Raw genomic sequence first — 119100 nt, forward strand, 5'->3', positions numbered from 1 at the left:
AGGAAGTGGAAGTCACTGCTTTACACCTTCCAGCAGCTTCGTCACAGTTTAGCTTCAGGTAAAAGCTGTATTTTTATTTCCACCGCGCTTCAGCTAATAAATCAAGAGGATGAAATTCAGCACTTCGACCTCAGTGGGATTCACTTCCTCCGTTCGTATATTAGAAAGTTGAAAATATACCCAAGACTAACTAAATAATGGGAAATGCCACTGATTGACTGCGAGGCTGAACCGCTGTTAAGCGGAAGTCAGTGGGTGAATTCACCCAAGCTTTGTTCTCTAATTGAACTGCATTTTTACAGCTGCGTGAAAAGCAACGCGTCTGTTGTAGCCGCCCGGTGTCATTTGTCTGGAACAGGGTCCAGGACTCGCTTTCACTGTGCTTTCAGCCCATCAGAGCAATTGGACGTTTTCAGAGCGCGGTGATTGGAAATGGAGCAGTTTTGAAGCTCTTTCTTTTTGGACGTTAGCGAGTGTTCTGAGCAAAAGGCCGCGTTTGTGCGTGTCTCCGGCGGAAAAACAGCCCGTCCGGTTAAACTGTGATTTGATGAGTTACGGGTTCTGACTCGCTCGCGCACGTCCAGGCTGTGGACGTGACGGCTCGTTCACGGCGAGCGGCTGAATGCGGCTCCAGCGGCCGATCGTGACGCAGCAGCTCAACGACCACCTGCGACTTAATCCACCTGCAGCCAATTAAAACCCCGGCGAGTCCCGGAGAAGCGATCCGCCTCGCGCGCCGCACTCACGCTGCGAATCGATGCCCGAGAGGGTGAAAATAAACGTGCCCGCGCGTCAGAATCCATCAGCGCTCACGTGCTTGTGGAGTCAGCTGATGTGGAAGGACGAGAGGCACCAACTGGTGATTACAGCAGCTGACGTGACATTTGGAGGCTGCAGTCAGAGCTCTGGAGGCCACATCTGAGCAGAGTAAATAAAAAGCGTATGACTAGAACCTTCAGAGGAAAAGACTCTGACCTTTAGTGTAAATAGCTGCTGTTTGTCCAGACGTCAACCAGTGCCTCCATGTGATACTATCACCATTTATGAACCAACTTTACGACAGTGATTATTAACTGATGGCTCATACACACCCCGTCCAAGAGGGAGGGATTCCTTCCCATGATGCATTTCTGCTGTCAACATGGACAGTAGTGGATGTTCGTGAGGGCAGATACAGTGTGATCAGCTGCAGACACTAAACTCTCTGTTCTCCAATACAGAAGGATGGAAACCATGATATAATGCCCTTTTGTGTCGCTGTCTTTAACTGGTCCTGAGCCCGTTTCGCTGGATCTGTGCTGTTTGTCCTTCAGCTCTGCAGCGACATGCAGATTCATTACAACAGTGAGTAATTGGCCTCGGGGCCACTGGCAGCAGCTGGATGCAGGTGCTTAGTAACGGAAAAGCCGAGCGTTTCTGTCAGAGCCAATTAAGCTGACGCTGCAGGATTCCTCCGTGGTTCCAGAGACGACGCTCAACCTCCTGCATCGGTCGCAGAGGAGATACGGGCGCTCTGCAGAAACGGGGCGTGACCTTGACGAGCGTCACAAGTCCAACAAAACCACGTGAGTGAGCTGACGATGAAGAGTCCCAACCGTTCAATCAGCAGAGTAACAGCAGCAGCGTTTTACTAACGAGCTCAGCCCCAGCGAGCGCTGAGTCTGTAGCTGTCGACCCGGCCCGGCCCGGCCCAGCCCGGCTCGGATCAGCCCGACCCAGCCCGGCCCAGCCCGGCTCGGATCAGCCCGGCCCAGCCCAGCCCAGCCCAGCCCGGCCCGGCTCGGATCAGCCCAGCCCAGCCCGGCCCGGCCCGGCTCGGATCAGCAGGAAGCAGGGCCTCTTCATCGGCTCAGGCTGAGCTGCCGTGAGTCTGAGCCCATGCTTTTACAGCAGGAAGCTCTGCGCGTCGGCTCTGCTCCACCTACAGCACTGAACGGCTGTTTGGGGTGAATCCTAATTCCCTCCACTGCATTCACGCCTCCTTCCGTCACATCTCTGCATCTCGTCCCTCCCACTGAACATACGCTGAGAAATGAACGGCGTACGAACAGTTACGTGACGTCAGGAGTTTCCAGTTTCAGCCTAAATCATAACGTGTTGTGTGTGAATGACCTCCTCAGGTTTCTACCACCAGGTTCCAACCACATGACGACTGGACAGTCCAACGTTTCACATCTACAAGTTTCCTCTCTCTCAGTCAAACTCTTGTTTTGGACGCCTCACTGAGCTGAATTTCATTTTCCTTTTGTTGATGATTTTGGCAGAGCTCATCCTGGAGCTGATTACTTTCTGGCAGTGCCTTCATAAATACAAGCAGTGTGTGCTGCCAATCTGCCCGGATGATTCCTCCTCTGCGGGAACATGTTCCGGCGGCTCTGTCGCTTTTGGGCTCGCGTGGGTTTCACACACACTGATAGAATCGCTGCTCATTACTGCTGATCCTCGTTAGTGGATCAATTAGTGACCCACACACTGAACACGGGATCATCTACCTGTCTGCCTCTAATTGTCCACTGGTTCCCATCAACCTTCCAGTTCTGCGTCTGTGTTAATCTGCAGCTGTGGCCAGAAAAGTAAAGTCCTGGGTTCCATGTGACTGGGACAGTCGGACTAAGGCGCTAACGGCAGCACGTCCGTCTGATGTGGTTTAATCTCCCTTCACGTCCCCTTCGTCTGAGACTAAAACTGAACTTGGCTGCACAGTAGGATTTCCTCCATAATGAGCAGAGATTCCTCCGAGCAGAAAATGTCAACTCATCGCGCTGAACAGCGGAGCTGCGAGAGCAAAGCGCTGATCAAACAGCATCCGATCAACACCTGCGGAGGAACAGGTTTCGTGTTCGGAGGTTCGTTTCCGCGGCTCGGCTGCAAACGTGAGCAGCGCGAGCGGCGCCGAGGGAAATAAAGGCAGGACACCCGGCGGCGGCGTCCCTCAGACGCTTTGCTGCCAAGAGATGCAGAAACATTCATTCCATGCATGAGCAGCGCTCTGGCAGCTCTTATTGATCCGCTCTCTGCTGTTCCTCTGCACGTATCGATCCCATCGACTGCCTCTCCTTTAAACTTTGTAATGAGGCTCACACTGTGCGCCGCTTCCTGTGGAATGTTAAAGGTCACATTTTGAAGTGCACTGATGGAGCTTCTGCCGTTGTCATGTTAGGATACAACTTGTTAGTGTTTCGTTTCTACCTGATCTTATCTGTCGAGATGAGAATGTGTCCGCTTCTAGTGATAATTTGCTCTGCTGATTGTAAACATCAGCGGATTCAGTGGATTCAGTCCTGCTCCACTGTCCCCAAACAGACCCCACCTCGGCCCTGATGTGTGAAACATTCCTTTATTATAAATAGATCATTTGTATAAAAACGGGCATGCTTCAGTTCAACCATGGCATTTAGACATTTCACGACCAAAAGCTACTGTTCATTTAGCCAAAAACAGCGACGGACTCATCTCATAATGCAGGTCGACGGACGGACGACATGAGACAAGAACCAGAAATGCTCACAGCACAAGCTTTTTTTTAAACATACAGTTAGAACTACAACAAATATCACCGGCCCCTTTTTGTTTTTCTTGTTTTTTTGTTTTTCCCCCGTTGTCCTGCTTCTTCGTCATCATCCTCCTGCTTCGTAGTGGTTTTAAGTCCGGACCCTTTTGGGTTTTTTGGTGACGTTCTGTCTCGATCCCTGCAGCCTGTAAACACAGAAACACCACAGATGGTTGGGTGTCCGAGCGGACGCGCCCTCCGGCGCTTCGGGGCGCCTCGTCTCCAGCTCCGGCAGCGTCTCATGTCTTCACATGGCGTGATTGGTGTAGCTGACGTAGGTGGTTTTTGTCGGCGGCACTGAGGAGAGAACGGAAACAGCAGGTTGGTAAATGAGGCCCAGAGCATCACAGAGCCTCCACCGAGCATTACTGCATCACTGCAGCAGGCACCCTGCTCCTCCACAGGCCTCAACAGCACATAGCTTTGTAGTGGCTTTATATTAGGGGTTTAGTAGTATTGTAGCTGTCTTGAGTCCATGTCAGTCCCAAACAGGAGCTATGACAAACCAGAACAGGAATCTTCGTCCCCTCCAGTGAGACACGGAGCGGGATAAAAGAGGGAGCTGCTGCTTGTTAGTTAAAGCAGATCAGTCAGCACATCTCACATCAGTAAACAATCCGACATCTCACACTTTTCTGCTGACGCGCCGGGAAGCGGCTTTGAAGTGCAACTCGGAGCTGTAAACAGATCTGGTCTCAGGTGATGTCTCAGTAAACTCCAGTCAGCTTCCTGTCAAATTCTCATTAAAGCCGAGCGTCGTCCTCCTCACCTCTACAGAGGAGCTGCTCTTCTTCCTGCAGCTCCACAGCTCAGTGTAATTAACAGCATTCAACGCATGCTCGTGGCTGCCCCCCCCCCACTCACCGCTGGCCTCCACCCCCTCGCACAGCTCCGTCTTCACCTCGCCGTTGGGCCGCTCGGCCGCCAGCTGCGACAGCTTGCTGGTCATGGTGGCGGCCGTGACGATGGCCTTGAAGCTGCGCTTGCGTTTGGGCACGTTCTGCTCGGGGTGGAAGATGATGATGTAGACCTTGGGCATGTACAGCATCCCCAGGGAGACGGAGGCGCTGAGGCTGAGGGAGACGGTCAGCGTGGCCGTCTGGATGTACATCTGAGGAGAGAGCAGAGACGTGGAAGCATCCGTTGCATCAGAGATTCCCACTGCCATAACACTGCACAGGCTCCTGGCATGTTATCAGGTCACAGCTTATACAGCGGTACCTACAGTATTAGTGGTCTGGTGATGAGCCGTTAGTTTGTAGCATGGGGTGTGTGACTAATGATTTTATGCACTTTATAAATGATGTCTTTGAAACAAAAGCCCTCATAATTAAGGCTGGATGATTTAAACTAGGTTTTAATATGTCAGGACTAATATGTATATTTAAGAGCAGTGTCTCAGTAAAAGCCCGCTGGGTCGCCAGCCCACGGAAAATATTCAACCACTGCAGAGTGAATTATTAAATGCCAGGCTTGAAAACAACCGATTTATTGAGTCTGGGGGAAAAACAATTTATATACAAGAACCTCTGGGTTTCGTTCTCCAGCGTCTGAATTGTTCCCACCAGTTAAAATCACTAAGTTGATAATAAGATCAGAGGGAAATACAGATCCACATGATTACGAGTGACACTGACTCTTCTGCTGAGCTCCGTTTTCTGACCTTTGTGACCGCACTCTATAAACCAGATGCTGTCAGCAGCGACTCACATCTGGACGATCATTAGCTCCCGATAATCTCTGCATTTAACAGGAGATTAACACCAGAGCTGAGAACAAGCAGGACTCTCCTTGTCTCAGTTTGACAGATGACCCTGAATGCATCATTAGGCTCCATGCTGCATTTATGTACAAGATTATTGATCCTCTGTGTTATCTTCATTCTCAGTGTCCTGTGAAGGGTCTCAGTGTAACTGAGTCATTACTGACAGAAGGAGCCCTTTAGAGACGGGACCCGCCGTCAGCGGTCTCTGCAGGGTTTAACCCACCTCTACAATCACCATTTAATGTGAGTGGGACCAGAGTAAAGTTCTCTCAGCAGATTGTAAAAGCTGTTTACCACCTGGTGATGCTGCTGTTTTGGCTTTTTGATTGGGCAGTAACTGCTTTAGCCACAGGCTACATCATATTTAGGGAAGACATCCTCATCGCAGCCGACTCAGAGGCAGCGGCAGGGAGCATCTGCTTGTAGCTGCGACAGCAAGCGCTGGAGTGTCATTTGTATTCTCTCTCGGCCCCAGTGTTGACGCTGATAGGACTTGTTTTGGGGTAAAAACCAAGCGTGTGCCGCACATCGCTCTCATTTGAGCTCACTCATCCACACACGCGCCGCGCGGCGCTCAACCAGGCAGCACAAACCCCGGCCGCCCCTCCACAGCCCGGAGCATCTGTCGCAACACACCTGTGCCCGGGCCGGCGCCACCACGGCTTAGAGACCACCCTTATCGCCATGGCAACTGCATCACAAGCCCAGGCCTAGGTTAATGTCGCTGAGGCTGAGTGTCAAACTGGCACCGGGGAATCCTCTGTGTGGGGCCGAGCTCCGTCTCCAGGACCAGGAGGAAGGAAGCAAACATGGCGACAGATGGCGAGTTTCCCTCCAACAGCCCAAGACAACAACAGCGGCGACTCCAGTGACGCATCAAAGAACCATTATGAAAATGTACGACAGACAGTGAAGCATAAAGTCATTTGTGGGCCTGGGAGAAAACGCAAGCTCTGAAGTGATTTATGCGGCCTCTCCGACACAAGCTGTTATTACAAAACCAACAAAATGAGAGGTGTGAAGGTCAGAGGAGGCTGAAGACACAAGAACCAGCAAGAGCTGCAAAGTCAGACGCCTTAGAAGGAAGACAAATATGTGGGATTCATCATGTGAAATGATGCACACACCTCACACAACACGCGTAGAGCTGTTTAAATACTGCGGTGCTGCTTATTTTGACTTTACATCAAACCCGAAGTCCCAGGTTTCACTCTGTCAAAGATCCCTCCAACTTTAAATATTCTTTACAGGGACTTTAAGGTGGAAATGAAAGTTCAGGGGGTTAATGGAGGACTGCGTGTGTGACTACAGAGCCCCACGTCTCAGTGACCTGGTGCCACCTTCCTGCCTGATCAAAGCAGGGCTGGTTTAAAGCTCAGGACCGTGGGCGTCAGATCTGAGAGCAGCCAATATTAAATCTGAATGTCAGCAGCGCGCTGCAGGACGGAGACGGCCGAGTGGATGAGCCACACAGGATCATAAAGGCAAGAATGAAGTCCTGGAGTTATTAATGAACTTAGAAACGATAGTGGCGCTGCTGTTCCCTGACATTTACATAATTCAACTTCTGCACTCACTTTTTCACTTGTGCTGACAGTCAGCTGTGTTAAATATAACAAATGCCACCATCAGAGCGTGCTAATCAGACACTTCAGCTTTAATGTTAATGTGTTTAAATGATGATCTGTTGATCTAGAGACTCCTTCAGTCGTCTTCTGAGTTCAGGGTTCTCCTCTCAGCTGGAACGTCCAGAAACAGCTGCCTGATGATTTACAGCCGGAGTCTGAGCTTCTTATGTCGTATCTGAATCACAGTCTGTGACGTCCTGCCAGAACAGGCCCATTGCTTTAGTCGGCGGCATCATGCAGATAAAACCAAGTCTTTCACATACGGTGCCGTGGAGGAGCCTAAAGGAAGTGTTGTGTGATTTGTCTCAGAGGATGTGACCATTGAATCTAAGCTGCCACCGCGTCTGGTTCTGAGAGGAGAACCATGGAGCTGCACTTGTACCTGCCGAGAACATGGAAGCAGAACACCCTGGTTCTGCCACAACCGCCTTCTCTTTTTCTTGTAATGCAGAGAGTTCTGCCATTCTGATGATGGAGACTTAACATCACCGACTTGAGTCAAACTTCTGATGTGTTCACTTTAATCCAGGACTCGTTCCCTTGTCCACAGTTCTCCTGGATGCGGTGCGTTCAGCCAATCAGACGCTGGAAGCAGGAGAAGCTGGACACCATGCAGGGCAGGAGCACTTGAGGCCTTGCTTTAAGAACCACACAGATGGAGGTGAAGCACTTTGTAACGGCGCCACAGCTGGGATATCTTTGCTCTTTAGCAGTCGCCTCCTGGATTCTACCCATGAAATCCAGAGTTGCGACACGAGGCGATATAAAAAGCAGCTCTCACACCTCGTTGATGTGTGATTTTCATTCTCTGGGATGGTTCTGGCAGCGAGAAGAGGTTGTAGATGCTGATCATAACACTAATAAAATCACCGTTAGCGTATTAACATGATAAAGTAGCTCATCAGCTGAGGTCAGAGGAGCCGGAGTCCCACGAGGAGCTGCTGTGGGTGGAGGCTGCATGTTAATCTTCTCTGGGACCCTCCAGCTGAATATCAAAGCCTGCTTCATTAAGTATGGAAGCAGCGCGAGGGGGTCCCAGCGGCCCCGGCTCTTCTCCAGCTACCTGCCTGTGAAGGGAAGCCTTTTCGGGCTGCGTCCAGGGCCCCGGCCTCTGTGATGTGCTTATTAGTCATTCTCTGCTTCTCTGGCTCTCTGTGAAGCTGGCACGGTCCCAGCACAGAACCGGCCGCGGCTGCAACTGTAAATGTCAGTAAGTGAGATTCATAGAATGAACCAAAAGGTCATCTGATCAGTTCTGGTCCACCTCATTATGGATCAAGTCTCCTTCTTCGAAAATGAATTCACACACATCGGGTCTGGACTGCGTCCAAAATGCAAGGCCCCCGTTTTGTGGGCAAACAGAGTGAGGATGTGGAGGTGGACCGACACACAAGCAGGCACAGCGTTCAGTGCTTTGACTGCACAGCTAATTCCAGAGCAGACACTCAAGTTCTCAATTCACAGTCTACTCCAACACTGAATTTCCCACTCCACAAATAGACATTGAGCCTGAAAGACAACGTGGTGGAAATCTGACAGAGCAGCCGTTAATCACACGGGACGAGATGACGGAGAACTTCATCAACCGACGCACGCACAGCCTCCTGGAAAACATGGGCGATCAACAGCAGAGCCGAGCCTGGAACCGGACCTTAACGTTGTCGCTCCGACATCGATGGCTTCGAGTCAGCATGGGAGAAAACGTTATCATTCAGGAAAAGCAGTAAACGAAACAAGCGACGTCTTTGTAAAAGGCCCCGAAGGCAAAACGCACTGATTTTACACATCAAAGTGTGTTTACAGGTGTTGAGGAGCTGAGCCGTGTACGTGGAGAGGTTGTTTAAAGCCTTTTGTGTGTGAAGCCTGATAACCTTTAGGTCTGAGGACTACGAGGCTGAAAATAAAAACACATCTGTAGCTGCTGCTCGTCGGCGCTCGAGGCCTGAGGCTCCAGGCTTCCTTCAGGGAACACAACACCTGGATGCTCCACACCTGGAGGTTGAGTCGTGTTGACTGTAATGCGAGTGACAGTTTATGGCCATGAAGCAGCTAAGAAGCTCCAGTCCACCGCGAGCGCTGGGAGAAAACGTATTGTGACTATTGAATTCTTGAAACGGCCACTGACGCATCCCAGTTATTCTTTATTATTGTGTGGATCATTGTTTGTTGCGCTTTTCTGTCTGATCCACAGGTGGATGCTGTTCTGTTCACACAGGCACGATGATGGGATCGCTAATGATGTTGGATTATGAAGCTACAGAACCTGAACAATGAGGATGATGATTGTGCCCAAACAAAGAAAAGTTAAAAGCCTGAACATGAAGCTCATTAATCCTCATAAATACTGAGAGAAAATCTATATTTGATTATGAGTATAAACAAGCAAACGATTAGCAGATATTATATCAATATCATGCGTCTTTATTACCTTCCACTAATAAATGAACTGCAGCTACTGCAGTGGCGATTTACAGTCGTGTTTGACTAAAACTACATTAGAGCGACTTATGAACGCTACTAAACAGTAAAACGCACGTGAGTGTTTTACTGCCGATTCGTTTTCCTTCCTTTGATGAAGTCTGTTGTGCTATTTGCGTCTCCACGGTGAGAAGAAGACTCAGCAACACTGGATGAATAATGACTAATAAGGCCCGAGGTGTTTGTTTTGCTTCCCTTCACAGTTAACGGCGATGAAGCTCGGAGGCTTTTAAACAAACCCTCCGTCTGCTGTGATTGCGAAAAAGCATAAAATAAACTCATTTTTCTCAATATAATTGGACAAGTTCCCTCTAAAACGGATTTTGTTCCTTCTGGCAGCAGTTTTCCGAGTTTGTGCTGAAAGAGCCTTGTGTTGTGCGCAGCCTTGAGGGCGGGGGTTTGATGTGACACCGCCGTCTGTTTAGGGACAGTGATGCAACCTTCATCTGAACGTGTCTCAGCGCTGGGCCCGATTCTGCTGCGTCAGTCATTTCTCAGTGAAAACACCTAGAGGCACAGCTGAAACCGCTGTGGGCCGTTTCTCGTCTTCATTAGATCCGGGCTTCAGTGGAAACCCGAGCGCTTCGCTACTCAGCTCTTCTCAGCGGTGAACAGGTACGTAGATCGGCTCAGGCTTCAAGTGTGATCCTGACAAAAACTGAAGAAGTCAGAGCCAAGTTTGCAGTGACTGCTGGAACTGTCACAGTAAAAAAGCCCAGACAGAAGGTTCTGGTGTTAGACAGTGACTGGGCCAAGAAGAACAGGAACAGTGATGAAAGTACTGAGTTCTGAGATCCTGTCATGTACGTTGAAGCAAACACAGCTCAAGTTTAAATGAAAACCAACAGTCTGAGTGTCAGTTTGGCACAAATGTTCCTCATTAGCACCTTATGAATGAACACGTGATCCTCAACTCTTCACAAGGCAGAAAAACAATTACCAGGACTCCACAAAAACAAACCGGTCGAGGCAGACGGCCGCCGGTAAAACCGGTGAAACCAAAGTCAAACTGAATGAAGGTCTGAACATGTAAATCAGTAAATGCCGCCTGGTCCATCGAAGGCGACTGGACTTTTCTGTGAGACAGTAGCAGGATTTTAAGCTTTACAGCTGTTAACACTTCAGGACGTGAAAGATTCCAACGGAACCCTTTCATGTTTAACTCTTGAACATTGCAGAAACGACAGACTTCACTTCAATCGCATGGAACAAAGAAGTGAGAGCCAGCTGCTACAGACTAAGACACGGGAGACGCTCATCTAAGACACCCACAACCTCACTCCTGCTCAGAATCCCTAAAAAACCAATGCCCAAATCTAAAATGCTTTATCTTGGCAAACGGAAAATCACTGGAGCATTCGTCCTTTGAATCCCAGACAAACAACTCAAATGCAACATACCTAGAGTCTGAACAGTAGCAGAGAAAGACCCATAAACTATATTTAGAGGAAGTCTGTGTGAATCACTCCACCTGTCCTCCAGATCTCCCCACAGACATGATAATGAGCAAAATCCTCCATCTGTCACAGCGCTTACAGCAAACTCAGCCCAAAAACACTGTTGTCTCAACGAGCTAAATTTAATTCTGCTCTAATTAGTGTGTGACAACAGACTGCAGAGCAAGCTGAACCGGGCTCAATGATCAGAACCCAATCAATGATCAGCCGCTCTGTCAATCAACACCTACAGAGACGAGCAGAGTGGCGGCAGATGCCTCCTGGTCCGTTAACCAGCCCCGCGTCACGCTGTGTGACTCAGAACAGCGCCTCCACGCCGGGCGTCCCCTCTGTTCATGCAATTACCTCCACGCACCTTCAGACGAGACTCAGACGCGCCTGAGGCTGTTTTGGAAAAGCGCAGCTTCAGGGGAAATGATAGGAGTTTTGGTTTGGTTCGGCAACTGGGTTCATTTTTGTTCTTGAAGATGCTTTAGTGACTGGTCGGACACTGACGCAGGCGAGTCGAGTATTTTAACCAGTAACCAGTAACGCTGGCAGCATCGATGCCCCGCGCTAAACTAGCTAACGTTGGGCCGTAATCGCAAACATTTCACATTCGCAGGTTGGAAAATGATGAAAAAAAGGGTTTTTAAGATGATGCCTTCATTGGCTCACAGAGAGGCCGTTGACAGTAAGTATTTCCATTTATAACCTGGCGGAACATTACATAAAACATGACAGGAGGCCTGCATAATTTATGAGCACTCACCCGCTCCGCCGACTGAGCCGTGCCGAAGAAGATGGGAATGAAGGCCAGCCAGATGATGCAGGTTGTGTACATAGTAAATCCAATGGGCTTGGCCTCGTTGAAGGTCTCTGGCACGCTGCGCGTCTTGATGGCGTAAACAGTGCATGTGACCATCAGCAGGATGCTGTAGCCCAACGAGCAGATCAGCGACAGGTCGGAGATGTCGCACTTGAGGACGCCGCGCGCGTTCCGCGGGTCCTGCGTGCGCTGCTCGCCGTAGTCCACGAAGGTGTGCGGCGGGTCGGCGGCGAACCACACCAGGACGCCCAGCAGCTGCACGGAGATGAGCGAGAAGGTGATGAGCAGCTGCGAGGCCGGCGAGATGAAGCGCGGCGCCGTCACCGCCTTCTTGCCCTGCTCGAAGATGCGGTGGATGCGGTTGGTCTTGGTGAGCAGCGCGGCGTAGCTGAAGCACATGCCCAGGCCCAAGAAGACGCGGCGGAAGGAGCAGACGGCCACGTCCGGCGCCGCGATCATGGGGAAGGTGATGACGTAGCACAGGAAGATGCCCGTCAGCAGCACGTAGCTCATCTCCCGCCCGGAGGCGCGCACGATGGGGGTGTCGTGGTAGCGCACGAAGGTGACGATGACGAAGGTGGTGGCGACGATGCCCAGCACGGAGATGAAGACGGGCACCAGCGCCCAGGGGGAGTGCCACTCCAGCTTGATGATGGGGATGGGCTGGCAGCTGGTGCGGTTGTGGTTGGGCCGCTTCTCGTAGGAGCACAGCTCGCAGGTGAACTCGCTGGCCTGGAAGTGGTAGCCCTCGCAGCGCTCGCAGTGCCAGCAGCACGGGACCCCCTTCACCACCTTCTTCCGCTCGCCCGTGCGGCACGGCAGGCTGCACACGGAGAGGGGGAGCGAGGCCTCGCCGGTGCTCCACTGCAGGGCCTCCATCTGAGGAGAGCGAGGCCGTGAGGCGTGAGGCTCAGACACACGTTCACATCAGGGCCCGTTCAGGCGGCGCTTACGTTCAGGTACAGCTGGTTCGTCCAGTGTCCGATGACCTTGTATTCGGCTGTTGACCGGTTGCTCATCTGATACTGGAAGATGTCGTAGCGGCCGGGAGCGTCTCCGTTTTCGTTGAAGGTGACTGGAGTCCCTGCGCTTCCTGCAGAAACACAAAGCAAACAACTGCGTGCTCAGATGCAGCTCTTTCCTCCAACCAATCAGCCGTCTGCTCAGCCTGGCGGTTACTGTACGTCTCTGATGTCCACAAAACAGCAGCTTTGGGTTTTTTTTTTGCTGTGATGCAGGTTTTCTTCTCCCTCTAACTCGTCTCTGTCCAGTTTCACACATACTGTATCAACGCACACTAAAGTGAGTTAATGTGGCTATAATAGACGCGGCTCGTGCCCACCGTCCCGTGCTGTTATTGTACAGTAGCGCTGCATTTCGTGCCGCGGGGCAACGCGTCGGGGACGGCGGACGCGGAGCCGCTGAAGCAGAGTTGAAGCGCGGCAGATTGGAGCTAAAGAGCCGAACAACAGTGGAAAAAAACAGCAGATTCATAATGAAGTGAGTGGGCAGCGGCTGGATTCTCTCCTGCCCCATTTCCTTCTTCAACATGAATAAAAGCATCACAAATCACATCAGCATGGAGATGAATCACCGCAGCGCCCCAGGATGTAGAACTCCCCCCGCCCCCACCTCCTCATCCTCCTCACCCCCCACTTCACTTCACTTCACTTCACTTCAGACTGTCTGTGCTGATACTGAATTAACGTCCTCGCTTCGTATTATTTCCAAACATGGTAATCGCCATAACTGGGGGGGTGACACATGCTGCGGCTTTGTCATCCAACACAATACCATGACCCACAAATAAGCAATCTGCTGCGTGGAAGAAGAAGCAGAGAGACAATAGAATCCGCATGCAGCATCTCCACAAACACTGCTAAAATAATATTCTCCATAAAATGCTCCAGCTTTACTTCAACCACTCACATTATTAAGAAATGAATCACGCAGTTTAATTATTGCACGTCAGGTTTGATCAAGTCCTGTTGGATGATACAGTGATGGGAGAATCGCTGAGACCTGAAAACTGTGGCAGCAAAAAGGAAGCAGGATCGTTTCAACAGTGTTACACAAAGTCATGTGAGGCTTTGGGAGATTATTAAGCACTAAGGAAAATATTAAAAGCCAACAATAAACCAATTATGAAAAACCTCAAGTAATTCTCTGCTCGTCTGCTTCAAGGAGACTAATATAACAAAGGTTACAATAGTTTTAAGTCACTAAGTCTTGAATGAACTGCGTGTTGGTGACCTACTGGCTGTACCTGAACGCATCATGTACTGCACACACTGACTGAGCATCTTCCTCTTATGTTGCTTTGAAGATTCAATTTGGTGACTTCTGTACTGGTAGTGGAGGTGATCACAGCACTGCATAGAGCTGCTCATCACACATACATCATATTATTGCATTTATAGTCAGGGCTGTGGCTTCAAGCAGCCGCTCCGTTTTAATATGTACCTACTGTAACTGCTCCTTTATTCCTCCTGCTTCCTGTGCTGTAACAAACAGCTGACCTTTCTCTGGTTCTTTTGTCTGTTCAGCAGTTTAAAAAAGGCTGAATTTTTCAAGTGAAGTCACAGCAGGCGATAAGCTCTTTACATATTCATCACTTCACCTCCCTCCTTCTTCCCTGAGCCGCAAATCACACTGACGGGTTTTTCTTCCTGTGGTCAAATTGTTCTGGATCCCCATTAAAATAGCAACGAGCTTCATGGGCTCCTAGTAAGCGAGCATGTGCTGCCCCAGTCAGTCAGTCCAGGGTGTGTGTGTGTGTGTGTGTGTGTGTGTGTGTGTGTGTGTGTGTGTGTGTGTGTGTGTGTGTTAGGAAGCAGCAGTAAACGGTGGCAGGGTTAAAAACTGGAGGAGGTTCTGCCTGAAACGCAGGTACAGGAGTCACACCCAGTGAGCAGAACCCAGCCAGAATCTCTACGCCTCCATCTGAAACCGGACCAATCCTGCGTCTGTCTGTTGTTTCAACTCACGGAACAGTTCCGTGTTCAAACCGCAACGTGTGGTGGTGAACTCGGCTCTAACGGAGCACAGATCTACCGCCTCAGGCCTGCGGCTGGAATTCACCACCGATTCAATGTTTAATGTCTCTCCTCCTCCTCCTCCTCTGCAGAAATAACACCTAGCAGCTCTTCACATCCATCAGGCCTGGCACCAAGATGAATCCCTAAGAGCTCAGCACATCAGCCACAGAATCTGCCCCCCCGTTGCATTCTTCTGTCCTATATCTCTCTGTGCTGAGGGGTAGAGCCCTTATAAACGCGCAAAGGAAAGTCTTCGCTCTGACTTATGATAATTTAACAGAGAATCACAGTAGAAGTGGGAAACTGGAGCCGTCATTAGCTGCAGAGACCTGGAACGCTCACCGACCCGGCTACGTTTGCTTTGCAGATAAACCCCACGTCTTTGGGCCTGATTCCAACCAAGTGTCATTTGCACACTTCCCTCAGTTTAAGGTGACGCTGCCACGTTGCTGCAGGCGACATTTGGTGTCTGATGTCAAAAGTGGTGCAGTTTCAAGAGACGCTTGAATAGAAGAGCATAATGTGTTTGTCCACTGATTGAACTGCTGTTGTGTGAAAGGTAAAAGTAATTAGACGGGAGAAAAACATTAGAAAGCTGCAGTAAAGCTCATGTGGACTTCTTGTGCAGAGACAAAGGTTTTTATTTGGTGTTTATGTGTCTGCTGCGGTTAAATCCCTGCAGTCGGTCGGTTTCTCTGTGATACGGCTTCCTTTAGTGCCTCACTTAGTCTTTGCTAAGGATTATTTAATGGATTTAGCTTCATTGAGGTTCATGGGAGACTCAGGGTTCTAATATGTAATTATTTTGTGTATTTAAATGGTTTCTGGGAGAATCAACAAACATTCACTTTGAAAGTGAAAAGTCACATTCAAATTCTAGTGGGAGTGAAGAAAGTAAAACGCATCTGAAGCATTTGTTTTTATTTTCTGCTTAAATGAGACAAATTCTCCTCACTGAATTGTAAAAAGAAAGTCAGCCTTGGGACTAAATGGCAGCATTCAGAAGTGGGAGAAGGAAAATGGGCTTCATCAACACTTTTGTGAAACCAACAGATGGCCTTGATTGAAGAAAGTTCATCTCAACATTTGAATGCACAAGGACATGAAATAAGCGTCGGAGGAACGAGAATCGAATCAGTCAAAGGTTTGTTTGAAACGCTTCGTACAAATTCATAACAGAAGGCGGCTGCTGCTGGTTTGTGTGTGTGTGTGTGTGTGTGTGTGTGTGTGTGTGTGTGTGTGTGTGTGTGTGTGTGTGTGTGTGTGTGTGTGTGTGTGTGTGTGTGTGTGTAACCTGTATTGACTTCGAAGGTTCCCACTTCTCACCTACCTTCATTACTTCATCGTTCTCCTTGGACTCTGCAGAACCTGCAGAAGCTCCACTGTTCAGCTGTACAACAACGTGACCAACATAACACATTCAGACACACTTCCTTAAGTTTCTCACGAAGCTTTAGACAGAACGTGCAAAGTTCATGCCTCAGCACATATGACACGTCTCCACAGCGGTGGGAGGTTTCGAGGCTTTAAAGTCAGTGAACGCATCAGACTGCAGCAGCTCCCACTGTGCAGACGATAATGAACACGCAAACCAGTAGGAAATAAAACCTAGCGACCATATTTGGAGTTTAATAATGAGCGGAAGCTTCCCCCACGACGGCGTCAGCATTCACACTTTGTGCTGACAAAGGCCTCCACCTGCCGGAGTTGGCTTTGAGAAGAAGATGGACTGAGATGGAGAGGAAGAGGGAACACAGGAGGAGGAGATCAGAAGAATGAAGGTTAATGAGGACGTGGGGCATGAGATGGAGGGAAGCTGGCGCCCGAGGACCCTCCCAACCCACGCGGTCTCTTACCGTTGAAGCCCACGGCGCGGATGTGAGCCAGCAGCTCCTTGCCGTCGACGCTGGCCATGCGCGGACACAGGCCGGGGAACCCGGCGCAGTGCTGCCGGTGCATGTGGTGCAGGGCGTGCGCCATGGCGTAGACGGCGTCCATCACAAACTGCACCTTCCCCTCCTGCTCGTACGTGGAGTCACGGCCCACTTTCTCCAGACCTGAGCCAAAAACACCAAGGTTCAGTCACGGCTCCACTGGATCAGGCTCGGAAGCAGCCTCCAAGTGGAGGTAACAGCTACTTTCAAACTCAGTGATGGACAAAGAACGATGACTTAAGCCTCATTTTATTTATTCCACACATGGGGCAATGAGATCATCACGTTTGTTAATACAGTTCAAATATTAAACTAATTTTCTCCTAATGTTTAAATTAGTTTTGACTTTATTGACATCTGCATGAGTACAATGCAACGTAATGCAGTAAGAACTGCTCTACTTGCGATGGCTGAGCAGGTTCAGCAGCTGTGCCCACCACTTTACCATAATGTTGGATTAAACATCCCATAATTATAAAAAATGAACAAGGTGTACATTTATTTTCTACATAAGTTAATTTCAGATATGAATCAATTTGCTTAGATGTAGATTCCAATCTGATCCTGCTTTGTGTTCCTGTGGGGTTCATCCTCTGGAGACCACAAACAGAGCTGCTACCGATCCAAGGTTCCTGGGACTAAAATCAGACGCCGACTAATTAATGGACATCATCATCGCTGGCTCGAGGCACAAATATAAAAGAAACTATAAAGAATTTGAAAGTAGCCAGTTCTATTAGAGCTCAGTGGTTCCTGTCCAGCTTTCTGCCTCCGTGTTCGGACTTCTCATGGACCGCGAACGGTGGCAGAGACTGTCCTTGCCGCCAGGCAGAAGGGAACTCGCAAAGGATTATGGGAATGTGAAATGAGACACCTCTGTTACTAACTCATTACTATAAAAAATACATTTGGCACCATTTCATTAGCTATGATTAAATAATAGTGGGGAGAAGACATTGTCATATTTTATTTGAAAACTGTGTGAAGTCCTTCCCCAAATTTTCACAGAGTAATTACCATTATTAGAGCCACACAGCTCCGCGAACGCGCCACCGGCAGCAAAGCGAAGAGGACGGAGAAAGGAAGGTGGAGGAAACTAAGTGCTGGCGCGGACCCTCCATCAACAGACACGACTCCTCCAGATTAATTGGAGCTTAGAAATGAAATCCAATTTAATTTTAATAGCAGGCAGGCGGTGGGAGATCTGTCCGAGGGGAGACATTTACTCTGGCAGTAAAGACTGATTACACGTCTGTATGGCAGTAATGAATGAGCCTGGAATGGCGAGCAGAGAGCCGAGCATGTCAAGCAGCCAAGGCGAGAGGAGACGAACGGCCGCGCTGCTCCTGGAGACGGGGTCTCCTCAGTATGTGAAGAACACACCATCAATTCAAAGTTCAAACGGGCCCTGAATGCAGCATCCTTCAGCCTCTTTAAATGCACGAAGCTCGTGGTGCCCTCCGGGCTCTGATTGATGGAGAACAGGTTAAAGGCATTCCCCAGATCAGGGTGCGGTTATCTCACCTTTTTTATTCTAGTCCGACTTGTTTTGTGCTGAGCTTGAATTTGCTTGAGCTCATCCTTTCTGACTGGTGCTGGTCAGGAACCTTCTGCAGAGCCGACAGCCTGTCACCAGTGCTTCCTGTTTACACTCCCATGCTTCACACTTTGCTCCTCACCTGCTCCAGCTGATCACCAGCTCACCCGCCTCCTTCAGGCCCTCATCCTCTGACTTCCAGCCTCCTCCTAGCTTTGGATTTCCCGCCCCAGTGACACCGGACCCTTGTCCACCCGTCTGTCCTCGCGGCGAGCGTCTTAGTTACAGGTCAGACCTCTGGGCTCGTCTCGTTCTCTGACTCTCCCTCCTCTGCCTCTGGTCGTTATCGGATTTGTTCCGTTATTTTGGTTTTGGACTGAGACCGGGTCGGACTCCTCTCACACCTGGTCACACTGGAGAAGATCACTTTGTGGACTTTGCTCAGCTTGAATGACTTATCGAGTGGTGAGCTGCGTTTGTGACACTGAGCTCACACTCCAACAGTAAAAGCCCCAGCGAAAACACTCCACTTCCCAGAATGCTCCTCTCATGCTGCTGACATCCGTAGCAGTGATTCAGTCACTAGACACTGTTAGAAGCTTTACCTTTTACCTGTTAGAAGCTTTTTAGGTGATTCCATCTAAAACTCAGATGCTTAAACATACAGTATGTCCTTTGTGAGCGCTGCTGGGCTCTGATATGAAGGCAGCATTAAGCTTTTCCAAATAATCTCTGCTTTCAAATGGAAGAAAGACAAACGGCTGCTTTCTGTCAGTGTCGGCCTTGTCGTCGCTGCCTGAGCACAAACTGCAGCACGAGGGGGAAGAAACACATACACAAGAACACACAAAGGAGTTCAAATGCAAATGTGCCTTTACACATCCCGTCAGAGCATTTCAAAGATCTGCAATACAGAGGGAAACAGAAGGAGCAGTGCTGTAAAACGGCAGAGATACAATGGGACTCTGTGCTCAGCAAACATCGTTAAACAAAGCAGCGCAAAATCAAATATTCATGTTCCTTGGTGGAACTGCGTGCGTGGAGTCTCTTGGTAAGAGAGAGAAAAACAAATTTTTTCCCAGAACAAAAGAAACTCTTTGTCGTCCACAGCTCTTAAACTGTAATCTGACGACGCAGCAGAAACAGCTTTTCCTAAAAGACATGAGGAGAAGCTGTGTTTGGATGTAACCACCGTCCTGGTGGTTTAATCAACCTTCAACCTCCTGCGCCGCTACAGTCGTGAGGTCATTATGGGCCCATTAGGGTCAGGCTAACAGACCAGTCTGTCGTATCGTATGTTTAGGAAGCAGCTACTCTGGCTCTGATTAAATCACACATATTGGCGATTACATCGACTTATTGGTAAACTGATCTGGTGCAGGAGAGAAGGTTACGAGGTCAGCAAAGCCCTCTGGGGAGCAGGAATATCAGCTGATCTCGGTCCATCCAGCGTTTAGAAGGAATGAACCACGCGACGTTTCCATCGCCGCATGCCTGAACACCTGCCTGAAGGGTGAAAAGGCCTGTCAAACCTGAAGCAGGTGCTTACATGAGCCCAAGAGCCCGTCTCTGCACAAACACACACAACACTAATTATAGCTCACAATCAATGCAAGGCTGACAGAGAAGCGATCGACTGGAGGCTGCCGGGATCAGGGACGACTTTGAGAGTTCGACCTTCAAAGAGGATGAGGTCCAAGATCTGAGACCTGGGTGTCAGGCTGCATATTCTGGCAAATTTCATAATCATGAAAATTCATCATTTATTCTCTCAGATCGTATAAGAAACAATTTATGGATAAGTGAACACAATTAAGATTTCATTATATATAATATAATATTAATAACAGGAATATAAAAAACCCTCCGGTCTCCAGGACTCGGGTGGAGCGAGGAACTGACACCTATGAATCTGTTAAATGGCTCACAGGGGGCGTCCAGCTGTCATCAGGTGGAGACAGATCAGTCCATCACAGGCCACGGTGCTAACAGCCACGCCTGAGGAGAAATATCCATCCATTGGAAAGGTGGACCTCCTGGCTCGACCCGCTGATGACCCGGGCTCCAAAGATCCAGAGTTCTGGAAGCCCGGTTAACATGTGAAGCTCCATGCAGAGACACAGCAGCCATCACAGCGCTGGCTCCTGGAGGACCTGCTGAGGAGGGAATGAGGGTCCGGAGGCGGCGCCGGCTGATGAACCTTCGCCTCAGACCTCCGCGTCTCATGATTTAATGCTTTAAGTAGTTACAATAGATGAGGCCCCGAACGCCACTGCTCCAGCTGCTGCTCCTCCTGTTTGTGGAGAATCTGAATGCACTGACTGCTTTATAAGGAAACCTCCCATGAGCCCAAACAACATGTCCCAACCTTTAGTTATGAATCTGACGTTTCAGACACTTAATTCATATAAAAACGTACTATAAAGGCCTATGACTGGCGTTGTTGAAGATTAAAGCAGTGGTTTTACATTTTTCTACTTGGGGCCTTTTTACGCTTCAGACTCAGTCAGAACAAACATCAAAGAGAAGTTACGTGACGTGAAACTAATTGGAACACTGTCAACATGATCACGTTGCAGCTACAACCTGAACCTCAACGATTCAGCAGTAGCTGGGATTAAAGTTGGCCAGAGCTCTACTGGTTTCCAGCTGCCTGAGTTAAATGTGGTGGTTGAGGTCTGGTCTTTGCAGCCCGTTCTCTGCTCCTATGACCACACAACACACGAAGCTCCTGTTTCAGTAGATTTGGAGACACCGCAGACGCCCTGCAGCTCTGAGCAAACACACTCAGGTGGAGGCTCTGCCGCTGACTCAGCGTTTCAGCAGCCTCTTAGTGCGTGTGATGACTCGGCTCCATCCTCAGCCCTTAACACAATCAGGGAGAGCTGCGTCGTGACAGCAGCCGGCCGATCAAAGCGTCACTGAGTCCAGGTAAAGACTCGCAGCCTTATCGCAGCAGCAGCTGGGACTCGCGGCCGTTCTGTGGTGGAGCTCTGCGTTCACACCGCACCCTCCACTAATCCAATCTTGCGTGTCGGACATGTTTGTAAAGGATTGGGCCCTCGTGGCCCCTTGTTCTCAACCACAGAGTTGTCCTGAATCAGGCCGGATTACACGGGACTCTGCCGTCAGCACGGACGGACTCAGCAGACGAGAGCGGGACGTGACCGGTGACGAGAAGAGGGATTCAGCTTTAATTCATCACCGACGCCTGAATCTTTGTTCTTATATTAGAAACCGATTGACGTTTTTACCCAGACTGAAGTTTTATTTAGTTTTTACGAACGTGATTAGTAAAATAATCATTAATGTCAGTAGGAAAACAAAAAGTTATTGCATTAGCATTAGCATCTTGCGGCACCAGAACCCGGTTCTATAGAGTCACTGACCCACAGCTTTCATTTACACACTAATCAGCAACGCTTTGCATTTTACACTGATTACAAACACTCGTTAATATTCATTGTTACAGTCAAATGATGGGATGAACACTGGACTCATTACCCGCCGAGGCTCGCTGACGCTCAGTGTCACGGGGCCGAGACCTCGGGGCCCACAGTCATTATCCGCCGTGTTAATTGTCAGCCACAGGCAGTGGGTCACAAATCCAGCTCATGAATATAAATTGAGATGAGGTTAAGTCGGAGCAGTCTGAGACAACAGACGCCATTAGCCCTCATACAACAACGTCCTTCAGGTCCATGAATTTCATCCGTAGTAAAAAGAAGACGCATAAATCAAGACGGCGCCTCCTTCTCAACCCTGTGTTGAAACAGGAACGTAGCGACTCCTTTTATTTGCTAAGTAAATAGATGCTGGATCAGCAGCCTTACTTCACAGCTCCAGAACAACAAAGCATCCGACAGCTTCCCCTCCGTCGGCATGACGTTTAAAGGGTGATTTCATCACGCTGTCACAGTCTGACGCTTCCTTCGCCCTGAATCAAAGATCCGTGGCTCCGATCAGGTGCTCGACAGATGAAACCATTAGCAGAGACGCAGTGGAAGGACGGAGGTGGAGGCGTGCAGCAGGTGCAGCCGCAGCCGCCACATAACGACTCTCATCACTTCAGATGTGTTTGTTGGAGCGACCGGCGCCAAAAAGGACCCAAACAACACGCGTCCGTCCTAACGTTCGCTCATTGTGACACGCGGAGACAAATGTCTGGAACTCGAGCGTCGCTCCACTTCACACCTCAAGTTCAGGACAGTTCAAAAGCAGTGGTCTGTTCTTTCTGACCTTCCCGTGGGATCCTTTTTGACTAAACGTGAGCCGTGAGCCAGATGAAGCTCCCGCCCCCGTTTGTGTCTCTACCCCCTGAAATGGCTGCGAGCTCCCTCAGAACAGCTGAGTCAGGAACAAAGGCAACATCACTGCTGTGACGTTTGGGGCTTTTGACCGGAGGGTGTGACAGCAGAGGAGGATCAGATGCCCGCGATGCTGCGGGGGGTGGGGGTGGGGAGGGGTTGGGGGGTGCGCTCAGGGCAGAGGACGGAGTTCGTGAAGAGTGAATTATTAACTTTCACACTCTGTCGCATCGGTCTATTTCATTTCTTGAGATCTCATATCAGTGCTTAAAGGCCAGCGACGCCATTTGTGACGCACAGCTGGACTTCGGGGCACAGGTGGAGGAGTGAGCCTCTTACCCGTGCACTTCCTGGGGCTGCCGGGCCTCTTGCCGTGCATTCCCAGCTTACAGCCGAAGTTCTCCTCCCAGAACTCTGCGAACCAGACGTTCCTGCGATTGTTGGACAGCGAGCGGCTCTTGAAGTAGCGGTCGAACGCTGTGGAACGGAGAGGAGACACACTTTACCCCCATGACTTTGACCCCCCCCCCCCCCCCCCCCCCCCCCCCTCGACCCCCCCCTCACCGTCCACCGACGCCCTCTTGGGCAGGATGGTGACGGCACCCTCGGCCACGCGCTCCTGGTGGACCACCGGAGAGATCTTGGAGCCCCAGCTGTCAGAGCCGACCCACAGGAAGTGGCCTGTCAGGTTGTGACGTTGGGCAGCGTCCAGGATTCGGCTTAAACGTGAGAGAAGCGAGAGGCCGGACTTTATTTAGCGCTAATACTTACGGTGGATTTAATGCTAACATCAAAATAAGTCTGATTGCACTTTACTGCGATGGGAAATGACTGCAGTGTTTCTTTACCGGATGTCGTCTTCGTTGGCGAACATGATGACGGCTCTGGCGTTGGGCGTCTCCAGCAAACGGAGCACGAGCTTGTCGAATTCACCCAGTCTGGGCTCTCGAGGGATCTTCAGAGACTGGGCGATACACACCCCACCTACGAGAGAGAGAGAGACAGAGCGTCAAATCACCCTCACGACCTAAAGGTGAAAGTCAGACAGGTTTCATGAGTTCTCCAGAGTCTCTGACGGATTCATTCATTCATTCAGCAGCATTATTCTGCAGGCCTCACTTCCAGGCCCTCAATGTGCCACTCCCGCCTGCTCAGCAGTGGGAACATCTGGCCTCCGACACAGGAGCACATCTGCTCCCAAACTCCCGCTTCCGTCTGCACCCTGTATCTGTTCCTGCTCCCACTGGGACGGGCGCTGCTGCTGCTGCGGCGTCTCACCACATCCACCCCAACATCTGCCAGCATGGCATGTGAACGTCTCAGCACGCGGTCTGTTCACGCGCTGCCCTGAATCTGTGCAGGAACGCAGCACAGCCCAACGGAGAACGCCTGGACACGTTCTAGGACGACGGCGCCGGCAGCTTTCAAGGCAGTTAGAGCCGATTTAGCCTCAGTCTGGAGGTTTATTTGTGATGAGTTCAGTAGAGAAAAGCAAGGTCTTCCAGCGCAGCTGTCAATAAGCTTGAAAATGTGTCTAAAAGGTTTAAAAGAACGCTTGATTTTCAGCAAAGTGGAGTCTTTGGGTTTTCACAAGGTTCAGTTGTTGTTACTGTTCTATTCACGACCTTTCTGTTATGTCTCGTTCCATTTTCCTCCCTCTGCTGCAGTAATCAGAGGGTTTTTCTTCAGGGTTCAGTAATAAAAGTCGCAGTTTTCTTCATCTTCTCGCCGCATCATTAAATCCTGCGCTTTGGCCTCAGCGCCGAGGAAACGCACTTGACGGCGGTGACACCGTCCCTGCAGCGACGCCCCTGGGACGGATAAATGGGAGCGGCGCTGGAGGTTGGAACGTGAACCTGTGCCTCTGACATGAAACGCTCCTGCGCCTGCAGAACTGGGCCTCACACAGCAGAACCGCTCCAGCTTAATTGGTTTCCGAGAGGAGTTTTTGATTTCTGCGCCTCGTGAAGAAGCGGAGCCACAGCTGAAAATAATCACATCTCGTTAGTCTGACCTCGATTGCTGCAGCGGTGGAGCTTTACTGGGACGTGCTGTGGAGCCACAGAGTTTGAGGTCACTGCAGTAGAAGAGCTGGACCAGTAGAACACGCAGAACGCGCCAGGCGTCCGTTTTTGTGTTAACCTGCACAAACTGGCTTTAAAGTTTTACCTCTGGACACATTTCACTCACAGATGTTCATGTTGTTCAGAGGAAATTATGAACCTGTAAAATAAAGACATCATCTCTTACTATTATCAGTGAAAAGCCAAGAGTTCAGGTTTTCTCTGTGTTGCTGTTCAGTTAACAGTTAAACCCCTGCTGCTGTTGTCGACCGTCACTCACAGAGACGAGGCGCTTACTTTGAGAGAGAGACACTGAAACGCGTCCACCTGCAGCAGAACAGCAGGTACGAGGTCGGGTCACGGAGCAGGAGGTTCTGAGGAGATGAACGCACGTCAGACTGGAGGGACCCTCTGTCGTCTGTGAGCTCAGCTTTGAGCTCAGCGTTCGCCACCAGCGTCTGGGATGAGACTAAGCTCTCCTCCCTTCAGTGTTCCACGTGTACGCATGGTTTCACTGTATGTCTGAGTCTCACCTTACTGCATCACAACCTGAATCCCATTCCTCACGTGTCTCACGCCTGCGATTCTACGTCTTTGTCGCGTAGATGCACCAGCTCACGGCTCCATTCAAACTGATGCCATGACGACGCCCTGGGAGTTTGTATTAGACACTAGTAAAAACTGTTAACTTAGATAATTTATTCATCAAGGTCAGATGTGACGGTCTTTTATTTTATTAGTGTATTTGGCAGTAAAGCCCTGAGGACACAACTGTTGAATTCATTGGAATGGATGAGTGAGCATCAGCTGTCGCTGCAGTGGCTCAAACAGAAGGGGCGTGTGTGGTGCAGTTCTCCCTCCGGCCCATTGGCGGCGCTGTTCGTGTGTTACCCAGTTACAGCTCTGGCCGTTACCAAAATGACTCAGTCGGAAACTTCCAGTAATAGATTTGTTGGAATGTGGAGACATTTCACATTAACTTTATCTTCACAGTCGGAGGTGATGAACAGTTGACCTTCATTCTCCAGTTTAATTCAGCGAATCTGAGCAGATTTTATCTCAATAGAAAAAGCGTTTAATTATTACAGCACAGAGGCAGCGGGAGATACGCATCTTTCCAATAGTTCCACTTCTTCCTTTTCCTTTCATATCACAAAACATCTGCTCCTTCGGTGCCTTTTCTCACACGGTGGGACCTGGATATGAATCTGAAATATAACAGGTCCGCTAATAGCGTTTCCACGACGTGGAGCCTCCTGTGGAGCCACAGGAACGTTCATACAGGCAGCGATTCTATTTCAGAGGTGTTTTAACAGGTATATTAACAAGAAGCAATTGTTGACTACACCTGACTGCACTAAATGTGTTAGACGGTGGAAGAAGGTACGGAGCTCATGCGGCTGAGGTTCATTGAGCTGCCAGGTGACTGTGATATATGTGAAGCATATGCAGACAAATGTGGAGAAACCACAGGTTCAGCGCACGCAACGTGATCTTAATAGGGTTTAACTTCAGCCGAAGTGGAATGTTCCCCGCTGAGGCTGCTCCTGCTGGGCTCCAATCCGCTAAATTAACTATGGCTGACAAAGTGGAAGATAATCAGTTAACAGACTCTGCACGAACCGTTGTCATGTACGATTTACAATATATACTGTACGCGGGGACGCGATAATGTGGAAATGTGCCCTCGTTTCCTGGCAAACACAAGGAAAAGCCCCGCTGTGTCCGACAGACTGACGGTGCTCTTCGCGCCCAGCAGGGAGCATCTCTGTCCTCGGCTGCCGGACCGAGCTGAGGAAGTCACAACGCGTGTGTTGTGTGTGAATCAGCATTGTCTAGAAGCTGCCATCACGTCCCCCACCGCCCACTACTCTCCTCGTGTCCACAGACTCCTCTGAAACGTGGCTCAGGAGCTGACGCCGTTTTAATGATGTCGAACCCAATGAAGCGCTAGAAGCAACAACGCACCAGAGATGAGGAATAATACAATTTGACTGTGTTTTTCCACTGAGCGCGGGAGTCTCACAGCAGGAGCCGCTGAACTCCGAGGCCGAGCATATAAACACGCAATGCTGAGCATTCAAAGGCACGCCGTCCGAGGGAATTATGGGATAATAAGAGGTGCCATTAAAGGCGGCCTCCAGCACAGCCTTAACGCTGACCTTTCAATTAAGTGTTTATCAGAACATCGCCGGCCGCCCTCCTCCAGCTCCTGACGCGCGGCGACAGATAGGAGCAGGACGTATGTGCCCACTCGGCTCTTTCATTCCTCGCCTTTGAGCCGCTGCACGCCGCCCATGAAAGGTTTCCTGGGCAACACATGCGCGGCCTTGACTTGAAAGCCGGATGAAACAAGTGAAGCAGTGTCCACGGGAGCAGAAATCCCCCCGACTTCAAAGCCTCTTCCTGGCTTCTTTGAAATTCTTTAGGAGTCTTTCCTCGGGTCAGGAGTCTGCAGTCGGAGCATCCCACTCCAGTTCCATTCCTCCATAAAACCAGTATTTATTCTGACTAATGGCTTCGACAGCGTCGTCACCTGCAGCTCGTGGAGGTTTTAATGTCTGCCCAACAGGTGACTCAGCGGATTATTAGATCGTAACCAAATTTAATTGTTAATCATCATTTTACCCCCAAAGCCAGCATTATTTCATCATAAGTCATCATCACCTCTGAGCCTCAGAGAAACAATGATGAACGGCCTTTAGACCTGTGATCAGACCGACAGATGCTCACGATTTGGGGTCGTTACGCACTCTTTGCTTTTAAAAGTTGAGTCATGACCGAAATGATTCAAGAATGGATGAATGTGATAATTGTTTCTGGCTAAAACGTAAAACGAGTCTTGTTTTTCGAGCACCAGTGAGCAGATGTACATTTTTAACATCCACTGCGCCGTCAGCATCACAGATTTTACTGTAAACTTTAATAATTCACTCTCAGCTGCAGCTGCAGAGCAGGAACGGCCTCAGTCTTCGGCTCGTTCTCATTGACCCACATTCCAAAAACATGGTCGTATCTATGCCTGAAAAGTGCTGTTTTGCCAAAGCACAGATTTCTGTGGAGTCATGTTTTCACAACGGGCAGATTCACCCACTGTCACAGATTAATATGATTCATCCACCTTCACCAGCATTTTACACGTGGAACGCTGTCGTCCAAACATCAATGGAGCTTCATCTCGGAGCAGCAGACGATTCTGTGTCTGAGGGTTTAACAGCACGTCGCTTTTTCCTTCCCCATTAAAACCCAGTTTCCTGCAGGTTCCAGTTTCACCTAAAAACGTTAATGAGCTCATTTAGAGCATCATTATGTGAGTAGTGGAGCAGACGAGGAGGAGAGGACAGTGATGGTCCATATGTCTGCCAGCGCCGGTTCTGTCTCACAGCTGCACATTTCCTGCTGACTAATGATAAAAAGGAGGAAACCCACCAGAACCAGAGCCGGTTTTAGGCTGTGAGGTGGGTTTGGCCACGGAACCCAGCGGCTGCATGAAGGAGGAAGATCCGGTCAGGCAGGCGATCAGCTCAATCATAGCTCAACAAGGTTCTGGTTCTAGTTTGAACCTTTTCTACTTTCCTCTGCTTCTCTGTTGTTTTCTGCAGCTTCGCAACTCGCTCACTTCAAATGCTGCTGCTGGATGAAGTGTCAGGACCGGGTGATGCAATCCGCCGTAACCGCTCATGTAGCTCCGTCAGGACCCGCGTGATGCTTCAAGGTTGTTCTGCGTCCGTCACAGAGCGGAACAATCACTAATCCCTGTTCTCCTGGTGGAGTCTGCTCCTGCACTGAACGTCTATTGGATTCAACGCGGCGCCTCCTCCTGCCGTCGCTTTAATGTGAGTGTTCAACTGCTGCTGTGACAATGCAGCCGGACCGCACGTCTCCACCTTCACAGCTCCGCCGACGGAACCAGCTGCAGCCTCACTCTTAACACCGGCTCTCTGAGCTCAACCAAGCTGCTGTCACTGGATCTTGATCAAATACGGGACTGAGACAGATTAAGTTGCTTAATAAACATATTTGTGGATGCAGTTTAGTTGCACAGGATCATTTCAGGCTCAGTTAGTGTGATGCACAGCAGAGTCCAGTCTAGTCATCACTGTATGTCTGTAGAATGTGAAACTGCTGATGAGGAGGGTAAATCATTAATACGCCTCATTTTACATTTTGCTGCTCCATTGATAAGACATTATATCATTTCATATGTGATGTTCTACCTCCTCTGGTTCTGAGGCCAACGGGCCTGTTTGAAGAAGCAGCTGAACACATTCAACACATAGGTTGTGGGTCTGCAGGAGTCACACATTGTGTTGTCATGAGCGTGTAGCTTAGCTCCAGTTTGTCTTGAGAGCTGGGGACGACTGGATAACTTCCCTGATGATGCATGCGGTGAAAGCAGCTCGTCTCCAACCTCTGGCTCTGCAGAGGGAGCTTCTCTAAGTAAAGCTTGGAGCCTCCAAAGCGACGCAGAGACAGGGAACCTGGGCCATTTCTGATGCTCTGATTATTTCTTTGTCAAGTAAAAAAAGAAAAATGCCAGCGAGGCGCTTTTATTTGACCATGGTCTGGACTCAGCGAACCGGGGTCTTTCCTTGAACTTCTTCCTCTCTCCTCCCAAATGAAGCTGCTTCTCACCTGCTGCTCTTCTCAACATGTTCAATCGACTGCTCCTAATGGACACCGAGTGTTTGACGAAGGGGGCGCCGCCGGACGCAGACGAGTCATTTTACTTTTCCCCCTTGTTCTCGGGAGAGTAAAGAGGAGGAATCCCTTCACATGAAATATTCACCACCTCCTCTGAACACACGCAGAGCAGGACGGCGCCGCTTTCCAAGAAAGAGAAAAAATCACACTCGCCTCCCTGAAAAAATGAAAAACAACTAAATGGAGGCAGGTGAGATGAAGTATTTTAGTCGCAGCCCGAGAAAGAGGAAAAGGAGTTTAAGGGATAAAGAAAAAGAAAGGGAGAGATGGAAGAGGATGCGAAGCCGAGAGAACGAAGTGAAAGAAAAGCAGATTATCTCCTGCAGGCTTTCACACTTATCAGAAAGTATAAAGACGGGAGTTCTTCCACAGCCACTGATCCGACAGAGTGTCAGCGAAAATACAACACCATCACCTCCTCCATTTAATCTGCTGCACACGCACGAGTGACTGAAGGCTGCTCGAACGCGAGGAGGAGCCGAGTTCTCAGCTTCTGTCCGCGTTTAAACGTCAAACGCCCTTTGCTTTGACTATTAGCAGGATCTCAACGTGATAACGGTGCAGGACAGCGTTGCTTCGTCTCAGATCCCGTCCGTAAGGTTGTGTCCCAGCGGCTCGGTCCCGTCTGGGAGGAAGCGCCTCTTCTTGAGGGGACGCTCTGCGTCGCTGGCCGATGCCTCCGCTGAAGGGCGAGTCCTGATCCAGGACCGGGCGGCTGCGTACGGACCCGTCCTTCTGACACCACCTGAACCAGCAGCGAACAGCCTCAGCACTGGTGTGTGAGGCGGTGGCAGTGACTCAGCTGTGCAGGAGGTCGAAGCCTGGAGCTGAGGGAGGCTTCAAAGGCTTCAAAGGCAAACGGGCAAGAAAAGATATGCAATCTGTGGTTAATGAGATTAAAAACTGTGGAAATGACTTTTTGAAGACATTGTGATGTCATGTTAGTGAAGTGTGGAGGGAGAAGCTTCGACTCCTCTTGCGGTCATATTATGTAAATGCTCCTTTAATCTGCTTCTCTCTGCCAACCAGGCCACGTGGGCGCCAGCTGGAGCAGAACGGCCCGGCCCGGCCCGGCCCGGCTCAGCACGGTGGGGGGCAACGCAGAGAATGGGACGATGGTGACTCACGCAGACCTGCTGATGACATCACAGAGGTCAAAGGGCTCAGCCGTCCTCCAGCTCCGCCCCCTGCAGGTTCACACACACCGAACGCGTGCCTGAGCTTCACTCAGACGGAAGTCTGAGTTTTTTTCTCCATCGGCCCCCGAGGCGCTCGGCACGCTGCTGGGGAATCTGCAGCCGTCGCCATGGAAACGGGCCTCGGGGCGGCAGCAGGGATCCTGTATTGGGTTGCAGCCATTAGCGCGGGTCTCTGTGGGCCTCACGTTACACACATCAGTAACATCTGGTGAAGTTGCGTCAGAGGTGAAACGGCCGCGGTCAATAGACGCGACTCTTCCTCAACCTTCATCAGAAAAGTCCTTCCTCTCTCCTTCACCCGCACTGCTTCCAGTCGCTGTCGTCTCCATGTGCCGGCCGAGTGATCAAACCTCCGCAGCAGATCCTCGTCCCAGCGGTGTCAGCAGGCAACCAAACCCAGGACGCATGTGATGTGTGCTTCAACAGGAGCATTTTACAAAACACACAAATGAAACTGGCCTGGACAGAAACGATGGGGCTTCAGGTGGATCCTATTGAGGGATCCGATAGGGACGTGAATCAAAGCAGCGCCTTGTAATCGGTCGCTCGCCTGTTTGAAGGCTGTCACTGAGTGAACCAAGCTGCACACAGACCACAGACCATCATCTACAGCTGCTCCATGGTCCTGGACTGGAGGTTAAACATCTGGATGAGCGAGAAGGTTTCCCTTCACAGAACGGCCGCAGGTGAACGGCAGCAGTGGACCAAAACTGGTCTAATTCTAATTACAACTGTGGCACTTTATTCATGTGTCTAGAAACGAATCGTCTGTTTCTCCAGCTTTGTTTTCAGACAACAATCAGCGCAGCTCTGAGTGAAGCATCCACCGTACCGTCGCACCTCAACCTCGCTCTCGTTTGCTAAAGGAGCCGTTCCTACGTGGACCAGTGAGAGCAGCAGCCATGGAGCTCATTGATCCTCAGACGCTGCCTCCTCGGCTCCTCGTTAGGAGTCGCACGCTTTTAAACGTCTCCACCGCAGCCGTTCGTCATGAGAACTGCTGCCATTTATACACATCAGGAAATCAACGCCGCAAATCAGCCGTGAGAGAGTCACGTTTTACTCTATTTTTAATATATTGTACCTCTGTTTTTCTACTTTAGCCGTAAAAACACGCTAAGAGTCGAGGCGTTGGTTTCTACCGAACAGATGCAACAATTCAGGAACATTTTAGGCTCAAACGTTAGACTTTCCAGAAACAGTATCAGCGATCAATCCCCCGTTTTCCTCATTGTTCCTGACACTGACTTCCTCAGGCAGAGAACTCAGCAGGACGTCGAAGCCCGAGCACTAAAATGATCAAGTGGAGGAGACGCGGAGACACAAAACCGCAGTGTCCTCCCAGCATGCACCTCTGCCGGGAGGAACTCATCAAGCGTTTGGCTCAGGAGTCACACAGAGACGACTCAGAGAGAGAGTGACGGATGGATGTGGGACGAGACGAACGCCGTGAGGTGAGAAATGAAGCCAAATCAATCCAATCAATTGTTTAATTGCACAAATTAGATGCAACACCTTCTGAGATCTGGCACCGCTGCCAGTCGCAGCCTGTGATTCATCCACCGCTGAGCCTGCACTCACCCACCGCACATACGTCACTTAGCTCCAACATATGTCGAATAGGAACGCGTCTCGCACAATTAAATGCGCGTCGGAGCCGGTGTGGGTGCGACAACATTTAATCAGCTGATTACCTCACAGCGGCCGGTCCAGGACAACGCCGCGCCTCTGCTGCTGTAATTACACCTCCTCTCCCGTTGGCTCGTCACCCGCTCTAACAAGCAGCAGCTCCACACACACAGTCCACTCTTACCCGACTCTCTGGAGATCTGCACGAAGGCCTCCACTCCGCTCTCCCCGTAGTTTCCCTCGGAGGCCAGCGTGGACACGTAGTTCCAGCCCATGGCGGTGACGATGTCCAGCATGGCCTGCGCCTGGTAGGAGTCGGGAGGAACCACGCGGGAGAAGAAGTCGTAGCGCGTGTTGTCGCTGAGCTCCGGAGCCGTGGAGGCGTAGCTGATCTGAGGGATCTGTGGAGACACGGGAGGTCAAACGCCTGTTCCCACGAACAAACACAAACACAAACACCGCCTTCTTCTCACGCAACAATGCCACAGCATCTATTCACCCGCGGGTTTAGAGGCTCCACCTCCTCCAGTGCAGTTACAGTCAGAGTCACGTTAGCGAGCGCTGCTGTGAATTAAAGAGGCGCTCGGGTCGGACGACGGGCCGACGGGCCGACGGGCCGGGCAGCGCCGGATAATGGAGCTTTAGAGAAGGATTGAAGGGCTGATTGATTTCACTTCAATCAGACGCGGGGCGTGGGGCCAACACTGTCGGACGTCTCACAGATTCACAGAGGACGAGTCTGGAAGACGGACAGCGAGGGCCTGAGAGCAACAGGAACGTCACTCAGCCGAGCGGCTCGGCCGCAGGCGGCGAATTAGAGGCCGTTCTGTGAATACAGGCCTGACTGAGGGCCAGAGAGCTGCAGAGCTGCAGGCTCAACACCTCACAACTGTGTTTGCTCACAGGTTGATGCTGGAGTCAACGCTGTCGACATAAATCGATTGGATCCAGAACCGGTTCTACACGGTTCAAAGGCACGAAAAAGTAAAGGCACTTAAACATAAACACACGCAGAACAACGTTGCTGTGTATTTTTAGCCTTTTCATCCAGATCCACTGGGGACGGATCACGTGAAAATAAATGGGTCTCAGCTAAACAATGCTTCAATATACGTTCATTCAACAGGAACAAATATAAATAAACCTGTGTGTGATCGTTTATGATACTTCTGTTTTTTAATAAACATCTAAGAAAAACGAAACTCGATCCTGACTCAAGGTCGGCTTTGCAGAAGGAAACGGACAAATTATAATAAGAGTAATGAGCAACAGTGACACCGTTGGTCAGAGCTCCTGATGTGTTGTTCTGGACCCGGTGTCCAGGACTGGGAACTGGACCCCCTGCTGCTCAGCTCAACAACATGACTGAGGAAACACCACCGGCCGTTCTGCTTTATCAAAGGAAGCATCCGAGGTTCCGCCGCCGCTGCTCCGAGCGGCACTTTCATTTTTAAAGGCCATATCTCTTATTTTCACTTGATCTCAAGTGATGAGGACCCGCTTCATGTGTACGGAGGAGTTCCCCGGCGAACTGATGTTATCACAGAGCAGCAGACGCATAGAAACGCAGGGAAACGCAGGGAAACGCAGAGATCTGAGCCTGAAGCCTGATCGCGGCTGAAGATGCGAGTAAGAATCAGTGCAGGAAGAGACGAACTGAAGCGCTGGAGGATGTGACGCAGTCACGGAAACGCTTTATTCATCACAGACAACTGTTAAAGGAGAGACACGTGTTTTCTGGCGGAAGCATCGGCCGCTTCGGACGGACGTCACCTGAATTAATGTTGCTGTTGTTGTTCCAGCTCATCAGCGTCGGGTTTGATCTGACGCACGGGAGCGCCTTCGCCTTCGCCACGGGCGCCGCTCAGACGGACGCCGCCGTCCGAGGCCTCGTCCTGATGGCGTCGCCGCCCCCACGCCGCTCCGACGCGCGCCTCCGAGCGCCTCGCCGTGATTCACGCGTCTTCATGTCGCAGCGCAGGCCGCTCTTCCTGTGGGGACAGTGATTGATGCGCGTCATCCTGCGTCAGCTCCGAGCTTTCTGCCTCGGCGAACAACGCGAGGAGGAATCCATCGGAGCGACAGCGCGTCCATCATGCTTCACGCGCGCTCACAGCTCTGTTGCTGAGTCCTTCCTGGACAATGAACAGCGTCGGCCCCGAGGTGAAATCTGCTCAGCCGCTGCTCTTCGCCGTTGTCTCCCTCTCCTGCAGTGAGCAGATCAGGATCAGATGAAGACGAGCGCCGCTGCCCTGCTGAGTCTGTGCTGCCTCAAAATACCCACATCCTCCTCATTAAGAGTTTATGGAGGTTCATGTAAACTGTGCAGTTTCTGTTAAAGCTAAATGTTACTTTAACCTCGTATTTGCCTTCATTTCAAATTTGAAAAATAAACAATGAATACTAAATATTGATGGTCTACATCCAACTCCAGGTTCAATAATTGTGCTTATAATATGCACAATGTGTAGAAATGTTCGTCTCCTCCTCTGCTCAACAGCTGAGGCCAAACAGAGGTTGACTTGAATGAAAAGTGAAGTCTGCAGCTCCTCATCCTCAGAGATCTGAGCTCTGATATGAATCTGGGCACAAGTCAACAACAGAGGGAGGAAATGGCTCCTGTGTAACGCAGCCTGACAACCCGTTGAGCCTCGCTGATGGCGCTCGCTCCTTTAAATCCTCAGGAGAAACGAGGTGAGCCCGAGTTCGATGTATGGTAAGAAAGTAGTGGAAATAAGAAAGCACTGATCCTCTGTCAGCAGCGAGAGGAGAGGAAGCTCCTGGTTCGTTTGTTTTCCTGTGAAGTCGCTGGCGCTGAGCTCAGGGACCCAGACGTCGGCTCACGCGGTCGCTCCAGCGGATTGTTTCAATCTTGTTCCAGATCCCAATCGTCACCCAAGCCCACGTTAGCCTCCTGCAGCTGATCTGGGTCAGTACAGCATGAGCAGGTTCTGCTGAGCATCATGTCTGCTTCAACTCCTCACTTCCCTGATTTCTGGGCTGAACATCAGACCAAACAGACCGGTGCCGTTTGTCCTATAAATAGCTGCTTTACAGCTCATCTGAGCCAGAACACCACAGGACGCTCGGACCTCCCGCGGACCGGGCCCCGTCCGGAACCAGACGCTTCTGTGGCCCGGCGCCAGGAGGCCGACGCTCCGACGCCGCCTTCGGATTCTGGCCTCGTCCCGGAGACAGCGAGTGTTTATCTCATCTCGGCCCTGAGGGGATTATGCAAAGTGCTCGTCTTTAAGAATGGTCCTTCAGTGGAGAAACATTTTCTCTACTCGTGTTCAGCGCATCAGCTCGCTGCAGCCTGAAGAGGAGCTGCTGCATTATGGATACGCAGGGAAGTCCGTGGGTGTTTCTGCTCCGAGAACAGACTGAGGGCTCTTCATGTGTAAGCGGCTCTGCAGCTCCGGCTCCTGTTTGATTGTATAAAGGCATCAAAATAAATAAAGTGAGCCGTTACCACCACTGGATTAAACTCATGCCTCGCTGGCTCCAGCAGCCGTCTCAACTGAAAACATTCCTTTTGTTGTAGTTCCATAATTAGGTCTTAGAGAGCAGGATGTCACGCATCCCTGTCTGCGGTCGGTACCAGAGCCACAGACGGGCAGGTGTCCTGCTGAGTAATGTACAGTAAATAAGTCGTAGTGTCCCAGGCGGCTGGAGGCCCCCGTGCTGAGGGGTCCGGCCCCCTGCTGAGGGGTCCGGCCCCCTGCTGAGAGGTCCGGCCCCCTGCTGAGGGGTCCGGCCCCCTGCTGAGAGGTGCAACCCCCGTGCTGAGGGGTCCGGGCCCCTGCTGAGGGGTCCGGCCCCCTGCTGAGAGGTCCGGCCCCCTGCTGAGAGGTGCAACCCCCTGCTGAGAGGTGCAACCCCCTGCTGAGAGGTCCGGCCCCCTGCTGAGGGGTCCGGCCCCCTGCTGAGAAGTGCAACCCCCGTGCTGAGAGGTCCGGGCCCCTGCTGAGAGTTGCAACCCCCCTGCTGAGAGGTCTGGCCCCCTGCTGAGAGGTCCGGCCCCCTGCTGAGGGGTCCCTGCACGCAGCTCCACTGTGGAGCTCAGCTCCACCTGAACACATGCAGCAGCTGCAGTGTTTCATCCGCTTTGCTGATTCTGGTATTTCTCCCGCATCTTCATGCAGCGAGGCCTAATGGGAACCGGCCTCCAGCCGCCTGGGACACTCACTTATTTACTGTACATTACTATTTTAACTCCAGTATCAGGAGACACAAACCAGCAGCTCTCGGCTTTGCAGCAACTAAAAGTCAATCCGCACAAAACTGGGCCAAGATGGTTCCAGTGGGATTTCAGCTGCGTTCGCCGCCACCGCGCTGCTGGATGCACTCGTTTTCTTGCTCTGTTAAAACCCCCTTGTCTCACGTCTGAGCATCTAAATAATAAATGGACTTCTCATTTATTTTGACTATTTAAATAAAAATCCCTGGATCCGTGTGCTTTCGTGAAAAGAACTTCTGGACTGAACAGGGTTCTGGCAGGTTTCTGGCAGGTTTCTCTCAGCAGGTGGAGCCTCGGAGACCAGCGACCGCCGGCTGCAGCCTTTTCTGCATTGTCAGAATATTTTTACACATTTATTTGGGCTGTCCCACTTCAGCACAGCCGGGCCTCAAACGCCGACTGACCCACTTCAGCCACGCAGCCGGAAATATGCTCCAAATCCGAGGTTTTGTCTGTTGAGGTTCAAACAAATGGAGTCAGAAGATCACGTTCTAATCAATGATGTAATTGATTCTACTGAAATGACGCTGACAATGAAATGATTTGCTTTGTCCACGAATTACAGCCTGGACGGGTCCATCAGGGTCACACCGACACTCAGAACAACACCTGGACCACACCGGAACCAGAACCCCGGCCCTTCTAGCCTTAACCAACTACAGGCCCCTCAGAAGGTTCTGAGCTGAGACATGATGCCCTGTTTATGCTTCAGAGCCTCCTGTGACAGACTCAACCACCTCCAGCTTCACAAACAAGGAGTCGACGGCCAATAAGACGATGTCAGGCCCTTTGCATCACACGGCGACAGACACAGCACCAGACTGAACAGACAGAGCCAGAGCCAGCGTGATCCCCAGAAGTTGCATATCTTTGCTTTAATGACTCAACATTCTCCAACTTTCATGTATTGATTCAGGCTCCTGTTGTGAGCAGACTGATCACAACTGTGTTGGGATAAAGGAGCACATTAGGTATTTGTCCTGCATAGAGGAGGATTACAGCTGAGCTCAGTCAACATATTGGCACAAATTGGATTCAGGAAATAATGAGGTTCACTCAGTTTGTGAGGACAATCTGTGAGACTGACAGTTCGCCGAGCACGACCTCAAACCTGCGGGGAAGAAGCCAGGAGCTCAAGACTTCTGCTTCTTTGTGAATTTTTAAAGCTTCAAGAATTAGAAGCAAATGGAAAAGTGCCATATCAAAGCATTAGCACATGAAAGCGCCGCGCGCGGAGGTGAAAACAAGGCTCCGGCGTCTGCAGCCTCTCCAAGCGGATCACGCAGCTGCCGCGCGGAGCTGGGCCGCCTCACGTACACGCTGTTGGTTTTGGATCCGCTCACCTTGACACCAGCCGCCACTGTTTACAGCATTTGTCTTCATCACTGCCACTCATTAGCGCCCGTGTTGTAATCACCACAACCATTTTAATTTATGAGCATCTGCCAGCGCTGCTCCCCTGCTCCCATCCATCCTGCAGAGGGAGGACCTTCATGGATCCGATAGAATGGAGAAGCAAAAAAAAAAAACACACTGAATTATACTCGACCCAACACAAGGCATCAAAATACAACTGGTTTCAAGTACTGGTGGTTGTCAGAACCAGCACTGGTTTTATTTCTGGTCCAAACTGCAGATCTGTGGTGTTTATTTGGTCAGTAAATCACAGACACATTCCTGCACCAGCGCTTGAGGAAGCAGCCACATGAATGAGTCCTGCAATAATCAAACCTGGGTTAAAGTTTGTTCTCACGTAAGACTTTGTCCACAAACACTTGTAAAGATGTGCTTTTAATTTGCTGGGTTTGTGTGAGCGTTGCTTGGAGACGTCAGCCTCGCGACTCCGCCTCCTCATCCTCCATCCTGCAATTAGGATTTTAGCTGCGAGGTGCAGCTTGGCCTCGAGAGGAAGCCGCTCCTCTCAGACCCAAACCCGGCGCTAATTACTGACCATTCTTCAAGCAACAATAGCCTCCAACCACAGGCAGATTTAATTGTGGGCTTGATTGCCAGGGTGTGAGCCGCGGCCCAGTCGGTGTGGGCGAACCCTGGGTTTCAGCTGCTTTGGAGACGGAGGAGAAATTAGCACGTTTTGAGAAAGTGGGGAAACATTTAGTCCAATGGTTTCCATTCAATGCGACTGTTACAGTAGCAAAACTGTTTATATTTACAAGCTGAAGTTTTATTACACTGAATGTTGTAAAAGATGTGTTTGCGTGTCTCATCACTGTAAAACAAGCCACGATTGTTGTTCAAGCGTCCATTTAAAATTTTCAAGGAGAAAATGAGAATGTTTAAAGGAGAAAAGAAAGGGTGTTTGTGGTCGATTAAGTGCCTTTTGTGAAAAGTCCAACACTATTTGCTTGAAGTGTCTTCTCAGCATCGGTTTGTGCAGTAACACAAACTGGACGCGTCCTCTTCTAACATTCTTCCCTCTCGTGTTCAACAAGCACCTGCAGTCATTCAACGGCGCCGCTTCCATTCCCACCGGACCGGGCCGCACGACCTCGGGCCGCGCTGGCTTTGAAAGATGCTCGAGTTGAACACGACTCGCGGCTTCACACCTCCTATAGAAGCAACACAAGCGCTGAAGTGCAGCATTTTACAGAAGGACGCTGCCAAATGGCTGCGAGAGCTTTCAGTGACTCATTAAAGCAGCTGAGCGCAATTCTGATCTGAAACCAGCGTCAGGACGTTCACTGCTCGGTTTTATCGTTTAAGTCATGACGGTGGGTTGGAAACAGCTTAGAGCGATGTCATGTCAGCACCGCATGCGGGCCGTATTCAACAGCAACAGCAGAACATAAGCTAGGTTCCCGGTTCTGACCCGTTGGATCACCGCTTCAGTACCTATGGCCAAATGCCAAAACAGGCATCTGAACAACAGGCCTGACATTTAAAACACAAGCCGCAGCAGCTGAATTAGGTATTGATCTAAATCTAGACGCCTGATATGAGCAGATAGACTTCAACCTACAGCTGGTGGAGACTCGCAAGGAACATGTGAGTAAAACACTGTCTGAAGCTGTTCTTTCTGAGCTGTTGATTATTCAGTTTTGTTTGTGGAAGAAACTGAAGATTGACACAAATCTCATCTGTTTGTTGCAAGTTCACAGTGTCAGAAATGTGATTCAACGAACTGGAAATGAGCCTCCACATGTTGGTGCTAATTAAGTTTTATATATGAAACCTTTAACACAAAGCTGAGCTAAAGGAGAGCGACGCCACATCCACACAAACTCCACAGACTCAAAGTCGACTACGATCCTGAAAACAAGCGGCGCGGACAGAGTGAGCGTTGGAGGCGTGGGTGCGCGGGTTTCTGGGTGTGCGACTGTGACAGTGTGATGACAGGCAGCAGGTTTACGCTGATCTGCAGTCAGGCGGCAGGATCGCCCCAAAGCAGCCAGAGAATGCGGGAGGAGGGGTCCGAGCGATCAGCAGCGGCGGAGCTGTCAGGAACGATGAGCATCAGCTGTGGGGGAGCGGCGGAGGATGATGGGCCCAATAGATCTGACCTGGGATCAGCTGAGAGGCCGCCGAGACGAAAGACGAGGCCTGAACGATCGTGACCGGTTAGACAGAAACAAATAGTAAAATGTGGCTTCCACTCCGACTCCTGCATCTGTGACGTCCGAAGCACCGGCCGCCGCCGCATCTCGTCCTCCAGGTGGTCTCTCGTAGCGAGGGGTCGCCTCCTGACCCCTACGCGGCGGCGGAGCGTCAGCAGGCGCCTGTCAGCGCGCATCACGTCCGCGCGGCGCGGGCGAGAGCGCCGCCCACCCACAGCTTAACCCCAAAACGTCAGCGAGACGCCGGCCCGCTGCGGGCGGATGTGAAGAGACCATCTGAGGAGCCGCTTGACGATGATGTGAAGGAACGGCCCTCGCCACGACAGGCTATGACATCAGCGACCCGAGGCGGCGAGGGAAACGACGCGACACGTTTCCACGTCGACCCGCCGCCCCGCGACCACCCTCAGCCCCAAGGAAACGTGGGGATGCGTGTGGGCTCAGTCCAGGACACAGCAGTGACTGGTGCTGCGTTCAAGGCCCGGAAAAATGCACGTCGGGGTTCAACGCCGTGAAGACAGAGCTGGAGACGGGTCCAGGATGAGACCGGCTGGACCTGTCATCACACCGACTCGGGACGAGTCCAAGATGGCGGATCGCAACAAAAGCAACCGCATTAATTAGTATTAAATCCAGGCTCATTGATCTTTGAGGAAACTTGACAAAAAAATAAATATAAATAAATATATAAATATAACGTGAAACAAAGAAGGTAAATTACACCAATAGAGTGCGACGATGAGTTTGAACAGGCAGAAACAGATGCCTGGTTTTCTGAGAGGATTTGAGAGAACCTGGATAAACTTTAAATAAATAAAACCTCCGTCCAGCAGCTCAATAACAGTGCGGGTCAGGGAAAGAAATAACCTTCTGCTGGTTTTCAGACCTAATTGTTCTTAGATTAAGTATTTCAGGAAAGCAGATAAAGAAGAGCTGGACAGACGACGCATCAGGGGACGTGTGAGGACGCGGTGCGGCCGGGGAGCGGCTGATTAACCCGTCACCGAAGGCCTCGTCCAGGTAATAGCCTCCCCCGCGCAGGGGGAGCGTTGGGCTGAAGGACCCGCGGCCACGGCGCGAGCGCTGATTTGTTTGGCTGCTCGCAAAAAAGCTGTTAAAGGTTTTGTCTCGGTTGTTGAATCGACTTTTCCCTCCCTGAAGCATTTTAAATAAAGGAATCGGACAGAGAGCGGCTCTTTAACAAACCGCAGCTCCTTTGGAGATCCAGACGGCGAAGAGGTGGGGGTCCAAGTCCAAGTAGAGAGAGGTTTTAGGCTCCTGGTGAGATGTTTGATCGAACTAAACGAGGCAGTAAAACACAAGCAGCACTGACACGTCTCACCATTTCATGAGCAAAGCTAATCTGCAGCGAAGGACCAACGTGCTGCGCTGTCACTCAACAACTGGCAGCATTTAAAGCGGAGCAGGAAGCGTCTCCCACAGCAGCTTGTGCCGCTGACGCGCTGCGACGTGACGGCCGAGCAGCCGAGTGGAACAGACGAGTGTGGGGGTGTGCAAGAAACACAAATGAAGCATGAAGTGCACGCGGAGAGGAGCAGGAGAAGAAGAAGATGGCGTCTCCACAACCCGCGTCCTGCGACCGACCCACAAAACCCACGGCCACAAACGTCAGGCGGCGCCTGCGCTCGTCAACGGCGCCTCCTGCTGTGACTCATGTCAGAGAGGACGCGAGCGGAGCCTCGGGCCGACCTGGAACTCAAACCCCCACTCTGCACGGCTGCCGGGGGCCTCTGAGCAAGGCACCTCGCAACCATTCCTCACGGACGGACGTGTTCATGCAGAATAACAGAACTTCTCCTCTAGTTCCTCCTGCAGGATTCTCTTCTCGTGTCCAGGGTGTTTTTTCCAGGTCACACACTGAGTCACATCAAACGTGCGTGACTCAAAGCGTTCCTGTTGTTCCAGCGTTGGAGCGCGGGACCACGGCTCCGTACACAGGAAGACAACGTGGGGTCCTTAATAATAACATTAATACCTCACATCTAGGCTGGCTTGTTTTTGAAAGTGGGAAAATTCAACAACTTTCCCAACATGATAGAATGATAGAAAAAAAGTGATATTGGAACAAACAGCATCATATTAAGAACATATTTCAATTGTGTAGTTCACAGCAAACAGGAAGGAGACAGAACGTCAAGAAACAGACTGAAAACTGTGGAACGTGACAATCTGAAATTCCCTGGACGAGCGGAGCCGCGCTTTGTTATCAGCGCCCAGAAACACCTTGGAAACGTCCTTCCACAAATCAAGTGGTGACAAAGCCTCAGTGTTTTATCTGCCGTGTTCCTGCAGCGGCTCAGACGCTCCATGATTGACAAAATCCACTTAAAGAGCGTCGCCACCGTCTACGAACACTCAGAGTAGATCTGTGAACCCGGGACGAGGATCACACAGTGACGGTGATGGACGAGCTGCAGGAGCTGCGACATTCACAAGGACAAGAGGGTTCAAATCCCACAGGAGGAGATTCCTCTGGCACCGAGGAGGAGGAGGAGGAGGGGGAAGAGGAGAAGATTCCTCTGGCACGGAGGAGGAGGAGGAGGAGGGGGAAGAGGAGAAGATTCCTCTGGCACCGAGGAGGAGGAGGAGGAGGAGGAGGAGGGGGAAGAGGAGAAGATTCCTCTGGCACCGAGGAGGAGGAGGAGGAGGAGGAGGAGGGGGAAGAGGAGAAGATTCCTCTGGCACCAAGGAGGAGGAAGAGGAGGAGGAGGAGGAGAAGATTCCTCTGGCACCAGGGAGGAGAGGAGGAGGAGGAGAATGAGGGGGAGGAAGAGGAGGAGGGGGAGGAGGAAGAGGAAGAGGGGGAGGAAGAGGAGAAGATTCCTCTGGCACTGAGGAGGAAGAGGAGGAGGAGGAGGGGGAGGAGGAAGAGGAGAAGATTCCTCTGGCACCGATGAGGAGGAGGAGGAGCGTTTTATCGAACCTGCATCAAATACTGAACCAGGATAAGAAGTAAAAGCTGCTCTACATTTATTGATCCTATTTATTTCCACAGATGTGATCAGTCCGAGTCCAATCGAATCGTTTAAACGCAGGTTTAGGAAGTCAAACACAATTAACAAACCGGGCCGATCAATGGCGTCCGTCAAGACTGATGGAGTCACAGATCAAGGTCTGAGATCACGGATAAGGCAGAGTTTAAGCACCGCTGATGCGGAGGAGGAACTCGCATCCACTACGTCTGCAGGTCAAAGGTCAACGTCTGTGCAGCCACCGGCATCAGGAGGCGTCTCCTGCTCCATCAGCTGCAGCAGGAGACGGAGCAGGGCCGCGTTCATCCCTTGATCCTAAAGCAGATTGCTGGCTTTCACACGGACTCCTTTTCAAACCTGGGATGAAACGCATCCACGCTCTGATATTTTCCTCCACAGCGACCTGGAATTTAAATAATAGCCGAGCGTTTCATTCCCACGATGAGCTGACTTTCATCTGGAGGCAGAATCGAAATGCTCAAACTAAACAAAGGGATGAGATGATGACGCCTGTACGCGCAGCTGTACATGTTTAAAGGTACATGCCGTATAATTACACACCAGGCTTCGGCTGCGACGAGCTGAACGTGGGTGGATCTGAGCCGAGGAAGGAAAAATCTGCATGAAGCACAAAAACCTCAACACAATGGTTGAAGCCAACTTCCGACCCCTTAACGAGATTGTTATTATCAGCCACACTAATTAATTGCTACAGTGCACCTCAATTAAATTATCCACCTCCGTCATTCGCCGCCTCTTGAATTTACTTTGAAGAAATTTGAGCCAAAACGCACACAACTCAAAGCAGCTTCGACTGAAGGTGTCGTCCTCTCGTTTACTCTATGCTTGTGTAGGAAGTCCAAGTTCAAATTCATTGTCAGCTCCCTTTAATGTCTTTTAAAACAATCCTAAGTTTTCAAGCTAAGAGACAGTGAAAGTAGACTTTTAGCCATTAGCCCCAGAAATGGGTTCATGATCTTAGCATGTTGCTAAGTTCCACAGAAATTAATATTGCATCAATATCCACTGAGCACAGCCCATAGACACAAGGAAGGATGCCCCCCGCGGTGACGGCCTCGCGCTCCCCTCGGACCCACAGTGAAGGTCCTTCTTCTTCCTGTGAACCATCTGCTGACGCGCTCAGTCACGAGTTCGCGCGGCGGAGTGTGATATTCGCAGGCAACACTTCAGACGCGAGGCGGCCTCTCGCCGTGCGAAGAGCTGCTCCAAAGCCCTGAAGTCTCCCGACGCGCTCCACTTTATTTTCAGCCTGAACGCGCACGCATTCTCTGCCGACACCTTCACACGAGCGTCTGTTTCGTACATGCAAAACGTGGACGGGTTCAGAGCGTGAGGTTGTTCAGGCGGTAAAAGTTCAGGCACAGTTAAAGAAGCTGCGCCGCTACAGAACCTAGTCCAAACGGATCCCAGGGCGTGGAGGCGACGGGCGCCGCCCTGAGCCCGGTTCTGCTGCAGGAACTCTGGCTTTTCTGTATCATGACTTTTTTGTTATTTTTGAGAACGTGCAGAAGCATAAACACTAATAAACACCTCACGCTGCTTTTCTTCTTCGGCCTCGTTTCCAAACACTGATGTGCTGCTGGAACTCTCCCACCTCTCGCCGTTCACACGGAGCGAAGCGGAACGCGGCCCCTCCACTTCCACTCCTCCCACAGTTATTTTCTCGCCACTTTCATTTTTTATTTAGGGCTTTTGGCCGAGCCTGCAGAAGCTTGTGGTTCTGTAAATGCGATGCAGCAGCGTGAGCGCCTGTCGCTGCAGAGACTCGTCCCGGGCGTCCGACTGGTGGCGCGGCGTGAAATGGAAGTGCAAATATTATGCTAATGCGAGAGAGATGGAGAGTCTCACCTCTGACACCGTCAGTGAAGGAAGGACGGATGCTGAGGATTTCTCTATATTTAGGTCGCTACCAGTACTGTATTATCATTAAAAACCGACGGGTGCATCCTCTGAACAACAAATGCATGGAAATCTGAGTGCAATCAGTGCAGCAGAGTTACGATCTGTCAGTCTGAGCAAAAGCAAAAGGCCTAAATCATTATTTCAGTAACAGGTGAAGTGGTTGCAAACAGATCTGAGTGAGGCCTCCACTTGTCTCTTCTGGACTTAAAGCATGAAGGAAACACAGGTGACTGAGACCGACTGCTACAGAACCAGCATTTAAGCCCGACTCAACCCATGCCATCACGTATCAGGGCAGAGGTGAACAGCTGAGCAGCTGAACAGCTGAGCTGTGGTTCAAATATGACATAATTCCTATTTATAACTTGACATGAATTCAACAGCTGGGAACCTTTTCTGTCAGGTTTTATGTGTTATTTATTTTGGCCAGTCAGTCAAACCCGAAACACTATGGTTCCAACTCACATCGCGCGCACACACACACACACACACACACACACACACACACACACACACACACACACACACACACACACACACACACACACACACACACACACACACACACACACACACACACACACACACCATCCCTAATTTCGCGTATTGGGCTTTGTTTGCGATGCAGCAAAGCGCCGCCTGCAGACACGCTTGGCCAGCGTGGTCTGAACGCACTGGAGGAGACAGGGCAACAGCTGGGATCAACTCTTTATGTCAACGTGCGGCGAGAAACAGCCGCCGGAGCGAGTTATTCATGCTGCTCTCAGCTAACGAAGACGTGAAGAACGAGCACGTTCCCGCGGCTGAAAAGCCACCGCAGCAAAAACCCAGTCACGAAAACAGCACACCAACACTGAGACGTCGCCTGTCGCGAGCAGAAGCCACAAATCAGCAGACGTGAGTGAGACTCGCACCTCGAGGTGAAGACGGCGGCTGGAGCTTTTCAGAAACATTTCACCTGCAGTCAAACACACTGACGCATCAAACCGCAGTTAAAGGTCAAACATCCACCAAAACGCGTCTGAGCAGAGTGGTCGGGTTCTGACCCACATGCTGCCGGTACCGTCCATTAGCTGACCCAGCGCCTCTCCTGGAGGCTCCGCCCACTCCTACCTACTGCACCAGCCTCTGCTCTGATCCCACTGCTTTAGTGCAGCACACAGACAGCGTTTCCTCACCTTGAACAGGCGCAGGATGTTGGCCACCATGATGGACACGGAGCTGGACGACGCCCCGATCACGCCCACCACCTTGTCGGGCTTGGTGAAGACGGGCGGCTCGCCGTTGGAGCAGCGCACGTCCGAGCCGTCCCTCTCGATGAGCGCCTGCACGAAGGTGAGCGACTGCTCCAGCGCGTAGGTGTCGCGGGAGCACGTGTCCAGGATGCGGGCGCCCAGCGTCACGTTGGGCAGCAGCTCCGGGTCCTTGTTGATCAGGTCGATGGCGAACAGCATGGCCTCCAGCCGGTGGATGCCCTTCTCCTTCTTCAGCTCGCCACAGGGCACGCCCCTCTCGCCGCGGGCGTGCACGGGGAACAGGCCGCCCAGGATGATGTCGCCGTCCAGGCGGATGGAGTGGGCGTGCTCCTGGGCCTGAGAGTCCCCCCACGCGGCCGCTTTGGGGGAGGCCGAGCCCAGCCGGCAGCTGAGGAGCACCAGGGTCAGAGTTAGGGTCAGGGTCCGGGGCAGGAGGCCGCGGCCGGGGGCGGCTGGGGTCATTGTCGTGTGAGCGGAGGAGCAGCGGACGCGGGCGGGGATGCGACGGCACAGCGGCTGTAGCAGCGGGCGGGGGAGACGGGCCAGAACATCGAGGCCCCCGTCACCGGGACAGGGCCGACCGCAGGGGGTCCCGCCTACCACGGCGAGCCCAGGGGACTTCCTGTTGGGCCGTTCCCCGTCTCACACATCCCCGTGGGGGCTAAAGCGGGGCTTTAAGGCCTCGGCTGCTCCAGCTTTACATTCTTCAGGCCCTGAGAGAGAAAGAATCAAATCACAATAAGTGATGGATAATCGAAGCTGTCGGTTCACTGCAGGGTCACCGCCTCCGCTTCACAGTGTGCTAACACGCTGCCAAACGTCATTTTATTAATGATCAGAGCATCGACTGATGGATAACGTCCCACAGCGAGGTGTGGAGGCTGAATAACAATTCTCTTTATTGATTATCTTTTAATGGGCTGATTGTCATTAAGTGTAAAACGAGTTGAAGCCCAAGGTCATGTCTACACGGATCTTTACAAAAATTAATAACCATCAGAACAATTAAATGGTTTGTGTTTAGCTAGAAAAGAAATGGATTTCAAAACAGCTGCCGTGCATTTTTGTGCTAAAAGCTTTTATGCTATTTTATGCTAAGAACTCATCACTGTTTGTTGCTGATTTACTTCACACGTCGTTTTTTACTTTCAGCAGTCGTCCAAGTTTAGCACCAGAGTGTGATTCAGTACATGTCACGTTAATCAGGCTGCAGCACTTCACAGCCTGCAGACATTAAATATTAGTGATGGATTTGAAAGCAGTATTATTGGACCTGATTGATCAACCTGACTTTTAGTGCATGCACTAAAGAAAGGCCTAGTTCCACGTTTTAGCTTCTCAGTACGATCACAGACTCTATTCAACCCAGCTGAGAGAGAATAAGTCTTGGCTTTTAGCAACAGGCTGACGGACAGAAAATGCTCAGATGGTTTAAGATTCTCTGTGACGAGTGAGGAAAACAAAGACAAGCAGCGCCTTCACTGTGTCCTGATCCGTGTTCTCTCTTAGTCCAAGTTTAATCACATCAGCTGATATCTTAATGATTCATTAAATGATGGGAGGCTTCATCACTATCATTTAAACAATGATCATAAAAGTTGCTCTCATTTCCTAGAAGGGGCCGCTGTCGTGGATCCTCGTCCACAGACTTGAGATGCATCTTCTAATCACAGGCGTGATGGACTCGTTGCTGTGGCAACCGTGCACAAATTAAAACTACAGCACAGACTCTGCACACCTGCGGACTGACAGCTGATCCAGCTGTGCCGCTGCTCGCTGCCTGAATCCCATCCCCCATCCTCCTGATGCTGTTTGGACCAATGAATGCACAGCTTTTTAAAACTTAGACTCTGCTCATCCTCCCTCTCCACTCTGAAAAGTAATTCCTCACAATCCTCAGACAAACAACACAACTATGTTACAAGCAAGATTCGTATCTGAACTCTCAAACAGGCACATTGGTTTCTCTCTCTCTGTCTCCCCCCTCTCTCTCTCACACACACACACACACACACACACACACACACACACACACACACACACACACACACACACACACACAAACCCTCAAGGCACACGAATGTGCATTCAAGCTAAAGTTCCATACGCACGAGCACAAAGAGTATTTTGGGCACGCACACAAAATTGCAAAGGTATCACCAAATGCTCGCGCGCACACAAACACACACACAATCACACACAGGCACGCACGCACACACACACACACACACGCACACACCTCCTGGGGAGGCGCGCAGGCTGCTTTAGTACTGAATATATGTGCGCGCGCACGGGCTCAAGTTCCCAGATTCCAGCAGATTCAGCTAAAATGTTAGATCTGTGAAAGTGATCAGGAAGCAGCCGAGCTGAAGTCCAGCCAGCAGCGTTCCGCACTGAGCTGCGTTCATTAGCTGATCAATGAAGAAGGTTCACCACAAACCACACAGCTGCACCACTATAAAGAGCTTTAATACCGTGATGCCTTCAAGTACCTTTGTCCGTGCAACAGAACCAGGTGTTTCCTCTCGGTGTCTGGAATAAGCCAGATGTTCTCCTCCTCCAGCTGTTTGGTCACAAACTCGACACGCGTCCGCGTCCACTCATGATGAAATAAAAACAATCCCACTTTTTCCTTTTGCTGCGCTCCGTTCAGACCCGCTCCCGGCGGAGACGCTGTAAATTCCTCTAAAGCAGGTATCTGATGCTCCGCATCACCTGCAGGTGTCGGTTCGACTCCTCACTGCAGGTTCGACGCTCCGCAGCTCGGGCAGCTCTCCTCCACAGACGCACCTCGAATCAGCGCCTTAACGCGTCAGGGACACATTCACACCAGGCTGGGTTCGTTCCAAATGACCCGAGTCACGAACGCGCGTTGACGCCGCTCTATCCGAAGTGCGCGGCGCGACGCGACGCGACGCGGCTGTGCTGCGTCACAGGAAACGCGGAGACTCGGGGGCTCGTCGCACCCGCGGACTTCAGCTGGATCCTCGGGTCCTCGGGTCCCCGGGGACCGGAGCTGCTCTCACTTCTGGGCAGAGACCGACGCGACCCGGGTCATGACGGACACAGAACAGACACGCGCGCACTCGACGGGAACATGTGTCCGGTTCGTGAAGTAGGAGATGAAGTTAACGATCCTCATCCTGCAGCGAGAGACGCCGATGGAGGCGACGGCTGCAGAGACGGAGGCGGAGCGCCCCCCAGCGCGCAGGCGCAGCAACTGCACGCGCCCTGGTAGAGAGGCGTGGAGACGCTCACACGCCTCATGGAACGGGGTGGTTCTGATGTGAAGAAAACATCCCGTATGTTACAAATGTGTGCTGCCCTCTACAGGAGGGTGGTGACAGGAACTTAATACGCCGTGAATCCACAGAAACGTTGGGAGAGAAGTTGCATAAGAGTTCATTCATCGTTCATCTCCCGGTGGAACCGGTGAGTAATTCATTAGACCGTTGTACTTAAAGCAGAAGCGGGCGAGCACAGCGGTGATTACCGTCCCCGAACACTCGTTCCCGCTTTAAACGGTATTAAACTACTGTAATAGGTGCTCGTTTAACCCAAAGGTTCACTCACTGGAGTTATGTGGAAGATAATGTGTCACCAACGGACAATTAGCAGCTGATAGTTCATACCGGACAGGTGCCCTGAGCGCAGGCTGACACACGATGAGGCAGGAGAGGAAGGTGGTGCCTGATGAGGGGAAACGGGCCGATGAGATGCAGGTGTGTAAGGCAGAATCCTCTAATTTTTGTGTGTGTGTGTGTGTGTGTGTGTGTGTGTGTGTGTGTGTGTGTGTGTGTGTGTGTGTGTGTGTGTGTGTGTGTGTGTGTGTGTGTGTTTTATCCTCAGTGGCCTAATGTTGCAGTAAAAGTGATTTTAATGATTGTTTCAGTTTCTATTGACATTGTATTATGTCAATAGTGGGTTTAGGCAGAACCAGACTAGTCACACATTCATCTGGGCTTCTCGTGCATGACAGTTAAACATCAACTCGTCTGTAAAGTACTACGTTCTCCACTGAGCTTGAACGCAACGCAACACAGGAATCAAAGTAAGCACAGCGACATAAACTCAAAGATCCTTGAATTGAATGTTAAATAGTTTTCCCCATGTTTCCCCTAAAATAGAGTCAACGCTGTTCCTCCGGATGAATGAATCACGTCACCTTCCGTCTCCTCCCACCACCGCAGCAGTTATGCATCCGTCCACATATGACCAGAGTTTAACCAGAGAAAAGTTCGTTACTAAAACTATTGCTGCTTCCTCTTCCCCCCACAGACCTTCCTGCAGAGAACGGCTAAGCTGTGGAGACTCAGTCACAAGTGGTGAAATGAGAGGGATCCATTTAAGTTGTTTACTGGAACTTTGAGTAAGTTACTGGACGTTATGTAACTGAATTATACAGAAAACCTCCGTCCTGTGGGAAACAAACAAGATTAAATCAGATTATCAACAGCTCAATGACTCACGAGAAGCCGCCACACAAACCGTGGCAGACTCACATGAAGGCTCATGATGCTGAGCATCAGGCAAATCATGCAGTGGGTTCTTGTATCACCTGATATGTATGTGTGTCAGTGTTTGGCTCGTCCTTTTAGAAGCTATTAGTCACTGGAATCGCTGGTCCTGCAGCTTGTAGCAACGTTTATTAACATTTGTATTCAAAACCACAAAGAATAAAACTCCTGGAGCTTCAGATGAACTTTAGCGTAACTTTGCATGAGTTTACACATTTAGTGTTTCCTCACATTCACATGGTTATCGTCTGAGACAGACTTTAAAGTCCAGAACCAGATCTGTAAAGGTTTTAATTCTTTACAATGGTTAAAAAAACAAAAGGCAACACATTTCTCCTCAACAATAATTAAAATAGCAAAAAAATATTTTAGTTGTATTTCATGTAGAAAAATATTGCGTTTTTATTTTCATATAGAGGTCAAAGGTGACAACAGTGTTGTAGTTGAAGCACCAGCTACATGCTCCTGCTGTCCAGCTGCCAAAAACCAGCAAAGGGCCAGCTGTGGTACCGGAGTGTAACTGGGAAGCAGAGGATGGAAGCTCAGTGCGTGTGGCCTGTGCTCGGCTGGAAGCAGCTCCCGTCCCGCTGGCTCTTCTCCCAGAGGCAGATGGCGTCCGTGTACTCCACTATGACTTTATCCATCCAGGTGAGGGGCTGAGGGAGGAGCACGGCTCCCTCGAAGAAGCCCAGGTGGCCCCCGTGCTGGGTCAGGGCGAACATCACGTTGGGCATCTTCTCTGCAGAGGAAACACAGGAGTGAGACCAGTGTGTGTGACTGGATGTCTGGGTCCATGAAGCCTCACACCTCTGAATGTACAACTAAATGTGCTCTGTAATGCTACAATAATTGGAAAGTCAAACACCTGAGTGTGTTTACACTTCGTAGCTTTAAGGTCCAAGTGGTTCTTGGCACTGATTTGCACACGTGGGGCTGGTGCATGTGAGCCACTGAAGCAGGACAAGACAGCAGCCAAGCGCACACACGGCTCTCTATATATAATCCAACAGCCCAGATCACATAGCCCTGAAAAATTCAACAAGACTCTCCGGGCCGGACGGTGTTGAGTGTAGACGTTATCATCCCTTAAGGCTCCAGAGGAAGCCAAGCAGATTTAGTTTGCTCTACAACAGCCTGGGCCTTGAGGTCAGGCGCCGATGCACACGCAGCGGACCAAACGGGCCACAAACGGGCCACAAACGGGCCTGGGTGGAGCCCATTAGGACGCCTCATTGTGTGAATGCTCCTGTCTTGTGATTGTGCGGCCGAGGCGGAGGTTTGGGGAAGGTGACGCTTTACCGCCGTGACTCACCTCCTGTAATGCTTCACATGCCTCATAACAGCAGGCAACGGTGGAGGAGGCACAAACCTGAGAGGGAGCGCGGGATCGACAGCAGCGACGGGTGAATCAGGGGGTCGTCTGAGGAGTTGAGCAGCAGCAGGGGCACAGTGATCTGCACAGGAAGCAACAGGTTCAAGGGCTGCAACAGGAAGAAGCGCAGTAACACTAGAAGGAGCGGCTCAGTGATGAACCCTCTGCTGGTCGGATCTGAACACAGGAACATTTATTAAAAGGGACCTTGTGGTTCTAGACACATAAAACACGGGTTATGATGAAATAGAGGAAGAGCACATCAACTAGTTCCCCTTTCAAACGGTCAGAGCTGGAGGTGCTGGTGTGCGATGGCGGGGTCATAGGTCAGCGCTCACGTACTCTGTGCATGTAGCGCACGCAGCTCTCCTTCTCGTAGTACTCCTTCACCGAGCCGTAGCCGTGGAACTTCCTGCACAACAAATCACAACCTCAGTGTGGAGTGGGACGGCGCCGCGGGCCCCACGCGGGCACAGAGTCCGGCCCAAAGTCACCTCATGACGCTGTCGTCCACCTGCACCAGCGACGTGGCTGCGTACAGTCCGCTGAGGTCGGCGGCGCCGATGCTGCTGGAGTTCGAGTTCAACAAGGTGCTCCTGTTGAGCACAAGACGAAGAGTCAGGGCGGAGGTCTCCATCGGCCCGGGGCCGTCTGACTGGCTGCCCCCCACCTGTGCGACAGGATGAGCCTCTTCATGTTGCCCGCCAGCACAAAGTTGTAGAACCTCCGGCACTGGTCCCACTGGAGGAACGTTTCCTGGGCCCTGGACACGCACGCGTGTTTTACAAGCACAGCAGAAACCCAAGCAGCCTCCTCCTGTGTCCTCATCCGGTCCCGATTCTGTTATACACACCTGAGGGCACTGTAGCCCTGACACACGCTGATGCAGCACAGCACCCGCTCCTGGTTCCGCCGGCTCTCGCCCAGGAACTTGCAGGCGATGTTGCCCCCCAGGCTGAAGCCCACGACCACCAGCCGCGTGTGGGGGAAGGCTTGTTTGACGTCGTTCACCATAGCTGCAAACTCCCAGGTGCAGCCTGAACAAAGGGAGCGACTCCGTCAGAGACCGGACGCGCAGCGGATCCCATTCTGGCTGGAGTCAGATTCGCTCAGAGCTTAGCGCTTGTGATGTGTATCTACAAGCCACCAGTTTCCATGAGTGACATGGTTGGAGGAGGACGCTGGCTCCCTGCTCGACCCGCCGCGCGGCCCCTCACCGTAGGTGAACATGCGCGGTGAGGTGAGCTCCACGTCGGGCAGGGCTCCCAGGTGGTTGAGCACGGCGCAGCGGTAGCCCTGCCGCTGGGAGTAGTCCACGAAGGTCCGGATGTAGCGCTTCTCGCTATGGTTACCGATGCCGGGGCAGATTACCATGGTGACGTCATCTGGCAAACACATGCACGGGCATCAAGCGAAGTCAGGCACAAATCTCTGTAGTGTTGATTTAATGAGCTGCTGGAACGCTTCTACTCCGGGGCGTTTATTAGCGGCCGCCCTGCTTTTACACACTGTTATTGCAGACAAGCTAATCAGACACGTCGCTAGCCCTGCTAGCGGCCTGAACAAACACTAGCGGCTCGGCGCTCGCCTCTCACCTCCGGTGCCGTGTTCTCCCAGGGCTTCGAAGAGGTCAAAGGTGGCCGTGGCGCCGTCCTGCATCGGGAGGAACTTGCGGATCCCTCGGGGCGTCGGCGTTTGGACCCGGCCCATCTTGCCATAAAGGACTGTCTGGAGGTGACCACTCTTCCCCCACAACAACGGAGGGATGTATCTGAAAAGAAGCAAAACCTTGACGCTAAGAACCAGACCCCAACGTGCTCCAAAACCAGGAGGTGGCAGAACAAACCCACAGGCCTCGCGTTGACGCTGCTACAGCAGCTACGGAGCATGAGTCACTTCTAATGGACGATTTCATTTCACTAAATCATGCAACTGTAGATAGCAGCAGACAGATAACATTAAAGCCTCTAATACATACAGTCTGTAGAGCAGATAAGACGCAGAACAGACACACCCACTGTAAACATGTACAGTACAAAGTCCCCTGTGGCTCCTCAGGGAGCACAATCTGATAAACTGCCCGAGGGCTGAGTGATGCTGCTGCCTGGAGTTACAGAATACACGTAATAAAGGTTCAAAGGAGAAGCTCGGAACCAACAGCGAGGCCCGTCGGGCCTGGACCCGCCGGGTATCGACCCGCCGGACCTGGACCCGTTGGTCCTGGACCCGTCGGGTCGACAGGACCACGTAATAAAGATTCAAAGGAGAAGCTCAGAACCAACAGCGAGGCCCGTCGGGCCTGGACCCGCCGGGTATCGACCCGCCGGGCCTGGACCCGTTGGTCCTGGACCCGTTGGTCCTGGACCCGTCGGGTCGACAGGACCACGTAATAAAGATTCAAAGGAGAAGCTCAGAACCAACAGCGAGGCCCGTTGGTCTTGGACCCATCGGTCCTGGACCCGCCGGTCCTGGACCCGTTGGTCCTGGACCCGTTGGTCCTGGACCCGCCGGCGGCACACTCACTCTTTGCTCAGCATGGGGCAGGACTTGAGCAGGAAGCGGCTGAGCGCCGTGTCCTGGAAGGCGACCTGCGGAGCGGCCGTGGGGCTCTTGAGGTTGAGGCATCGGACGATGACGTACAGCACGGTGGCGATGGCCGCCAGCTTCACGCCGTCGAACATGGCGGGCAGCTCGGCGCCGAACGCCTGCACGTCGCCCCCCGCGAGGCTGGACATGGTGGACGGGAGGGGACCTGCTGAGAGAGTCGGCCCAGGGTCAGACGCGTTTACAGGAGGTTTGCAGCTGATGATGAAACATCTGGAGAACCGAGAGGTAACTGGGTCCACGGAACAGGAAGAAAAGTCCGGGGGGCGTGTTCCAGCTTCAAGAGACATTTGTAAATCAGCTTTTCACGTTTTAGAAACTGTACAAAGTTCACCCACCTCTGTGTGCGGCCTCCAGTAAAGTGCTTTGTCTCCTCTCAACGCGTTTTCCACTCAGTGCTGGAAAACACAGACTTCAGGAAGTCAGGAATATTAAAAAACTACAGAACCGCAAGGTGGTGTTAAAAACAACGGACACTTCCCGTCCATTCGCTGACAAGCGTTTACTGTGAACGAACGACAAACGCAGGACGAGAAAAAAGACAGTAACGCGGTTGTGAACATCTGGTTTTGGTTCGCTGGACCGGACGGACGCGGGTTCGCGCCCCCGCTGTCACTCAGGTGAAGCCGTCGCTGAACGTGGCCGCAGTGGAGCTGACACGCGCACTCACGCGCTTCTCAGCAGTTCCACGCGTCCCGGTCCTACCATTTTGTGCTGAGGGAGTCGGTCCCGGTTTCGGTCGGATCCGCCCAGAGTCGAGCTCCGGCTCTTGACACCGTGTGTTTACACCAGGAGAGATGACTGACCAGCGGGGAACTCAGGGTGCGTTCAGGTGCAACGACAAAAGTCCACCTTTTCGAAAGACAAATCACAAACGCAGCTAAAACCCAATGGACGCTGTTCTACTCCTACTTTAGTTTTTCAGTCCGCTTCTACAACTGAAGCCGGTCACGTTAACTTATGTGTCAATTAAACCCCACCTTCTTATTCGCAGTCTGCTTCCGTATTTGCTGACCTTTAGTTAAAACGTTGGGAATATCCGAGGGTTCCCGACGGCCTCGTGTCTCACTTCCTACATCTGAGAAACAAAGCGTGTAACAGTAAAAGCTGCTATAACCGTAACTTCATTTCCATCTGCGACGTCTGCGGCTCCGCTGGACGAATGGAAACGATCCCATGAAACCGCAAACACCACCACGCGTCTGCGTTTTATAATAACACTAATGTTTAGACTTTAGACACACATTACATAACACACCGCGGCGGCACCTGGGCGTTAACAGCTGATTCACTCTTCCTCACTCTAACAGTTAAATGGCAGTTAGACATAGGAAAAGTACTTATATGGTCACTTTGCTCTACTACCGGTACTTTTAAGCTGGAGATAATCAGTAGTTCTGCTGTTACTTTGACCTTCACTGCATTCATTAGTTCATTTCCTATCTCTAATTGCAGAACGTCATTTCTTTTCTTTGTGTTATTTATTCTAATGATTTGCCATTAAAACTTGTTTAGCTTTTTCTCTCTCCACCTTGGATTCAACCTCCCCATTAAACATACATTGTCAGTCATTAAACGAGTTATCAGATATATGTAGACATCTGCTGCAGTCTGCGTTCATCTGTGTGTCCGAATAGAATGTCCAACAAACACTAGAATCAATGAACTTTTATAACAGCTTGCAAATTAAGATAAAATATTATATTCTGTGTGGGTTTGTTTTTTTTATTGGAAGCATTACATTTTTAAGGCGCATTTCGTTCTAAAAAGGAGATTTTGTGGAATACTGTGACACCTCCTTTTTCAGTTTCACCTGTGATTGGGTATTTTGACCACTGGAGGGCGCCATTACTCAATGTGACAAATGAGTATAGCTTAACATTCATTCATTATGAAGTATTATATATTTTATATCCACGTTTTATTCAGTTATCAATAAGTGATTCGTGATATAGTTTTTTTAGCCTAGTTAATTTTTTAGAGAAATAGACAAATTTCAGATTTTTATCTTGAGCTTTGTAGTAATGTAAATATCTAGTAAAGGAGGTTCAGTTTCACTCAGTGTAAAACATGATCACATAAGATTAAACATGATAATTTTTCGGTGAACAATTGATCAATTGTTTGAGGATTTTATTTAACTGATGATGCAGTGGTGTCTGTGGTGAACTGCAAACCTCAGCCATGAACCATCTTCAAATGGTTCAAATGATTTCACTTCTTTATCTGATATTGTTTGTAGCTAAATGCCACTCCACACGGTTGTTTCCAGATGGGAGGAAGAAGTGAAAGAGGCCTGGGTGGATCCACCTTGTTTTATGTAAAAAACACAAGTGAAACACAGCCGATTAAAGGACACATTGACCACATGCATGGGAATCATTCACCCTGACATTTCTACATGTTCATGTGGTTTGAATTTACCAGATTATGTTCCACTCCCTAATTCTGCTCAACTCTAATTGAATCATTCTTTGATAAATAATCAACCTCTTGTCATGCAAAGAGACGGTGACATTAAAGGAGAAACAAATTATGCTATGAATGTATTGGAGTCTGACCTCATTGACCACCGATTTGTGTCAACAAGCACAGAGTGCACATGATTGTCTCTGTTCTTATTCTTTATTTTACTGCTGACTAAATTTCACAGTGTGGGATATTGTGGATTGGACAAATATTACTTAAATCTTATATTTATATATGTAATGTTGTTGGCATCAATATATTGGCCCTTGAATGACAAGAAAACAAAACTGTTTTCAACTAATAGTCTTAAGCTGTTTCTCATAACAGGCCTGTGTCCGATCGGGTTGTGCAGTACATTCACAAAAAATATTCAATTTAACATGAACAACACAAAGCCTTAGGTAAATCCATTCAACTAATGCCAGCACCAGGTCAGTAGATCTATGACCACAGTTTGTGATGAGAACAGTTGTGAGTTTTTGTACATATTATCCATAGAGAGAGAGAGAGAGAGAGGACAGCTAAAAAACAAAAGCAAAGGAACTTTAAAGTCTCATTTTAACCACGACTTTATTATTTGTTCATTGCGTCATATGTGCAGAAACGCAATTTTAGCCACAGTGCTTCACTAACTTCCTCCACATATCCATCATCTGTCCTAAAATATGCTTAGCAAGGAAATCAGGGAAAAATGAAGGAGAGAAAAAGAAGCGGCTCAAATGTAACACATTTAACTGCTATAGAGAACCACACACTTTTGTTTCTGCTTTGACTTTGTTGAAGTGAGACGCTCCTTCAGTTCCCACAGTTTATATTGGGCATATGAGGAGGTTGGTTCCCATCAAATTGGCTGGGATTTACTTTTAAAAGGCTGCATGTGAGAATAGAGATGTGTAGAGGCCACACAGAGGTTTAATACATGTTGAATATGCTCTCTCTACATTGTGATTACATTACTGGATCTAAATATGCTTGGATAAAGAAGAAGCAGATGAATAAATAGAGTGTATGGTTATAATATGTGATGATTATGGACATTCAATACACAACAGCCTTCCTCTGAACCAGTTGTGTGTCAATTTAAGCTGAATTTAAATTACTTTAGCTTGTTACTAGGCTACAGGGTAATTTTGCTCTGCCAGTCAATATGATGAGAGTTCAGAGCATGAGCAAGTGTAGCATGTGGTACATTTCACACCACAGGCACACATCCTGTAAGGGTGATCCTTTCTAAATATAAACTAGAATGAACAACTTGAGTATTTATTATTTGCAGAAAGAGAAATTAGGTGAAAGATTAAAAAAATGCACCAAATAAAAATGACTCCTTAGCTCACACCCACTCCCTCTGTTGGCACTGCTGAGTTCCAGCCAAAAAACGCCCACAGATCAACCTCTGGTCTTTCCACTAAGGAACGTTGGCTTTAATCTGCATTTGAGAAGCCTATTTCATGCCCTAAATCATCATGGATGCTTCAGCCAACAATATCAAGGAACACATTCAATGAAGTAATTATATTAGCAGTGAAAGATACATTTATATAACTGGCCTGTTTTACCAGAGAAAAAAACATGTGTCAGTTTAAATTATTAGTTATGTATATATATATATATATATATATATATATATATATATATATATAAACTGTTTTATGACACATCATACGCATTCTACGTGTATTAGTATGGTCCGTTACCTGTGGGGGATTTAGTGGAAAATGGGATTTGTCAGTGCCACTACTGAAAACCCTGCTAACTGCTCCTCATTAGGTTTTAGTGCACACAGAGAGAAAACCCTTGGACTTATGGGGTTTTCATGGAACACGCTCCATGTGAGCACATTACAGATTATTAAAATAATGATCTGGTAAAAAAATAAATTTAATTTGTTGAGTTTAAAAAAAGTCACAAAATCTATGCATGTTACAACTGTTACAAAATATATAAAAAATAATATATTATTCACATTCTTTAGGGTCATAGGCGCAAATGTATTTACACCTAAATCTAATTTCAATTCATGTGTAAGTGAAACATGCCAGACTACGCCTGTAGTCTGTAGACAGAGCCAGCGTTTAGCTAGGTTAGCACAGCCAGGGGGCACTGTGCCACCTCTGGAGCCGCCCCTGCTCGGCTAAACCCCTGAATTAGGTCATAAGTCAAATGTGTAACATGATCGAAGCTGCCTAAAAAAGAGACAAATCATTTTCGTCTTAGAGGTTTAGGCAAAACATCTAGTTTGGTGCTAAACGCTACTCACGAGACTCTTTTGTTCGCGCGTTAATGAGCAGTCCTTTATCAACCAAGCGGGCGGGGGACGTGGCCACAATTAAATGCCAGGCGGTGATTGGCTGAGAGCCGAGGCGCACGTGCTCCTGCTCTACGCCTGCTGCCCGAGACTTCAGAGCCTCACAACAAGCTCGAGCCGCCTCAGCCACGGTGTCCGGAGAGCCGCGGTCCCGCACGAGTCCCGTCCGACCGAGCAAACGACTCCCAGGAACCGGCGCGAGCAGCAGCGATGAGGAGGCACGTGCGCGTGGCCGCCTGGCTCCAACTTTTCACGGCGTGCCTGGTGTTCGGAGGGGACGGTGAGTTGGCTCTTTGTGTTTGTTTACAGTTGCCGAGCCCGAGCCCGAGCCCGGGACCGGGACCGGGGCTGCCTCGCAGCCCGGACCGTGAAGTTGCCCCGTGTCGGTTCCGTCGTCTCCGTTTCCAGCTTTACTCTCTCTCGGCTGTCTTTCGCGGTTGTCTGCTGCTTTTCCGTTTCACCGCGAGTTCGCCACCAAAGTAACGGAGGCGCGCGACTTCGAGCGACCCGTGACGGAACGCGGCTGAGCCCGAGCTGTTCGCGTCCACGCCGTCCACGAAGCGGGACGACGGCGTCTCGGGCGAAGTCAGCTGCGCGTCGGTGCCGTTTTCCGGATCTGTTGCTACGCGATCCTCACCTGGAGGCAGAGGAGCCGCTCGCACTTCGCCGGTGATGAACGGCGCCGCCGGCGCTCGGCTTTGTTGGCGTCTCCATTTGTGAAACACATTTGGGCCAAGGGACAAAGGCTGAAGGTTCCGGGTCTGTGCGCAGACATGCAGGGAACAAGTCCCAGGCCAAACATCTGCATAGTTCTGTTGATGTATTTTCCAAATGTTACAGTTCTACGTCGGATTCACACCGTGACCTCAATAACGAACCTTTGCTGCAGTTCTTTCATTTGAGGCCGTTTCAGCGTAAAGGCAGTGAAATTAGAACCTGTTAGAATTTATTGAATTATTAGCAAAGTTGAAGTCTTGGATTGAACTACATCAGCCAGTGAGTGTGTGATCTCAGACCCCAATGCATTATGGGTCCTGTTAGAGCTGTGAATGCAGGCGTGTAATTAGCAAGTGGAGATATTAGTGCTATTATTCATTAATTAGCTCGTTTGTTCATTAACAAAGCAAACACTTGTGTCTTCATATATTTATTCAACTTTAAACAGCAACATTAATAGTAATTATTATCTGCTAATGACTATAATAACAATTACTAAAAAACAAACTTATAGTTTAGTAAGAGAATTTGTGAATTTGGATTTTAGGGAACATGTTTCAAGGTGGATCCAGTTACGGAAGCTAAACGTTTTAATTAAATGTGGGAAGGCCGACTTGGACTGAATCCCCGTTCCTTCTCATCCCGGTTCCTTCTCATCCCCGTTCCTTGTCATTTAACTCCTAATTACTCTGGATTCGCCAACTTTTCCCCTGGTGCATGTGCTTAAAAGAGGACTTTTTCGTGCTGGAGCTGGAACCCTAAAGCGTTGTTGTTGCTCGGGGCTCCCAGACGGGGCGGCCGTGGAGAATAGGTGTGGTCATTCTGACCACAGCGTTGAGTCACTTCTCCGGATGCAGGCGCCAGCGCACACAGGCCAGTGGACTTCCGTCCGCAGCGGCGCCGACCGAGACCTTTCCCCCCGTCAGCGATCGGACCAACGCGAGCCTGTTGCTGCCCCCGTGTTGCTACGGCGGCGCCAGGGCTCCTGCTGCCCTGCGTTCCACGCAGTTCGCCTCAGGTCAGCAGGCTGTAGCTCTCGTGTCGTCGGGAGTTGCTGCTGAGGAGAGAGAAGTGGAACATGGTGTTGTGTGTCAGGGCTGAGGCAAACAGAACCACTCACAGCAGCTAAATATAGCCTGTGTGTGTAACGTGTGGACGCAGACAGGTGCACGGAGCAGCTTCCTGTTGGAGGCCATGCACATTGACCCGTTGTCTTTCCTACAGCCTAATAGAAAGGACTCCAGCTCTGACCTCCATTCATTGTGTCAGTAAGTTTGTGTAAGTGTCACACACACTTCCCTCCATCTGTCAGTACCAGGTCTCCCCTTCGGGCCAGCGTCTTGTTCTTCCACCCCTCTATTATCGGTTCTGCCTCCCAACCCTCAGGACCAGACGCCTCTTCCTCCATGTGAATGTTGATGAGCCTCCCTAATCAATGTTTCATGGCGGAGTATGGAGTATCTTCTAATTTGGGCGTCGTTATTAGCGCCTCCTGCCCCACTTTCCAATCTGTCACGTTGAATATTTTACACAGTGTCACGTGAGTCTGAGCATCGAGCCAGCGAATCACAGAAGTAGAAAAGTTCGTCTCGCAGAACCAGCGACGACGCGGTGGCGGCGTCGATGGACTAGTGCAGCGCCGTTCACTTCATTACTTCACTGAGCTTTAAAGGGAGCCTTGTTTTTGATGTTGTCTGTATTTTTAGTTACTGGTCCTACTTATTGTAGCAGTCAATGGCCGTGTTTGCGTTTGTAAACTACAGAGCGCTCACCTTTAACAAATCTATTTGAACTGAGCAGGTTTGCAGGTTGGGCCTCAGTGAAGCTGCTACCGGTTCCAAATGTCTGGGTTTGCGTCTTGTTATTTCTCGTTGCTGTGGCAGTGGCAGTTCATCAGACCAGATTAACAGGTCTCAGCCCTTCTTATTATGCTTCAGGACATCCTCAGCGGTTTTAACAAGCACTGGACGTGTGTGTGTGTGTGTGTGTGTGTGTGTGTGTGTGTGTGTGTGTGTGTGTGTGTGTGTGTGTGTGTGTGTGTGTGTGTGTGTGTGTGTGTGTGTGTGTGTGTGTGTGTGTGTGTGTGTGTGTGTGTGCGTGTGCGTGCGAGGCACAGGCGTCTCCGCTGAGCTCTCTGGAACACTCAGTTCCCACACTCGCCTGCCAGCCTATATGCTTCAGTGTGTGCGTGACAGAGCAGAGGGCAGAGTGTTTACAGTCCTCAGGCCTCAGGACAGACGGGATATGAGCGCTGACGTAACCACACACACACACACACACACACACACATATGGTAAAATCCATTTATCATTTCCTCTGCTATTATCAGCCTTCACACAATCAGCAGGAGGCTGATGGTTTGGTCCAGGACTCTTGGCTCATGGCCGTCACTGTGTTAACTGTTTTCCCAACGCCTAGTGCCTAAAACACTGCAGTCTCCAGAACTGATTCAGATTTGCATCAAACTGACTAAGGCTTCTCTGCTCACTTGTCAAGGCGATTTTCTTATCCAGTTGCTGCTTTATCTGTCACTGGTTTTCTTATTTGGGCTGCACTAAGTCTCTCCCCGTCTGCATGAGCACAGCTCAGAGCGCTTAAACAACTGGAACACGTGTCGCCATCCAGTCACACGGCGTCTGTGACGAGACTTTGCTTGTGGAAATCATTTAGTGTTTTTGTCTATACTCTCTACTGAGGTTTGTGTGGTGACTCCGATCACTCGGCAGGTTCATTAGTTTGCATTTCTTTGATTCAGTGAAGCTTCTGCAGGGAGTGTGAGCCACATGTTGTGCTGCAGCTCATTTGGTTCCAGAAAGTAAATATAGGATTCATGGTCGGTGCATCCTGCAACACAACACCAGCCAAGACACATTAAATCTATGAGAATCTGAAAAGAGGTCAAACCTGTGTGAGAGGCAAGTAGTTAATGCTTCGTTCAGTACAAGCCTGTTAGTGGATATTTCATGGCTTTGGATGTTTAAGCATTATTAAAGAACATTTCCAGCCTGTATGAGGTGGAAGGCTCGCACACCCCAGCACCCTTCCTATGTCACATGGGCTCGTTATGTGATGTTGGCTCTTATGTGCTCTGGGTTTTTGGTCTGGTATTTGAACGCCATTCCTGGGCTGAGTGCTCTTGGGAAAAGCAGAGACCATGACTCACAAGAAATGACAATAGCGCAACGCCAACGTTTTTTGCCAAACAAACTCCACATACCTTCCTAATCTGTCACCGCCTCTGGGACAAAGTAGGGCACTGTACTGGGCATTCATAGCACTGGTGCAATGGCAGATTATAGAGCGATCAAGTAATAGTTATACTGATGTTATTATTATTAAAGACAGAAGACTTCAGTCGGATTCACAGAGACGGCTAAATGCAGTGAGCTGTTTGATTCATGCGTCTTATCTTATAGCATGAGTTCATGTTTAATTTACTCAGGACAGCTTCCTCAGTGTTTATTGAGATGGTTTCCTGGGAGGGAGGTTGTGTTCCCGTCCTTCAGATACAGAACATTTGGATAAGGATGTGTTGGTGCTGTCAGCCAAGCCGTTGCCTAAGAGTCTCATGGGACGTGAAAGCACTCGAAGGCCGTGACACTGGATACAGCACTGATAACACTGGACGTCCATGGGAAGGAAGCGCAGTTCAGTGAATAAACAGCCAAACAGGATGTTGTCAGAGTGAATCTTTGTTTCTGCCTCTCACTCCCCTCTCCCTCGGTGAATGTGATGCAAATGTACCAGACAGCTCTATGTTGCTAGTGGATAATTAATAGAGTCCATATTTTGTACATTAAAGTAAAATGTCGCTATAAACCAGAAATGTCAGTTCAGTGCTTTGAGTCTTTCACCTCTGATGGGTTTAAGAACAGATGCCGGAGGTCGAGTAGATGCAGGAGGTCGTGAAGCGGGTGAGGACACAGGAAGTGAGACGCCTCAGAAACCTTCAGCCACAGCCTCGTGGGCCCTCGTCGACACAAAATGCACGACTTACTGTAGAAGTCTAAAAACACACTTACCCATGGGTGTTTTGTTTGTGGTGTGAAAGGTGCCTCGCTGCAAGCTCAGATTTAAGGCTGTGTAGTAGATACTGTGGCGCTTAAACCACCAGCTTCATACTTGGGGCTCAACCTCCGTTCCCTTAACAATTATCCAAATGGTAAATGCTGACTCTGAGATGCCTCCCTTATCGTCCTGGGTGTTAGAAGGATCCCAGTTATTCACTCCCTCCATATTTACCATGTCAAAATGACTATAAGGGTGTCATTTAAGTGTCTCAAGCATGTTATGTATCCATGTGCAGAAAATTATAATTACATATGGTTTATCATTCAGACCGTATATAGAACCACTGCTCTTGATGATGATGTGTTGATGATGAATGATTTATGGCCCCACATTGTAGTTTAATACTTAGGTTCCTATTTGTGCCATTACATTTTTTTAATGCGGTGGAGGAACAGCAGCAATCTCCCTCTCAAGCCAAACAAGCAACTCTTGACCTGAACATAGTTTATTGTGTTCGTGCCCTCATAAGAACAACCCCAGGCGGCAGTGGACAGCCGGACAACGACTCGTACTCTAGTTTTGTTTTCTTCCACTTTCAGCTGCAATGACTTCAGACATGAACCTCTCTATAAATAAAATAGGCATTTGTCAGACCCTCCCAGTAACCGGCCCTGATGGATGCTCATGTAATAATATCTTTATGATCTTGTGTAAGACCTTGGTACTTCCTTTCCCCCCCAGATCTCTGAGCTGATTTAAATAATTCATTTAAACTATTAATATGAACTCTAAACTGACCATATTGCTTAAATGTTTTATTTCCTATCAGCACGTCCATGTTAGATTAGATGCGCCTGTCTCCACCCTGTCCACACACCTCTTCGCTTCGCCTCATCCAGCTCCAGCTGACACCATTCCCTCCCTCCTGCTCTGACAGCTGCCAGGGTGCCACAGTGATGCTGCTGGAAGCATCCAGTGTTTGTGTTGTGTTCCTGGTGTCGTGTCAGCTGTTTTGACCGCAACGTCCAACCAGCAGCAGGTTGTTTACCGCTTGATCAGCAGCACAACAACGAAACGAGCAGCAGATGTGATAATGGTAGAAAACACGATGTTGGCTGACACAAAACATGGTGGATTCTCTTTTCTTACAGCAAACGTTCAACTACTTTCAAGCTTCAAGCTGCCAAATTAGCTGAACGTCCTCTTCCAGCTCAGATTTATGGGCTTGGAAGAGTCAGGTATTAGCACAGGACATCCTGTACGGCATAAAGCAGCCACTACAGACAGTTTCACTGTGTTCTCCTCTTCTCTCCATCCTGACACTGTAAAATCAATTTCAGTTCAGTAACTGAGTGAATGTTTTGTTTTGCAGGTGATTACTGTGAGGTGAATGTGTGCAGTAACGGCGGAACATGCGTGAATGGACTTGGAGATAAATTCATCTGTATCTGCCTCGATGGATTCTCTGGAGAAACCTGCAACGACACTGAGACAGGCGAGTGGAGTGAGATGAGCGTCGCTACCTTCATGCCCCTGAGCCGTCCGACATGTGAAGGCTTCTGTACGATGAGCCTCTGTTTGACTGGGCTCTGCCCTGTGTTTGTCCGTTAGGGCCCTGTTTCCCCAACCCCTGCAAGAATGACGCCATCTGCGAGGTGACGGGCCAAACCCGCCGAGGTGACGTCTTCAGTGAGTACGTCTGCAAGTGCCAGCCAGGCTTTGAAGGAGTTCACTGCCAGAACAGTAAGTCCGTGCAGCACATTCCTCGTTTAAATAACTATTCTGCAGCTGTTTGTGTCCATTTAGAGTTTGTTGATAGAAAACACCGGTGTGAGGTAGAATTGATTGACAAGCGTAACAGAGTTTGTTTACGCGTCCAACCTGACGCACGCACAGGGAGACAGCTGTCCTCCTTCGCTCACACGTTAGAAACGAGCTGCTCTCCTGTAGCTGCCTCCACCTTTGCTCTCAGAAGCAGATGGCCCCTGTTTACACGCCGAGACGCCAGAGTCACCACGGCCAAGTCTGCACAAAGGATCCGTTTTAGCAGGAATCAAGTGGGACCAAGTGGGAAAATCTTAAATGTGTTTTGTGTTTGCCTTTTTCCATCTCAGGTGTCCAAGGCGCCGATTTGAGTTCAAATAAAGGTAACTGTTGAAAGTGGGATTTGCTGGACAGCGTGTGGGCTTGGGACCTGTTTTCTCTTTTGATCCTGGCGCTCTGTTCTCTCAGCTGCATGTGGGGCCTGTGAAATTTAACAAACGCACATTCAAAGAGCATGAACTGCTGAGGCCAGCACTTTCTCTCCTTCCGTGTCAAGGCCAACAGCAGCTTTAGACGCGCCACCTTCTTATCACTCACACCCCGACCAGACCACCTCCTTTCACACCAGCTGGTTTACTCCCTCACCTCAAATGTTTGCGAACCACTTGCAGTAGCTTATCGGAAATCGTACGAATGGTTTTCCTGAAATAGCCAGAGTTATTTTTGTTGGTTTTTACTCCAAAGAACCACAAATCACAGCTCATTAGAATCCATAAATGCACAAAGTCTTTGGCATGTGCAGTGGAGGCAGCTGCCAGAGTGGGAGCCCGCTGCAGAGCAGCCATTTACACTAATTAGATCAGGTCTCGGGGATAACGATGAGAACTTGTTTGGCCGTGTAGGTTTGGGTCGAGGAGGTCTCCCCTTCATTCACTCACTGATGACTGTGTTGTGACACTTTGATTGGCCTGTAATTTGTGTGTGTAGGCCAGGAATGAGGTGAACTACCGCCAGCTGGTGTGGCCTCTGTGAAGCCGAGGAGATGCTGCAGGAGCTGTTATTGAGGTGAACTTGCGAGGTCCAGTGCAGTGTAACGTTTAAGCAGCATCTCCAAACTGTTGAGGCAGATATTTTGGGACATCGCTGCAGCACTGTGACTGATGTGAGGCTGTAGTTTGGGAAATCAGATTTCTCCAGTTGTAGTCGTTGCCTTGTCGTGATGCTCTGATACAAGTCAATGCTGTTACCAAAATAGAAACTAAAAACGTGGACGATGGAGCAGAGTTAAAAATAACCCCACTCCTAGATTTACAGCGAGTAGGAGAGGAGTCGAAAATAAAGGATGCTGGAGTTTGTTTTATGTGTTGATTTCATATTTATGTTTCTCAAAGCATTTCCCCACATGGGACTAAAATGCTTCTTGAAAACGCATCAAAGGAAGAAAGAATCTGTGCTGATTAGAGCCTAAATCACGTGTGCCTTTCACATCCAACATGTCCAACCACACACAGCTCATGATCTCATACAGTGCACACGGTCCATCCCTCGTCGTAGCGTAGCCAACAGAAAGTAGAGGTTCTCGCTGAGTGTGCGCAGCGTCAGACCTGCTACTGTTGCCGGGCGAAAGAGTGAACGCGGAGGCGTATCGGTGAATTAAGTCTGCCCTCCTGACAATGTCACGCTCGCTCCTCAAGTCCGACTGCAGCACCTCTGACGGTCCTGTCAAATCGGCCTAAACGCCTTTTTGGTGGCAGGAACGCCGCCTCTGTGTTAGCGGAGGGCTCAAGTGTGAGGATAGCTGTTCAGTTTGGGCCAAAGCAGACGGATGTGAACAGTGAGGGGAGGCTGAATCGCTGACGATCTCTAAATCCCAGATTTTCTCAACAGATTAAGGCCAGTATTGACTTCTTGAAAGTTGTTGTGTTTGGATGAGTGCTGGCCTCAGTTGAGCGTTTGGTTCCTCCCAGGATGTGGTTGTGTGGGCAGACTGGGTCCATGGGTCCTACGGCATCAAGTCCGTCTATATGTTCAGTAATATATATGTAACTGAGCCATGACTCGTTGTGGTGAGACATTTCCCCTGTGGAGTTAAAGTAAAGAGAACATGTTCATAAGAGAGACATATTTAGTGCAGAAATGCCATGTACACAGGATGTGGTGTCACTGTGATCCACTTAGTATGGGTATGTGCTATACATATGACACTCCGAGCCCTGCATTTGTCCAGTAGAGTGACCCCGTAGCACAGAGCCAGTTGAAAGCTGTTCTGACCCCGCTGGCATATGACAGTTCACAGAAAACACACATCTGGTATCAACTCAATCAACGCCTGTGCTCTGAGCGTAAAGGCAGCTGAGCCCAGCGTGACAAGTGAGGGGATTAAAAATCTGCCGTGTTACTTTGTGTTGGAAGAAAGGACTCGCATCAGTCTTGTTCATTCAAGGTACATTATGGTGTTTTACCCACGAGTGCTTCAGTTTTATACAGGACACATTCTCAGGTCCTGGACTTCACAGGTGCCAGCTGACCTCGATCGACCAGAGTCAGGTTTCAAACAAGCTGCATTAGATTTGTATTGTTTTTTTCTTCATGCTGAGACAGATGGACTCTGTAAAAAACTTGATCGGCCGTTGGGTTGGTTGTATATAGGGCACACGGGCAAAGAGTGCTGCTAGCGGATGCTAATGGTGTAGCAGCTGATTAAATTACAGTATTGTTTTCCAGACTCGCACGGGCTTCACCCTGACCCGTCTGGACAGCTGCTCATTACAGTGTGTTTCAGGCATGCATAGCCCTGGTGATGCACAGATCTAAAGCCTCTCTTACCGCACCCACCTGTCTCTCTACCTGGCTCCACCCTCCACCCCCCTGCGGTTGTCCGGTAAATCGGTTTGAGCAGTGATCCTCTTCCTCCTGGTGCCCAATCCTCTTACTGGAAACGGTGCCAGCTGACGCACGCCAGACAAAGGTCTGTTAGCAATTACTGATGATGATCTCGGTAGGTGACGTGTTTCTCACATGTAGTTGATCCTAATGCCACAAGGTCAAACTGTGGTTGGCTGTTGTGGTGTGAACATTATGCCGAGTCAGTTTAAATCCATCCCAAAATAAATTGATCTGAAGAACTTATTTACTTACTTTACTTACTTATTTATTTACTTATTTACACTAACAGTTTAATATTGAAAGTTTTTATGTTAAGCAGCTACGAGCTCCTGGATGTGTCACAAGCTCATTCTGCACGTTTCCAAATCACTGTGTTGCTTTGTGATGACGTGAAAATGAATGTTTACACATGGAGTTATTTATGGCGAGAGCGTGTGGGCAGGGCGCCGTGTGTGTGTTTGCTGGGAGAAACCTTACATCTGTGCGCCTGCCTGGCTTGCGTGCATTGTCGTCCATAATAACAGCCACGGAGGATAAAAGACTCAGACGTTGCCTGAAAATCCCCTTTTGCTCCCAGTCGTTGGCGCAAACAGCCTAACGTGAACCCTGTTTGCCTGTGGTTGGTGTGGAGTGTGCTCAAAGCAGGGTTAGTCACACTGACAGTTGTGGGTGTTTTCATTCTAGTGATTCTTCCCTCCCTGACTCATATAACACAGGCAAACGTAGAGCGTTGACGAGGTCGCCATCAAGAGGCAGGAAGGAGAACTGCAAGGAGCTGAAATAAAAAGCTCAGCTTGTCCTGGATAGCAGTGTGTGTGAAGCTTGAACTTCCTGGTTCTTCCTTCCCTGCAGTCCTAGTGTAGCATGGCTTCAACTAACAATCTGAGGACGTAACAAAAACTCTGCTCTTCACTTACTTCACTGCTTCCACAGGTTTATACCAGCGAGTGACTTTGCTCGTCTTCTCCTTGTAGATGTGAATGACTGTGCTGCTCAGCCGTGCGAGAATGGAGGCACCTGCAGGGACCTGGATGGGGACTTTAAGTGCCACTGCCCGTCCCCCTACGTGGGCAAACACTGCCAACTGCGTAAGTGACCAGACAGCACATTACATGACAGCATGGCTTGGGAGGGACAGATGGCCACAGAAAGTTTCTCCACATTCCTGTAAAGCTTCTGCACAAGGCCAAAGTAAATGAATGAGTTGCTATTAGTGGCCTAATAGAAATCTAGCTATTAAAGTAAGTGCAGCTAAAGGCCGAGGTTGGGACGGTGGCCAAGTTTCTGGGTTGTCAGATGATCAATGGGCAGAATGTGAAGCCTGAGCCCAAATGAGAAATCAATACTTCATTCAATTAAGCTGAGATGAAGCGGTGCATCTTTAATGATTTTTACAGTTTTGCACAGACAGATAATAGAGAAGGATGTGTACTGGACCCGGGATTTCTTTGTTCTGTGTTTCTAAAACAAAGTGACCAGATTTCTAAAAGGCAGTTTAATAGAATCGACATTGATATGACAGCGCTCGCGTTCCTCCACCACAGGCTGCATTTCTCTCCTCGGCATGGAGGGAGGCGGCATCTCTGAGTCCCAGATCACGGCCTCGTCAGTCCGCTACAGTCTGCTGGGCCTGCAGCGCTGGGGACCGGAGCTCTCCCGCCTGCACAACAAGGGGCTGGTCAATGCCTGGAGCGCTGCTGCTCATGATAGAAACCCATGGATCGAGGTGAGAACCCCTTACTGTTAACCGCTCTCAATATTAACTAGTGGAACAGCTAAAGTTTTCTCTTTCTCGTTTTTCCAGATCAACATGAAGAGGAAGATGCGCTTCACAGGCATCGTTACTCAAGGTGCCAGTCGTATGGGAACAGCGGAGTTCATCAAGGCCTTCAAGGTGGCCTCCAGCCTGGACGGCAAGACGTACACCATGTACAGAACAGAAGGACAGAGGAGAGACCATGTGAGGAGGCACCACACGAAGCAGCAAGCACCAATCAACCACCAGAGGGAGCGCGTGTCTGTGAAAGTAGTCTTTGGGTTTTAACGCCTCCCTCTTTCCTAGATATTTGCGGGGAACATGGACAACGACAGCACTAAGACCAACCTGTTCGACCCCCCAGTCATCGCCCAGTACATCCGCATAATCCCTGTGGTGTGTCGCAAGGCCTGCACCCTGCGCATGGAGCTGGTTGGCTGTGAGCTCAACGGTAAACCACGCACAGAATGCACACGTAGCTCCATCGACTCCCGCTGTAGCTTACATCAGTGAAACTGATGGTTTTAACAGGATACAAGCTGCTTTCAGTGATTTATTACTTTCAGTCAGTGGATAACGTTGACTCCACTATGTAACCCAGAAGATTTCACAACTTGCTACCTCTGAACACAGATGAACACTTGAACACATGGCTCAAAGCCACAGTTATAGTAGAATATGATCATACGGTCGACTGTTGGTGATTCAGGCGCTTTAGCTCCACAACACACTGGTCAAATTAATCATCACATTTAATTGCCGCCGCATCAGGCAAACCCAAAACGATGTTCAGCGTTTCAAGAAATGTCTTTTCATCCTTCGGCTCCTCTAATCACCGGCCAAACCCTCTGGCCTCATGGCGCTGGTGAACGCTCAGCTTTCTTGATGCTTGTTTCATCAGATCAGCTTTCGTTCGTGCTTTCTGCTTTGTGCATGATGTCGAACCTGCTGGATCCACAGTCAGTTCAGTTTGAGTTAACGACCAGCATGTGTGTTTCAAGCTGAGGGCCTCTGTGCGTCAGCCCTGGTTGCTCAGCTGCTTCACTAACACTTGTTTCAACTTGTTTCTACTAAACATCTTATAGATAAAATTAGAATACTGTAAAATATTTGTTCTTTAAAATACTTTTTACAGATATGTTTCCTGTTCAGTGTTTCATTAAACTACATTTAGTAGAAACAAGGAGCCCAACACATTTTCCAGCATTCAGTCCACTTAAAGCTACACGTTTATAGCTTCCACTTACTGCATTCACTGCTCTCTGCATTTTTGTCATCATCATCATCATCGTCATCATGTGGATGTGTGTGTGTGCTGCTTCATTGTGTTGGCTGGCCTGGGCCGCTTCATGTCCATCCCTCGTCTGTCATTCTCTTTCTGTCTCTTTCCTTCTCTCTCTCTTTCTCTGTCTCCTTCTGCCTCGTCTCGTCTTCACAGTGTATTCAAACACTTCAGGTTGCTCAGAGCCGATGGGCATGAAGTCCCGGCTGGTGTCGAACCGCCAGATCACAGCCTCCAGCACCTTCCGCACCTGGGGCATCGAGGCCTTCACCTGGCACCCCCACTACGCTCGGCTGGACAAACAGGGCAAGACCAACGCCTGGACGGCTGCCACCAACAACCGCTCTGAGTGGCTGCAGGTACAGGAGGAGAGGAGGACAGAGCTGCATGAGGGTTGTCAGTTTGCCTAGAGCTCTGTGTGGACAACCAGGCCTTGTCTTTGGGTGCAGGTGGACCTGGAGTCTCCCAAGAAGATCACAGGGATCATCACTCAAGGGGCAAAAGACTTTGGCAACATCCAGTTCATCACAGCCTTCAAAGTGGCCCACAGCGATGACGGGATGTCCTGGACCATCGTGAAGGACGAGACCACGAGGATCGACAAGGTCAGTGTGCGAGCTATGAGCACATGGTGTTTAGTAAAATGACGTGAAGCTTCAATCTGCCAGACACACCTGGAACCAATCATTCCAACGCTGGCCCTCAACGTTTTTCACATGTATAAATTCCTAATGGATCCAAAAGCTCATGTAGCTCCCAGATGTGCGTCCGTGTCCAGCCAAATGAAGTCATTAAATCAAGGAGGGGACCAGTGTGTTCTGACTTCATCCAAAAACCAAATCAGTTTCTGACTTGAATCAGTCTGTTTCAGGTTGTGCAAACGATCAACTGCAATTGAGACTGAGGCAGAGTTGAACTTTTTATCTGCAACCTGTGCTGTCTTCATTGCCTGCTGCTCTGTCTCCAGATCTTCCCAGGCAACAGCGACAACAACGTTCACAAAAACAACATCTTCGAGCCGCCGTTCTACGCTCGATACGTGCGCATCCTGCCGTGGGAGTGGCACGAGCGCATCACCCTGCGGATGGAGCTCCTGGGCTGCGACGAGTAGCGCCTCCGTACCTGTCTCTGTTTCCTCCTCCTCTCTCTACCTCTCTACGTTCCCTCCCTCGTCTCCCCGCTGAGCTACACCTGCACTGCCTTGCTTTCAGCACCAGGGGGCAGTGCACCACTGCTCCAGCCCAGGCTGCTTAAAACGTTACCCCTAACCACTGACACCAATCTACAGATTTAGCCCCGTTCCCTTAACTTTACCACCACAACCAAACCTGCGATCATAAATCACAATTTATCGACCCTTCTCTAGTTCTAATTTTAACGTGATTAGTCTTTGTCGTAATCGGGGGTAACTGACTGCCGCTGTAGGAGTTACTGCTGCATAGATTGTGATTCTAGACTCGCTCTGCCTGGAACATTGAACCTCTAAGACCCACAGCTGATGATGTACATAAGCTCCACCTCACGAGCTGCCCCCCTCTTGTAACCAATACTTGCCATTCCCCCAGGACACACGTTGATAGATACGTTGATGCTTGAGGTTGATTGTTTTCCTCACCCAAACTCAAATCTTCTCCTAATCTTTGTTAAATTAGTGGAATGTGCAGGTAACCTGTAATTTGTTTGTTTACAGTATTGAGCATTTTCCTGCTTGCAGTTAAGTTTTGTAACATTACAGTGAGCTTGATTAGGAGCGTAATACAGTAGTCACTTTGTTAAACATGCAGGAGCTGATGACAGAGGAGTGAACGTCCACCTAGTTCAGCTTTAACTGCGTCACATGAAATTCAGCCCGAGGCCGTGATCCCATTTGGCCAAATCAGGGTAAATCTTTGTGCCAACCCACATTCACATTTTTGTTCCTGTGGGTTTATTTGTAAAACTAAGCTGCAACGCGATGCTCTGCGTTTTTTGGACGTCAGACCCTCACAGTCTAACAGATGGAAGAGATCCCAACACTGACAGTTCGGTTGTAATTAGTTCCTTGGACACATCTGGACAGTTGTTGGTGTATTCATATTGTTCCTGGCTGCTACATCAGATGTGTATCAGATTTCACGTAGTTTAATTTCAAACATTTCTAGATTTAGTATTTTGTTTCCTTAATAGACTGTTCAATCACAATATTATGAGTAAATATCAAGTCTTATGCGTATTACTGGTGGTTAGCATCATAATCTAGGAGACTAACTGTAGCTTTTGATTGATGTTATTGTCTCAGGTTGCAGCAGATCTGCTCCTAATGTACAGTCAAAGCCACTGAAGCTCCACTAACCTGCTCACCCGCTAACCCGTTCACGCTGTTCCACTCTGACCTTTTTGTGTTATATATATTTGAAACATTCAGAAAATACAGAGCCCAGTGTTATTCTTTAAAAAACAGTAAATATGCTCATTGTTACATGTAGAGGAGGACGGTGGATTAACAGACGAGTTGTCAGATTAAACAGCCGGTGCGTTAGTGACGCTCTGGGATCGGTTCATGTGACTGTATGTGATGTGAACCATATATTGAGGGTCCAACATTATTTCTGCAGCTCAAAGCTGTGGCCCCACTGATAAAAGTGTGAGAGCGAAACCGAATCCAAATAGATTTTTACGCTTAGACTGGACGTGTGACACGGCACCGCCGTCGCCCCCTCACAGTATTCTAAACCTTTCCACCCCATGAATTATGAATTATGGGCTTGTGCAATATTATACTGTGTTAGTTTTGATGATTATTAATTCAAGGTCCTTTAAAAATGCATGAGGGGATAGTAGTGACACTCGAGGATGGATGTTGGTGTCAAACACTGTACAATATTTGTTATTGTTGCAGATGAGTCCCCTGTTTGTCTGTTCATTTTCACATCTGCATGCATTATACCAACAAAGATCAGAACTGATTAGTGACATAGCTTTTTTGTAACGTTCATCAACATTCAATATATTGTAGCGACCTTGTTTCTTTGCTGTTCTGGTTTTCAGTGATTATAAATTGGATGTGATTTATGGTATTATATGAGTTAATTTCATAGAAGTTTCACTGGATTTGAAGCTTTTTTTTTTTACTCCACTGATGTGTTTCTAAGAGGATTACTTAATATTTCACCTTTGTATCTTTGACTGAAGAATAAAGAGTTGGGGGAAAAACGAACTTTGTAAATTGATTTTTAAGTGGCTTGTGGTGTGTGGATGTGGAGAGCATAGAGGGTATATTAATAATCATAATGCTGAATTCATCAGAGCTGTTTTCCATTTAAAAAGGTGGAAGATCAAAAGACCCATAGCACCGAGGGTCGTTGGCCTGTTTAGCATTTAAACACCCCAGGGGGTCTAATCTCCCTCTACTCAAGCGTACAGTCTTCCAAAGGTATCTCCACCCGCGGAGGACGTGTCCCCTTCTCAGCCTCATTATAGTTGGTGGAGGTCACAGTGAAGTGGTGAAATCCCTCCGTGAGCTCGTGAAGCACACGATCAGCACGCTCTCGTGCATCCACGCTGGGAAGGTTCCATCTTTGTCCTTCACTTCATGATCTTTTTAGCAAAAAGATCTTTGTTGAATAAATGAATAAACACCAGCTCATCATCGACGCACATTTATGAAATGTTTGTGTAGTTTTTTGCAGCGCCTCCAAATAAACAGCTGCTTCTGGAGCTTCTGCTGCTGTTAATGACACTTCACACCTACAGTGTCATTGCTCTGCTCTCTCCATCATCACAGTCCCAAACCTGAGCTGTGGCTCCAGCAGCTCCATGAGCATGTGACTGCTGAGCCAGCAGCTCTCAGGCGGCGGCGCCAGGCCGGACGCAGGAAGCTGGAAGCACCGCGCTGGGATTGAACGGGAAGGAGCCGGGAAAACAACTGCTATTTTAGATCAGGTATGCGCCAGCACAGACACAGGCATCTGCAGGCGTGTCATCAGAAAGAGGGGAAAACATGTTATTTCTGCTCCGACGAGTGCGTAGAAGCCCTGCTGTGACAGGCGACGACGGCTTTCTAGAACTCTGTTTAGAACTCGGCTCCTTTTTGCCACATTTGGAACGTTGGCCGAGGCTAAACTCGCATCATGACTCGGGGGGAGACGGGAAATTGTAGTGTTTATTTGTTATTACAGCTCATTTGACTTTGTTTCTTTTAATCAAGCTGGAGCCTGTCACACGGAGCCTGCAGTTTTATTGAAGCCTTCCTCTCTAATCATCACACACACCTTCTGCTAATGACAGCGTGGCCGCCATCAGCTGCTCGGCTCCGCGGTCGAACCGCGTCCCCTCCACCGGCACACTCACGCAGCAGTTCACAGGGGCCGCTGGTATTCGGGCCCCAGGCCAGAAGCTTTCATCTGGAAGAGCAGCGGTCTGGCCTCAAACAGGCAGAGATAAAGGCTTAGATACACACGGGGAGGGAGCGCCACGGGGGTGGATCCAGGCTTCGACTCCTCTGAAGGTGACGTCTGTGGCGAAGACAGAGTGGCGAAGACATTTGAACATATTTTCAATAGTATGAAAACACTGCAGGAAACAACAGCGATGAGCAGAAGGGTTCCACCAAAATAAAGCTGTAATTCATGTAGTTCCACATCAGTGATGATGAGTGAAGGAACTATGAAAACCCTCCAGGCCTCAACCATTGAGAACATTTAACCTCGTTTTGTGACAAATGTGAAAAACATGTTTTTGTTTCCTGACAGCGTCCGACATCTTTCATCACACCGTGAGTTTGCACACAATAAAACAGCTATTTCCAGCGGTAGGAGTTACTGCGTCTGTGTAGCGCTGCGTAAACAGACACTCGCTGTGGGTTTGAGAGAAAAGTAAGAATGAAGGGGGGGGGTGAGGCCGAGGCCGGACTGGCACGAGACGCTCGGCTCTGGGGAAACCACAGCTGAGATGTTGAGATGCCGTCAGATGATTGCTGGGTTTTTAGGCAGGATGTGGAGTTCCAGGGTCACACAAACTCAGCCACAAGTCTGAGTCCCCATCGCTGCGTCGGTGGACTGAGAAGGAAAGTGATGCATCCGCAAACATCTGACCAAAATCACGTTAGGGTCGGATTGAACATGTGAACAACACATGTGGGAGGAAACAGAGATGCTAATGACCTGCTGCCTGATGCGATCAAAGCAGAACGCACCTCGATATGGAGTGCCGAATGTAAAAGAAGCACCTGTAACTAGTTTTCTCACACTTAACTAAATGACACGTTTTCTCACATTTAGTTAAATGTGCAAAATTCTAAACGTAAATGTTAAATACAAATATAAATGTTAAATGTAAATGTTAAGTTAAATGTAAATGTTAAATGTTAAATGTAAATGTTAAATGTAAACGTTAAATGATCGCCTGGTGCAAAACTGAATATTTAAGTAGACCCACCCCCTGTGAACCTAGATCAGTGACGCGGACTCAAACACCTCAAACAGTACGCATAGCTCCGCCCACATCTGACTCTGGATCGGTGCACGAAAATACTGGAGAGAAGCCTGAAGTCGAAGCCATCATGGCCGCCAGCTCCGACTCCCTCCCGTTGGGGGAGATTGAACGGGCTGTAACGGCAGGTGTGCGGGCTGAGGCTCCGCTTCAAACTGCTGTTCTGTCGTAAACACCATTAATGAGGAGTCAAGTAGGTATAAATAGAATATTTCTGTGGCGCCGGTGGAGAATTAGTTGGCTAACTATACTAGCTAGCCGAAGTTACGTCCAGGCTAAAAACAAAAGTTTCCAGATCAGATGTGGGCGGGGTTTGCGCGCACTGTTGGAGGTGTTTGAGTTGAGACCAGCGCTATTTGAGGGTAGGGGTGGAGTCTACTTGCATATTCATGAATATTCATTCATTTACGTTTAACATTTACATTTAACATTTACATTTAGACTTTTGCACATTTAACTAAATGTGAGGAAACATATTGTGTCATTTAGTTAAATGTGAGAAAACTAGTTATAGGTGCTCCTTTTACATTCGGCTCTCCATAACTCGAGGAGTCGAAACTGGAAAATGGAGTGACTGGAGTGTCAGTCTACGAGGTGGGAAGCAGTGGGTCCCCAGAACATTTGCTGTTGGGACGCCTCAAGCTGGTTCAATGGATTCAATTTACACACACACACACGCACGCACGCACGCACGCACGCACGCACGCACGCACACACACACACACACACACACACACACACACACACACACACACACACACAGACCTTTTAGGAAATAAAACCACTGAATTGAGGCGTGTCCAGATGTTTTGTCCATAAAATTCGAGTCAGGTGAAAGCTTGAACATTCTGGATGTCGTCCAGGACCTCAACATTCACCAAAGCCCGGCCCTCCCTCCTCCTGCTCAAATAGTAGGCTTAGGTTTCTGCTGTGTGGAGCTGACCGCTGAGGAGAGCGTTGCGTGCGAGATCCCGAGAGCCGAGATTCCAGACGGGTTTTTTTGGGGCTGCGCTGCAGTGCGGAGGATGAGGAGGACGACACAAGGGCGGCCTCCTCAGCCGAGGGGGTTGGGCCGGGTCACCGTGGGCCCGGGTCAGTTGGGCCGGGTCACCGTGGGCCGGGTCACTGTGGGCCGGGTCACCGTGGGCCCGGGTCACCGTGGGCCGGGTCAGTTGGGCCGGGTCACTGTGGGCCGGGTCACCGTGGGCCCGGGTCACCGTGGGCCGGGTCAGTTGGGCCGGGTCACTGTGGGCCGGGTCACCGTGGGCCGGGTCACCGTGGGCCGGGTCACCGTGGGCCCGGGTCACCGTGGGCCCGGGTCAGTTGGGCCGGGTCACCGTGGGCCGGGTCACCGTGGGCCCGGGTCAGTTGGGCCGGGTCACCGTGGGCCGGGTCACCGTGGGCCGGGTCACCGTGGGCCGGGTCACCGTGGGCCGGGTCAGTTGGGCCGGGTCACTGTGGGCCTGGGTCACCGTGGGCCGGGTCACCGTGGGCCGGGTCAGTTGGGCCGGGTCACTGTGGGCCGGGTCACCGTGGGCCGGGTCACCGTGGGCCCAGGTCACCGTGGGCCCAGGTCACCGTGGGCCGGGTCACCGTGGGCCCAGGTCACCGTGGGCCCGGGTCACCGTGGGCCGGGTCACCGTGGGCCGGGTCACCGTGGGCCCAGGTCACCGTGGGTCGGCTTCAGGTGCACCAGGTCACCGTGGACCATCTGCTGCCAAGACCTGGCAGTGACACATTCTCTTTGTTTTTACTGCGGCTGTTCTAATTTCAGCTGATGATGGAAATATGAGTTTGGCAGAACAGACCCGCAGCTCACCGGGGTTTTTCTGAGCAGGATATTACACATTCGAGGGACTCGGGCTTTACTTCCAGCCGGCCTTAAGACAATGAAGGCAGTGGCTCTGAGTGACATTCCTGGTTTTGCCCTTTTTTTGCCCTTTTTGTTCAGAGTCAGGTCGCGCTGGGCCAAAGCTTGTAAAATTGCAAAACTGTGAACTCATCACAAGGCTTTTCCTTTGCTTTTGAATGAAGTTAAACTAAACTCACATTGATCCTGCACCTAGACTCACCCACTGGAGGACTCTCTGTCAGTAGCAGACTGATCCACCCTCGCTGTGTGAAGGACAGATATCGCAGATCTTTCCTTCCTGCAGTGATCAGACTACACAATCAACTACGCCACAACCAGTGCAATATTTGTGCACTGTTTTATACAAATGGCATTGTCTTGCTTCTCGTGTTTAATATGATGTTTGTGACGGTCGTGTGGTCCTCGATGGACCAGTGGGTTCAGTGGGTTGAGGTGCAGCTGCTGGTGCACAGCTGCAGATGAAGCTGGTGATAATAAGCACGTTGTTCCTGTGTGAGATCATCGGGGTTCATCACACAGATGAGCCTGACGGGTTCCGCCTGTGGTGGAGACACCTGCTGCTCCGAGTGCAGCCAGACGCCGGCTTCTGTTCCTGCAGGACGCCCTCTCCACTCGCCTCCTCCTCAGCCCACACTGTCCGCGACCGTCGTGTCAGGGCTCTGGAATCATCCTGGAGTCAGTCCAGAACCTTTGTGAACACGACAAGCCAAACATTTAGACGTCTTTTCCTATTAACAGTAAAATAAAGCCTTCGATACCTGTTCCAGTGTCTCAGTCTAAGTGGTGGTGGCCCCATCAGTGATTGCGTCACCGTCACAGCTTCAAACGGGATGCCTCGTGTCGTGACGTCACAGGACGCGGGGAGAGAGCGAGAGAGCGCAGAGGAAGATGAGGAGATGAACAGAAGACGCACGGAGAGGACGACTGGTGTCTGGGTCCGTTTTACGACTTACGTCTTTTAACGTCGAGCGACAGGAGACAGATTCTATCAGTTGGACTGAGACTTTCTGCGAACTTTGGAGCAGGACTTCTTCTGGTAAACAGACAACGCTCCGGTAAGACTTCGCAGAAAATGCAGCGAAACGCGTCAAAAGATATTAAACAGGAGCACTGTTTCATTTGACGAGCTGAAACCTAGAGTTTGTGGACGTTGTAACATTAAAATTGATCTATTTAGGTCCATTGTGATGATAGTCTGAAAAGAACGTTGTTTTACAGATTTTGTTTACAGTTACCTATATATCGTCATCTTGTTAAAAAATATCTGTAATATTCGTTTTTTATTGCAAGTAGCTAAAGTTTTAATGTTAACAAATCCATGAATGTTCATAAAACTACAAAAAGTGTATTTTTTTTATTTTAGAAAAATAATGTGTCCTTCAACTCGGTGAATGACGCTGCTCCATATTACTGCACATATTAGTTTTGAATTATTTTTAATTGTTAAACAGTTTGTGGCCTTCGGTCCTCCCGAACAAAGGTCCTTCAGCGGAGCGTGATTCTCGGTGCAGCCTGGCGTTTTTAGGCGACAGCTCAGCAAAGACGACGCGTTCTCTGCAGCTCAGCATCATGCGCGGCCTCTGGCGCCCCCTGCTGGCCATGTGCCTGAACCTGCTGCTGCCCTGCAGCCAGAGCTGGATCCCCGGCTACAGCAACGGCTTTCACTACCAGGACATCAACAACGGCAACGGCAACGGAGAGAGTAGGTGCTTCAAGTTCATGCAAGTCTGCTGTTATTCTCACACTGTCTGAACTAATGTCCTAAAACAAAGACTTTTTACAAACTCTCACAACAAAAGAGGAAATGGAGCAAAAATCCGAACACAAACCAACTAGTGTGCGTCTAGGATGACTCTAAATTGATTGCGGGGACTTAAGCCTGAGCCTGGGGGCAGCAAGGGTTTAAGGGTGGGGGACGAAGAGGAGCTGTGTGGAATTTGACCTCCGTGACCAGCGTTAGTAACGTACCATAAAGGTGGAAAACACAGGTGTTCCTAATAACACCAATAACCGCTGCATTCCATGTGGGTGCTGCTGAAAACTAAATGGAACGTAGCCTTTTAGGGACACAGACGCAGATTCAACCTTTAGACTGAATCACTGCGATCACTCACATCACATCATTATCAGACCAAGTAGCAACTAAAGCCTTGCTCTGTCACACTCTTCTAGTCCACTTCAACGGGGTCCGGCTCCTGGTGGAGTCCCCGCAGACTTCGGTGATGGCCACCAGGGGCAGCAGCGTCACCCTCCCCTGCCACTACCACTACGAGCCGGAACCCAGCACGCCGCGCAGGACCCGGGTCAAGTGGTCCTGGTTGCCCACGCACGGCGCCGCTGAGCCCGCGTCCCCCGAGGACGTGGCCCAGGAGACTGAGGTGATGGTCACCATGGGCAACCGTCACCGCAGCTACGGCGGCTTCAGGGGCCGCGTGCGGCTGCGTCGCGCGGCGCCGGGGGACATGTCTCTGGTCATCAACGAGCTGCGACTCAACGACACGGGTCGGTACCGCTGCGAGGTGATCGACGGCCTGGAGGACGAGAGCGTGACGGTGGAGCTGGAGCTGCGGGGTGGGGCCTTCTGCCGATCTGATCTCCATCCGTGTCTATTGCAGTCTTTCTCACCCCTCCTCCCCGTGCAGGTGTGGTGTTCCCCTACTCCTCCCACACGGGCCGCTATCGCTTTAACTTCCTGGAGGCGCAGCAGGCCTGCCGGGCCCAGGACGCCGCTCTGGCCACGTTCGAGCAGCTCTTCACCGCGTGGGAGGAGGGGCTGGACTGGTGCAACGCCGGCTGGCTGGCCGACGGCACGGTGCAGTACCCCATCACCGCCCCGCGCGAGGGCTGCGGCGGCGTGGACCTGGCCCCCGGGGTCCGCAGCTACGGACAGCGCCACCGCCTCCGGCACCGCTACGATGCCTTCTGCTTCTCCGCCTCCATCAGGGGTCCGTGGTGTCAGGAGTAGTTGTCTCCTATTGATGTGTTCCCACGTCAAGTCCGAGTCATTCCCCTTTCTTCTTCCTCAGGTGCTGTGTATTTCCTGAAGGATCCGACCCGGCTCAACTTCACGGAGGCGGTCCGGGCCTGTGCCAGCGACGGGAGTCAAGTTGCAACAGTGGGACAGCTGTTCACCGCGTGGAGGCTCATGGGGTTGGACAGCTGTGACGCCGGCTGGTTGGCTGACGGCAGCGTTCGTTATCCAATCACCAAAGCCCGGCCCAACTGCGGCCCACCAGAACCGGGCGTGCGTAGTTTCGGGTTCCCCCCTCGGTTCCTGAAGTTCGGCGTCTACTGTTACCGTTAGACGCGCTGGCCCAGGTGTTAGGTTAGCATTAGCCTGGACGCTAACGAGGAGGTCACCAGTCGGGTCATCTGGTTCATTCACTTTACTACCAGTCATCAACTGTAAAATATCTATTGTAATAATGTGATGCTATTTAGACTCATCATCGACACACTCCGACGCTGTGGGCGTAAAGTTCTGCACGATTCTGGGTCCTGGTTTTAAGGATCAAGCTCCTTCACTACGATGCGGCTGTCAGTTGATCCCTTGGCGTTAAGTGCCTTGCTAAAGGGCACCCGTGCTTCCAGCTGGCCGCACACTGACCGACTACAGACTAACACTGTGAAGCAGGACGGCCTCTGGTTTGTCTCCTCCTCCTTTTCTTTGTCATGTTGTGGTTAAAAGTAGGCGGTTGGTCAAAGGGAGGCGTAAGTTATGAGTGAGTTTATATGAGTTTATATTTAAACAACCATGTTTACAGAAAGAAACCGTGTTTCATTAATACATGTAATGTTTTTGTTTGTCATCTATGCATTTTGTACTTTTTGCTACAAGTCAATAAAAACATTTCTTTTAAGATTTATCAGCTCTGCTAGGAAACATTTCCAACCATTAGAAAGACCCCGGTGGATTTGAGCTTGGGGAGAAAATGGAGGATCAGCGCTGACGTCACACAAGACGTCCTCTCATGTTCTAAAACCTCTCTTACGTCTTTTCAGGCAGGTCTCTGAAACTCAAAGCCTCCTGTGTTTGTTGAAGCACCACTGCATGGTGTGTGTTTTCTCCAGCGTCGGTCCCTGTGGATGCAGGAGCCGCGGGGCAGTGAGGTGAGACGGGTCACGGACCCGTACAGAACCGCCAGTGTCGGTGAAGCGAACACACGGCGCTCTGTCTGATGCTACAAGTCTGTACGTGCAGCTACACCTTCTGCAAACAGAAGCTCCAGTGATACGAGCAGGCGCCTCCACAAACACACTTTATTTACACCTGGTGGCCAAACACACACACACACACACACACACACACACACACACACACACACACACACACACACACACACACACACACACACACACAGGGCTGATCTGTTCATAGGGTCTGAGGTGATGAAGGTCGTTGCTGATGAGGGAGACGTTTACTGTGTTTGTCGGGCTTCAAGTGAAGGTATGAACAAACTCACAGTTGTGTTCGTTCCTCTGGCGTGAAACATCTTCTACGCGAAAATTTTAGTTCACTAGTTTTAGTGAACAGCAATGGTGACAAACACGGATGGTTCCAGGTTTTATTTGGTTCAGCACATCACAGTTCACTTCATGTTTACATCAGGATTTGAAGTCTGAAGAACCAGCAAACACTGACAGAGGTCTGAGCATCTGAAACTTTCAAATGCTGTTCCACGTTCAGATTCTGTAGTGTGTGTGTGTGTGTGTGTGTGTGTGTGTGTGTGTGTGTGTGTGTGTGTGTGTGATGAGCCAGAACAGGACACACATCTGAGTCTCTCACAGATTTTAATTCATTCTTGACCTTTACAGGGTCATGGTCGACGCTTCCTAACCTCTTCATCCACCTTCATCCTCGTCAGCTCGTCAACTGATTTAGCTGAACCTAAAATCCACTTTAACTCACTCTAAGATCAGATGTTAAATCAGTAATGCCCATGTGTAGGTGACCCATTAAACTAAAAACACAACAACGAACAGGTTGACAGTGAAGAGTTGCTCTGGTATTGACAGATCCTGCTGTTCAGAGAATTGCAGTGAGAATATTTACAGAGAAGAACTGAATGGTTTGTCACAGTGCAGGCAGAGGTCAAGGGTCACGAAGAGAAACCCTCACCTGAAAACATGGACGTGCACCTGTTGCACCGTTGGACTCTGGTTCTGTGTTGTGGGCTGATATGACGACGGGGTCGTTTTGATTTTTTCTCTATTTAAGGTGCATGTCATTAAACTCACTAAAAGTGCTTGAGTGCGGATTGTTTCCATCCATGTAGTTAATCTGTCCTCATCCATTAAATCACTTTAGTGGGTTTGAAACCGAGAGCATGAGCTTAAAAAATGTTTTTTGTGCTGTTTTTACTCTTTTTCTGGACTTCATACAATTTCAAGTAAATCTAAACCTAATGTCACCGTTCTCATCGTTTTGCCAAGTTAAACTAAAAGGCTTGAAAATGTTGTAAGAGACAGATTTCACAGTTGTACATGAACCAAATAAACACTAGGAGGAAGAGTCGGTCACTGTTTCACTGCTTCAAGAGGTTTCAGCTGCACTTGAAAACCTTTCTCTGGCAGTTTTGCATGTTTCCTTGTTTATGACTATTTGAGAATGTGAAGCCAAGTGCCGTTCTGGGTTTCTAGACAGCGCATGAGACGCCATGAACATCCCCAGAATCCGGACCGTGGGCTGATGGTGCCGTCGCTGTCTGGGTGTGCTCTCGTTGGGCCGGTATCTTTTGGTTTGGTCCATGCGTCCGAACAGAATGGGTCCTTTGTGGTCTCCGTTTGTCTTTCAGTGCTGCTGCTCAGAGCAGCTTCCTCTGGTCCTGCGGGCGCGTCACCCCTTTACTTCTCCTCCTCAGGGACCTTTTGTGTAGCCTGTTATGGCTGGCGCCAGCTGGGGAGGAGAGGTGCGCATACTGATGACATCACGTAAACACAAGTGGCCAAGCGCCTTATAAATCAGCCCAGCGCTCGCGGCGTGGCTAACGGACCCATTTCAGCCGCTGCCACCGGCTCTCGGCCAGTGTGTCGCTGAAATGGAGCTGAACAATATATTACATCCTCCTCACTAATCCTGGGTTTCACACAGTTTACGCGCTAATGTGTGTTAAAGTCAAACCTCCTCCATCAGCCGCAAAGAGATTTAAGGCGCTGGCACCGCTGTTGCTGAGACTTAACAGGATGCACTGCGCTCATAAAAACACAGCTGAGCCGAACGCGCTCACCTTGTGTACATTCCACCTGAGGCTCCTCCCACCGCCCGTCGCCCCTGCAGCGAATGACGGGCGGGTGGCGCTGCGTGTAGCCCGCCTCACACTGGTAGCGGACTGTGGAGCCCACGGCGTAGCGCTCTCTGTCGGGGCCCATCCGTCGGCCATGTTCCACCTCAGGAGGAGCTCCACACGTGGCTGAGAGAGAGAAGAACCACAGAAGAACTGAGCCACGACGCTTCACTTACTGCTGACAGAGCTTCGTTGGCTGAACTAGAAACAAAACAACGGACAGGTCGCAACCAGGACGCCCACTGTGGCCTGTCTGGTCTTGCAGGTGAAGGGAAGGCGGTAACCGCAGGGCACGCTACTCCACCATCCACCGTCCATCATCACACAGTTCTCCTCTGGGATCTCCTCTGTTCGGTCAGGCCTCCAGTTCTCAAAGTTCTGATCGGACATTGTCATAAAATTAAAAGTTGTCTCACAGTCAGCGCGAATCTGTGACTGTCACAGCTGAATAAACTCACCATTGGACTCCCGTCGCTCCATCCGTTGTTACTGAGTCCAATCCACTGGTTCCACACGTTGTCTGTGACAGAGTGGAGGATGTTAGCATCAAATTCAGCTCGTACTGAGTCCGGAGTGAATTTGTTGTCATGCAACATGAACGTCTTATTCTGATATTCATCCAAAACGTAAATACTCACCCTTAATATACTGCAGCTCCTCCTGGGAGCCAACGCTGACCAGGTGGGCGTCGATGTCTCTACAGCGCTCCTCAGCGTCAGACCAGGTGACTTTCTCATCAAAGTGAATGTAGCAGTTGCCCATGACCTCCACCCAGCCTTTAGCGCAGCCGTGCACTTCTACACAACCAATGCATTCATACATGTTAATCACCAGCAGTGGGAAACGCGTTGTGATGAGGAAAAGGACCGTTACCTTCTATTTCAGGCTGCGCCACCACAGCAGGGGGTCCTGGTGTCACAGATGGTGCTGCAGTCGGGCTGCTGGAAGCTGTGTCAGGCGTCACCACTTGAAGTGTTTCCTGAGGGAAACCGCGTCCTGAAACATCTAAGCTCTGGTCCAAAGTGTCACTGAAGTCACGGTGGATCCCAGACCCACTGCCCTGCCCGCTGATCTCCACCACCCCACGGCCCGCTGCGGGGCCATGGACCCCGGACTCCAAAGGTACTAAAATGGTCTCGTCGCTTGTAATGAAGATGATCTCGCTGTCCTCTGGGAGGTGGTCTCCAGAGGCAGAACCGCTGCCAGATGCAAAACCACTGGGAAGGCCGCTGGGGAGGCCCGATCCAGAGGGCTGGTATCCAGTCAGCTCCTGCTCACCGGACAGGTGGACTGTGAGATCAGCTCCACTGTGGTCCATAAATGAGATGTCAAATCCACCAGATCCCGATCCACCAGATCCCGATCCACCAAATACTGGTCCTCCGGATCCTGATCCTCCAGATCCTGATCCTCCAGATCCTGATACAAAAATTACTGATTGACCAGATCCTGATCCTGTACACCCTGAACCAAACGCACTTCCACATTCTGGCACGCTTGATTCAATCTGTCCTGATCTAAACTGCTGCTCAGTGGATTCTTGGGATCCGGACACCTCTACCATCTTTCCTTCCACCATGGTTATCATTAGGTTATCGATGCCACTGAAGCCACTGGTCAAGCCTGATCCTGATGCGCTGAAGCCAGACTGCTGTACAACACCCAGGTCCCCTGAGCCAGAAGCAGAACCCGGTTCTCCAGATGTGAAGGTGACGGTACTTCCCTCTGTGGCCTCCTGGGCGCTTCCAGATGCAGACGGGTCTCCGGATAAGATACCAGAGTGTCCACTGAAGGTGACGCCTTGTCCTGAGCCAGAGGTGTCACCACTGGTACCAGAGGTGCCGGATGCTCCTGACACTTCACCTGAACCTGAACCAGAACCAGAACCTGACTCTTCAGCAGGAGGTACGCTGGGTACTGTCAGAAAAAAACATCATTTATTGCCATATGCGATTATATAACAAAGGTTCTTTTAAACTGTGAACACACATGGCAACAGGAAGCTCAGGACTCGTACGCAGCAGCTGACTTACCAGGAGGAACAGCTTCCACACCTACAATGACTGTTTGGTCGATAAACTCCTCGATGCCAGTAAAGTTTTGACTGATCTCGGTTTCATTGTAGACTGTGGCGACTGTGAGTAAGAAACATGAAGCCAGTCACGTCCAGCCATGACGGCATCACCTCCATAGTTACTGAAACTCATGCGTCTGACTGACCTGTAGGAGCGAAATCATCCGTTACGTTTGTCGTCTCCTGGACCACGTCCACCGTCACTGTGGTCACTTCAACACTGGATTCATTCTCAAAGTGAACCGCAGGGATTTCAGCTACAAAAAGACAGTCCAGACGGTTTTTAGTAAAACGGACAAATGTGGAGACAAGCAGGAAACTGAATCTCGCCCATGCTGCATACGCTCCTAACATACAAACATCTACTATTCACGCATGTCCTTGGTTTCCTACGTTTGAAGCAGTAGGCATCGTAGCGCGAGTGCTCGTCGGGGAAGCCGGTCTGGTTGGGATGAGCGTAGATGATCTGGACCCCGACCTGACCGCCCCCACACTGGGGCCTGGGGGTGGTGATGGGGTAGCGCACGCTGCCATCCAGCAGCCAGCCTGGACGACACTTGTCCAGACCCAGGTTCCAGGCGGCGTGGAGCTGCCCGGGAGAGGCCAGGGTGGCGTTCAGGTCCCGGCAGTGCTGCACAGCTTCCTCATAGGAGAAGCTGTCGTAGTCGCTGGTGAAGAAGACCTCGCCTGGTGGAGGGAGCAGCACGTCAGACACGGCTACGCACGGACACAAAGCTCAGCCCGTCTGCTCACGTCATTCACCTCGGAGCCGGTCGACGTAACAGAACACGTCGTAACGTTCGTCTGCTGGCCTCAGGCCGTACGACCTCACGCCTGGAAGGTGTAGCAGATTACCAGCGCAGTTATCTCTGGGAGATACGATTGGATACCTGAGCTCGACAAGGAGGAAGGTACAACAGGTCAAGGATTTGACTTTAAATTACAGACATAGAGCAGTGGCCTCGTCCACTGAACTGACCGGACGGTTTGGTCTCGCAGCCACCCGGCGTCACACTGGTGGAGGCCTCTCTCGAAGGCTGCCTGCAGCTGCTTGGGGCTGGCGATGACGGCGCCGACGCTCTGGCAGGTCTGCTGAGCCTCCAGGAAGGTCAGGGTGTAGCGACCAGCGATGGGCCGGTAGTGGAACACCACGCCTGGAAAGGAAACGATTGGCTGCCAGTGTTAGGGAGGCGATGACTGGCTGCAGGTGTGTGAGGTAGGAAATAACAGCTCACCTGTGGGAGCCATGGCCTCATCCACGTCTGTCAGGTTGGTTCCAGGCTCATGGGTCACAGTGGGGGGTGCCAGAGGGGAGAGCGTGTCCACACCTCCAAACCTGAGCTCGTTATCGGATGAGCTGTTGAGTACTGGCTGCATGCCGGAGGGAGGGGTTCCACGAAAGATGATGTCTGGGAAGGGGGTGGTCCTTCCAGGCACCGCGTCTTCATCCTCAGCATCTGGGAGAACCAGCAAAAGCTTGAGGTGGATACATTCCCAAAGCAAAGGCCGCTACAGAACACAACACGAGATAAGTCACCTTGGAAGCAGATGGCGTCGTAGCGGGAGTCGGGGTAGGGGTACCCTGTCTGGTTGGGGAACAGATAGACGGTCCTCACGCCCAGCAGGCCTCCTCCACACTGAGGCCTGGCCACGCTGATGGGGTAGCGGACGCTCCTGTCGGCCAGCCAGCCGGCGTTGCACACGTCCATGCCGGCCTTCCAGGCCAGGTGCAGCTCCCCGGTGGTGGCGAGGCGGGCGCCCAGCTTGGCACACTGGTCCTCTGCCTCGTAGAAGGTGAACTTCTCCACTGACATGGAGTAGAAGACTCTGCCTGGGGGAGAGACGGAGGAGGCCCACACGTTTACCTGGAGGGTGTCAGGTGCGAGTGCCTGTGAACCTGGAAGCTGTGCTTTTATTGTGCAGCACCTGAGATTTTCTCTGCAAAGCAGTAGACGTCGTAGGTCTCATTGACGTCTCTCACGCCGTAGGTTCTCACACCGGGGAAGTTCTCCTTGTCGCCATAGCAACGCTCTCTTGGTTCATGAATGGGGTACCTTGATGTACAAGAGAGATGGACTTGGGTGAAGGGTCTGTAATTCATTTAATTACATTTCCAAACGATTCTGTTATTTATTGTACATCTGATTCACATTTATTTTGGATTTTTACTGAGTCTGAGTTGAAAAAAACCCATCAAAGGCCAGAAGATCAGTTGGATTAGATGCCAAAATAAATTCCCTCTCTGTGCTGCTGTTCAACAACAACATACTGTAAGACATCAGCTGAATCCCTGTGTGGCTTTGCTCCAGTTGCTCTGTTTGTCTTTCAGACGTCCAATAAAAATTGGTTTGGTGAACTGGAAAATTCATCATGACGTATGAATATAACTTGCTTCATCGTCATCTTTTCCACATTGACTTGAAATAAAGTAGTTGTGTAGTTAGTGGAAAGGAAGGACTCCCCTTCATGCGTTTCCTCCGTACACTGACTCCATTCAGTGAAACCCACCTGACGGTCTGATCCGAGAGCCAGCCGGCGTCGCACTGGTGGTAGCCGTCGTCGTAGGCGGCCTGGAGCTGCGCGGGCGTGGCGATGGTGGCGCCGTTGTGGACGCAGGCAGCTTTGGCCTTCTCAAACGTCAGCGTGTAACGGTTGGAGATGGCCCGATAGTGGAACACAATGCCTGTGGGAGACGGAAATGGAGAGCTGGGCACGAATCACTCCGACACTGATCAGGTGCAAAAGCCTGCTTTGTGTAACGAACCCTGGACCTGGACGTCCACGGTGTCGTAGGTGTCCTCGATGCCCAGCAGCACCTCGCAGCGGTAGGTGCCCGAGTCCTTGGCCCTCAGCTCCGTTATCTCCAGGGTGGCGTCAGTGGGCACCAGCGGGTAGTTGACCATGGTCACTCTGTCCAGGTACTCGGCCTGCACGTGGACCTTCCCCTCCGACGCCACCAGGATGCTGGTGACTTTCCCCTGGGTGACGTGGCTCCATTTGATGCGGTGCTGGTTTGGGGGGGCGGTCGGGGCCCCGGGGTCGGCGACGGCGTTGTCCTGGAAGTAGCAGGGTACCACCACCTTTCCTCCCAGCAGCGGCTGCAGGGGTCGCTCCAGAGGGATGCTAACACGCAGCGCCCCATCCAGGTCTGTGGCAACACAGCATTTAAACTGGGGTTTTACAGAAAACCTGAAACCTTATATTAATAAATGTTGTTATGCACAAACATTTATTAATAGTCAATAATATTCATTAAAGAGAACTTCTCCTTCGCTTACCATCAGGCTTTTCTGACGATGTGGTTGCTGAGATGAGTGGAAAGGACGCGCAGAGCAGAAGTAAGAGCCTCATCATCACCTGAGAAACACCAGCAAAGTCACAGCAAATGAGTCAGTAAAGAACGACAGTAGAATCTACTCAACTATCAGTCATTTGGGCCAAACGTAGAACGTGAGTCCTGCCTCGCCTCAAATGGACACTGGTTCAGTTGTTACAGTGAGGGAGCGGTTTCTGGTGCCATGTCCAGAAAATAGAGCACGTTTTCCTGCGACGTCACCTTCATCAGCTGAAGTTAAAATGGGGCGGCAGGAGTTTAGTATGAGATGGAAACACCATGGGAGCTCGTTGAGGACAGAAAGACTCAGTGTCTCTGCACAGACGCGTCCTGACTCAGGTTCACACACAGTGATTCATTGGCTTCCAACGCTTTTCCGTTCCTTGGGAAGTCAGCGTTGAAGCTTGTTTTCCAGCTTTTTACTGTCAGTGTGTCAGGATTTTTCATCAGGAAAATACTGTATGTCCAATATTAGCATTTAGCTCAAATCCTATTTTAAAACTTTAGTTTTAAAGTTTAATTTTAAATGTGTAGTGAACATCCCTTTCGTCTGTTCCTTCTTCTGTCGGCTTCTGCATCAGTATCACAGACCCCCACGTATCGAGCCCAGATACCACACTGCTTATTTTCTCTCCTCTTTCCACCGCGGTGACGTGCAGCTCACTCCAGCATCCAAACTGAACCCTCATTATGCTGTTCACAGGCCCCAGGACAGTCTGCAGAGCTCTGGCCACAAAGACACATTTACGGCTATTAAACCTGCAGCTCACAGAGAGTTTGCAGAGGCTGAACTCGGCGACCTGGAGTGAAAGGCCAAGGATGGAAGCTCCGCTGACTCAGCAGCAGCAGAACATGTACAACATGCATTCAGTTCAGCGAATGCGTGACGATCAGAGCGAGGAGAGATGAATGAGTGTGTCTGTGTGTGTGTGTTTGTGTGTGTGTGTGTGTGTGTGTGTGTGTGTGTGTGTGTGTGTGTGTGTGTGTGTGTGTGTGTGTGTGTGTGTGTGTGTGTGTTACAGCACATGTTACACCAGGCTCATGTTTGTCAAAAGTGAATCTAACAGCCTGCTCCTAAGTCATGATGTTTTATATGTCAATGATTTAATACTTTTTTGGACATTACTGACCTTTGACCTTTTCTGACCAATATTTAACAGAAATGGATGCACGACCCACACAGCACAGACCCCTTCTCCTAATTAACCCCCGCTGCTTTCCTTAAATGCACCGTGAGGCTAAGGACACTTCAGGGTGTTCCATCAGGCTTTCGGACCCAAGCGGCCCGCTCCCCACAGTGCGTCCATTCAGGCCGCGGGGCGGCTGCTGCTCCGGTGTTCGGCTGTGGTGGTTTGTAGCACTGCTGGCTGAGGTAGAGGGCGAAAAGGTCTCGGTCTGTTCCAGCAGCCGACCGGGCCGAGAGCAACCTTGCCAAGGTAAACAGGCAGGGCATCCAGGGTAGCCCCCCCCCCCAACCCTCTAGAGTCCCCCAGCAGCCAAACAGAGTGGACATTGATATGCATGTGCACACACACGGAGAAACAGACCAACAGTCATAGATCACCAGGGGACGTGTGGGAGCACACGTCCGATGCCCACTGCAGAAGAAGCCATGGGAATGTGTGGAGCCACTGTGTGTCGCTGAGTCTGGGAGCACACGATGACACCTGAACGGGCGACGGCGGCGCCACAAACCTGCACGTCAGCGGACACGCACGCGACGGCCACAACTGGAAACGTGCAAAAGTATTTCACTGAGTCCATTTGTATCGTTTTCTCTTTTCTGATGCAGTTCTGCAGTTGTGCTCACACAGCCTTATGTTACCATGGCAACAGGATCCTTCACAGCGGTCACGTATATTACAGTAAAACGTGTTCTTGTCCCAATAATCAAACCCTGGTTCCCACAACTAAACCGCTGCAATCCGAATTACAATTCTGACTCTAATTAAACTTCACTGAAAAAAAATCCAGAAATCAACTTCCAAAGAATTCAATGATGAGACAGGAGGCGACATGATGGCACAAATAGCACCAAAGATAAACTGTTCAGGAAAGTAAAGTCACTTACATCCCACTCATCCACCCAGGATGATGATAATACTGTATGAACTCACACACTGGACATGTTAAGACTAATAACAAGAAGCAGCACAAAGTCAATGCTTTCCAGAGGAAGAAGCACTTTCTATTAAAAAGTTACCTAAGATCTGAATAAACGATTCGTTACCTTTCCTCCAGACAGACGACAAAGTGTAAAAGTGTAAAACCCCTTCACCAATTTCCTCCAGTGCTGAGTTTTTACCGTACCGTTGATGCTGCAACGCTCCCAGTGCCAGCGACTCCGGGGGCCTGTTGCTCCAGTCTGTGTAGGAGCAGAAAGAAGCTTTATTCAAACGCTAGCACACATTTAGAGGTTGGAAGGAGGCTGAGGTGGGAGGGAGGGGGGGGGGGGGGGGGGGGGGGGGGCGACGTGGTCCTCTCCTGCCAGTTGGTGAGGTCATACGAGCTGTGTTGAATATCAAAACTCAATGAGGTGAAATGATGCTTCCCAGTTTGAGTGTGATGGTGAATTAAGAGCTACAGCCAGAGGTTCGGATTAATAAAGAAACGATGCGAGGCCTAACTTCAGGAAAACCAAAGAGAACCCAACTTCTCTCAAGTTTTCTGACACCTGAGTGAGACATCTGGAAGTTGACTCAAGGTCTAAGCTTCCGTTTCCTTGTGGATCGACTGTAGTAACTTTAATGCCTCCAATGACTATGATATCGTAGCATGTGTGTCTGGTACAGACATCAGCCTCCCACAGGCCCCAGTAAGACGTTGGACCAGTCTCCAGCTCGTCTCCCAACCAGTCAGAGGTGGAAGCAGAGGCTGTGTGCTCACACGCTTTTCAAACGGCACCATTAGATTTATATCATTAATCAAAATTAAGCTCACTTAGAAATGAGCCATCCAGTATTTGTGCCTTCAATAAGAGCTTTGTGCTCACTCTGTGAAGTGCTCTCACACGGAACATTCCCCCACGACCACAAAGTTATTCACAGTTGCTGTGATCTAGGTTTGACACACACAAGGTGGAAGCAGCCAAAGCTCCGTGTGAGCGCAGCCAGCTGTTCCATGGGACAAAGGACGGTATCTGGGCTCCCGGACAGGATCCACTGTGTCACGTCTGAGGCAGAACGGGCCAAAAGCTGACTCACATGTCACACAGCCCCTTATTTGTGCATGAAAGTTCCACAAAGATGAAGATCACTTGCATTTACTCATGAACTTATCTTGAATCCACCTACTGTACATGTTATATTGACTGAAATAGCTCATCAGGTTCAGCTCGTTTTTCTGTCCAAGGTGAGCGGACGCTGGAGTTCTGCTGACACACGGAGTCGCATCAGATCAGTTGCAACCAAACGGAGGATTCTTCTGGAGGGTGACAAATTTCAAGCTGGAGGAAAGTGCTGAGGCGTCGGTTTGGGTGATGGGCCGGTGAAGAGAGAGAGAGAGAGAGAGAGTGAGGGAGGGGGAGAGAGAGAGAGAGAGAGAGAGAGGGGGGGAGGGGGAGAGAGAGCGAGAGAAAGGGAGAGAGAGAGAGAGAGAGAGAGGGAGGGGGAGAGAGAGAGAGAGAGACAGAGAGCATGATACATGAAATGTCACTGACGTCTCCCTATCACAAAGGTTCATCATGTTCTGGCTGATCTTAAACTCTGACTAAAAGAAAAATCGCTGAGTCGGATAAATGCTAATGAAAGACTAATATCATACGGACAGACAGAGGAGGAGGAGCTTTGGAGCAGCAGCTCCATCCAGTCACACTGCAAACAGCACACGTACTCTATGTATTAATGGAACGTTTCTTCTGTGTCAGAGGCGCTTAAACCTTTACCTTCTTGGATTTTTTAGGCTCCAACTCAGACATGTTTAGGTTCATTGTTTGCTGCTGCTAAAATACACCAAAGGCTGCTTTCACCCCATAAACCTGAGTCCAGCTCTGCGTCTAAACTCAGACTCTGAGGTTGTCGACTCGCTGCTGCACATAAATCCTCCCCGTCAGGACGTCTGACTCATCCAACCTGCACAAGGTCGGATTGTTTGACCCGAGGAGCCTGAACCCAGTTTAGAGGATGTCGCCAGAAATACTTTGGCCCAAACTGACTGGCCTTGGTGGTTTGCTCTGGGGCTCCTACAGACCTGCATGTGGTTCCATCAGTGACACCTCCTGTGTGTCCCATCATGGACTCATCGGCGGCTGTAAAGCGCCAGTCACGCGTTCTGTCAGTGACGGAGCGTCTCCAGCGACTCCTGCAATCTGCCCCTCGGCCAGTAGGTAGCACCAAACCATTCACTGGGAGCTTAACGTCACATCACACGACTGTGTTGACACTGTGTCCTACAGTTTATCAAGTGGGAGGGTTTTTTCTCCTCCTCGTGAAAGTAAATAGCTGCTTCAAAGCTGCAGTGATTCACTCACTAAAAATATCTGGACTACACACATTTGGATGCTGCTACAAACCGCACATTAAACACACAACATGAGACGCATGCAGCCACAGGTATACACAGGTTACAGATAAGGAAGAACTGAGCCCAGTTTTAGGTTCATGTTCATAATTGTTCTGTTTATTTAATGATTATTATTGTCCACTGTGACATCTGCCCTGCCGGCTTGTCTCACTCAGTAAAAGCATTCAGACCTGAGGTTTCTGTTACAAATCAACAGCAATTCTTGAACTCTACTCGTCTCCAAACCAAACAGTACTTTGACTTCCATCTCCAACTAATCAACTAATAATCCCACAGTTCCTGGGATTTGTCATGATGTGAGCTTGTGACTGGATTAAATCTTCTTATCTACATTCCACCAGTGGTTCTTACTGTCGTTTTGTGTTTTAGTTGTGTTTGCGATGTGTAAAGCACCAAAAGCTGTCGCTTCCTGACAACTGGCACAAATGGCAAGCAGGACCAACGCATGCTGTTCAGCATCTCTGTCATTCCTGCAGCTATTTTAATCCTCAAGCCTTAATGAAATGTAAGCCACAGTCAATGTGACTTTGAGAGAGGTGTTAGCAGAGGCTGTGTCTCGGTGAAGGGGCAGAGTTTATGGGTCATAACGGCAAATACCCCCCCCCCCCCCCCCCCCCCCCCCCCCCCGTCCGTAAATGTCTGAGAGGACTGTGGTGAACCCTGTTCAACTCATTATCCGTAATTAGCAAGCGAGCACACCCGTCGTCATGGGAAACTGCGCAGAGGACAGGTTTCCTGTTTTTAAACTGTTAATAAGGAACTAAATGGACACAGCAGCCACACGTTAACAACCTTCTAATGTTACAGGGCGGCACAGTTTGAGCAAACCTTTCCCTCTCAGCGCCCGCGTCCTCGTGGCTGAAGCCAATGTATGAGTGAACAAGGTCTTGCTTGTCTACAGGCAGATGGTTTTCTTAGTGAATGAGTGAAGACAGATGTTTTATATACAGATGTGCTGCATAGTTTAAAGTGTTGGGTTTTGGATGCTGGGACAGAGCTGCTCCACATGTTTCTTGTCAGGCTGCCAAACTCACTTCATCCACACCGGGCAGCGACCAGGGCCGCGCTGCTGCTGAGCTCAGTGAGGAGCCACAGCCACTGTGGTTCATGAGGCAGCAGCTCCATGACTGCTAGATGAGCTGAACCTAAAAGATGCAAAATGCTCTCAATTCAATGTAAAATGAGGTAAAATGACATAAAATGACAAATCACATGATTGTTATTTCTGCTCAGGGCATTTATCAAAACACAGTTGCCGTGATTTATGATCTATTACTTTGTCTGTTCAATAGCTAGAAATACTGTTTGTTAAGACTTGCTGCTTCGGGTGAGATTAGCTCAGTAACTCACAACCAGGAAACTATAAATGTCTCCATTGTTTTTCTCTCTACTCTGGAAAGTGGAGCAACTTCTGTCGAGTTGGCAGAGAGATGAATGCAGCTAAAACACATTAAATATGGGAAAACAATGACCACAATACTAATGAGTGATCATTCCTAATACGTTGCCAGGCTCCTGAGCTGAAGTTTGTTCCCCTGATTAGTGGAACAGTCTTCTCTGTTCTGTCTCTGGCAGGTTGAATGTGGAGCCCCAGGTTTGTCTTTTGATCCTCCCTATGTTCACTGTGCGTCACTACCCTCTATTTCTGCTTCTTTCTAATAACAAGCTTTAGACCTGCAGGCCCTGGTTTGCAGCTGCCTATGATGGGGAACGACAGCGCCGCTGCAGTGCGCCTCTGTGGCCGCTGGGTGGCGCTAACGGCGCGGCGCCAAACGCCGCAAGTGGTGAGAAAAAAATCAAAAAAAGGTGAAGAAGAAAAAAGCGAAGGAAGGAAGCAGCAGCAGCACCAGGTGGCGGCAGTCGGAGCTGAGGTCCAGCAGTGGCCGGACGGAAACGGTGGCGTGTAGCTCCCAACTTTACTGCTGAGAGCGAAAACAGAAGGAAAACGCGTTCGTCGGCTGCGGTTCGCTCAGCGACTCGGTTCCGTCCAGCTCAGTCGGGACAAACCAGGAAGTGAACCGCTGCCGGACTCGCAGCTGCTTTCCGCCGGTGAGTCCCGCTGCTCCAGCGCCGCTCCCGTTCAACGGAGTTCGGACTCGGAGCAAAGTTGATGTAGCGGCGCTGTCGGTGGAGAGTGACAAGAACCGGGTCGGACTCGGCGTGTTTCAGGCTCCCGGGCGAACCGAGCGCCTTGCGTGGTTCTGATTCTACTGTGCGGGTTCACTTTCACGCTGCTGCTGCGCTGTTTGACTCATTCATTGTGTTTAGTAGTGAACGGACACGCTGCCGCTGCTCAGTGTAAAAACGAGGAAGCGGAGTTTGTGCGGTCACTTGTGTAATTACACAGAATGATGAAGTGCCTGTTGTTTAAGTGTAAATGGATCATTATAGTTCACTGTGGACGGTGCGTTTACTGCTTGCTTCAAATCCTGCAACTATAGTGGAAAAAGTCAAGAAACACTAATTGTGATTCCTGCTTTCCTCACAAACTGAACCTGGGCTGGTTTTCACTTTTCTCAACCTTGTGAAGTTATAGTCATAGCTGTCACTTAAACCTACAGAGCAATTTATTAGAAGTAATATTGTTGAGTTAAATCAGAAACTGATGGGGAAAAAAAATGAAGGATTCTGTTTTCACTGTTCAGTCAAATCCCAAACATTCTCTCATTTTGCTGCACAGCGGCTCCACCAGCCTCCCCCTCCAGCCCTCTCTGGTTTTACTGGTTTTATGTGCGATAAAGCACATATGTTATCCAAGGGTGGGACTGACCCGTGGGTCGTAGCTGGCATTAGCTGACATCAGTGTGATCAGTCCAGACAGTGGAGACCTCTCAGGATCTGCCGCAGACGCTGGTTCAGACCCGTTTAGATTCAACAGCAACATCAGACATGATGCATCACAACTATGGAGAAAACATCAGGAAACTACAGGGAGCTTTGATGTGAGACAGTCTGTAGGGTCGTGTAATGGCAGGAAGCCTGGTACAGTCTCTGGTTTCACTAACGATGCCAATTTATATTTGCACGTAATGCAAATTCTTTGATCTTGTACGTTTGGCTTTAATCGCTGTTCCACACTTGTTGGACGCCTGATACCAGCGTGAGCATGTCCTCTGACCCTCAGGGTTGATGTTGGTGTTCTGCCTCCATAACTTCATGCACTTCAGGACAATGTTTTACTGCATTTAATAATTAACAGTTCTGATAATTATTCTTGAACAAACGCTTTCACCTTTAAACCAGTCTCACAGAGGAAGAGGCTTAACCTTTGTCTTGACTCTCTATCACAGTAAAGGCTCCCACCACAAACATCCACATCCTAACAACGATTATTAGTAATCCAGCTATTGTTGTGCAAATGCAATGTTTATATCGAGGTAGATCTAATGGTGAACGTAGGCTTCCTGTGGTGGTTAAGCGTTAGTGCTGTGTTGTTGATGTCCAGACTGACAGTAACACAGACCCACAGGTGACATCTGGGCGTGTTTTTAATCAGCCTCCTCTTTTATTCATGGGAGGGGGATGAAAAGGAAGCAGACCAGGACCGTGTCCTCGTCACTTGTTCTGTGCCCCTTTTAAGGGGTCTTTAGGTTGTTTGTGGTGTTAATTGTCCACCAAGTGACCTCATCTCCACCAATGCAGAAATATGAAGCTTATGCGTTCATTGTGGACTTGGTTGTCCAGTCGTGGGCCTTAAGCTGCTCTTGTCAGGGCATTTAAGCAGATTCCATGAATGTGGCTTAAATGTGTCTCCAGTCACACGCTCCAGATGAGTCGAGTGTGTAAATGTTCAGTGTAAACACACACACACACACACACACACACACACACACACACACACACACACACACACACACACACACACACACACACACACACACACACACAAATCCAAGCACATCCAAAAATCCAGCTCGTGCGAGAATGTGGTGGTGAACATCAGCTCTAAGTTACGAGAGCGGAACCAAGCATTATAGTTTGGGTCTTGTCTTAAATCTGCCCAATCTGTTTAAAAAAATTTGAATAACAACTGTGGGAAGGAGCCACAACCGATTTAAGAGGGAGCAGTCACGAGTGCAGGGGATAAAAGTGTTTAATAACTGGTTGAACCACATTCGGCCCAGTTCCTTCTGTGGCTGTGGATTAGACCTGCTCCACATCCAGCTCGGCCCTTTCCTCAGCTCGCCTTTAAAAGCAGTCTGAAGATGCACATCACTTACTGAGGCTGAGCTTTTTTCAGCAGTTCACGGTAAAAAGGGAACCAGAGCAACGCGGCCAAACCGAAACTTGTCTGATTCAATGTTTTCACAGCCACGGTGAAAACGCATGTTTGCTTGGAACCTTTTATTGTGTGAACATGAGCACCTAACTTCACAAACGCATATATGCAATCAGAACATGAGAGGTTTGATGCGACATGATCAGAAACAAACGGGTCAAAAGAGGTGAAGAATGTGTTTCTGGCTCTGTGACACTTCATTAAATCAGCATTTCAGCCTAAACCGAGTCAAACTTCATCCAAAGCTTCTGAAGACGAGCGTTCATGAGAAGGTTAGAGTTCTAACACCACTCACTGGATCATGGGATTGTTCTTGTTCTGCTTTACCTTCTTAATCTGCATTAAAGTGGCAAGTGGTGGCACGACTTGTTAGAGGAATGTGTTTTGGAAGCGGTTCCGTCTGCAAACAGCCGACCTGCCGATGCCGCAATCCCGTTCCGTCACTGAGCGGAGCGTTCGCGCTGTTGGTGGAGTGAAGGTCACGACCTTAAACACGGAATGATCCGTGCCCACGTCCGTTGTTGGTATTTATTTCTGAGTTTACTCTGGTGGTGTGTTTCGACCCTGGGGCGTTCAGCCTGGTGCAGCCTGTCATCGCCTCAGCTCAGGCGTGAGTTATCTTTGCACTTCTTCAGTCCCGCCCACCGGTGCCGGCCACGCCCCCTTCAGTAGAGGTCACGGGTATTTTTGGGTACCAAGGTTGGACTGTGTCACGTGCGTCCTGGCAGAAAGATCAGACACTTTAGACCTCGTCAGCTGCCAGAATGTTGTGTTGCCATTGACGCGATCCGCTTTGAGTGGACACGGCTTTAAATAAGTTTCAGACGTCACTCGAGCCTCGTCCCTTGAAGGCGATGCCTCTGTCATAAGCCAACAATTTTGTTTTCTTAATTGCATCAGGTAACAACGCTTTTATAGCAGAATCTTTAGTAAAATTGTGAATATTGTTTGAAGGAACTGAGAGGAGGGACAAAAGGGAAGTGGTTCTCCTGAGTTCAGCGTGTTTTTCTGCAGGAGACGTGTTTGAGGTTTCAGGTGGTACTGAAACGGTGGAGTCTGTTTACTGGCAGCGTGCGATGGTGGTAAATGTCCCCGTGTTCAGTGTGTCGGTTTTATTTATACACACCTGCTTTTACTGACGTCCACGTCCCAGAATTCCGTCTGTCGTTTCTAGAATGCCTCCGTAAAAGCTTCTGGGAAGAAGAAACAATTGCAGAACCGGATACAAAGTTGCATCACTTTTGTGAAGGAGGAACTATAAGCATTGACTTTACACAAAGAACAATACATGATACATGATAAAATAAATCAAAGATAGTTAAAAGGGAGAAAGAAGAGAACAAACTGCAGAAACTGGAATTATTTAATAGTTTTTGATGAAGAAGATGCAGATTAAATTCAAATTGCAAACTTTTTTTTTTTCAAATTATCAAATAATTTAATAGAAGAGTCTTGTAAGCAGCTCCTTGTGAAATGCGAGCTGGAGTGATGTAAGCTCTGATAAACATGCAGGACTCAATAGAGACAGACGGTCTGGCTCTTCTTCAGACTCCGTCGTCCTGGCAACAAAAAACACTGAGTCTTCAGAAACTCCTCAGTGTGGCAGTGACTCTGGTTCCACCATGTCTTGCTTGTGGTCACTCACGCTCTGTCTCCACCTGCCACTTCATTTACAGGTTTTTCCTTTTGTGTCTCATTACAGTTTTACTTCTTGGACCGACGTTCTACCTCAGCGCGGCGTCGGCTCCGTCTGTTCAGCGTTCAACGCTCGTGTTCTACCTCAGCTCATTCTCTACACACACACAGCTTTTATCAGCAGACTCCTCACCGTATCGCCACCACTGCCGTTGGGAGCCAAGCGACAGAACAGTCCGCTGGGTTTCTGCCTGCTTAGGTAGTTGGACCTACCTGAAGCAGCCATGACACACAGGGGTTGGTGATGTCCGAGATCTTTGACGGGCTGAGACCGGGACCAGGAACAGAGGAGGGACAGGTGTGGAATCATAGAGACGTTCCTCGGTTTGTGGTCGGCTGTGATGACGACGAGCACGACATGGATCAGGTGGAGTTTGGCATGAAGAGTGGGGCGTTTGAGGAAGATGAAATGGAGGAGGACGACGAGTCGGTGAGTCACTGGGTGCAAACGCGGTGCCAAAGTTTACAGGCAATTGACTGTGATATTATATCTGTAGATAGAAAAAACAAAGTCCACAAAGTCCCCGGAGCTGTTGTTAAACTGTCCATCAAAACGCTACAAAAGCCTTTGCTGTGTTGCACCTGCAGTGTCTCATCACATCATGCCTCATCCCTCTGCTTCTCCTCCCGCAGCCGTCGGAGCGGCAAATCGTGGTCGGCATATGTGCCATGATGAAGAAGTCCACATCCAAACCCATGACCCAGATCCTGGACCGCCTCTGTAAGTTTGACTACATCGACGTGGTCATCTTTCCAGAGGAGGTGATCCTGGAGGAGCCCGTGGAGAACTGGCCGCTCTGCGACTGCCTCATCTCCTTCCACTCCAAAGGTAAACGTCTGTGTGCGTGAGGCTGCAGACCTGTTTATCCAGAAGCTCTGGGATCAGCGACTTGGTGCACAAACCTTCCAGCTTCAGGGTTAAACACTGAATCATGAGATTGTTCATGTTTTTTAGCTGCTATTAAAATAGCCGTATTGAAGGCTTATATAAATATACTGTGTTTTCTGACTCAGACTAACTCACATGGGAATGTTTTTCCACTCTCTTTTTAATGGAACAAGATTTTTAAAGTTTGCTATGACCATGGGAAAACATTTTGCCTGTGTTGTTAATTTTGGACAGAATGAACAAAGAATTATGCATTTATCATGTTTAAGTTGAGATAAGTGATAAACTTCTGTTGTGCCTTTTCCAGGTTTCCCACTGGACAAAGCTGTGGAATACGCCAAACTGAGGAATCCACTGCCCATCAATGACCTCAACATGCAGTATTTTATACAGGACAGGTAACGTTTGACAGTATGCACATGTACAGTAAGATGCAGCCACTATGCTGATGGTTTTATGCTGAGCTTTATAATCGTCGTTGCTATCAGGAGGGAAGTTTATCGGATCCTGCAGGAGGAGGGCATAGACCTGCCTCGCTATGCTGTGTTAAACAGAGACCCCAACAATCCTGAAGGTGAGCAAAGCGTTTATCACAGGTTAAATGAGGACGAGTGGGAACCACCGTGAGTGCCTTCCGTTCTAACAACGCGTGCGTGTGCAGAGTGCAGCCTGGTGGAGGGCGAGGACCACGTGGAGGTCAACGGGGAGGTGTTCCACAAACCCTTTGTGGAGAAACCCGTGTGTGCCGAGGACCACAACGTCTACATCTATTACCCCACGTCTGCTGGAGGAGGCAGCCAGAGGCTCTTCAGAAAGGTACCGGGGCACCGACTTGGCCTTTTATGGACCAACGGAGCACGAGGTCTTCAACTGCAGATTTACTGTTCCTGCCACATCCTGAGCGGTTTCATGCTTCTCATATCTTTATTTTGAAATGCTTTATTCAGGTGTTAACACTAAAGATATCACACCGGTTCCTTCATTCTTCTAGTTATTTGTTTCCTTCCTTCCTGTAGATCGGGAGTCGGAGCAGCGTGTACTCCCCAGAAAGCAGTGTACGGAAGACTGGCTCTTACATCTATGAAGAGTTCATGCCCACAGATGGCACTGATGTGAAGGTATGCAGTGACAGGTCATCATGCGTCAGATGGGTTCTAGCGGTCATTTGCTGCTTGTTTCGGAACCTCTCAGGTTTACACAGTGGGTCCAGACTACGCCCACGCAGAGGCGAGGAAGTCTCCAGCTCTGGACGGAAAGGTGGAGCGGGACAGCGAGGGGAAGGAGATCCGCTACCCTGTCATGCTGACGGCCATGGAGAAGCTAGTGGCCCGGAAGGTCTGCCTGGCCTTTAAGGTGAAGCCCAGTCCCACCTGCTGTGTGCAGACGTCCTAGGAAACCGGCTGTATTTGTTTTACCTACATTACTTACGGGTTTGTGGCTCCTCTCTGGGCCTTTTTTATTACTGCTCAGGTCCTTAGTGGTGTCCAGGACCCATCTGTAGCTAAGAAAAACATTGATTCACCATGTGTTTTGCTGCATCAGAGTGTAGGTTCAGCTCAATAAACCCGTTTCAGTGAAGGGAGAACATAAACATACTGTAAACAAAGGCGATGGTTGATATGGAACAGTTTGACTTGCTTTAATGAAATGAATGTGTTTGGTAGCTTGGAGCTGCCTGCTGTTACTCACATCCACATCTGATCCATTTCAACGTGTGTGTGTGTGTGTGTGATTTTCAGCAAACAGTGTGTGGGTTCGATCTGCTGCGAGCCAACGGCCACTCCTACGTCTGCGACGTCAACGGCTTCAGCTTCGTCAAAAACTCCATGAAGTACTACGACGACTGTGCCAAAGTTCTGGGGTGAGTGACTTCAGCACCAATAAACACTGAGCTGGAAGTTTGTTCTGCATGAAACGGATCAGATGAGAATAATTCCAGCATGCAGACGTTTACTACAGGAAGAAGTACAAACGCGATGCCTGGTTTCGAGTTCTAACACCTTTAAGCTCTTGGTTCGTATTCACAGGATCCTGTTTTCAGCGCAACGTCTTATTTATCAGCTTCACCTCCTTTTTCTCAGCTTCGCAACTGAAGCTGATTAAAGACTCATACATTTTACAGAACATGGTACGCGATAGTAATGGACACTAGCATGAACGCTATCGCTCAAGGTGTGACGCTCAGGTAGCAAAGAACTTCCAGGAACTGTTGGCAAAGATAAAGAAGCAAAGACAAAGAAGCAGCGTGTGGAAAGAAAGAGAAGGGAATTAAATTAGATCGACTGGTGCGAGGAGGCGTTTGTGGGTCGGTGGCTTTTGACCTAACGTTTAATGTTACTGGTTTTGTTGTGCTCCTCAGCAACATGGTGATGAGGGAGTTGGCCCCCCAGCTTCACATTCCCTGGTCCATCCCCATGGAGGCCGAGGACATCCCCATTGTCCCGACCACCTCAGGAACCATGTGCGTCCGATTAACCAAATGTTGGCTGGGTCCACGGAAAGCTTTGACTGTTAAACCTGCATCTTAATCTCATCACACCCTCTGCCCCTCATACGCTAGGATGGAGCTGCGCTGTGTGATTGCCATCATTCGACATGGGGACCGCACACCAAAGCAAAAGATGAAAATGGAGGTCCGACATCCTCTGTAAGTTCACATTGGTTATGATAAGCCTGTCCTGTTTCTTTAAAATGATTAAAAGGCTGGTTGTCACTTAAAAGATACTTTCATTCCACTTGTCTTTCACAGATTCTTTGAGTTGTTTGAGAAGCACGGAGGATACAAGTCAGGAAAGCTGAAGCTAAAGAAGCCGAAGCAGTTACAGGTGACAGAGCCTTTATATTCACTGGTTATCGCTCTCTTTCTCCTTTTTGAGCCCCACACTTATTATGGATCAGACATTGTCATTGTTTTGTTGTCTTAATATTTATACTCAACTGTCTAAATCCGCTCCCATGCAGCTCATTCATCCTCTCACTGCATTGTCGTCTTCTATAAAACGCTCATTATTCGTTCCGAGTGTTTAGTGAAACTAGAATAACCCACATTTTCCTTCTGCGCCTCCAGGAAGTGCTGGACATCGCCCGCCTGCTGCTGGTCGAACTGGGCCAGCACAACGATTGTGAGATCGAGGAGAAGAAGTCTAAACTGGAACAGCTCAAAACCGTCCTGGAGATGTGAGTGGCGCCTCCACAGACTCTCAGCATCACACGAACACACAGCTTCAGTCATCGGCCTCTTTGTTTCCCGCCATCGTCATCCATCCGCAGCCATCTAGTCCCAGCGCGATGCGACTTCCAGTCGTCCTTCTCTTACTCACAGCCAGACACGTGTTTACTGTGATCCGCTCCCTCCCTCCTGTGTCTCTAACTCTTTGCTTTATCCTCTCTCCTCTCCTCTTCTCTCCAACCATCCCTCCTCCTTTCTCTCCACAAAGGGAATCCAGCTTGAATGACACTCAGTACGCATCATCTCCCTTCTCACTTTAAAGGATGAGGTTTTACTGCCCTCCTTTCTCGTAGTCCACATAGTGTGTGTGCAAAATAAAAGGAATGCCGTTTGTCTTCCCGACTCAGACCAAGGTGGATATAGGTCAAGCCTTGGATCTGTCACACACCTGTAAACCGTAGCTCATAGTTTGTGCAACGTTTGGAGGTATTCCTGTTGTTTTGTGCACTGGGTGTACACCTTCCATTAACGTTCATCCATTAAGCCATTAACACCGAACCCGTACACAGCCGAAGACCTTTGATTTCACTGTTTCCGTGTGTGTACATCCGTGTGCTGTGCTCCTCCGTGTGCATGACCTCTGCACCACACATTAACCTAACGGCCCTTCTTCAGCCGTTCATTAGCCTCTATACTAATACCAGTAATGTGCTGGTGTTAAAACGTAGCATATACACAAGTGAACAAAGAGGAGAGTTTTTGCTTATCAAGCAGCAGAAAGGCTGCGTATCCATGACTCATGAAGAGGAACGGAGCTGCCGTCAGTCTTCTAGCTGGCGTGTAGCCGCACACGATCCACTGACTGAGCTCATTAAAACAACTGCTGCTTGTTTGTGTGAATGATCAGTGGCTTTAGTTGAAAATGAGGTCAACTAAAGCAGCGTTTGTACAATTTGTGCAGTGTTCAATAAGAAGGATCAAGAGTTTTACTTCAAGTCTCTTGACCAACAACCTAAAGTGCCTTTTAGTGTAGGACTGTTCAGACTGACATGAAATGTTTAACGGTCATTAAACTGAACTGTTGTGTCTCTGTGCATATCATGTGCGTGTGTTCTTTTGTTTCCACAGGTACGGTCATTTCTCAGGTATCAATAGAAAAGTCCAGCTGACGTACCTGCGCAACGGCCAACCTAAAGCCTCCAGTGAAGAAGAAGGTACGAACACCGAGGGAGAGCACAGTTAAAGCAGCAGTGATGCAGCACGTTCGACAGGCGGGTGGTGGAAGGACTTAATGTTTGGTTGTGACGGAGCTGCTCCTTGTGTTTTGTTGCCAGAGTCTAAGAAGGACGGCCCATCTCTGCTCCTGGTGTTGAAGTGGGGCGGGGAGCTGACGCCTGCGGGCCGAGTCCAGGCTGAGGAGCTGGGCCGGGCGTTCCGCTGCATGTACCCTGGAGGTCAAGGTACTGAACGGATGTAATGACTCGGCCGTAAAACAAATGAAACCCTGCATTCATGCCCAGTGCTCTACTGAACACGCACCGGGTCCAAAGCGCCACAGCACGCACTTTGGAAACGCTTCAGTCTTAGCGTCAGAAGGTCGATGACGGAGACTAAACAGACAGTAGCATGACGTGGTGAAGGGCGAAAGCAGAAAAGGCACCAACTTTACTGATACATTATCAGCACCAGTAATGTTCACAAGCACATCTCACCTTGACTGAGCATCACTCTGTGAAATTAGACTGAAGCTTTTGTTGATGTTCTTTTAAAAACCAACCCCGATTTTCTCCATCACAACTTTTGCTTTGTTTATTAATTCTTCTTTTCTCTTCTTGCCTGTTGTTGCCTTGTGTAAACTACCAGCCGGTGACCACCGGTCCCTTGGCTGTGAGTCACCTATTGAGTTTGGTAAGAGAAAGGTCTCCTGGACACCACGGCTCCTCCACTCCTCTGTCATTCTGCGCGTTTGTCGCTCCGTACACTAACGAGCTCCTTGCTGTCATCTCATCCTGGTTTTGTTTCATTCACCTGGCGCCTCATCCTGTATGTGGATGGTTTGTGTCCCTGAGGTGATCCACCAACCAGCAGATGTTGTTTTGGTTACTTGGTCATACATCCGGAGCACCAGCAGCTAATGAGGGTCATCCCACACTAATCCAAGTGCATTTTGGGTTCCTGATAATGATGATGATGATGTTTGTTTGGTAAAAACAGCTGGCAGCCTGGATTAGATGTTGTCTGCATTATAACAACGACCTAATTGGCTGGAGCCTGAAAAAAATGCATGAAGCATCAGTGTGATTTGATCTGTTGCACTGCTCTGCATCTGCCTCTGCAGCTATAGTTCCACATAAGGAGGAATATTCAGCATGAAGCAGACGTTAACCAGTGGGTCATAGTATTTTATCTGCGCTGCAGTACATCAGTCTGCAGTAACTTTGGGAGTTTACTTCACTTTCACTTCAACCACACATTTGCTTTTCAGTGAGTTTAAACTTGCGACACATTTTTAAGACCATGCGTTTGAGCTGAAAGTGATGTTGCATCTGTCCAGCTGCCGTGTTTTCAGTGTGTCTGTCCTATTTTAATAAAAAACCCTGGTACCGTGGGACCTCTCAACAACCATTGTGTACACTTTGTCTCTACTCTCTTAACAAGCTCCCAACTGACCTGGTTCTGAAAGACAAGCGCCTTTTAATCACATGCTTGTACCAGCTCAGTTGGCTGAATCCTCTCTGGGCCCTGTTCTAGGTGACTACGCTGGGTTTCCGGGCTGTGGACTCCTTCGCCTGCACAGCACCTACCGCCACGACTTGAAGATTTATGCCTCTGACGAAGGCAGAGTGCAAATGACAGCAGCTGCTTTTGCCAAGGTAAAGCTCAGACCAAACAGCTGATTTACCTTAAACGCATGCTGTTCCTCTCCTGCCTCATTCTCATACACGTTCAGCTGAGTGTCTCACTGTCCCTGCAGGGTCTGCTGGCTCTAGAGGGGGAGCTGACCCCCATACTGGTGCAGATGGTAAAGAGTGCCAACATGAACGGACTGCTGGACAGCGACCGCGATTCGCTGACTGGATGCCAGCAGAAGGTCAAAGCCCGGCTGCATGAAATCATGCAGAAGGACCAGGACTTTACACCCGACGACTATCAGAAGGTATGTAGACACCATGTCTGGTGCAATGTTTGCAAAGGCTTCAGTGTAGACGGCTGATTGTGCTGAAATATGTGAGCTTGTTTAAACAAATATGAAAAAAACTGATGCTCAGATATTTATTCAGGCTTCAATCATGTCAGCTGTGGTTTCAGGGTTGTAACATTTGTGTCTCAGTTGGCCCCAACAGGAAGTCCATCACTGGTGAACTCCATGAACATCCTTCAGAATCCAGTCAAAACATGTGACAAGGTGTACGCCCTCATCCAGAGCCTCACTTCACAGATTCGCAAGAGACTGGAGGACCCCAAGTCTGCAGGTCGGTGTCCAATGCAAAAAAGCAGGATCGCATCTCTTCTCCTGTCGTCACCGTGTGCTCTGCTCCAGACCTGCAGCTTTACCACAGCGAGACGCTGGAGCTGATGCTGCAGCGCTGGTCCAAGCTGGAGAGAGACTTCCGCATGAAGAGCGGGCGCTACGACATCAGCAAGATCCCGGACATCTACGACTGTATAAAGTACGACACGCAGCACAACGCTTCGCTGGGTCTGGAGGACACGCTGGAGCTGTTCCGGCTGTCACGGGCCCTGGCCGACATAGTCATACCACAGGTAAATGAACAGCAGCATCTGAGTGAGGCTACAGGAGGTGTGGAGGTGTTTTAAAAGTGACTGACTGCTTTAACAGGAGTACGGCATCTGCAAATCGGAGAAGCTGGACATTGCGCAGGCCTACTGCGTTCCCCTGATGAAGAAAATCCAGCTGGACCTGCAGAGGACGCATGAAGACGAGGCCGTTAACAAGCTGCACCCCCTGTGAGCGCACAGACCGCCGCGGCTGCCGACGCGCCTGCGCTTGTGTAACCGCCTCTGATGAGCTCTGCTCCTCTTCAGGTATTCTCGAGGCGTGATGTCTCCTGGCCGTCACGTCCGCACGCGCCTCTACTTCACCAGCGAGAGCCACGTCCACTCGCTGCTCAGCATGTTCCGCTACGGAGGACTGCTGAACGTAGGCTCTGTTTTCTTTCTGGAAGGTGGAAGGTTTGAGTGTTTAAAGTCAGGCTTCTGGTGATGTGTTTGCATCTGTGTTCTAGGAGGAGAAGGACCAGCAGTGGAAGCAGGCTATGGACTACCTGAGTGCTGTGACCGAACTCAACTACATGACACAGATCGTCATCATGCTGTATGAGGACAACAACAAGGTCGGCTCTCGTAGTGTTGGTGCAAACGCTCGTCTCCCGTCAGCAGGGCTTCCATGTGTCCATGTGCTTTGTGTGCGGAGCAGGACCCTTCGTCCGAGGAGAGGTTCCACGTGGAGCTTCACTTCAGCCCAGGAGTCAAAGGGTGCGAAGACGAGGAGAACGTCCCGCTGGGCTTCGGCTTCCGCCCAGCAGCGTCTGAGGCGAGTGATGCGTTGCTCAGATGAAGGGGGGGTCCGGCTGTGCAGCACGTTTTAAATCTGTACTCTGAATTTGTGTGTGCTCTCAGAATGAAGACAAGAAGCCGAACCATGGGAGCTTGGAGGACCTCTCCCAGGACCAACCAGACCAGGCGCTCCTGGTGTCTGAGCCAATAAACAGCCTGCGGAGGTCTCCCATGATCCGGAACCGCAAGACTGGCTCCATGGAGGTAAACTTGGTAGAACCTGGGTTATGCTTCAGCCTCCAGTGCTGGTGGTTGTCTGTACTGAGTGGTTCTTTTTACCCAGGTGCTCTCTGAGGCGTCTCTCACCCAGTCGTCCAAATGCACGTCCCACCGGCTGCTGCCGTCCTGCTCACGCCAGTCTCCAGAGATCAAGCCGGCCATGGGTTTAGGTGGGCGCCTCACTCCTAGCGCGTGGCTGCGGTAGAGCGAGTACAGATACACCAACCTGACCTCACATTTACCTCCAGGTGTCATCGCTAACGCTTCGCCGCATGCCCCCCTCACAGCCCGTTTCCATATCTTTCCTGTCTGTTCTTATCCTTCCATCACCCCCTCCCTGTTCACTCACTGATGGTCAGGTTGTTTCCACTCCAGCTGAGCTGCAAACAGGATCAGACTCTAAACTATGTGTGCAAGAGGGCATTGGAGAGCGGGTTGTGTTTACAGCCAGCTACAGGGTTTGTGTGTTGGTCCGTGCGTGCTCACCGATGAGGTGACACGTCTTCTTTCAGCCCTTAAACTCTGAGCTCTGCCTTCTGTTAACTGCAGAACAGACACTAGACCTTTAAAATGCACCACCTGTTCCATCAAATATGAGCTGAAACCTGTGATCCAGTCAGGGTTCTACCCAGATCAAAGAACCCTCGCTGGACTGTGGTGTTGGTGTGTGTTCACAGCCTAAATAAAGACGTGAGAATGTGAAAACAGGCAGTGGAGACACGTAGAGACAAATGAAGCCACATAGTAGAGGAGTTTGTCATGATACGAGATGAATATGATCCCGTTAGTCAGGAGAGGGAGGAAGCAGGCCACAGTACGGCTAGGGAAGCAACACAGGTAGGTAAAGTCTTAGTTTCCAGCCTGAGGCATGTGTTACTGGTGGCTGAGTGGACGTTTACTAACTGTTTGACCTCAGTGCTGCACGTTTTCAGCACCGCTGCCTTGAGAAGCTGTGAGAAGCACCATAACCTTTAGATCCTGCGTTGGTGCAGCTGCTTCTCCCTGAATGCATTAGTCACCGTTTAGCCTAATCGTGTGTGAATCTGAAAGCAGCGGGCGATTCAGTGTTTGGACATCAGGTGATCTCCACCCGAAGCCTCTGCGCGTTCTCAGCAGCGCGTTTGTTGCGTACACGACGTGTGAAGCTGCTGCTTCGTCCGCCGGTCAGAGCAGCAGCTGTTAGAAAAGTCCTCAGACAGTTCAGAGAGCTGCTTTTCCCTCGCAGCTGTTTACAGAACAAACACAGGAGGCAGCGACTCCACACTGAAGCCTTTCTGCATCGCACTTCTTTCTCTCCGCTTCTAAAAACAGATTAAACTGGTATTTCCTCCTCTGGTGGTCGACGAGCTTGGATTTAAAACCAAAAAATGAGTTGGCTGGTTTGTGTCGACTGGTCTGGTTCTGTGTGGAAACGTGCACGTGCATGGAGGTGCGCGCACGCATATGCACGCACGCACACACACACACACACACACACACACACACACACACACACACACACACACCTAAATGAGGTGCTGTGGTGAAAACCTTGTGTGAGGCTCGTTTCGCCGTGTCTGACCCTGTTGCTGTCATGAACTTCTGCTGCATTCAGAAGGTGGAGCCTGGTTTCCCAGTAAGGGCCCAGTTCCAGGGTGCTCACACAGGTGCTCACCTCACAGGACGTACAACGTTTGTTGTGATGGGTAACGGCATGTTGAGTGATGGTCACTAATTCAGCCTTCGCACCTCCGCTCCCTCCATCCTACACACCTCTACCCCACCCCGGCTCCTCCTCCTCTTCCTCCTCCTCCTCCTCACACAGGCTCGCTCTGCTCTGGCCTCTTCAGTGCCTCCACTCTTGGGGTGTCCTGTAGCGCCCCCAACCTGCGGGACTACGTCCGCACGCACCACCACCATCGAAAACCGCCCCTGTCCCCCGGCAGCCTGCCGTGCAAGGGTGGCATGTTCGGTATGTTCACACGCTCTCCGCCTCCAGAAGGTGCTTCTTTTTATTTTTGTCTTCTCTTTCAAGAGTCTCTTAAATCTCATCTCATGGATTGAAATCATCATTTGGCTTCTTTATTTTCCGACACTCCTTTTTCCGGTCAGTCTTTTTGGGGCCAATCACTGTTGTCACTTTTTTTTTTTTTTTTTGACAGGTTTCTTTCTTTCAATCTGTTGCATCACGTCTCTTGAGTAATTGACTTCAGTGCGTGCATGATAATGGAGCTGGTGTGACAGCAAGCTGATGAGGTTGTGACCGGATGCTGAGCATGCAGCCTTGCATTGAATGGTGCAGTTCCACTGATCACTCTACTTTCTGCATGGGTGCTGTAATGCTCTCACTCCCTCTCTGCCTCTTTGATCCTTTTTAAGGGATGTGATTTCATAATCCATAGTGAAGTCGTCTTGTGTGTGTGGCTTCTTTCATTCGTCACACTTTAATTCTTTTTAAGAAACTTTTATTTGGAACTGTTGTATTAGACTCCGTCATCCACCTTTAAATAATTTGTGGTCGGTTAATCTGAGTGTTTAGCAGCTACTTGGGGTTTAGTTACCATGGTGACAGACGTGTCCACTGGGTGTCACTGTGGCTGCAGAGCTGCTCCCACAGTAACAAGCATCCTGTTCTGAGCTGCTCTCTGAGCGGAGGTGAGGGTGTGACAGACATCAGCTGCTCATCTACAGAGACACTAACACTAGTTCTGTGTTCAGTATTATGGTGTATGACCATGTGAACGTCAGTCCTGGTTTGAATTAAAGCCTGTGATGCGGACTGGTACCGGTAGAGATCTTCTCCTATTGTTCGGTTGGACCCTTGTGTTCCCAGTTCAAATGCTATTCTGGAGTAATAATCTGTGCTGGTTTGAGCCTCATTCATCTCTTCCTGCATGTTCATCTTTCAAGCAGATCGTCCGTGTGCTCCATCCGGTCCACAGTCTTTCACCTCATTCCCTCATAGTCATTTCGTCCTCGCTCGTTCGGGGACGACTCTGGTTTTCACGCATGTTAGCAGACAGACGCTGGTGAATCAACAGGTCGACTTGTTCTGCTCATTTCTGCTTTGTTTCCCTCATGTGAACGCACAGACCACGCAGACATGAGCTCAGGCACACACAGGTTCCAGCAGTGCCAGTAACACAGTTACCTTTCTTATCTCCTCAGAGCTGCTCTCTATGCCGGCAGTAAAGAGATTTTCTGTGTCCTTTGCCAGGCATCCGTCTAATGGTATGTCTGCTTTTATTTAAGTTTACATCCAGACTCCAGATTCCTTTTTATCTTGCATGAGCTTTTTGTGGGGAAGCGTTTCTGCAGTTATCTGTTTTGGGGACTTGGCTGCGTTAATTCCAATAAGAGCCTCCAAGAAGCAAAATGATTTTCTAGCGTTTCGGTTTGACGACGGGCTGGTTTGTTGTATGTTGTCATGTTTTCAGTGCTCACCTCTAACCCCACCTGCTGTGCCTGCACCCGTTTGACTCACCGCACAGGAGCCGTTTGTGTGAATGTGTCTGAGTATGTCAATAATCTGTGCACGCATAATCCTCACCTGCACCTTTTGTTTAATTCACATGGTTTCAAGTGGTTCGACTAAACATTGTGTTGTTAAGATGTTAATGAATTTGCATGTATGAGATTTTAACATTTTAAACAGAGCCTGAGGAACGTGCCAAGATGAGCTTCATGTGATTGTTGTTTTCATCAAACCCGTTTAAAGACAAGCTGCACAGTCTCTCATTTTTAATGCCCTTGAACCTTTTACGCAAATACGTAAATTCATAGAAAAATGTTCCAAGCAGCTTTTTTCTATTAAAGGAAGTGCTCAGTGATGAACTTGGAGGTTCTGGTTCATGAGTCTGTACAGTATGAGTGTAGGAGTCCTGTTGAAGCTGATCTGTCAGTGCTGTGTGCTTTTTGCAGGGTGGCGGCCAATGCGCATATAGAAACAAATTACTGTGAACTTCTGTGAACTAATTCCCAGCGCGGCAGAAATCTGAAAGCTCAGGTTCTGCTCAAACGGCAGAGATCGGATGTCACGGTTCCTGACACAGACTCATTATACAAACGTCATCTCTGACGCTGACGGGCAGATGTGCGTGTGTTGGGTTCCCATCCACCGCCTGCTGCTGCTGCTGTCGTCTGTGTCCAGCCTCTCTGTAGATTCATTGTGAACCGACCGTCTGCAGACGCAGCCCAGACGCTGCTCTTTCATTCTTCAGACTTTTGCCTCTGCTGGACCCGGGCTCTCTGATCTGACCCTGCAGGGCTGTGGACGGGACCACGACCTCCTCCGTGTCCCGATTCGCTGGAGGATGTCTCTCCTTGAGCGCTTCCAGTCGGACGCTGCCAGTGACGACTGAGTTGTTCGCTGCGTTTCTTTGGTTTTCCCTCATTCCTTTTCGTTTTACTTCCGTTGTGACCTCTGTTGTCCTTGATCTCAGTCATATTATTGAAACTTGTACGGAAAACACAGTAAAGGCTTTTAATTCTTCCTTGGCAGAGATTCTACAGTGGAGAAATAACTTACAACTTTCCAAACGAGCATCACAGAGTGAAGTCCATAACTGCATGTCACACATTAACACTGAGCACCTGGTCCGTAGCAGGGGAGAGGTCCGGTTGGGGTCCGGACGGTCCCTAACTGCTGCTTGTGTTTTATCTGTGCTCTCTCCGTTCCCTGGTTGCTGTGATGGAGCTCTGCATCACGCTGTGCTCCTGTCTGTGCTGCAGGCTTCGAAGGCTGCTCCATGGTGCCGTCCATCTACCCGCTGGAGACGCTGCACAACCTGCTCTCACTGAAGCAGGTGGAGGAGTTTCTCAGCCGGGTGTGTGAGAGCAGCAGCGATGCCCACGCCAAGACCATGAACGGTACAGTAGCTGCGGCCGTGGCCTCGTCCCTGACGCCGCTAGTGGTTCAGAGGTAGAAGGGAATAAGAGGCAGATAAAAGCAGCTAAAGCCAAAAGCTGGGGTCCTAACGGCTGCTGTCTCTGCTCCAGCTCTCTCTGGACTCTTTGACTCCCAGAACCAAGCGTCTCTCTACAGCCCCCAGCAGCCTCTGTCCTCCTCCGGCTCCGAAGCGTCTCTTCGACCACCGAGTCAGTCTCTGTGGCGTAAGTATTCAATGAAAGACCGTGAAGCTCCGGGTCGTCGTCTGCCTGTGGAGTTTTGGCTTCAGGTTTTATTCCTGTTTTATATAAATTTTCATTGTTCACTTCTCGATGAGCATTTAGATTCTCAGCTTTTCCAGCCGCGCTGCTCTGTCGCAAAGCTGGAACCAGTCAACATTCATTGGATTAATTGAGCTTAGATGGTTTTGACTGTTTCACTGAAGATGTTGGCTCATATATTGAACCTGTGGGGAATTTATGCTACCAGGCAACTAACTGACCAATTAACTGTTTCAGCTCCGCCTAAGCTCCCACCTGAGCAGCCATTTTAAGTCTCTCTGGGTAAGCGCATCATGTCCGTGTGAGGTTGTGGGACGTGGGCTCTGAAAATTCTGCTTCTTTATAATTCATCTGTTTTTTCCTAAACAAAAGACAATTGTTTGCTGATCTGGAACATAAAACTGGGTTAGAGAGAAGGTGACATCCTCCCTAACAACCTGACATCCTCCTGTTTTTAACCTCCATCGCCTGATTTCAGACCTGGTTCATTTCTTCGCTGGTGTTGTGTATTGATGAAGCGTTTGCTTTTGTGACTTCTATTGTTTTTACCCTGGATTCAATCTGTAGCGCTTTAAGGATTAATCCTCTTTTTCTCATCTCTGCCGTCGGTACGTCCTTATCTGAGTTTCTCTAACGGCCCAGAAGCTCAGTTTAGTTTTTATGAGGTTATGTCTGAGTTTTATTTCTGCTGTTATTGAGGTCAAAGTGGCAGGTGGAGGCAGACTTCTTTTTCAGCCTTTGTTAAATATAAGTCATAGGACTGGACTACTAAAACCCAAGCCACGAAGCCGTGTGTGGGAGGACGTTGTTGTGTCAGGGGCTGTCAGAGGGAGAATCTTTAAATGACTCCGCGTTCTGCTTGTCTTTAAGATGGCAGCATCCCCTCCAGTGCTGTGTCCAGTGCAGGACCTTCTTCTCCAATCACAGAGAGCGCGACGCTGAACTTCAGCTTCAACCAGTAGACCGACGCCCCCTACTGGACATCTGACGACGTGACGCGCTCGTTTCCATCACTGGAGGCGGCCAGAACCCCCCCAGTGGACCTCCACTGGGTCAGCCTCCTCTGCTGGTGCCCAGTAACACTGTACTCACCAGTTGTGCCTTAAGTTTAATTCAAACCCAGAAGCCATTTTACAGAATCAGCTGTTCAGGTCGACCTGGACTCAAAACGGAGGAGAAGCTGTGCGACGCTTTAACTCGAGTCTGGTCATCGGCAACAAATGTCTCCATGAAGGTTTCAAGCCTGAAAAAGTGTTTGTTTTCTTGTGGAAAGTTAGAGGAGTAATGAACCAAGCTACCTGAAACTCACCACAGCTGATGTTATACCAAAGAAAGTGTGAAGAGTGTGAGTCTTTGCTGAACTCTTCTGTGCGTGGACGGTTGGTTCATTTTAACTCCTTCAGCACCAAAGGCGCCCGTCTCTGTTCTGTGCAGAGACGGGCGTCAGTGTTGACGCCTATTATTAGTTTACTTCAAACCAAAATGACTGGTGTATTTTTCTAATCAAGGCATTTGTGAACACCTGAAACTCCAGCTAGCTTCATCAATGTGTTTTATATCAGTCTGCTGTTAAATATAATTTATCTATAAATGTGATTTTTAAAAGATTTTTGAAAGATGAATATTGAGTATTCTTATTACACACTGGGTTTTCTGCTGTCTTTTATTGACTTTGGTGTTTACAAATGAGATTTAATTTGATATGTGTTGCTTTTTTTAGAATGAAAGGGAAAACCACTTGATAAATGTCCCTTTAGATCACGACGACCGTCTTTTTGCTGCGGTTTCTCTGTTGTGTCTGCGTCTGAGCACCAGGTTGCGGTCGTCACCGTCTCTTTTGCTGACTGAAGTGGGGCCAATGTGTGTTCAGTTTTTTTTTTTCTTCCCTCATGGGCTTTACGTTCAAACGAAACTTTATGCAGCATCAATACACAGAGTTTCCAACTGGTTTAATAAGAAATGAGCTGACTCCCACAATCTGGAAATGCTCGTTTCACACATCACAACACGTATTTATGTGGCTTCGTGTCAGCAGATTGAAATTAGCCTAAAGTCCAGTGTAGTGATGTTTGTTTATGGAGTCTTTAGGCGCAGCTCTCAGGAGGCGGATGGAGGCACCTCTGTCCATGTGTAGGAGCCGAGTCAGAGCAGAAGCAGTAATAAAAGCAGCCAAATCATTGTTCAGTGTGTTGTCAGCTACCTGTTGGGGCCGTTTTCTGTGACTCTCTTCTGGGTTCCTCATCTTTTTTTGACGTTTCCTCCTCATCCTCACCCTCCTCTTTTCATCTGCTTACCTTCATCTTTCTCCTTTCCTCCTCTTTTACATCTCTTCCTCCACTCTCACTAAAATTGGCTTTTAAAAATAGTGATGATTCATGCCTCCTCCTGTTGCTCCAATGTGTTGCCATAGCGATGCCCCCAGATGTAATTCACTCCTCCTGAGTGGCGTTGGGTGAACGAGAGCTGGAGAGAGAGAAAGACTACAGACTCACCGGGAGTCAGCGCTGACGTCATTCTTTCTCTGGGTGGAAGTTCTATGTTCACACATGAAGTGTCCATTCTCACACACACACACACACACACACACACACACACAGCTTTGTTTATACTGCAGCATATTTTTATTGCTGCAGTACAAACTACTGCTGCTTCAGTTGGTCCCTGTGATGAGCCCTGTATTTTTCTCCTCAGTTTTAAGATGATGATGCCAAATGCAAAGTTTTTTAAATAAGTCCAGATGTTCATTTACACGATGTGGCTCTGGTCTAAATGCTGCCCACACACCATCTAACTTTTCACCTGCTGCTTCTTACTGTTAATGGTGATAGAACACATGTTTTTATTTTCATTTACTAAAGAAATACAATGAAGTAAACTTAACACACTGAACATAAAGGCTGGATTTGGTGCAGATTAAAGCTGCAGACTTTTGTTTTTCCTCACCACTTGAATTGTGTACAAAAAAACCCTCAGGGTGATGACTCACACCGACCACTTCCAAAGCGCTGTGCACTGTTCAGATCCCACTGTGTGACTCAGAGTCAGTCCTGATGCTGCTGGTCAGAATAATCATAATAGTTCCAGCAGTCGGACTATTGAATCTCTCCTCAGTCACGGGTTTGTGACGAGCGAGGTTTAAGAAATGGAAAATTAAACGTTTCCAATGTTTTCCTTCATGCTTTTCTATGAGCTTGTTTTTTTTACTGTGGGAGGTCACTGTGTCCTCGGCCAGCGACTTCCCTCCTACTGTTCAGCTTTTGCTCTAAAATTAAGACGTTAATGTGAAGACAGAAGTGGGAGGAAGCAAACTGTAGTTGTGCTGATGAGACAATTACCCTCATCCATCGTCTACGGAGAAGCAGGAAGATCAGACTCATCTCAGCGCCCACATAAGAACCACAACTCATTTAACTACTGAGTAGAATGAAGCAAGACACGTAACAATATGAGAACTAATGAAAAAGGTTCAGGCTTCTTCATCCTAAATAAGAGCATAGGAGCCGGTGTTCTGTAATAACGCGTTGCCGCTTTAACTGGTGACCGTCTAAATGCGGCACTGGTTGACGAGGGCAGGTTCACTCCTTCTTCCTGCTTCAAACAGCTGCTGTAGCTGCGAGCATACAGTGCTGCGTGTGGATATGGGTCAGCAGTGAACGTGGGCACTTGTTATTACAGAACACCGGAAACTATGGATGAAATTTGTGCCAAACAGAATGAATCATCTAAAAGCCTTTTGCCACTTTCAGGTCACAGTTTTCAGTTGGGGAGTAGTATGTCTTCATCTGATAAAAATAAGCAGTT

The 119100-nt window shown here is 49.7% G+C and overlaps 6 protein-coding genes and 1 long non-coding RNA gene across 24 annotated transcripts; 4 read left to right on the forward strand and 3 right to left on the reverse strand.

Moving 5' to 3' along the window:
• Window positions 1-3321: 3321 nt before the first annotated feature.
• On the reverse strand, window positions 3322-49179 carry grm8b (glutamate receptor, metabotropic 8b). 3 transcript variants are annotated; one of them, XM_029154728.3, is made up of 11 exons: window positions 48574-49179; window positions 46004-46794; window positions 32282-32498; window positions 23351-23486; window positions 23067-23221; window positions 22842-22979; window positions 16581-16781; window positions 12640-12779; window positions 11630-12565; window positions 4415-4661; window positions 3322-3847 (listed from the first exon to the last, which is right to left on the reverse strand). In XM_029154728.3, exons 2-11 carry the CDS (start codon window positions 46541-46543, stop codon window positions 3798-3800), a joined length of 2760 nt encoding a protein of 919 aa, XP_029010561.1. In that variant the 5' UTR covers window positions 46544-46794; window positions 48574-49179; the 3' UTR covers window positions 3322-3797. The 3 variants fall into 3 exon arrangements, with proteins under 3 accessions (XP_029010561.1, XP_029010562.1, XP_029010563.1); XM_029154729.3 differs by having other exon boundaries at window positions 48556-49179; XM_029154730.3 differs by lacking the exons at window positions 46004-46794; window positions 48574-49179 and adding an exon at window positions 33871-34021.
• A 199-nt stretch (window positions 49180-49378) lies between these two features.
• Window positions 49379-50783, forward strand: LOC114857853 (uncharacterized). Of its 2 annotated transcripts, XR_008695022.1 has the most exons (5): window positions 49379-49513; window positions 49645-49803; window positions 50003-50132; window positions 50209-50273; window positions 50360-50783. It is a non-coding gene; the product is annotated as an uncharacterized LOC114857853 (long non-coding RNA). The 2 variants fall into 2 exon arrangements; XR_003786279.3 differs by having other exon boundaries at window positions 50209-50783.
• Window positions 50706-55874, reverse strand: abhd2b (abhydrolase domain containing 2, acylglycerol lipase b). 4 transcript variants are annotated; one of them, XM_029154736.3, is made up of 12 exons: window positions 55555-55874; window positions 55280-55426; window positions 54913-54972; window positions 54494-54722; window positions 53566-53741; window positions 53188-53355; window positions 52824-53007; window positions 52641-52733; window positions 52465-52566; window positions 52313-52382; window positions 51968-52052; window positions 50706-51337 (listed from the first exon to the last, which is right to left on the reverse strand). In XM_029154736.3, exons 4-12 carry the CDS (start codon window positions 54703-54705, stop codon window positions 51141-51143), a joined length of 1287 nt encoding a protein of 428 aa, XP_029010569.1. In that variant the 5' UTR covers window positions 54706-54722; window positions 54913-54972; window positions 55280-55426; window positions 55555-55874; the 3' UTR covers window positions 50706-51140. The 4 variants fall into 4 exon arrangements, with proteins under 4 accessions (XP_029010569.1, XP_029010570.1, XP_040927294.1 ...); XM_029154737.3 differs by having other exon boundaries at window positions 54494-54725; XM_041071360.2 differs by having other exon boundaries at window positions 54494-54725; window positions 54913-55426.
• A 3504-nt stretch (window positions 55875-59378) lies between these two features.
• Window positions 59379-74963, forward strand: mfge8b (milk fat globule EGF and factor V/VIII domain containing b). Of its 4 annotated transcripts, none has more exons than XM_029154731.3 (11): window positions 59381-59631; window positions 65452-65574; window positions 65691-65822; window positions 66194-66226; window positions 69704-69817; window positions 70274-70455; window positions 70534-70689; window positions 70792-70936; window positions 71924-72126; window positions 72217-72372; window positions 72735-74963. In XM_029154731.3, the coding sequence occupies exons 1-11, from the start codon at window positions 59562-59564 to the stop codon at window positions 72876-72878; spliced, it is 1458 nt and encodes a 485-aa protein (XP_029010564.1). In that variant the 5' UTR covers window positions 59381-59561; the 3' UTR covers window positions 72879-74963. The 4 variants fall into 4 exon arrangements, with proteins under 4 accessions (XP_029010566.1, XP_029010564.1, XP_029010567.1 ...); XM_029154732.3 differs by having other exon boundaries at window positions 59389-59631; window positions 71942-72126; XM_029154733.3 differs by lacking the exon at window positions 66194-66226 and having other exon boundaries at window positions 59379-59631.
• Window positions 74964-79023: 4060 nt separating this feature from the next.
• On the forward strand, window positions 79024-82975 carry hapln3 (hyaluronan and proteoglycan link protein 3). Of its 2 annotated transcripts, none has more exons than XM_029154868.3 (5): window positions 79024-80164; window positions 80561-80811; window positions 81282-81680; window positions 81752-82054; window positions 82136-82975. In XM_029154868.3, the coding sequence occupies exons 2-5, from the start codon at window positions 80679-80681 to the stop codon at window positions 82411-82413; spliced, it is 1113 nt and encodes a 370-aa protein (XP_029010701.1). In that variant the 5' UTR covers window positions 79024-80164; window positions 80561-80678; the 3' UTR covers window positions 82414-82975. The 2 variants fall into 2 exon arrangements, with proteins under 2 accessions (XP_029010701.1, XP_029010702.1); XM_029154869.3 differs by having other exon boundaries at window positions 80590-80811.
• A 685-nt stretch (window positions 82976-83660) lies between these two features.
• acanb (aggrecan b) lies at window positions 83661-93236 on the reverse strand. 4 transcript variants are annotated; one of them, XM_029154582.3, is made up of 18 exons: window positions 93112-93236; window positions 90746-90824; window positions 90232-90615; window positions 89976-90150; window positions 89394-89521; window positions 89005-89298; window positions 88703-88924; window positions 88447-88621; window positions 88230-88357; window positions 87861-88154; window positions 87614-87724; window positions 87427-87528; window positions 86267-87310; window positions 86032-86187; window positions 85852-85913; window positions 85615-85771; window positions 85337-85519; window positions 83661-85005 (listed from the first exon to the last, which is right to left on the reverse strand). In XM_029154582.3, the coding sequence occupies exons 2-18, from the start codon at window positions 90819-90821 to the stop codon at window positions 84914-84916; spliced, it is 3783 nt and encodes a 1260-aa protein (XP_029010415.1). In that variant the 5' UTR covers window positions 90822-90824; window positions 93112-93236; the 3' UTR covers window positions 83661-84913. The 4 variants fall into 4 exon arrangements, with proteins under 4 accessions (XP_029010415.1, XP_055365825.1, XP_029010413.1 ...); XM_055509850.1 differs by having other exon boundaries at window positions 85637-85771; window positions 86032-86190; XM_029154580.3 differs by having other exon boundaries at window positions 86032-86190.
• A 3900-nt stretch (window positions 93237-97136) lies between these two features.
• ppip5k1b (diphosphoinositol pentakisphosphate kinase 1b) lies at window positions 97137-117478 on the forward strand. Of its 5 annotated transcripts, XM_055509998.1 has the most exons (32): window positions 97137-97371; window positions 101304-101726; window positions 101930-102125; window positions 102493-102583; window positions 102674-102759; window positions 102847-103001; window positions 103202-103303; window positions 103377-103538; window positions 103925-104046; window positions 104545-104646; window positions 104746-104832; window positions 104935-105010; window positions 105253-105362; window positions 105623-105646; window positions 106483-106568; window positions 106689-106814; window positions 107218-107262; window positions 108106-108227; window positions 108329-108511; window positions 108686-108827; window positions 108896-109119; window positions 109196-109323; window positions 109402-109516; window positions 109602-109709; window positions 109793-109909; window positions 109996-110136; window positions 110216-110321; window positions 111956-112102; window positions 113299-113361; window positions 114862-114999; window positions 115129-115242; window positions 116170-117478. In XM_055509998.1, the coding sequence occupies exons 2-32, from the start codon at window positions 101541-101543 to the stop codon at window positions 116259-116261; spliced, it is 3696 nt and encodes a 1231-aa protein (XP_055365973.1). In that variant the 5' UTR covers window positions 97137-97371; window positions 101304-101540; the 3' UTR covers window positions 116262-117478. The 5 variants fall into 5 exon arrangements, with proteins under 5 accessions (XP_055365973.1, XP_055365974.1, XP_055365975.1 ...); XM_055509999.1 differs by lacking the exon at window positions 107218-107262; XM_055510000.1 differs by lacking the exons at window positions 105623-105646; window positions 111956-112102.
• The last annotated feature ends 1622 nt before the right edge of the window (window positions 117479-119100 follow it).

This window comes from Betta splendens, chromosome 6 (assembly GCF_900634795.4).
Source record: "Betta splendens chromosome 6, fBetSpl5.4, whole genome shotgun sequence".
NCBI lineage: Eukaryota > Metazoa > Chordata > Actinopteri > Anabantiformes > Osphronemidae > Betta > Betta splendens.

Bases quoted from the DNA above. Each gene is read 5' to 3' on its own strand.
- grm8b (XM_029154728.3), bottom strand. From the start codon at position 46,543: ATGACCCCAGCCGCCCCCGGCCGCGGCCTCCTGCCCCGGACCCTGACC. The intron at 23,487-32,281 runs GTAAGAGTGGAC...TCTCTCTCGTAG, and splicing joins GCAGATCTCCAGAGAGTCGG to GTGGGGTGTGTATCGCCCAG. The intron at 16,782-22,841 runs GTAAGAGGCTCA...TTTTTGGCTCAG, and splicing joins CAGCCCCAGGAAGTGCACGG to GTCTGGAGAAAGTGGGCCGT.
- abhd2b (XM_029154736.3), bottom strand. From the start codon at position 54,705: ATGTCCAGCCTCGCGGGGGGCGACGTGCAGGCGTTCGGCGCCGAGCTG. The intron at 53,356-53,565 runs GTGAGAGGCGAG...TGTGTTTGCCAG, and splicing joins GGGAGAACACGGCACCGGAG to ATGACGTCACCATGGTAATC. The intron at 52,734-52,823 runs GTGTGTATAACA...GTGCGTGTCCAG, and splicing joins CAGGGCTACAGTGCCCTCAG to GGCCCAGGAAACGTTCCTCC.
- mfge8b (XM_029154731.3), top strand. From the start codon at position 59,562: ATGAGGAGGCACGTGCGCGTGGCCGCCTGGCTCCAACTTTTCACGGCG. The intron at 65,823-66,193 runs GTAAGTCCGTGC...TTTCCATCTCAG, and splicing joins AGGAGTTCACTGCCAGAACA to GTGTCCAAGGCGCCGATTTG. The intron at 69,818-70,273 runs GTAAGTGACCAG...CCTCCACCACAG, and splicing joins GGGCAAACACTGCCAACTGC to GCTGCATTTCTCTCCTCGGC.
- hapln3 (XM_029154868.3), top strand. From the start codon at position 80,679: ATGCGCGGCCTCTGGCGCCCCCTGCTGGCCATGTGCCTGAACCTGCTG. The intron at 81,681-81,751 runs GTGGGGCCTTCT...CTCCCCGTGCAG, and splicing joins GGTGGAGCTGGAGCTGCGGG to GTGTGGTGTTCCCCTACTCC. The intron at 82,055-82,135 runs GTCCGTGGTGTC...CTTCTTCCTCAG, and splicing joins CTTCTCCGCCTCCATCAGGG to GTGCTGTGTATTTCCTGAAG.
- acanb (XM_029154580.3), bottom strand. From the start codon at position 90,821: ATGATGAGGCTCTTACTTCTGCTCTGCGCGTCCTTTCCACTCATCTCA. The intron at 88,358-88,446 runs GTCAGTTCAGTG...TGTCGAGCTCAG, and splicing joins CTGCGAGACCAAACCGTCCG to GTATCCAATCGTATCTCCCA. The intron at 87,311-87,426 runs GTAAGTCAGCTG...TTTTTCTGACAG, and splicing joins TGTGGAAGCTGTTCCTCCTG to TACCCAGCGTACCTCCTGCT.
- ppip5k1b (XM_055509998.1), top strand. From the start codon at position 101,541: ATGTCCGAGATCTTTGACGGGCTGAGACCGGGACCAGGAACAGAGGAG. The intron at 101,727-101,929 runs GTGAGTCACTGG...CTCCTCCCGCAG, and splicing joins TGGAGGAGGACGACGAGTCG to CCGTCGGAGCGGCAAATCGT. The intron at 110,322-111,955 runs GTGGGCGCCTCA...CTCCTCACACAG, and splicing joins CAAGCCGGCCATGGGTTTAG to GCTCGCTCTGCTCTGGCCTC.